Here is a 144,179-nt window from a genome sequence, read left to right on the forward strand (position 1 = left end):
AAATTTAAGATATTTTGAAAAAAAAAAGGATCTGGGGCACCATTTGGTTCCATTGTATTTTCTTTCCTATGAAGTCAATGGTGCCCCAGATCTACTTGTTTACAAACTTTCTTTAACATTTCTTCCCTTGTATTTAGAACAAAGAAAAGTATACAAGTTTGGATCACCCTGAGGGTGAGTGAACAATGTGAATTGTCATTTTTTGGTGAACTATCACGAATATCTTATTTTTGACTGTTCGTACAGTTATAAGAAATTATGTGTAAGGCATAAAAGTGTATGTAAAATAAGAGTCTCCAACCTTTTTTTGTGAGCAAGGGCTACCACAATGGATAAAACAACCTGGAGGGCTAATTTTTTTAAATATAGTCATTTTTGTTAGACTTGTTGATTTTTATTTGATTTAACTTGCTGATATGTTTTATCATTGTTTCACGAGTCCACATTAACATGTAATCGATAGGGAATGAGATAAAGCATATTTGGCGTGCTGTCTGAGGAGAGGGCTCTGAGCTCGGAATTTTAGCCCGGACCCAGAATCCTCCCTCTTTAACTTGGATAAATAAACCAGATGAGAGTGAGGTGATGGGGTGGAGGAGGGATGCTGCAAAAAATCTGTTACAGGACAGAATTGAGGGGCTGCTATTTATAGGCACCTCTTCGCACTGATTGGTTGGATCACCTGACCATGCTCCTCCCGATCTTAGTTAAATAAACTTTATTTAAAATGGTAACAAAATGCAAAAATATCCAATTTAAAATAAAAAAAATTAATAAATATTAAAATTGTGGCTATTAATAGAATGTTCTTTGGCAGGCAACTTACAGACTCCGCGGGCACCATTGTCGGAGACGACTGATGTAAAATATGGCCTAAGGTCACTAAACCCTGATTTGATAGGAAATTGAGCTGATTTTGTTATACAGACCTGGCAACCCCACCCAACAGTCAAGTTGTCTACATTTTACTCAACCCAGCATTTTTACGGTGTTATACTGCATCATCGTCATCATCTACTGTAATTGATTAAATCAATTCTATTTATACTCTAAATAAATAAAAAAATAAAAACAAGAGCTGTACCGTGAGATAGTACAGCGGGGAGAAAGATAAAGTTGTTTGCTGCAGCGACTTTTCAAATCCATTAACGCAGCAGAGACAGAACATAAAGGATGACAGGAGTGGGGATGCAGAGAGGAAAAGCCCCAGGGATGTGATCAGAGGCGCATCTTTCACTCTGACAAAAACTACACACAGGAAAATAGACAGCGTGTACTCGGAAATGTTTATGGACTGTTGCGACTCAGCTTTTTCTAAACCAACACTAGTTCACATACTTTATCAGGGAAGTCATCCCTTGGCACCAACGCCACCCCGATGGGATGCAAAAGTTGAAATATGTTTTAAATAAACCTGCTTGAAGGAGTGAATTTGGCATTGTAAGAGCAGGTTTTAAGCATGAGTTCAGGTACTCTGTTTATATTCCCCACAGTTCCTCTCGTTTGTCTTCAGAGCAAGCGCTGCGCTATTATGAGCAAATCCACGGCAGATCAATATGGCAAACTCTAAGCATGCTCAGTCTGACTAAAACAATCAGATCTTACATGGGTACTCTACTGAGACATCACGGATCTCTAAGGGGAAACACTAGCGTTCTAGCGGTTTCTTTTTTTTACGAGATAGGCCTACACAGTATTTTAAGATCAAGAAAAAATTCTCCTTCAATGTTCATGCTGGGAAAAGTGACTAAAAATAGTTTTAAGATGTTGGTGTGGGACAGTGACTCATTATTGTATTATATATACATTGGAGATATTGATGTTTTTTTCTTTTTTTTTTTAAATATTTCTTTATTTTTACACCCTACCAGGTGGTTGCATTGGAATTTATTGCTCTTAAAATTTGGTTGCAAGCAAACAAGGGTTTGTCCCCCCACTTGAGCGATAAACATATTTTACAAGCTTCTTTTGCATGACTGTAAGCAAAAATACTAGCTCATCAAAATGTAATTCCTCACTTTTATAAGTCGTTTAGATAAAAGAGACAAAACCATAAGTCACATTGCACTGGTATATTTGTAGCAACAGAAAACAATGTATGGGTCAAAATTATAAAAAAATGTTATGCTGAAAAACATTAGGATCAAGATATTTATTAAATTTACTAGTGTAAATATATAAAAAATGTATTTATCATAAGTAATGTGTGTTGCTAAGAACTGTTGCTAAATCGCTTTGTTACTTTCGCCCCGCGTTACTTTTGCCCCGGTTCTCCCTATACATTATCACATTTTCAATACATTTTATCTCGACCAAATATTGTCCTATCCTTAGAAACCATACATGGAAAGCTTAATTGTTTAGCTTTCAGAAATAAATCTGTTAAAAAAGCTGACCCTTAATGATGTTTTTGGTTTTGTGGTGCAGGGTCACATATGCAAATGTCTTTTAAATGTACTTTAAAGACCAAATGAAGTGCCTTATAGCGTGCAGCTTTGTTCAAAGTGCTGACGTAATTTTCACTGAAACAGGAAGTAAGGGTGTGACTTATTGAGTGGCTCCTCCTCCTTTTAAACAGCCAATACACTAACAGAAAAAAATGTCGAAAAATGGTCACAAGTTGTCAGTGAGGCAGTACCCATTAAAAAGGTCCTAATATGTATCATTTAGGTAGATATGTATGGGTCAGTGACAAAAATGGTTTGGCAAAATGAGAAATTAATTTTTTTAACTTGTTTTAAAAGCATGTATCAAGTTTTATTTCAATGCACAGTGTATTTATGTTAATTTTGTGCAGTAAAAAATTACATTTGCACCATTTTTATGAAAGTTAAGACTAAATGGACCTGAAAATGTCAAATGGTGTAACAGCCAATTGTGCCAAAGAATGAGAAATATTAAATATTTTATCCACCTTGATGGCATGTAAGCGTAATCATCAAAAAAATCATTTTAAAATTTATTTGTATTAGTCATTTCTAAATGTAAATTTTAATGCGTTTTAGTAATATTTGTCCTGACATATGCTGAAAACCGATCTGTTTTCTAAATAATCTTTGACAAATGATGTAAAAATATAGGTAAAAAAAATCATATTACACTTAACTAGATGATTATATTTTATTCCACATTTTTAGGAATATATTTATATTTTAATAAAAAAAAATACTAGTTACACCAATTGACACAGACCGGTTACACCACATTGACATTTTTGCAATTATACCCCAAATATTCTTTCGAAATGAAATAAAACCAGAAATTTTAGACTTGGTCCTCAAAAAGAGAATATATGCAAGGAATCTGCAAATTTATTTTGAAATTTTAACCCTTTTACATTTAACTTATCCATACACTGTAAAAAAATTCTGTAGAAATTGCTGCTGGGTTGCCGGTAATTTACTGTGGATTTTAATTTATTTTATTTAGTTTTTTACTGGCAACATTTCGTTCAAAGTTAAATGAACATTAAACATTTACAAGTCTTGGTCTTTACAGAGTAAAACAAAAAAAACAGCATCAAGCTAAACATTCTGGGAAACAAAATCTGAAGCAAAAAACAGAAAAAGGTTAATGATGATTTCTGGTTCCCAGAATGCTTTGCATGAGGCTGTTATTGTATAGTTTTATTTTTTAAAGATAAAGACTTGTTAATATTTAAAATTTATTTAAGTTTGAACAAACTCTTGCCAGTAAATAACATAAATGTAAATTTACGGTAAATTACCGGCAACCCAGCTGCAATAACATTGTAATTTCTACTGATTTTTTTTTACAGTGTATGGACACAAAATAATTAACGTCACGTCATTGACCTGCATACATTTGGTAGCAATATGTACCTTTGAGCGACTAATATGCACTTTTTAGAAGTGTAAATTTTGTCAATGCTTTGTAGTAGGGCTGTAACGATAAATCGCGAGTCCCATTAAAAATGCCTGTCTAAAATCGATTCTGCATCTCAAGGTTGTGATTCTGTGTTTCATGCGCAGCTTGTGCGTGTACTACGGCGTTTTGGTCAATAAGAAGTCCTTATCAATCTAAAATCATTATGAGTCGGAGTCATTTATAACATGCATTTAAAAAGCAACACTCGTAAAAAAATCATTCAAAATTTTCTTTATCATCATGAAAATACCTGAAACAATCTAAAGAACGTCGATAAAAATATCCTTCTAGACATTTCCTGTCAGTGATGCTACTTCTTCTGTGGCACAATTGGAGTTTCTGCACGAGAGCGCCCTCTGGCTTTTGGATGTGGCGGCATTTCACAGTTATTCATTCAAATCCATTCACTGAGAAAACGGCATTTGCACGATAAATCGTTACAGCCCTACTTTGTAGCACACTAGTTTTTAGATATCTATAAGGTTAAAGGGATAGTTCACCCAAAAATTATCTTATAATTTACTCATCCTCGTGTCATGTTGTTTTAAATCTGTACATTTTTTATAATGTTGAACACAAAAGAAGATATTTTGATAAATGACGGTAAGCACACAGTTGACAGTCCTACAATAGTAGGAAAAATAAATACTATGGAAGTCAATGGGTACCGTCAACTGTTTGCTTACAATAATTTATCAAAATATCTTCTTGTATGTTGAAGGTGAGTAAATGATGAAATTTTGCAAACTGGTCACGCCAGCAATAAACCTTACCATACCAGTGCACAAGCACTAAGCCTGCAACTGCGAGCGCCTACTTACAAGCATTTTAGCAAATCAGCTTATACTGATGTGTGAATGACGAGCAACACAGTTAATATTCATGAGCCAAACTGATACGCTTTCTAATCCATACACCCCTGGGTTTAAAGAAACGTTTTGAATAAAGACAAGGTCAAAGCAAAGACATGGATTTTTCAATAAAGTCTTGAAATCAGTTTATTTTGCACCTCAAAACAAGAAGGGAATGAGTATGTGGTACATTGGGAATGTAGACACAGCCGTAGTTTACATTTTTTTGGTGTAAGCTCAGAGAAAACAAAATTGTTAATACAGTCATAATAATTGCACTTCATAAATCTAGACTGTAGCCAGCTTATGCCTCCGACAGGAACCCCCCGTCGCCTCTCTCGAGTTTCCAAATTCAATTTACCGGTGAAATTTGACTGACAAAAGAAATGCTAATTTAACGCCGAGGACTGCTGTGCCCATCCAATTTTTCTTTATTTCCCTCCTCTCTGTCCCACAAGGCATTAGTCTTTTCAGTAATCTAAGTGCAGTACATTCACAGGAAAGTCACAGTCGGAATAAATATTTCAGTGTTGAGACAAAGCTTACGAGCGGCCCCAACCCTGCTCGAACCGCTAGCGTAGAGCCGAGACGAACGCTCGTCCTCCTTTCACCTCTGAGAGAGGCACCACAATGATTGTTTTCATCTTTTTTAAAGTAGGAATGGTCAAGCGACACCTTCGATAGGTTAACTCCACTCGAGTCTGTGTATGTGCGGGAAATCCGGCCTATCGGCTATCTAGCTATATCAGTTCTTCTTCAAAGCCATGAGGGAGGAGCTAATTGTTCCCTAACCAATCAAGGCCTTCCGCTCGGAAATTAAGATTTCCAAAAACAGACAGCTCATTTCCAGGACTCAAAGGCATTTCGGCATGTCGGAATATTATAAGATTAAGCCAAAAATACCTGAACGGCCTAACGGAGCTCTTCTGCGTTTTTGGAGAGTGTGGATTCCAGTGTAGGTAAATCAATGAGCGTTCTGTTGTTTGGCCCTTGGTGATGATAACACCACGAGAACAGCAGAAACTATACTGCAGCCAAAAGAGAATCAAATAATTGAAATAAAAGACTCTTATTATAGAACATAAAAAAAAAACTAAGCATCTTTACACTCTTATTCCTTTAGCAGCCAATGCATATTATATACTACAAATATATATAAAACAACAAAAATAGGTTCAAGTCTTCAAGTTCTTTAAATACATTATATTCAAACTTCTAATTTCCAACCTCCTAGTACTTTGACAAATATGTTTACACCTCAAGCAGTGCAATTTCTACGACCATAATAAACCGCTAAGCTTTCTCATTCAATGAAATATCAGTTAACTTCACATAAAAGCACTGATCTTGGTGCTTTTTTGGTCTTTGTGTACCTTTACCTCTTATGGTGTTTTCCCATAATGCTTTAAGACCATCATCATCATCATCATCATCATCAATCAGATACTCACAATGAGGCCATATTTACTTCATATAAACCACTTGGACTCTCACCCAAAACAATATTTTAGTCTGATAAAACAATTAAAAGGGGAAAATCACAAATAGAAACGATTGGAAAAAATCCCTCTTGGTAAAAATAAACCGAATCACAGAATCCACATTAAGGATCTTGCAACATATTTCACAGCCAGCTTTTTCCTCTCAGCTCTGAGCCGAGAGGCGCCGATCGGCTTCCAGCATTCGTTCACCGTGTTTTGATCCAGATCTTCCCTGTCTGCTTATAGCAGTACCACCAAATTCCACTGCAAATCTAGGCAATCCGCAATGACAACATCCACAGTTTTTGATTAAAGATTTTCCAGTAGGTCTTTATGTTGGTCAGCCTGACCCACCTCCCGTCTTATCTTATCTGTAAACAGGGAGGCGGATGTGTGCGTGCTGGTGGTCCAACAGTCTGGGCACAGACACGGTCTCATATCCTTTCCCCAACATCTGCTCCTTGATGCAGGGTGGATGGATGTCATTAATGAGATATTCCAGTGACTGGAGACTGCTGCTCAACACTGCCGTATTACATAGACTTTTACTGGGGAAACTGCAGCACAGACCACCCGTGCTGTCTATGGGAGGGTGATGATGATGGTGGTGATGATGATGATGAGGGAGTTGGTGATGATGGGGAAATCCCAGCTCCCTGTGCCCCGTCGGCGGTCCAGCTGTGGTCGTAGCTCCCGGCAACTCTTGAGGGTTGTAGCAGTCGCTGTCCGGCGTAACCAAGACGCTGTTCCACGGAGGTGCGAAGTACTGCCCGACAGAAAAGTTCCCGTGCATACCCACACAGTTCAAAGGGGAGGAGCTGACCTTGTCGAGCCCACCCCCACCGCTACTACTGGCCGTCATCGGATAACCTCTGGAGGAGGACACCTGCGCCCCACCCAGCATGATGGATCCTCCTGGAATGCAGGTTTCGGGGGACTTGCTGATGGCGCCTCCTCCGCCGCTTCCCCCGCTGTACATCCTCAACACCGCCTGCTGCTGTTGCTGTTGTTTCTGCCACAGCAGGTAGTCCATGCCTTCGGGATACACCCCGGCCTTCATCACCTCCCCGTTCTGCCCTGGTAGCACCGTCCCTGAATAGGCAATGTTTCCCTGTGGAGCCACGCTGGTGAGGTAAGTCCCCCCTGAGGTGTTGATGGTGCCCGGTTTGGACGGGCTTGGGTTCGGGTGTCCCCCAGACGTCCCGTTATGACACACCTGCTGCAGAGCCTGGGCTTGGCAGTGCTGGTTGATCTGGTAAATGATGCTCTGGATGGAGGGAAGGTTCGACTGAGGAGGGAGATTTAGCCCTCTGCCCCCTGCCACGGGAATCACGGAGCTGGCCACAGTGACGTTTGGGGGAACCGGCAACGTGGTGGCCTCAGGGGGTTTGGGATGACTTGTATGGTACACAATCTGTCCGTGGCAATGAGCTAAAGTGCTGCTGTTCGGAGGCGGATAAGGAGCCACTGCTATCTGCGCCGGAGACAACTTAGTCCTCCTGCCCTCTGAGTTTTTGAGAACGCCCTTTGCGGTGGATACAAAAGGTGATGATGAGGATGAAGACGACGATGCTGACACTTTGACGATCGCTAACAGACCCTGGTAGGCCCCCGGGTGGATGTGGGGGTAGGGGCTGTAGCGTTGTCCGGTGGTGTCAAATCCATTCACAGTCCGGTTAAGGTGCTTGTGTTGGGGGACCCTGATGTTGGTGGGGAAGATCTTGATGGATAGCGGGGTGTTGGAGGTCTTCTGCGCATAGGCATCCAGCTCTGCTGCGCTGGGGTAGCGGGGGGAAGGCATGGGGACAGTCAGCTCACCTGCAAAGCAAAGAGAAAAATAGCATGAGCTAGGATTCAACAGGCTTCACCTTTATGTATAAACTGTTGCCGGTTTGTCTAATGTACAAGGTTCACATTACAGACACAAATAACTTTTATTTCCACATCTCTGAAGCCTCTCTGACTTACGGACATCTACAAATCACCTTAAGCTTAATCTTGACAAGACTGATGTCCTTTTGTTCCTAGCCAAGACCTCTATTAGCACATCACTCTTTCAGTTGAAGGTCACAGAGTTGTCGCTTCCAAGTATGTAACAAAGATCCACCCTAAAATCTTAATGAACCATTTCATGACAACCGCCCACTTCTGCTTTTTATGTCTCAACATATTAAAGGCCCTTGCCTCACCACTGGTCGGCTCAGCTTCTCATCCAGGCCCTATCAGTGCTATAGACAGCACTGTTTAATCTGAGCTGCCCATTTGGCTATTACCATTAATCTGATTTGTGCACTTTATTGCAACTCATTTTGGAAATAAAGTCGGCATAAAATGTACAAACCACAGACACGGCTATTAAAAGTGTTATATAAAATATCGAATCTGCATCTCAATAGAGACTGTATTTTATTTTTATCACCCCACTTTTCTCTCTCTCTCTCACTCTCTCTCTCTCTCTCTGTCTGTCTGTCTATCTGTCTCTTCCAGAGGACATTTATCCCCAGATAAATAGCTCTTTTTAACTCAAAATCAGGCACCTAAGGCATTATTAAACCAGTGCTTTGTGAAATTAATTTGGCCTCTCTTTTGTTCAAAATTGGGTTACCCATGGAGATGGAAAAGAGAGCAGGCAGAAAGTATAGAAGAGTATAAAAGACTTTAATTGCACTGACACATTTGAGATTTATAAGTAGTACCAGCAGGTCTTTAGCCCTGACCAGGCCAATTTCTCAATTATTCAATCAGACAATCTCTAAATGAGGCGACAGACCTACATTACCCCTCCCACAAACCCCTAAAACTCCACCCACTGGGAATTCATAACCGGGTTTTTTTCAGCCGGATGAATGACGGATCGTACAGAGAAACTGCGAGACGATCAAGCTTTGCGGCAAATGCGTTCGAGATAAAGTCATGTTATAAAAACGACTCCTATTAAAACTGGCGGACTTTGCTCATATGTTGGTCAGAGCAGAAAACAGTAAAAAACTTAATAAGACTTAATGTCTAACCCTCTTAACACAACAAGACAAAGTGGCCAAGCGGCTGGACCCTGTTTGTCCTTGATAAAAGCACCCTGAATCTGGACTTTTCTGAGAAAACGAGGGCTTTTGGGATTCGGAGAAAAAGAGGTTGGGAAACAAGAGGAAAGAGCAACAGAGGCAGAGGATGAGCGGAGGTGAAGGGCCGTGGTGAGATTGGATTTAAACGACATTATTCAGGCAATTTCATGGCTACTTAGTTCAGTGCTACAAAAAAGGCAGAGGGGGAGCAAGCAAAGCACTCAATTTACAAGTGATAAATCAACTGCCACAAATGACTACCAACCCTTGCAAAAATGATATTTTAAAGGAAAGCATTTCTGCTTGTTTTTTATCGTTCGGACTAAAATTACACTGCCGCAAATGACAGCGTCAGCAAATGTCAGAGTGATTTTCCCCAACCTCGAGGGATCCAGCTGTAAGGAAGTTGTCAAATTTCAGATTGGCACACTTCGAACCTGTCTAAAAGTCTTCCATTAAGCCGACACAGTATAATCACGAATGCAACTAAATCTTCATCATCCATGTGCTCTAAGCACTTAAAAAGCTAATGGCACATTTTTTAGAAATAAAAGCCTACCACAGAAGTGATGATTTTGCATTAAGCAAACTGCTTAAAAACTAGGAATACACCGATATTAAATATTTGTGAGGATACTGATATTCATCACTTATGCTGCGTACACACCAAACGCTAAGTAACTTTGTGTCATTCAAATGCTTTGCTTGAGTTGAAAGCGTGTGTTTTCGCGGCAATCGTGCGACCCAATTTGCGCCATTCACCTCACATAAGTTTGCTACAAAGGGAAAGTATTGAATTCGCATTTGATGTGTATGCCTCATTCGAATGACATCTAACCATACCAATAGTTTTGCTTTTAACTCATTGAAATGCAGAGCGTACAACCTGCAATTCTTATTGTCACCCAATTCAAAATAATATCCCCCCCCTGAAATAATCCGTCATGATTATTGGCCGTTTTAAACAATCGACCATTAATGGGAAGTACAGTAGTGGGAAAATATGCTTTTATCTGCCAATACCAATTATAGGCCAATATGGCGATGCACCAGTGTATATTAAAGGGCCACTCCACTTTTTTTGAAAATATGCTCATTTTCCAGCTCACAAAGAGTTAAACATTTGATTTTTACCGTTTTGGAATCCATTCAGCTGATCTCCGGGTCTGGCGGTCCACTTTTAGCATAGCTTAGCATAATCCATTGAATCTGATAAGACCATTAGCATCACACCTTGGTAACTTTCAATAGCAGGGGACTATTTTCAGGCACTGCATAATATCATTGCGCCTCCTGCAGCCAAATTTACAGCAGCAAAGTCCTAGATTTTTACGCCGGAATGAGAGTATAGTTCCTAGCCATGTCTGCCTAGAAAATCGCAAGTTTTAATTTTCTGTCAGGTCTTAGTACACAATGCAACTACAGAAGAGTCAAGTTTTAAATAGGAAACATATCAAAACTCTTTGGTTATTTTTGAGCGCGATGCTAATGGTCTAATCAGATTCAATGGATTGTGCTAAGCTATGCTAAAATAGGTACCGCCAGACCCGGAGATCAGCTGAATGGATTCCAAAACGGTAAAAATCAAATGTTTAACTCTAGGGGAGCTGGAAAATGAGCATATTTTCATAAAAAGTGGAGTGTCCCCTTAATTGTACACAATGATTGTACGTAAAACACCACAAAGAAAAAAGTAAACCTTAAACCAACACCTGCAGCTGGTACACACATCTTTGTAGTGGTTGGGATGTGTCTAACTCATACCTCTACCCAAAACGGTTTCATGTATATTTATAGGATGTCTCGCTTGAGCAACCTGCTTCAGACCCGCATTTCAATGGAATTGGGACCATGCCTCTCAAAAATACACAACTGCATCTGTCTGTGCTGCTGTTTTTGTTAAAACACACCTCTCTTTTGGATCACGGTCATGCCCAACTCTATCACAGAGAGACAACCTGATATTGAAAAGTTCCTAAACCAAACTTGAATCTATTTTGCTCTTGTGGACTGCTAGACTTTCAGGCTCAGAGGTACCAAAGCAAAGCACTCTATTATGATTCGTTCTTCATACATCATTGTTGGAAATCTAAGGATTTCCACCTCTAAAATATGGATAGTTTCAGACCTGAATGCAGAATGAATTTGTTTTAAAATGTTAATGTGTACAAATACAGGTGCTACATAACGCCACTAAAAAATAAATTTTTGGCTGAACGGTTCCATAAAGAACCTTTAACATCGAAAGAACCTTTCTGCTTCAAAGAAGTTTTTTATTATTATGAATGAAAGAATGGTTCTTGGGTGCGTGTGTTCACGACTTGCATTGTGTGTGTTCACTACTCACTGGGATGGGTTAAATGCAGAGGTCACATTTCAAGTTGCATACTTGACAAGCTTGTCAGGTTCACTTTTCAGTTTCAAGTGTACACAGCAGCCTCACGGAAATACAGACAGCAATATATTAATTCTTCATAAAAATCCACGTGCATGAGTTCATGTCTGGTCATCTCGGATTTTGTTATTAAAATTAGGATCTGCCGCAGTAATATTGACGGAAGGTCAATATTGATTGGCAAGGTCGAAGTGCTGCAAACTAGGTGCTCTTCCGCCATGCAATATTTTTTATCCGCTTAAAAAAATCGCCACATTTAATTTTGTGCCACCATCGTGTAACTACTCATGTAACAGTCTTTAAATAGGGAAAACATGGAAGTGTTTGGTGGCTTCTAAATTCATCCCTGTTTGGATCCTAAGGAATGAATGGGGCTAGGCTAAATGCTAACACATTCACGACACGCCGTACAAAGATTAAATGCACGCATTGAATAAAGAAAGGTATGTATTAATTCGTCTAAGTTTAGGTAAGAACATAGTAAAATTTTGAAAAACGGTGGTGTTTTCCTTTAAGAGTGCATATCAAGCACAAATGCCAACTTTTGTCAAATTATCTTGATCCTGGGCAGATTTAGATGCCAAGGACTTTATCTAAGTGGAAAAAAACATTTTCTTAATCAAAACATTAAATCATAAGAAACAGCTATTTAAAAAATTTGAGGTGCCTAACAATTTCCCGTGGTCATGACTGCACTTACAATTTAGCATGGCCTATTGTATCATACCACTTGATTTTTAACATAATTTTAATGAATTTTTACGGCCACTATTTGGTGTTCTTCACCTTGTATAGTTACCAGCAAGGCAATTGTTTATTAAACATTAGATAAATAATTTACTTATATGCAATTATTTAAGTCTGAGATAAAGGTCAGGTCACACATTAAACAACAATCACACAAAAACCTAAATAATTCTAAAGATTCGCCATTATGTACCAGCTCTTTTATGTCTATTAACTCTTTTAAAAGCATTCCTGAGGCTACAGAGATCTGCGGCGTGTTTAAAGCCCGTACGTTAGTTGGCATTTTCTCGGGCAGCGGATGAAAGGATGCTCATCTCCTCGCTGTCACAGTCTAATTGGAGTTGTTCTAAATGGGTCAGATGAAATGGGGGCTGTCGAGCATCTGTCCAGCCCATGCAGGGCCAGAGCAGGGGCCGACACTTTCAACCCCCTCGGTGACAGCAGCGCCACGGTGCTTTGATGTTTTCCCGACAGCCAGCGCAGAAGGATGGGTGGGGTGGGTTCGTGAGCAGCACGCATGTGTGTGTGTGTGCGACAAGACTGACAGTTTTCTCACTTCATTGGCTCCAAAACGGAAAAAAAAAGCGTGGATTTCAAAGCGGCGTCGCTGGTCCGTATGCAAATACGGAGCCAACTTTCTGATCTCCTTTATAGGAGGGGGGTCGGATCGGGTGAAAATCTTTGATCATCACACGGTTTAATTAAGGAACAGGCTTTGCCGTGTCACTCTCCCTTAGCTTCCCATCTTTCTCCTCCCTTCAATCTCGCTGCGCGATGGGGGCGAAAACGCGATAATTATCATTAAAGTGCAGCTATTGCTAATGCCCTGTGTTTTTTAGGTGACAGGTCCATATTTAAGGTGTCTGTCGAATGCTTTCGTACAATAGATAAAGCTTCTGTCTTTCTATGTGGTCTCGCTCTTGATGTTTGTCAACAGGCTTCCGTACCCGACCTGCCATCAAAGGGTTTCATACATCACGGGCCACAGGGATTAGAGGACTTTCGGAGCCATAGAGAGCAGCTCCAACCCACAAAGACCTCTGGCTATTAGTGCTGATATGAACACGGAGTGAAAAGAAAGACAGAAAGACAGGAGAGTTTAAAGTAGATATTACTGATTTTTTTTAAACCTGATTTCCTGGTTAAAGTCATTTCCTAAACAGTCACACTGGTTGGTTTATAAGTAGGGTTCAAAAGAAAGACTTTTTAAAGGGATAGTTCATCCGACAATACAAATTTTGTCATCATTTATACATTTTTTTGTTCTGTTGAACACAAAGAAAGATATTTTGAGCAATGTTTGTAATCAAACAGTTTTGGAGCACCATTGACTTCCATAGTATTTTTATATCCTACAATGAAAGTCAATGGTGCCCTGTTTACTGCATGATTATAAATATTTTCTTTTGCATTTAGCAGAACAAAGAAATGTATAAAGGTTTGCAAATAATGACAGTTTTTTCATTTTCAGGTAAACTATCCCTTTAAGTGGCAAATTAAAGAATAACTGGCTTACTATTCAGCTGGCCAATAACTTTAACATGGCATGCAATGATGACCCATGCTGATGCAAGCGAGATGAAAGTGACTATTAAATCAAAGAAATAAAGAAAACATCTGTCGTAACCAACACGTCCTCTAGTTGTTTTTCTCTGTGACTTTTTATAACTTATAATAATAAAAATAATGACAGTAATAACAATACTAATAATAGAATAGCAATAATCATCAACATCATCCTAACAGGGCGGTTTCCCGGACAGGTTGTAAACTAGTCCTAGACTATAATAAATGTAAAAGCTGACTCCAAACTGAAAACAACTTGCACTGACACATTTTAAAATACATAAGTGCTCTTTGTTTTGCCTCAAAATGTTAAAACGCATTATATTTCCTATTAAAACGAAGGCCTAGTGCTGATTTAAGATAATCCCTGTCCAGGAAATCACCCCAGTATGTTTTAATAATATATTAAAATATATTTTTTGTTAAAGTAATGTTCGATTTCAAAAATCAGTTCATGTCCAGTACAGTTTTCACAGCCTTGCATTAGCCGCACAAAAAATCATGTGCCCATGGAACCCACCACGTATTAATAAAATGTATACATTGTAATGCACTGCCACATATACACATCTGCCTAAACTGTTTCTATATCAAAAGAAAAAAAATTAAATTAAGAAAGAACCAGATGGACAAACTTTAAAAACACAATCTGACTAGCTCCTTCACACTTCCCCCTCCCTAGAAAATTACGCTAACATTATCTGTCACACAAACCTTCCCCTGTGAGATCTTTTATCGGCTCAGGCCTGCGTGACTTATTGGTGCTCAATGTCTGTGATCACGCTCGCGAGCACAGTGCAGATGGCGTCCTGTGATAAACACAGAAACACACAACTAAAAACACACACCCCCACGCAACAACAAATCTAAAGCGCAAACATGAAACAGACGCAAGTAAAACATACACCGGTAAACAGGGGAGTACGAAACCACATACTAACACACTCGTACACACACAAACCGGCTCAGTGGAGTGAGGTGTGTTGTGGTTTCTCTTGTTTGCAATGCTGTACATGTGTGTCGTGTATGTTAATGTGGGGCAGGCGCTCTAACAGGTGTCTGCATGGGCGACAGTCTGCAATGCCTCCTGGGCAAAATGCTTCACACTTGCTTCATCTCGACATGCGACAGCCTTGTACGGATTAATTATTTCCCTTGAGGAAGGCACCAATCCATTCCCCACTCTCTTTCTAGGAGCTACTGAATGTTTGTGTGTGTGTGTGTGTGTGTGTGTGTGTGTATGTGTGGTGGCAAACACAGTGAGAACGAGTGAGCAAAGTGAATTACGCAGGTTCTGTCCTGTCCATTTACTACCCATTATTCCTCTTCTTTTAGCAGAAATGATCCATTGCGTCCGCTCGCTTTTTTGACGCTGTACATTTACCAGCCATCTAATATCATTGCTGAGTGTATTCACTCATGCGTCTCTTTTTTGGCGTACGTACAAATGATCCAGTCCTGCTAGGCACGAAGCAATCGGAGAGAGAAAGAGGGAGGGGGAAGATTGCAGGAAGCGGGATGGCAGGGGGATAATTAGCGGAATGACCTCTGTCCTTAATCACTCGCGGCTGGCACTGAGTGCCCGTGTGTCAGAGCAGCAGTTCTCTAAATGCCATCTCTCATTACCGACAACGCACACCATACAGTGCAAATAGAAATGCACGAAAAGACGCAATCTCCACATCCTTGAGCGAAAACGCATTGACGTCCCATCGCGGGAAACATGGGTCAGGGCGAGGGGGCAAGGTAAGTCCCAGGTCAGATTGGGATGGGGCTGGAATGGAGGCCAGACAGAGAGCGGTGAAGGCTGGGATGTCCTTCACACTCCCTGGACTGCCCTTGAGCGGGCATGCAGTGTGGAGGAGTCATAATCCTAAATACTCAATTAACACTACTTTAATTAGCAGAGAGCGGGTGTACACGTTGGAGGGGGATCGAAAATGATAAGATGGAATATGAATACGAGGGGGAAGAAAATTGCAAGTAGAGATCCTAAAAAATGAGTGAAAATGTATTTACAGGAGAGAGAGAGAGAGAAAGAGAGACCAGATGTGTGAATGCATCCTCAGGGAGGTATCTGCAGGAAATGATGCAGAGATGAAAGAGAAGTTGTGACACAAAATAACTGAATATTTTCAAAGCACCGCTAGTCGTGAACTATCAACATACAGATAAGATGAACAAAACAAAGTTGTCCATTTCAGCACTATACCATTGTATGGAAATGTCCGGCCCTTTCGATCATGACTGCATGAGGAGTACAGGGGTTTAACAGCAAGTGACTTAAAACAAAACAATGAACTCGGGTAAAACCACATCAACTCTGGCCTAACAAATATGGGTTGTGGCACAGATAAACAGGAACCGTTTCTGCGAAAAACACACGCATGCAATGCAGCATCCAGAGGATGCAGAACATTTTTCCCTTTTGAAGCCTCACATATCAGCATACTGTCAAAAAAAATAAATGAGATGGGACCACTGATCTATATAAATGACTGGATTGCCCATGACATCACAAAATGATGAAGCCTCCGCCCCGCCATGTTGGCATACCCAAACATTCTATTAAGTCAATGGAAGTTATCAGATTTTATTATCACTTTACTAGTGTCGGTTTTTATATCTGAAGTCTCCCTGTACATTATTACAACACAAACGTCCTAATCAAGTTGTACATTTTGCTTTTTAAACAGTAAGTTACTACACATTCATATTCATTACAGTATCAGCGGACAGACCGCAGCATATTTATTAATGACCAACATGCTCATTCTGAAATCTAAATAAATAATCATGCTTTGTACCGTATATGCATGCAATAATTTGCTGGTTTTGTAATTATGTTATTTTTACAAGTTACCTAAACTTATTCAGAGAAATAATGCTGACCGTGTAGCTTAATGTCAAAAAACTTTATGTATACCTGTGTCTTTAACAGAATGCAGCAGACACACTCACCTTAACGTTTTTATTTATAAATCCCTTATCCTGCCCGATTAAAACATAAACATTGCCAATAACACCAGAATTAACAATACATTTACATACACATATCCTAAAAATGTATCTTGTGTGACTGATACGCAGTAAACCCGGTGAATTTAGATCATGATTTTGAATGGAAGTCAATGACGTCCTCTGCCGGTTGGGCTTACTGTACCAAGATGGCCGCTCAAACTCTGCGCTTGCTTCACCTCACGCTGTTACGTAAAGGAATAGTCTACTCATTTTCAATATTAAACTATGTTATTACCGTATTTTACGCACTATAAGGCGCACTTAAAAGCCTTTAATTTTCTCAAAAAATGACAGTGCGCCTTATAATCCAGAGCGCCTTATATATGGATCAAGGCAAAATCAGGGTCAATGTCAAAATGTTTTGCGGGCGGCTCGAGCGAGGACGCTTCCGCGGGCGGCTCGCGCGAGTATCAGACTGTTTCATTTACAACGTGTTAACTGAATTAGGGAAAAGTTCCCTTCCACGTTTGGGAGAAGAGTGAGCAAGGCTGGGAGATATTGTTGATATGCACATCAACGTTTGAACAACGTCACCATGGTGAACTGAGTTTTCAGAGGGCTTAATTGCATAACGCAAACCCAGTCAAACGTTTGACTGCAGTATCTTTTATTCTATGCGCCTTATAACCCGGTGCGCCCTATATATTAAAAAAATTCTAAAATATGCCATTCATTGAAGGTGCGCCTTATAATCCGGTGCGCCTTATAGTGCGGAAAATACGGTACCTTAACTAAGAATTGTTGATACATCCCTCTATCATCTGTGTGCGTGCACATAAGTGCTGGAGCGCGCTGCGACACTTCGATAGCATTTAGCTTAGCCCCATTCATTCAATGATTCAGAGATAAAGTTAGAAGTGACCAAACACATCAACGTTTTTCCTATTTAAGACGAGTAGTTATACGAGCAAGTTTGGTGGTACAAAATAAAACGTAGCGCTTTTCTAAGCGGATTTAAAAGAGGAACTATATTTTATGGCGTAATAGCACTTTTGGGAGTACTTCGAATCACCTGAAAAGTCCACTCCCCTTCTCCCTCTCATAATGGGAGAGGGAGGGTGTTACTGCGCCGAGTCGTTAAATTCGCTTAGAAAAGTGCTACGTTTTATTTTGTACCACCAAACTTGCTTGTATAACTACTCGTCTTAAATAGGAAAACGTTGATGTGTTTGGTCACTTCTAACTTTATCTCTGATTGGTACCATTGAATGAATGGGGCTAAGCTAAATACTATCGAAGTGTCGCAGCGCGCTCCAGCACTTATGTGCACGCACACAGATGATAGAGGGATGTATCAACTCTTCTTAGTTAAGGTAATAACATAGTTTAATATTGAAAATGAGTAGACTATTCCTTTAAGCGTTCTATGCGCAATCTAGTCATTTATATAGATCAGTGGATGGGACCTAAGACCCATCAGCTTCAAAAGCTTAGGACTTTTTACGCACCCGACCCTGGCTATTGACATGAGTGCCAAGATGGTGCCAGGGGGCCCAATTTTATGACATTTTATAAAATGTAGTTGACGAATAAGGCTATTAACCAACAGCACAAACTGGGATAGTTTAATATGTTTGGTTTAAATTAAATTTGAAGTTTACGATTGTTTTATGCCATGAATTTTCTTTCGGGGATGCACCCTACACAAGGGGCGACGCCAAAAAGTTTGAGAACCACTGCTTGAAAATACGGTTGCATTAGTTACACCATAAATCCATAAACACCAAACAACCAGTGTTTACAGTCTTTCTCATTTTTCACCCTATCAGCAGTGATGTGGGATGGGAGGTGAAGAGAGAGAGGGAGAGAGACAGCAAGCACTAGGAGCTTCTGGTGTCGTTGTTTTCTAAACAATACCTGCCTGTTGCTAATGGACGTGTCATCTGCTCTTCTCTCAGACTGATTACTCAGCGATTACAAACCCGAGCCCATAGCCGCCGTAACAACCGTTGCTGGCACAATGGATCTCTGAATGTGGCAGCTGTTTGAAGCTCTACAATTAACCCAGCATGCCTCTGTGTGCCTCTGTGCCTCTAATTGAGTGGCGAGCTGAAAGAACGCGCCTGTCCTCCCCCAGACCTCCTGCGCCACAGGCTCGGGTTCACATCTCTGCCCCCTCAAATGCACACATACACACAGACTAATGACAATAATGGCACAGGACTGTGGACCTGTCTTCCTCTCTGCCCAATCCTGGAGAGAAAAAGATGTGAATATGCATAGGTTGATAAAAATAGACGCACTAAAGCACATTATTATTCTGATTATTCATGTGTAGCTACTGCATGGCAAAAATAATGCAAGTTAGGATGCACATTAAAGGGATACTCCAGCCAAATATCAAAATTACACCATGATTTACTCACCCTCGTGCAATCCGAGATACATATGTCCATCATCTTTCAGACAAACACATATGGAGTTATTATAGTTAATATCCTTCCTTTATGGTTTAAGATTTATAAAGGTAGAAAACAGAGATCAGGGACTTTAAACCCCAAAAAAGTGCATTCATCTTTCACAGAGGTAATCCACAAGGCTCCAATGGGTTAATGAAGGTGATTGTGTAAGAAAAATATCCAAATTTTAAACTTCATTCCAAAACTTCCTATAACTAGCTAGTTATTATAGTTTATAAAGTTTAAAACAATTACAATATTGCATTGTTCACCCGCAAAAGACCTTTATTAACCCCTTGGAGCCGTGTGGATTACTTCTGTGAAGGATGAATGCCCTTTTTTGGGCTTCAAAGTCAGAAGTTTCCCTTATCCTTGTTTTCTTTCATTATAACCTTGGAAAAGCAAGAACATTTACTAAAATAACTCCAAATGCGTTCGTATGAAAGATGATGGACAAATGTATTTCGGATTGCTTAAGGGTGAGTGCATCATGGAGTAATTTTGATTTTTGGCTGGAGTATCGATTTTATGTTGGTTGTTAATGATGGCAATCTACCCAAGTACACCCTATGATTGCTTATGTTGGAGATTACAAAACTATAAAGTGTACTGTTTGGGAAACACAAGCCCTCATATTGTCAGCTTTGAATGTCAGGCAAATTAGACAAATGCTGATATTGAAAACAGCAATATGATATAATTACTGATGTCCGAAGGGCTGTCAAGAAAAGGAAGTTCACACAAACGCAAACTGCTGCCATATAAATTATAAAGACTTGTGTTGAACAGACCAGGAGAGTTCAAATAAAAAAGCTGTCCAAAATCGAATCTAATAATATTGTGTTACGGCCACACTTAGCTCTGTTTTTAATAGATTCATTTCCTGCTCAGCTCAGTGTGAACCTTGCAAAACATATTCGGGTTACTTAGCTAATTCCCCACAGACATCTGCCAGTATCCAATCAAAGGTGATTCTCGGAGCTAATGAGCGCAGGGGCTCCGAGTCAAATTAAAATGCACATGAATAATGTGCTTGATACTTAAGACCTTCTCTAAGGAAATAACATTTATTCAGCGATATCTACCCAAGGACGACACAAGTTTAAATTTGTAATACTCGAGTGTGGCATCATTTTAAAGCTAATTCCAAAATTTTAATTCAATGAAACAACACATGTTGTAAAGAGAATGGTCTTACACAAACACGCTCACGCACATACAGTCACTTTAAATGTCTAAAGTCCTCTATACTGCTCTACCATCATTCTCGTCCTATGTCTCTCTCTCATCTATCTCTCTTGCTCTCTCTCCCTCTCTCTCTCTTTCTGAGTAAGCGAGTTTCATTGGAGGTGCTTGCCGTCTGGAATCACCTCAGGGCGAACACTTTATTATCTGCGGTCAAAGCGTCACTACAAATACCATTCTACACACACAAGTGTCACTTTGCATTTGTCTACTCTCAGCCTGTATCAGGCCAGCAGAGCCAGGCTGCCTACACAGACACACAAAGCGTGGGAAAACCGATAACACTGGAGCCAGCATTTTTCAGCTTATAAAACATTCTGCGTATTATAATAACTGTTATTTCAGAAATTATTACACTATTTTCTGCAATACTCCAATCTGGTCAATTGAGGCTTCTATGCGGTGTGATATTCCTCATTAACCACTGCACATCTGGGATTAAGCGACTGCTCATATGAGGTACTTTATGAGTGCTACTTTATCAGGTAACAAAATTATGAACTATTTTATGGCAAGTAACTATAAAATATGTAGGAATATATTCCGTCATCCCACCAATACTGCCAAATAAACCCCTTCAGAATGATAAACTGAATATAAAGAATTCAGATGCAAAACCCTATAAGTGCTTGTGCCATGTTTTCTTGTAAATGAGCATTTTTTATCTGACTCGTACGTTTCGGTTCAGTAATTTCACTTAAATGACAATGAAATGGTTAGTAGACAGTAAATGACAAACAAAATGTCAGGTTAGCCATTTAACAAGTCTTTCGCTGCAAAACCCTCTAAGTGCATGCAAACTTTTTGGCAAAAACGTCCACTACTTTGAACAAGACACAATAGACAGTTCCAAAATCACTAAAGATGCAATTATGAGAAAGAATTCGAAATGTAAAAATGAAGAAACTAAAGCACACATTAGGGGGCGTTGTGATGCACTTGGTGGGTTGAATTTATGTTAAAGTACTTCCATACTTTGCCTTTCAGAGCTTTGTTAAAAACGGATGTGGTGTTTACCTGATTCTGCCAACAAACTGGTATTTTCGAATGACCTGAGGTTAGGATTAATCGAATTCGAAATTAAAATATTTAAGGAATGCATAATACGTGCTGACAGCATTTTGGTAACATAATCATTTTATTTTTAACATAAGTGGCATTTACAGACTTTTGCATCTGAGCTCCTCATAAACATTATCCCTTACTCCATATTATAACGATGTAAAAGAACAAAAAAATAAAAATAATACAATACACAATAGAGTTTAACTTAAAACCAATATGTGACCTTCATATTGTGTTTTTGTCATTACCGACTTTTTTGTGCTTGTGAGCTTTTTAGTGCAAATGCATTTTTTTGTTATTCAGCATACAACAGCTTTTTGTGCCTGCTGTATTGCAGAGAAGAGCGTGAGGTATGCAAGATTATAAAGAAAGATGAATAAGAGATTCTCCTCGCTTGTAGCAGCGAGAGGAAGATAACAGTCACTTCTCCCAGAGGAAAACTCCACAGACCCCATCCACTCGCTCTACTCCAGAGCTCATCTTCATCATTCACAACTACAGCGGTGAGCACTGTCCTCCTCACGCCCGTGTGGAATGCTTACCGTCAGCAGACACGTCAGGGGCATTGTGGGACAAGTACTGGGTGACTTTGTTTTGTAGCATACCTCGCGTCACACGGCTGACTGGCAAATGAAAACAAACTGGATACAAAAAGCGAGAAAAATTCACTGTACATGGAAACACGCATACTGCTAATTTGATTTGTCCTAGTTGCTTATGAAATAAAAATATTATATTTTGGCCAACAACACTGTAATTTTTTATTTGAAGTTGCATTTCAGAAGAATTAAACTGGAGAACATTCCCAAATATTTTCATTATTGTGTTCCCTGGTATTTCATTTAACATGTTTTGTCTATATTGTTTCTTTATCTTATAGATGGCAAATGATGTTATAAATTCAAGTTCCTTTTATTCCATAATCCTCCCATACTTTGATCTTATCCGCTCACCAACACACACACACACACACCTCTGAATGAGAGGGTGATTCTCCATGCGGAGGTCTACTGATAACCACCCACGAAAACCAAAACATGAAAAGGCTCATTTCACTTTTATGCACCAGATTTTAAAAAATACCTCAGCCAACCCCTCCACACACACACAACGACAAAGAGTTTGCGGAGTCAACAGGAAGAACAGGCCTCTGTATCTGAACATATCTTCCTGGGAGACTGAGAATATAAAGAGACAACCACCACAATGATGGCAGGTTCTAACTGCAGGTTACACCGGATAAAGTAAAAGTTGGATCAACTCAAAAAATGACTTTAATTGGTAATGCCTAAAAGCCTTAAAGAAAGTAAAAATGTAAGTTGAAAATTTTAAAATATTTTAGTTGTTACCAATTGAAGTAATTTTTTATTATTAATATTAATATATTAAATATATAATACTTAAATATTAAGAAGGGAGTTGGTTTTAAAGTTTTAAACCTTATAAATAAATGCTCAGAGGTTGTTTGTAAATGGCAATGATCACCAAGCCTGTTCCTGGAGATCTATTTTCCTGCAAAGTTCACCTCCAACCCCAATCAAACACACCTGAACCTGCTAATCAAGCTTTTCAAGGACACCTAAAAGTTAGAGGCAGGTGTCCTTAAGAAGGGTTGGATCTAAAGTATGCAGGAGTGTAGATCTCCAGGAACAGGGTTGGTGACCACAGGTATATACGCTGAGATTCCATCAACCTCTAAGATCAAGTTTACATACACCTTAAAGAATGTGGAAAAATTTAGTTTTGTATACTCTGTTATTAGTCTGCGTTGTGGACTGTATATATAAACATCTGTCACGTGAAAAGATTTGTTCATGGTAATACTAAATTAAAGCAACCCTAAATTTCAACATTTTCCAGATTCCGCAAGGTGTATGTATTTACAACCATGCATGACTGTATTTAATTTATTTTATTTAATACTTTATAAACATTTTTTTTCATCTGAGAGCAAAAGATAATAAATAGATAACTTAAAATTTGTATTTATTTTACCTCTAAAAATGGCTGGGTTATCTTTGGCCCTTAATGGGTAAATATTAATAACAATAATAATAAATAATAAATATTGGACAGAACCCACGCTGGGTTACAAAAGACTCAATGTTGGGTAGGGCTGTGCAAAAATATTGATACGCTATAGCTAACTATCGTGATAGTTAGCTGTATCGATATTTCGATCTATACTATCGATATTTTAAAAACCATCAAATCCCTCTGTGTGCGTCAAACGACCTCCCCTACCGCTGCTGTAGTGTCACTGTCCAGTTGTCTGCCATATACGGACAATATTTTAGAAGTTAGAGGGAGTGAGAAAATGGCAGAAAATCTAAAAACACCTGCAGCTTTCAAAGAGCAGCTTTCATTTTTTTTTTACATTTTTGATAAAAAAAGCCAAAGTATTGCAACATGCAAAGCATTGTATTGTATCGTGATACGTATCGTATCACGACCCATGTATCGTATCGGGAGGCCCTTGCCAATACCCAGCCCTAATGTTGGGTTGCTGTTTTGCAACCTTGGGGTATAATAACCCAGCACTTGGGTTAAAACAACCCAGCATTTGGTTAAAACAACCCAGCATTGGGTACATTTTAACCCAGCGGTGTGTTCTGTCCAATGGTTTCCTAACTGGTTGAAAACTTTTCCCAACATTTACATTACATTTATGCATTTGGCAGATTATTTTTTCCATTTCTAAGTTGGGTGTGTAAGTGACCAAATCTAATCTTATATTATTTAAATCACAGTCTTGTTACCTAAAACATAACACCATTTTGAAACATGTCAGCAACTCCTAGTAACTGATAGCTGGTATTGAAAAAAGTTTTACACAGCGAGGTTTGTTGTCACACAGTGTTCCAGTACAATTAAGCCTCAGTTATACAATGATAATAAAATGAAAACTATGTAAATATTATTAATCAAAATGATAAATTTTAATACAATACCAGAGGAAATAAATGCCAATTATGATTTTTTGTCTTTTGTGCAGCCCTTTAAAAAAATCTATTTATATACATTGATGCGTAATACAAGGATGGTAAGATAAAGGATCATGGATGGATGAATGTGTGAATATCTATCTATTATATGCAGATATATAAACAATATCCAGCTTTAGTATATAGACAGAATTTTAATGAATTATTTGTGTTTAATCTAAATTTTCTTACTGGCTAAGTTGTAACGGTTGCACTCCTGTCACTTTCTATATAATTGTACCATAACAGTAAGTCACACAAATAAACTTTAAGTGTTCATTTGTAGCAAAGATGTGTCTCTTGATTGTGTAAAAAATAATAAATCTAACTAAAATATTTTTTGAATGATAAAGCCAAAGCCAAAGAGCGTTATTATGTGCCTCGCTCTCCCCTACACGTGTATTCAGTCAGATCAAACCCATGACCTTTGCTCTGCTAATGCACTCCTCTATCAACTGTGCTTCAGAAACACTCATCAAAAACAATCATTCAGAGAGTCTGGACACACACAATCCAAGATATATAAACACAAAAGCACAACGTGCAGCGGCTAGACAAATCGAGCATTAGATAGAGATTACAGAGATGAACAAGTTCTCAGAGGAACAGATAACAGAAAGAAACTGCGGGTGAGTGAATGTGTGTGTCCTGACAGACCGAGGGAGCTCACATGGCGAGTATGCAGGTAAATAGGAAAAGAGGGTTGCCTGCAGCTAGCCCGAAGCAAATCTCAACCCTTCTGCTCTCTCATTTAGGAAACAAGCCCTCCACTGATTCAAAATGAATATTAAACGCCACACACAGACACACACACGCGCGCGCCAATGCTGGCAAAACAGTATTAAGCAATGTACCAGTTATAAGCTTGTAAAAATCTCACTAGACAGCTAAATCACAGAAGGGATTACATTTGCACAATCTATTTTCATCTTCCAACACTTATTTATATCCAAACACGTCTTTGTTTGTTTTTGACAATGTGTCTGAGAATATTAGACCACAGAGACGTGCGAGGACAGGAAACAAGAAACCCAATCAAGCAAACCAGGTCTTTCATACTAATGTGTCCCATACTCATTTGCAGGAGAAACTGTTAGCAGACACACACACACACACACTTCTCCCAGAAGAGCGAATGTGTCAGGCAGGCTATACTAATTGATGTTAAAGGTCCCAAAGGAGCAACAGAGTTAGTTTTGCATGTTATGTACTACACCCTTTTTCCCGTCTCTCTCCCTCTTGTCCTTTTTTGTGCACACATACTTTCTCAATATGATCTGTCCGTTGAAAGTTCCCATCTTTCTTCACTAATCTCCTCTTTCTTTATAACAAACTACATGCCTTGCTTTGCATTTGCCAACACCACGGCAACAACAGCCTGCATCCCACACCCCCTTTCCCACCCTGCCTTGTCCATGGCACCAGGATTTATGTGGTTTTCCAGCAGTGTCTGGAAATAAACCAATTAACCGATCAGAGCCAGGTCAGTTTGACATTGACTCCAAAGACATGTCTTACATGGTGCAGATACAGGCCTGCCCAACCCATATGCACACATCTCCAACAAACCATAAGAACAGTGTATGGTTTGAATATGGAAATAATGCCAATCATGTCACTAAAGCTTTGGATGACTCAGGTCAGTAAGTACACAGGTTAATAGAGAGGGAGAAATTGAGGTGGGGTGGGGCAGAGGGCAGCTGTCAATCAAATGAGATTGCTTTCAATCCAAACACAGCCACATATTTCAAAAAGAAAGTCCCAACAGAACCACAAGCAACAGTACTCAATCCACGAGAAAAGGTCAAAGTATGCAGATTCTTACTAAATCCAATCTGACTGTGGGGCACAGAGAAAATTAGGGTGAATGCTGCTCCCGTAAGCACATTTAAATAATTCTTTGGCTTGGCTTTTCTGCAGGATCAGATCTTTTCTATCAGGTGTTAGGAGGTGATAATCTCCCTCAACTGGATTGGTCGTTGTGACCCTACAGATGACATCATTGTGCCATATGTGCATCTGAGGTGCTTTACGAAGACCTTTATTTTTGAAAAAAGAAAGTGAGCATAGTGAAAAAGCGATGGAGCAAATAAAAAAAAAGTCATAACTGAGAAAGGATTGAAAGACATTCAAAGTCAAATGCAGAGGTCAGTGGTAGAGCCTCTCTAATGCTCTCAGTCCCAGAGCCCATGTCCCCAGGGTCTGCTCTGATGATCTGCCCTCATGCTCAGACTTTCATGTCGCCATCTAAGCTACTGGCAGACAGACGCGGGGCGGGGTGGTGGGGGGACGCTACAAATGTCACCCGAACAGGGAGATTTAATTAGTAATGACAAGCCCTGACACAGGAGAGTGCCGCCACATACTCTGAGAATTTAGGCATGCTGAAAGCAAGCGGCTATGATTTATAATTTAACTAATGCCTAGCATTTCTTTTTCATTTCTTGGCTGGAAGGGGGAAACTCAAAAGGCCTCTTCACTGAAGCTAATCTAATACGATATTTTTAAAAGCGGGCGGTCAACGTTTTTTTAAGGGACTCTCGCCCTCTCTATCCGCCTTTACTCTCTATCTGGCCTTTGGTCTCGCTACCTCCGCTTTGCTACCCGCTCGCTTTTTTGCCGCCTCTCTCTGCACAGACGGGGAAAGAGGTGCGATAATGAAAACAACCCCCTTCCTATCACGTCCTCGCTCTCGTTTCGCCCACTAAGCTCCGAGCGCTCGGGGGAAATTGATTGTCTGGCGGGCCGATCTGAGCGATCGCAGCTGATGCTGGAGCCAGTTAAGTCCTTTTTTATTGAGGGTACGGGGCACTTTTAATGGGAGTCGCATCAATGAACTGTGCAGATGCAGATGTGGGGGGAGGGCGTTTTACTTTTCTGAAGTAACCATAAGGATCAGAAGGACACTCGGGAAAGCGGGTTACCGTCTTCCTCCAGACTCCTGCTCCTGCTGCTTCAGAGGAGCTGTTATAGGGACTGCCCGCAGAGGACAACTCACAGCATCTGTCTCTTTCTTTCAGGCCAACGTAAACACCGTCTTGAAGCCTTAAACCAAACAGTGCAGTCTCACATACATTTACGTTTATCTTTTTGGCAGGTGCTTTAGTCCAGAGCGACTTGCAGTCAATCTATACTTTATATCAGTATACAGGTTCCCTGGGATCGAACCCATGACCTTTGCCAACACGCAATCATCTACCAGCTAAGCTACAGGAACACATCCTGGAACCAGATTGAAGCACTTATAAACACACACAAAAAATTATCTAGTTATTGTTATATACTACAGTACATTTCTCAACCAAAAGCAAAATGGAAAAAGCCAGGAAGTAAACTATTTGATAAAGATTGAGGGAGAGAGTGACTGTTGTTTTCCTATTGATTTCAGCTCTAGACCCCTACTGACTGGTTCTCAATAAGTAGTTGAGAAAGGAAGTGGCTAAATCCTGCTGAAATTGGAGGAAGGGAATCAATTTAATCAGGCATGGCGGTCTCCATCGCTCTCTTTTGTGCATTCGTTCTTGTTTTCTTTTTTTCAAACATGCTTCGGTTTGTCAATTTTTCCTTTTGGTTTTGAGACTTCTATACCACCCATATATCTGTCCGTCTGTCCCTTTATCTACCCATCATCTATCCATCTATCTGTCCATTCATCCATCCATTATGCATTTGTCAGACGCTTTTATCCAAACTGATACTCAATCTATACATTTTCTTATCAGTACATCCATAGAATCAAACCCACAATGTTTGCATTGCTAATGCAATGCTCTGCCAACTGAGCTGCCATTCCTCAATGCGCCATTCAACTTTCACTTTCTGACCAAACATACAGGTCACACTTTTCTTTTATTATTTTTATAATATATTACTTCATTTTATTTTATTATAATATATTATTTCATTTTATTTTATTATAATATATTATTTCATTTTATTTTATTATAATATATTATTTCATTTTATTTTATTATATATTATTTTTCATTTTATTTTATTATATAATATTTTTCATTTATTTTATTTTAGTATATATTATTTTTCATTTATTTTATTTTAGAATATATTATTTTTCATTTATTTTATTTTATTATATATTATTTTTCATTTTATTTTATTATATAATATTTTCCATTTCATTTATTTTATTATACATTATTTTTTATTTATTTTATTTTATTATATATTATTTTTCATTTATTTAATTGTATTATATATTATTTTCAATTTAATTTTATTATATATTATTTTTCATTTATTTTATTTTAGTATATATTATTTTTCATTTATTTTATTTTAGTATATATTATTTTTCATTTATTAACATTTTAATAATTAATAAAAAATATTTACTTTTATTTTATTTTATTTCCTATTTTATTTTATATATTTCTTATTTTATTTTTAAAATTTAAAATTTTTATTTTATTTATATTTTATAATTTTAATGTAATTTTTTATTTTAAATGTAATTTTTTATTTAATTTAATTTATTTATTTATAAAAATAATATATTTTTTATTTTTTCTATTTTATTTTACATTTTATTACAAATTTTATTATACATTTCATTTTCAATTTCTAATTCAATTTCTAATTCAATTCAATTATCCACATTGGAAGGAGAAAGCAAAACAATGGCATGCTGATCTGAAAACAACAGGAAGAACACGCCATCCTATTACCTTTAAGCTGCTTTAAGCTTACAGCTGAGCCTAAGGTATAGTGGTTAGAAACTCCACGTTTGTCTGCCGGTCCTTCCTGTGATCAGCTTTTGCATGTGGAATACAGCCATGTCAACACAAGGAACCAAAGGCATACAGAAAGTTCCAGAAGCAGGACAACCCCCCTCTTTCCCTCTCTATTCTTTTCTTTCTTCTCCATCTCATTACAGGAAGGGCTCCCTCAGTTTAAGTCTAATCCGGGGCTTTGCATCGGAAAAACAGTAGGCTGTTCTTTGCTTTCTTTAATCCTGGAGCCTGTCAGAACGAGTTTAGTTGGTCTGCAAGAATTCTTGTGAACCCTAAACAAATAGGGACATCTAACTAATGACAACACGCTCCAAAAAATACAACGTGGCAACCTGAGGATCCGTGAAACCATCATATGGAAAATAAGCAGATTTGTTTGCGCATGTGTGTGTGTGGGGGTCTGCAAAGACAGCCATCGCTGCAAATATTTAGCTAACCTGAAGGCCAGGGTTGAGTTAAAGCCTTGACGCCATGTCTTTCTCAATGCCAATACTTGCTTTCTACGGCCTGTGAAGACCAATGAAGAATACCAATGATCCATATATTGTCACAAGAGCTGGCATTTAGTCACAGATCAGTGCACAGATAGAGCTGTTATACAAATAGCTTTTAACTGATCCGATGCCTTACTAAGTTTCCGGGAACTACCATTATTCCTGTTCCTTACAGACAGTTACAAAAAATAACCCAATATGATAAGCACGAGGGGGTTGGATCAGGTTCAATTACAGTAAAAGCAAATTAAGTAAATAATGAAGGGTGCAATAGGAGTACAGACAGAGCACAAAACTGAATAAAGAAGTTCAGCGAGGTGACTTCATACTTAGGAGTGTCTATGAACACTTTGAGATGTTTTGCTCCTTACATTTGCGGCTGATGTGCTGCGTTGGCTCAAGACTCTTGCTGCTGCTGCAGACGGTCGTGGCGTGCTGGGGCGCAAGGTTCTGCCTCCTCTGCAGGCAGGCCAGCATGACTGCGCAGACGCAGGTACGTTTCTACAGCCGCTGGTTTGCCGAGGCCGACCTGAAGAATAAAAATAATACAGATGAGAAACGAAAAATAATCTAAATCTGACCCACACACATTTATGTACATAGATAATATAGCTTTCATTCAGTTCTATTAACTTAAACACCTGTGAAGCACAGGAGGCGGACATAAACCCCCACCAGATGAGTGCGCGAGGAGGAAGTCTAATGTGGCTCCAGCTGCCTCTCGGCTCTGTGGGCTGAATGACAAACACACACCTGCTGCATCACATGTGAATCCAGCAGCCATCCTTCCTGGCCAACCCAAAACACTCATCCATCAGCAGCCTATCACTACCTTCCTTCACACAAGATATAAAGCTCCCATCACTGCCCTAAAACACACACAGGCAGAACAAACCCCGTGTTGACCCGGAGGAAACGCTTTCTAGGTGCTGATGTGTGTTTTTCTGAGATGATGGGTTTAAAAAAGAAAGAAAGAGTGCAAGAGAGAAAGAGAGAGAGAGAACGAGAAAACCGTCTGTCTGCAGTTCAGATGGCGACTGACAGCGCTTTGTCAAAACAAGGCTAGAGGCGATTTACAGAGTGCCTGTTTTGGAGTGCCAATGTCCAAATAGTGTGTGTGTATAACATGCTGATGAGTTGGGTGGGGAGGGCAAATGCCAAGCGCACATCAGGGCCAGTGACGGGCATAATCAATCTCCCCCCGGGCCATAAATCTCTGGCTGTATTCCTCTGCATCCTTCCATCTCCTCCCTCGCTCTGGAGGAGGTGGAGAAAACGGGGCCCGCTGCCAGACAGCCGACATAGGAAACGACAGATCTAGTGGTGAACGCGTGATTGGACCATCTGACTGCGGCTCATGCAGACCTCTGCCACCCACCATCAGTGCTCTAGCATTCACCCAGTTTTGAGATGCTCGTAAGAAACTTCATTACAGTAAAATGAGCAGTAATTCTTCAAACCTGCAACCATTCGGTAACCAGTCCTCATCTAACCCCTACTCCAATTTTTTACTCTCTAACGTAGATCAGGACTTTGATTTCATAATAAATGTGAATGCGTAATGTACTTTGATCTTTATTAAGAACATTAGATCATCTAATCAGATCATCAGTCATGATGCATTTATAGCCAGGTCAGGGACTTTAAATTATTTTGGTAAAAGTTTACAACAGTTTATGTTTTAAACCATGTTTTCTATAACGACATGTAATTTATGGACCAAACGGTTCATAGTCAGACATTTCCAGGGGTTCTTTCAACATATCAACCAATCAGATTACAGGGTTTTACTTACAGGCATAAACAACATTATCAACCCATCACTCATCTGATGTAGTAATGTTGATCCAGGAATACATCCTATTTGGCTAAATCCTGGGTGTAGTCAGTTTTTAACACATATGCACAGTCAAATGCATAGCCTTACAAAGCATAGTTCATTTGACTCATACACGTGTTGCCGTTCGATGCATAGTACTTACTCCTGTATATATAAGGATGTTTGTATAAAAAAAAATGGACTACACTTCGGCCCAAAGTCATACATGCCGAGGTCAACTGCGCACATTATAGCCACTAGAAGCATTCAGAAGCGTTCAGTTTTGTTAAAAATAGTGCCTGAAACAAAATAGTGCCTTTGATCATTTTATAAATTTGCCTTTCAAATGGAGAAATTCTTCAGACTTCAGTCGATCCAAAAGTGCGCTGAATCACTGGATTTAATTAACATCAGAAATCAGTGGTAAAGATCGCAACTCATTGGTAAACATCTCTCTCTCTCCTGTTTTTCAATGGTTTTCTGTCACAGCAAGAAAATGGATTAGCCCTTCCCGAGACACTGTTTCCAAAAATCTGCATGTGAATGTGGACAGATGATACACAAACAACTCTGCATTGTCCATACGTCTGTCAATATTTATTATTGTACGCACAGACATTCACTTCCAAATTGTGAATCTATGTCAGCTAACATGTGCTTATTAGGGGTGGCACGGTTCACAAAACCCTCGGTTCGTATCACGGTTCTATGGTCACGGTTCTCGGCTCAGTACGGTTCTTGTTGTTATTTTTTCTTAAAATTTTTAACACTCCAGAAATGTATTATCTTATTAATGTATTAATTATCCATAATTTAGGATACAGTATTAAAAAAAAGTTATATCATGTAATCATGCACAAACTGAATTTGACTAAGCACATTATTGGGACCATCTCTGAGGAAAGCCAGATGAGATTTTGATAGAGCAAGAGGGAAGACATTGATGATTTCAACATGCTTTTCATTTATTTGGCAAAAAAGAGAATGTGTATTGCCATCTACATGAACTTTATGTGCATTTTTAGCACACAAAGATAACTTGCATTTATTAAAATGCCAACTTCAGTGTAGCTCTTAGATTTATCACTGAGAGGCTGCTTAAATACTCCAGAAAGAATATGTGGACGAGAGAGAAACACAACGTTTACACCTGTAATATTTAAATCCGTCTCTTTTGTCCACTTTTGACCACTTCTGTCCTGATTACTTTGAGGGGCAATTTCTGAAATAAGATCGCGCAACTTTCACACGCTAGCAAAATGAAACTACGCGAAATCAGCCGCTTTAATTTTATCAATGAAAGGCTAAAAATAGCGCTAAAGACGTAAAACAGTGTTCAGTACCTCAGATTAGACAAATGGTCGGAGAGAAGGCGGTCTCCTGTGGCTGTTCGAGCACATTCAACCATAGACTGCAGTTCAATCTATTGTTTTATTTCCGCTGTCATCATAGGTAACATGAAATAAAAATATGTTTCCACACACCAAACTTATACGACGCTGGCGCATCCTCCAACTGCGGGCAGACTTCCTTTTTTCTCCCACTTGCCATTTCTACACGTAACATAACCTGCAGTATTTATACTCCAAACCAGTCACCTCTTCTTTCGCGCGAAAGGGAAACACGCTATCTGAGGTCACATACAGGGCATGAGACTACATTGCGCATGCCATGAACCGTTGAACCGTGCGGCACACACGCGCTCCGAACCGAGACAAGCGAACCGAACGGTTCGGATTTTTTTCATGGACCGTGCCACCCCTAGTGCTTATGTGAATAAATCAACCGCAACAGCAATAAAACCTGTGTCGCCCATTGTAGACTCAATGTTTTGGTCTATATTGTCAGTTATAGCGCAATGTGATGAATGGCAAACAGTTAATAGTTCTCCAGGGTGTCCCCTCTATATTATCCGAGAGTCGAAACCATGACCCATATAACAAATTTACTAGGTATGTAATCACGGTTATTGCCGCAAACTGCTGGGTTTGCCATCATTGTACTACTAAAAGTAAATAAGCTTCTAAAACATATGACTAACATCATGATAAGACTGAGAAACACAAATTATATAAAGCATATGATTATCAAATCAAGCTCTCAAGCTAGAAATCACTCCAGGATATCCTGGATTAGTTTGGTGAGTGTAAAGACTATACCTGTAAATTTGTGTTAAGAGATGGGTTTATTTCCTAAAGCCATATTGAATGTTACAATATCTTCCATTAATTTTTGAATGAGTGGTCGGTCTCCATCTATATTGTCTCTGATAGCCATAACCATTGGTCTGGTATCACTACGCTAATGGTGAAAGGACTCGGAAATCCCAGATGAGACATGAAATTCAAGTGAAAGAAGTCTGGAACACTGCTTGTAAGTCGGTTTTGACAACGAAAGTGCTTTTGAATCTGTAACCATATACAGTTCAGGTGGACATACCCACTTAGTTTGTCTGATGCATGCTGGGATCTCTAGCGGGCGAATTAACCTCACACTGGTCTGAGCCCTCTATATTCTCTGAAGTGCCCTTCTGCGGGAGAGCTTAAAGATCGATAGGCAGAAAAGTGAGGGGAAGGTGAGAACAAAAAGATGTATAAGTGAGAACAAAAGAAGAAAATAAGACAAAAGTTGGATTTTCCATCTATAAAATCATTGGTTGTCTTCCACTAGACCAACAAAGACCTGTAGGGCATCTATGCATATTGATGTAAAGGGGAGACGGAGAAAATGAGATATGAAGAAACAGAAGGGCTGTTTACACCTGGATTACACCTGGATCACAAATGGATGACGAAAATACAGGTGTAAACGCCAACGGGGTGTAAAATGTTTTGAGCTCATCCACTTTCATTTATACCTGGCATTAAACTGAATTTAGGTCAAACTAATTAAAAGTGGACAAGGGAGACACATTTACGTTTACACCTGGTATTTTAATCAGTCTCTTCTGTCCACTTTCGACCGCTTCTGTCATCATATCTGAAAGAGTGGTTTGTGGGTGAGTGTCCCTTTGCTTTTGTTTTAGCCCGAGTGGGAGAAATGATGGGTTTAAATTGATGCAAACTAATATTATGGCAGAGTCTGCTGCTTATGTTGTTAGTAAACATGCTGCAGAGACATGCATATGTATGAGCTTTCTGTGATATTTCAGAGCAATTGATGAAATAAGCTCACGCAACTTTCATACACAAAATGAAACAAAAACAAAAGAGGTGGTGAGCAGCCACTTTAGTTATATGAATGAAAGCCTAAAGATAGCGCTGTACACTGTGTGTTCACGCTAGAAGTCAGGTCTGATGTAAAAACATTGTACTCAGTACATCACGCATTAGATCAATAAGCGGTCTTTTGTAGCTGCTTGCACACAATTGGATTGAATACGTTTTTGACTACCGCTTAATGTGGTCGAAAGTGGACAGGCTCAAAATGTTTCACACCCCATTTTACAGACATATTTAGCATTGTATACTTGTGTTCCGATCGACCAAAACGCATCTTAACACCAGGTGTAAACAGGCTATCAGAGGTCGTCGAACATGCAGAGGGACTTGCCTATAGACCATCCTTTCAAAAGTAGGACAGTATTAGGGAGCACTCACATTATCCAAACCAAACCAAACCAAGCCCCAGCGCGATTGTCACCCCTCCCTACTCCCCCAGATGCACGCACTCACACTGTACTTCTTATCGATCCGAGTCCGGGCGCGCTTTCGTCATTAAGATGCGATTGTTTTGAAAAAAGCAGGAAGTAAAGCTCTCTCTTAACACTGGAACCCACCGTAATGATAAGTCTGTGTTTTTTATTCGGAGTCGTTTGGTGCGCGATTACAGACAGCCCTCTCACATGTCATCATATTGCTTAGTTCATCTGTCACGTGCGCAGCTCGGACATTCACGTAACCCCGCGGCGCGCATCAAAAGGTTTTTACGGAGGCAGATGAAGGTGAGTGGTCGCGCAACTGACGTCTTCACCTTTTGAATCGCGCTCAGGCGCGAATGCGCTCGCACCACAGCCTTCCGCGCCTGAGCCCAAGTGAACCGCGCTCCGGCCCACCTCTGCAACCCGGCCGTGGCGCGAATAACCAATCCGCGCTCGGGCGCGGAACAGAGCGATCACACTAGTCAAACAAACCAGGCTTTGGGGGTCAAACGCGCCCGGGCGCGGTTTGGTTTGGATAGTGTGAGTGTGCCCTTAGTCGTAAGTGAAAAAAAGAGATGGATTAAAACACCAGGTGTGAATGAGAATGTGTCTCTCTCATCCACTTGTGATTTGATCGCCCAAAACAAATCTTAATACCAGGTATAAACAGGGCCAGAGATTGAGAAGGGGGGGGGGTAGAGAGAGATTGCATTTGTCTGTAATAACTTAGCGTCCAGGGGCTGGATAGTGGGGGCTTTTCTTCCTAATTGAATGGTGACCTGCCAGCTCGGTGTGTGTGTGCATGAGAGAGAGAGAAAAAAAAAGAGAGAGATAGACAGTGAACCCCATGCAGTGCTTTTAAAGGGCTTGTGCGTCTCCCCTCTTAATAAGCCCAAACAAGTTAATCCAATCGACACACCCAGACCCCTTTCTTCAGCTTTAACAAGCAGCCACTACAGTCCCCCATAATCCCTTACACACCACATACACCACAACAATGAATGGAAAGCAATGAAAGAGCCCATTAGACAGGCAGACAGAGTCCCCGACCCCTTAACTTTAGTAAGGAGCATAGACAATATCTGCTTTTAGTTTATATAAAGTGCAAAGTAAGTTTTCGAAGTAGTTGCTAGTTTTTTTTTCAATTTTCCTTTTTACTTTTGTTTAACAGTTACATTTCATTTCATATTTTCTCATAATATACTATGTTGGGGATGCACCGATACCGATACTGGTATCGGGTATCGGCCTCGATACCACATTTTCTAAAGTACTCGTACTCGTTAAAAGTCCCCCGATACCTGGAATCGATACCACGGTCTGAGAAATGTCTATGTTTGAGCAGCGTGTAAGGGGTTAATGCCTCGTGTTGTCCAAAGAGGCAGAGTTTACAACAAACTGGAAAACTAGTCCCTTGTTTTTTTTGTTAAATGATATGACTAAAGCTGTTACCTGTAAATTTAAATCATGTTTTTTTATTAAGTACTCGGTATCGGTATCGGCAAGTACTGAAATGCAAGTGCAAGTACTCGTACTCGTACTCGTATTCCAAAAAAGTGGTATCGGTGCATCCCTATACTATGTAAAACATATAGCAATTGAAATGAGTTTAAAATTAAAACACAAGTAATATTAGTTACTAAATTGTTCGCACACACACAATTGTGTAGAGGCATAAACAACAAAATCACTATAACACATGAAGTCCCACTAGGACACATACACACACACAAATTGCAATTTGACAAGGACAAATAAGGATGCAAAATGCAAACAAACAAACAAACAATCCTGCGGAAGAGATATCTGCAGACATGTACACACGCAGGGTCATAAATCCAACGATTGTTAACAAGACTGCACGCGGACCCACACACACAAGCACGCAAAGGGGGAACCGACGCTTCCTAACAATACCGGCCTGCGGACACATGAATGCAGGAGAGGACGTAAAACCCACAGAGCGACACAAAGTGCAAACAGACCTGCTGACAACAAACAAACAACATACACGCAGGCTTTCGCTATACATACAGGCTTATTCAATAAATGACAATATACGCTTGCAACAGCCACATCTGCTGTGGCGTAGTTTCCATTCCGGGGTCAAACACAGGTCAGCTATTGTTGCAACTGTAAGCAGATGGGAGATAGTTTATTTTGCCTCTCGCATAACGAACGTGAACATATGCCGGCAGTAAATTTGTCCTTTTCTGCTTTCCGCTGAAAAGCTTGGGCCGTGAGCAAAAGCTGTCTGATAACGCGATGAAGTCTATCTTCGTCGTGACACGCGGGACTGTGCGCCTGTTATCTCAAATCACGTCACAGTGGGCAATGCTAACGCTGTCATGTTGGAAGCTGAAAGGCCAGTTAAATGACCGCTGAGACGAGATGCTGACTGCGAGTTTGCATGGAGAAATGTCTCATCTATAGTAATCAGACAAAGTGGTTAGTGCTGACACGTTCACAAAAATATTCAGGATCCATCATTTAAAACAAAATTTAAACACTGTTTGTCTAGCCTAGCTACTTAATTTCAGCTTGATGTTGAGGAAAAATGTCTAGACATTGAAATCTCAAAATATCTGTGGGATACGAAACGTCTTCATTAGTGTTGACACTGTGATCCAAAGTAAGAATTTAAGGATCTGCTTTTACTAAATGTGAAGTCAGTCAAAATTTTCTCTGAAAATTGACAGCATGAAGAAATATAAAGATTTATCAAGCTATTGGGCTCTATACGTACATACATACATATATACATGCTGAAGACATGCGTGAAAATATCACTTATCCAAAGACAGGAGACTGGAGCAGTTGTCTGTCACTTAAATGCAACCACACCAAAAAGCACAGCTAAACTAAAAAGCAAATGTACAACCAACCAACCAACGGTTTGTCACACGTCTAAACTCATTCACATAACACAGGGACGCTGTTTAGGATTAACACAAGATGAAAACAATGCCCCATTCTACCCACAAGCCCTGAAGGCATTAATTTGTTAGTGTGACAACTCAAGTGTCTTCTCTCGCTGTATTTAGTTCATTGTTTGTCGTGCTATTTGGTCATATCCTTAGGGGCCGATATATGAAAGATGAGCCTGCGTCATTTGAGAAAGCGAGAAAAACATGTACACGTACAAATTGCTAAAACACGATCAGATGTTCAGCTATAATGAATGAAAACTTAATGTACCATCGACAGCTCAGATCAATAGAAAATATTTGAAGCCTAAGAGTTTAATACACTGTCAGTGCACAACCCAGAATGCATTTGGAGGCCTGCTGACCTCAATTTCCCACGAGTCATTACCACTGAGTGAGGAACAATCAATTACTGGAAAAAATTTTGCAAGCGCAAAATAGCATACAGTTCAGTTCGACCGTAACCTAGGACGTTTTTATAATGACTGTAACCAGTCAAGACAAACCAAAAAAGAATATAATGTCAGATATATGGATCAAACACTGCCTGGATAAAAAACAAACACAAACAGACCGTACTGCTTCACGTCACTATCGTAGTTGTCTGGTTTATAATACGAAGCTATAACAATTCGGTCTTAAACTCTATAACAGTAACCTATAATTAAGCTGACAAAATTAAGTTGACTCATTTAAATATGTCTATGGATTACCTTATCAACAACACAGCCGTGTAATTTATTAGTAATTTAAAACGACTCACATTGGCATCCGCGTATGTATAATAAAGTTTGGACAGTTAACTGTAAAGCGTAAACTGTTAGCGTAAAATGACAGAGATATCTGGCAACACAGGGTGAACAGCACCTAAACAGTAATCAAATGGCACATCATACAGCGTGGGTAGGTTATTACTGACATATACTACATTTGGTAAGACGCACGCAATAATCATCATGATTTTGTATCTAAGAAACGCTTTCAACAATAAAAATTAGTAGAAAACAATACAGAAAGATGTAAAACAATTGGGATGAAATGAAATAAGTCAAATGTAAACATGTGGCAAAAAGTTTATAATAGTTAATAATAAGTATTATGTTATGCACTACAAACATATGAATGAAAAGTATATAGTTTTACTTGAATAGTACTTCAATGCATCTGTATACAATACCAGTAATATTTAAATAGTTTTCTAGTATTGAAATAAATGGTCTCAAAAATATACTTAGATGTTCTTAAGTTTATCTGAAAAAGTACTAAACTTGTGGTATATAAACTACAAAATTTGTGCACAAAATAGTACAATTCCTTTAAGTGGAATTTAACACTATAAATGCAACACAGTACGTCCCAGCTTCCAGGATAGAGTTAATCATAAATCACTTTTATGCATGTTTATGTATTTTACGCATGCATTTTTTTAGAAAAAAAGAAAATGTATAGTAAAGTTCATGTTGGGAATATGTTTAATTGTGACTTTATTCCCCTATTAAAGTACATAAAGCATGGAGTATAGTTTGTTTTTTACATGTACGTGAATGTATGTGCACGGTCGAATACACAGCCTTGCAAAGCATAGTTTATTTGACATGTACAACACAGAACTTGGATACATGCTCATTGCAACAAAATGCAATGCATCTCAAGGGCTACATACTACATTCTCCTGTATGCACATACACAACCTACGCATAAATACATGCGGTTAAAAGCAAACACTCGCTAAGTGTAAAAACTAAATTATACTTTCAGCACAAAAATTTATCTCGTATGACTAAAATAGCTGCCCAGAGTTGTTGCAAATGCACCGGAATATTTTTCCTTCACAGAAAAGCCTATCATAAACTCAGCAAATCAATTTAAGCTAATAATCGTCATTTCTTTTGCAGCACATACTATAATTTAATGTTGAAAGCCAATTTAACTCGCCTTAAACGTGCAGCGCTTTCAGATCCACTAATGTGATTGGCTCACAACAAATCCTTTTTCAGCTGCGCTTCACCAACCCAAACTCGCACTTGTCCTCAAAATCACACACAATTACGTGAGAGGATGCACACACGTATACACATCTACCTCTCATTTCCACTGAGTTTATCTGAGGTAAATCTCAGCTATGCCTGTGTGATAATCTGTGCTTATATGAGCTTCTCAGAAGGGTGTCCCAGTTTAATACAACTTAGATCATGTGGTCTCCTTGTGGTCTCCATTATCTCCTTGTGTCACTACGTGAGGTGTACCTGAACAAAAAAGACTCAACTTGCAAAACTGCTTTGCAAAAATCAACATACAAAGCAGAGCATTTCCAAACACGTGGCAACTCCATCTGACACGCTTGTACAATCACACAACACGCAGCCATTGATTTCCACATCTAGTCCTGAATGTGAGAATATATGGGGTGGGGGTCTATAGTAGTACAGCAGGGGGTCTACCAATTTCTGTTCTCAAAATACACCAATTTTTTGTGAAAATACATCACGATAACTTCTACCAAAGATGTACTTAAAAAAATCAGTTAAATGTTTGTCCCTGCCATATCAAAATGCATAGGATTAAAATAAAATGCATAGTATGAAACAAATACAGTGTCTATGCCTAAGCCATTAAATAATTACTATATGTACATATACCACAAAAATCAACACTTTATATGTAACAGGTAAACCATCCGTTTATTCACAAAGGAGTCTATGGCCTAAAAAATGTAGACTTTACTATTTAGTAAAATAGGTTTCTCTTTCGCAGACAGCTGAGCGCAACACCGTAATGACAGCTTGGCGATCATGAGGTCAGGAGAGGCTTGGGAAATTAATCTACCACAGAGTTTCGGATCTAATGAGGCAGAGGCCATTTATTCAAAAGCGCTGTTTATTCCAAGTAAGATGTCATAAAATCCTACCACAAAACAAACACCAGTCTTAAAATCTCTCGAAAACGGGCGCATTCATGCGAAAGCCTGCTTATGATGAGACATGCCCTTTGACCTTCTCTCTCCTTCCTCAGAGGGGCACACACACGTCCCTAGACAGAGTTCACATCTTAAATTACCGCCTGGCCTTTTCCTTCTGCGCCTTGACCTCCTCTCCTGACCCCTTCGCCTGTCTGACGGAGAACGGTTCATAATTAAATGTTAATCTAAAAAAACCTTTCCATCTCTCTCTGTCTCTGACTTTCTCTCTCCCACATTTTTAGAAGGAGATCTAGTTAAGAGATTGCATTAGCATGAAAAAGCGGGCTGGTAATTGTCCTCATCCAGCAGAGAGTGATCAGTAGCTCGGTGAGCGGAGAAATCTAAGGATTAGTTTAAAAAGCGCTCTCTCTCTTTCTCTACTCAGAGTGCAGATGCTGCCCACAGCCATACAGACTTTGATTAAATTACATTGCAAAGAGGATGTAGCCATTGACTTTAAAAATTAAATAAAACAGACCAGGAGACTGTATCTCACCCCATGCCCTAACACATCCACAAAAAAACCCTCATCTCTCTAGCCTATTAATATGTAGTTGTGGAGAAACTGAGGGAAAATATTTGGGTCGGCGGTTAAACTTGGTTTCGAGATATGCGTGGTGTAATGAAGGGGTTAGATATCCCCAAATCACGCCTGCAGGCCTACAAACCAAACCAATGTTGATACCCAGAACAGTGGACCAATCCAGAAAACCGGTGGGTCAAGCGTTGCAAGGTTTTGCAATTTCCGTTATTCCCTAATGTTTTATTACATTTTCAATACACACCAAGCCAATAATTGGCAATCAGGCAGGTTTCGACTGAGCGTTATCTGACTTACAGTAAACCACCATCCAGAACAGTGGACCAATCCGGAAACCTGGCCGGTCCAGCGTTGCAAAGTTTTGTTTGCAGCAGCAATTGGCATGTCAATTTCCGTTATTCCCTCATGTTTTATAAAATTTTTCAGGCACCAAGCCGATAATTGGTGAACAGGCAGGTTTGGAGCGTCATCTTACTTACAGTAAGCCACCATCCAGAACAGTGGACCAATCCGGAAACCCGGACGGTCAAGCGTGGCAAAGTTTTGTTTGCAGTAGCAAGTTGGCATGTCAATTTCCGTTATTCCCTCATGTTTTAAAAAATGTTTCATGCACCAAGCCAATAATTGGCATTCAGGCAGGTTTGGAGCGTCATCTGACTTAATTGTTTCTGTGAGTTACAATCCACAACGTCCAATACAGTAAGCCACCATTTTTGGCCAATTCACTATGCCGATTCGGAGATTGTGCTTGTATAGGAGTCAGATCATTCTGAATGGCTGTTCAGCATAGGCAACCAGGAAGTCATCTCATGCAGACCCAAAACATACCTGCTCCTTAGCCGCCGTCCGTTTGGTGTGCCAGGGCATCTTTAAACCCAAACGCAACTAAATGTGAACTGACCCCGACATTCTACTTTGCTGGCATCAGTGTGGGGTGTCCCTACCCAAGCAGCAGTAGACTTAAGTCTACGTTTAATCTCGATTTCATCTTATTCCCTTCCAGAAGACAAAACTGAGAGTGGTGTACAGAACATATTCTCCTCTCAGCCACTCAGCCAGATCCATCCATTCACAGTTTGGCTTTATTCCACCAACAAATACATCAGGCGGAGAAAAATACATCCCACCTCAGAGGCAAAACTTCAGCCGTGCAATAATCTAATATTTCATAAGCTCCTTTATTTCCCCTCACAGCCTTCCTAAAAATGAAGCGTTTATGCTGGGAGCAGTGCTGAACGGAGTCAGCGTGCCACTATGGGATTAATGGTACTGTCTGGGTGGAAGTTAAGGACCCGGCGACTGACCTTCTCCGGGCAGAACTCAACACGTAATTAGCCTGCAACCATCCGACCGTGGAAACACACTACAAAGCAGCTCAGTTTACAGTTTACATAGGAAATAAAAAGTTAGAAAGATGGTAGACTTGTGAAGGGGTCATTTTGGTTCACTCTCTAAATTCACAGAAACAGATATTTAAATTTATAGATAAAGCAGATGCTTTTATGGTAAAGAAAGGATCTGTTTGTGTAGAAAGCCCAAGTGTATGTCCTGACAGTAAGGTAAGCGGAGCTGACGAGAGATTGACAGATTGAGTGTACAGGATACGGGTGAGGAGACTTTGTGTGGGGATATACGACTCCCTCTCTGATCGGCAGTCCCTGACCTTCCGATGCACGCTCCTTAACTTCCTCATTAAGCCGTCACATGGCCTGCCAAAAACAAACCAGAGCTCAAAACATATCTTCCTTTCATTCAACCACACAACCTTCCTCCTAAAAACATTGAGACAATCGAACCAGGGGACAGCCGGATCGGCTTTCAGCGTCTCATCTTGCCCAGCCTCAGTAAATGTGCTCAATATTTGCGATAATTAAACCAGTCGTCTCATCCGGTTATAGACAGTCTGCTTCTGTCCACGGCAGTCATACCCTATTTGAATGATGATAAGATATCCCATCTCCTTTTCTTTTCCTATTTCCCCGCTATATGCCCCCTCCTGCTCTCCACATCTCTGTGCCAGGTCTCTGATAGACATTAATTCCAGTTTCATCTATAAAGCCAAGCTCATGCATATTTAACAGAATCTATTACTTTAGGATTAAATTATAAAAGACTGTCCCTCTTAAATTTTTAATAGTTTGCATAATTGGTTGCAGGCCCCGAACGGGACTTTAAAAAGATGCCCAGTTTATTAAAGAAATAAAACATGGCAAGGAATGTGAATGTCATATGAAGAACTACAGTCGTTCATGTAAGTGCATGCAAAGAATGTATTTGCACACTAGATCTCAGACACAAGCAAACAAAAGTTTGCAAAAATCAGAGCTGAAGAGAAAAGACCTGATATGAAGAGATTTATTGGTTGAATTGGTCCCCAGAGATTGAACTGAGGGTTCCTTACAAAGCAAAGACATCTCCATAGAGGATGCTCTAGAGTTTGGACAGTCTAGACCAGGGGTCTTCAACTAAAATTGGTGGAGGTCCAGTAAATGAACCCTCCGCACCAGCCGAGGTCCGGACGTAAAATCATAAATTGACCGCTTTCGCCAGACTAAAGAAATTAGTGTAAATATTTGTTTTATTGAACAAAATATAGTGTTATCAAGCATATTGAATAATGTTGCTTCATATGTATAAGCATAAATAATCCTTCACAAAATGGATTTCATTTTAATGCTGTTCTGTTACTGTATGTCCTTTCAGTTGCTTGGTACAAAATATCTAAATTTATCCAGTAACAATGTCTGAGAAAAATATGAAGGGAACAGTGCAAAATGCATTCATCTCTAAATCTGCAAAACACACATTTATTTCCACATAACAACTTAAAAGGAAAACTAACGTGCTCTTTTCTGCTACAATGAGAATTACAATCACAATCAATGAATACAAACCTCTCTGGCTTAATCAAATCATATCACATGTTACCTTCATTCTCATTTATTGTCTGTACTTAACTAAATGTGAATGTTAAACACCCTCTTCTGCTTCAAGTTGCACTGGTAAAAGATCATCATCAATGCATTCATAAACACATGTAAAAGTAAACTGCCAGTTTTGGAAAACTGAAAAAGTGCAGGAAACCATTTCTCTCTTAATTTGTACGGTTCCTTCAAGTCTATAAAAATGTAAATAAGTTCAAAAGACGAAAGAATAAAAAGTCCTAGTTAAAAACATCTATGCTCATTGATCATTCTTGACATGTTTTTACTTTTGATAATGTTAACTGTTGAGAATGCTGACTCGCAACTATACGTTGAGCCAAAAATTCAGCATCCACGCACTACTTTACTATTTCCCATCTGTAAAGGGCTTGTTATGCTTTCCTTAAATCCACTGTATTTTCAGTGAACACTCATAGATGGCTCGATGACGCATAGCTCGTTGTTAGGCAATGAGAGAGTGTGGGTCGCTCATACTGGGCTTTTAGTATTTTTCACACCCTTACCTCGGACTGCTGAGGGTAAGTTTCTTCAAAGTGTCTTTGTTTAGTTTCGTAATGGTGTTTAATGTCCCCACTTTTGACAACCGCAACAGACTCGCAAGCAAGATGAGGCTCTCTGCTTTCTTCCCTGCACACCTGTCTGTGACTGTTCGCGCTGGCTCCGCACTCGAAACCTGTGTTGATGTAGGACCCATATAGCGCTACTGGGCTGACCATATATGTGCCTGATATAAATAGGATTTTATAATAATGTTAAATAGCGTTTGCTATTTATGTATTTTATTGTGTTAAAAGTCTTTGCGGTCCGGATGGACGCATCTCGCGGTCCGGATTCGGACCGGGGTCCGCCAGTTGGGGACCCCTGGTCTAGACGGCTCTGGATTTCTTGATGCCTTCGTCCTGAACTGTAATTTAGATGACAAGTTAAAATACAAAGCCTAAAGGCCGAAGTATGGTCCATTTTTTGTGTGTACACGAGGGTCCGCATACAGTGTGTGCGATGCATTTTCGTCATTATAAAAGTGTGCGCTTACTATATGCACACTGCAGGATTTTTGAAATCCCACATACATTTTACGCGTAGGTTGCGTATGCGCCTACAAGAGAAAAATAGTACGGTATTTAGCCCAGGAGATGCATTGCATTTTGTCACAATGCGCATGCGTCGAACGTCTGTGTCCACGTACGAGTCAAATAAACTATACTTTGCAAGGCTGTGTGTTCGACCATGTGCGTACGTTCGCGTACACATAACAACAGACTATACTCCAGGCTTAAGAGGTTATACAGCGTCTACATTACCGAAAAATCTGAAAGGCTTAAAGCTGTTCCTCAACTGTTAAAGCATAGCACGTGCAACGCCAATGTCACGGGGTTCAATTTCTCAGGACCACAAACTTATAAAATGTATAGGAATGTGAATACACTGAAAGACGATTTTGAATAATTACATAAATATAAATAACATCAAGTTAGCAAAACAAATGACACACTGCATCAGATTTAGGCAGACTTCCACTTTCCGCTCCTAGGCTAAATAAACCGTGGCAAAAATTTCAAAATATACAGCTTGTTTCTTACACGCCATCCATTTCCAAATGAAGAGGGGGAAAAGTACAAGAGAGAAACCTCTGTCACAGTCTCCCAAATTAGCACAGCAGTAATATTCCCAGTGGTCGTCCCCATCCTGCTGACGGATCTGTGCGGGGGGAATATTTCACAGTGTATAAATTAAGCGTACATGTGAGGCTGTTGTGCTAAGCAGCGCGCAGCTAGGCCAGTTATTCACAGCTCTGCCGGGACGGCAGCGTCGAAGGCCCACGCTCGCTCCCATCAGATCGTTTGTCACCAGCGATAGACAATTTACTACGCGAGCCTTTTTCAATTTATTCATTGTGCTGTCACTGCAGTTTTCTCCCTCGCGCTGAAAGCCGCCTCTACTCGCAACGAAAGCCTTTCAGCCGTGTCTGTTTGGACACACAAAGACACACACACACACCTGCTGATGTTCCCTCTTTAGTGTGAACTAAGACAAACACTGTCTGTTTAAATCTTCTTAATTGAGAGTAAAGGAGAAGATGGCAGAGAACCCAGGAGACACAAAAGGCAGATGTCCTTTTCCTCGCCAAACCTCGCCCGCTAAAATGGTGCGATAAAAGCACGTTAGGTGGAAAGAGCACATAGAGACAGCAAACACCAATACTCCTTGTCTCAAATTAGCTCGGGGCTGGCTCGAGGAGATAGCCATTGAGTGCTTCCATTAAGAGCACACCAACCTCTGTGTGACCACCAAAGGTTTTCTCTCTATTCACTAATCTTGCTGAGACAGAAAAGTACCCACAGTTCTTTGCAGGAACGCCAAGAGGAGTTACGCCAGGCTGGACTGCTCATTTCGTTCCCTAAAACCAGTGTTTCTATAGGTAAAACCTCAGTGTCTGCAGGACTAAGATAAAGCGTTGGTATTCTTTTAATCCAGCCTAAAATTGTTTACTGGTCTTACTGAGTCTCTCAGTCAATCAAACTGATTAAAGGGGTTTTGGACATCAGCAGGCCAGCTAGCTAAACCAACAGCTGCTTGGCCAGACTGGGCGACCAGCAGGAGCAGCATAAACCTGCTAAGACCCATAAAATCATCAAAGACTAGTTTAAGCTGTTTTATGCAGGGTGTGTATAACACACACACACACACACACACACACACTAACACACACACAGTAGTTAAGGAGAAAAAAACCTTTGTTTTCATAATCTTTCATCAAAATTTAATAACGCCCTCTACCTCCGAAATTACTTTTCTGCTGATGTAAGACAGTGCATGCAGAAAAAATATATTAACCAATAATAATAGTCTGTTTTAAAGAATCCAATCAAATAGTGATGGATAAAAATGAGTCCCTCCCTATATTATTATTATAAACAGCCTGTTTCATTCAGAAAAGCCACTGCATTGTTGTCTTTAAAGTGCCCTTGCTTAAGGGGTTAGTTTACCCAAAAACAAAACCATGTTGTTATCTGCATGCTGTTTATGACTTTATTTTATCTGTTTACAGTGAAACTAATGCTGGCACTGCTCTTTATTGTTATACAATGATGGTGAATGATGACTGAAGTTGTCATTCACATAACATTCTTCCTCCTACTAACTTCTTCCTCATTGGAAATTACTTTTATGCTGATGTAAGGTTGTGTAGGATATATTAAACAATGAAATAAGTCTTTTATAGGAATCCAATCCACTCTTAAATGGATAAAAGTGAGCCCCTCCCTAAATTATTTGCTACTAAACAAATAGATTTCATTAGGAAAACCTTTGCATTTGATGAATGGGTCTTTAAAGTGACCTGCTTGAGGTCGTCACCAGGACATGAAGGTGAATAATTTTTATTTTGGGGTAAACTAACCTGTTCATGTCACATAGAGGTAGTGAACTCTCGTAGCAGGATGCCAGAGAAGAGTTAGTATCTATGGAATGCTTTTCTTCAAGGCTATATGGACAAAAGAGCTTCAAAGTACATAAAAGTTGACATCACGCAATTTGTTTGAAACATTTCTGGCATTCTGGAGTTTCGCACCACGTAACCTTGCTGTTGGATACGAGTCTCTTTGATCAGTGGCTTTAATGAGCCACACAATTAGATATGCGGTATTAAAGGGCTCATTCATGGGCAGCGCAGCCTCTGAAGACTAAACAAGAGTTAAATGGAAATTTGCATGACAAGATGCTGCAACAGTAGCTAACAGCCCATGGAGGACAGTCAGCCAAAATTCTAAGCTGTCGGGGATCGCAAGAAATGACAGAGCTAATAAGACAGCAGAAAAAAATATCCCTCTTGACAGGCTGTCCTTGGCAATATTTTTTCTTTGCATTATCATGATGGAAAGTTGATGAGCTTTGTTGGTGTTGAAAAACTGATAAATATACAAGTGGCCATGAGAGATGTGAAAAAGGTACAGGCTGACCTGAGAGTCCCTGCCACAGAGGTTAAGGCAACTGTTTCCGTCTTTCATGTCAAGCCAATGCTCTTAAATATCTGTACAGAGCAACCTCCCAAAGGACCACAATCCACTTCATAGTGCACAGATCAAGGTAAAGCAGCTGTCATGCACAAAGAAACACACACAATACAAACATACGCAAATACAAAAAATGTGGGAGTACTATATAATCAGTAATATTTTATCCCTATCCACTTGGCCTTGGTTACTTGATGAGAAAGTTGTTTTAGAGATTGAGGCATTTCATTTTGAATAAAGATTAGACGAACCAAAAAATGCCCTGTGAGAAATTTAAACAGCTGCATTTTTTCTTGCAAAAATTCAAACAAGGTCGGTTTTGATTTCTTAGCAGTGTAATATCTTGAATGAACAGCACCATTTCAATCAGTCTGAATACAAATGCAGACTTCAGTGTCCTAAAAGGAGATTTCAGCTGTCTGTTCAGACCTAGTGCTTCTCCAGTGTCTCGCAGGAAGAATGATGTCAACTGTGCAACTATCTCAGATGTCCCCTTTGAAAGCCCAGTTCCAGATTTCTCTCTCAATAGGGGCAATCTGAAAAGGGTGAGATGAGAGATAGATGCGCTCAGAGCCTGGGTGTCTGGCCCTCATATAAGAGACGGCCAAAATACCCAGAAAGGACACCGTTTGTGCGGGGGACAAGGTGACCCTGTCTCCCGGGAGCCTGTGAAATGACACAATGGATGCCTCTCATCTCCACACACACATGCTAGCCAGCTAATCACTGTGCCTGGGAGGAAGCCAGTACAAAAGCCTAGGCCGCCCCACCCCAGCGCCACAGCCCTCGAGCCCCATTCAGGCAGAATCCGGCGACAAGCCCCCTGTGCACACCCCACAGACGGTGCCGAATTCCACCCTCCGCCCTGAGCCCCAGCTACAGGCCCGACAGATGGGGCAGCTATTGATCGGACGGCCCGCTCCCTTCGCTCGCTGCATACATCCCCTGAGGAAACAAAGGGCTGGAGAAGTCAAGAGAGACGATTGAATACTGGGAGCAGAACCGGGGCGGCCTCAAGGGCGGGCGAGCAGGGGGTGCGGGGGCACGAAATGCTTCCACACAGCTGAGCTATGCAGCAAGTGTCTGGGGCTTGGGAGAGTGGAGGCATTTCAAAGCTTTGAATGCACTTTTATGATCCAGACATAGAGGAGACAGGTTGTGTGGAGAGCACACAAGATCAGCGGTGTCTGTGTTTGCTCGGCCGTAATGGACAGTAAACACTGCCGGCGGAGATGATACGGATGCTGACAGACAGAGGATCATCAAAACAAACAGCTCCTTTTATCACCAAGCCGAGAAACTTCACAAATATTTAGACAAATAAATCGTTTGCTTGGAAAACGGAAGATGATTATAATTTGATTAAATGTAAACCTGTAACACAATAGCAGGGTTCGCTGGTTTTGACCAATGAATTTCCATGACTTTCCATGCCCATCTAATTGTGGTTACAGATAAGCTTTATAAAAATAGGTTGCTCTCTGCAATTTGTAGCTGATGAGAAGTGTTAGCTAACAGAGCTTTAAACAAAGATTTACTTCACTAGGACTGGAAATAAAAATGTATCCTGCATGCTGGAAAGTAAATTTTTTTGTAAAACCCAGTTAAAGCCCCATAAACCAAATCAAGTCCCACCCAACATTAATTTCACAAGAAAATGTGTCACATTATAGACCCTAAATGACTTTTGCGATACCACGTCACATTGTCTATGAGTAACTTTTATAAGCCCTATGAAAGCTCATATCCACTCAGCAGTAGACATTCAGGAAAGTGTAAGTGATAGATTGTCAAGCTGTGCTCATTTAAGTTCCTTTGTTGCTTCTTTTGAAGAAAATACTGAGAAATTCATACACTGTTTCACTCAATCTTTGGTAACCAATGGAGACGCTGCAGGATAACTTTTCTGGAAGAGAAAGTCAATAGAGTTTCATCCCTAAGCACTCTGTGGGAGAAACCCCTATCGAGAAGCATGACGCTGTCTCGCTGCACCCAGCCGACCCTATCTGGACCTCTCTGCCCATGAATCAAATTTCCTCAGGTGGGCACCTCACCCTAATTGGGAGGAGGAGGACTGAGGGGAGGCGAGTACAATCGGGACAATGTAAAGTGATTCCAGGTAGAGCTGTAACCGGAAAGTTTCTGAGAAACGATTAGCATTTTGCCTTCCAATGAGACACTTGACCTGCCATCGCTCCGGGGGGACTGTTTCTGCAATTACTGTACCGTAAGCCGCACTCAATAAAAATTGTCTGCTAAATGCCAAATGGCCAATTAAAAAAAAACACATTTGCACTAATATTAATATCCTTGCTGCACAAATAATAAACCATAAAATCCTGTTTATCAGCACTGTGCCGTTTTACCTCAAATCACTAGTTTTATACTTTTTGAGCCTCCTACTAGGTATCACTTTATTAATAGGGAGAGCTTCCTCAGCCGAACTGCATGGTGGGTTTTTTTTTTTTTGGGAAAAAATAAGACTGTGGCCTTGCTTTAGGAGCTCACATGAATAGTTAGCATTGAAATCTCAACTGTTTGTGAAATATGGGAACAAAGAACATTCTTTCCACATAATTTATGCCAACAGCTAGGGCAGCATCACGTTTACTACTGCTCATATTAGACACATGCACGTTGTCAAGGTTATGCGCCTGGCCCGAAGTTAACTTCTGGTCTGTGTTTGTTTATCGGTCTGGCTAGTGGCTAAACGTACGTATGGAATAAATACCTTGTTGAAAATAAAAACGTTTCAGTTTCCCAAAGACGAGGGCAGACAGCAAACATGAATCACTGCATGAACAGAGGTTTTAGCTAAGACAGTGTACATTAATTTTGCACAGTAATGTTAGCTCAGTGTAGTAGCCGATACGTTATAATTTGAACTAAGGTAATTTACTTGTTATTTATTATCCTTGTTATCGAAATAATGTAGTCTAGAAGGTCTCTATGGTTATTGATTCTATGCAGAAGTCTACAGGAAGTTACGTTTGGGCCAAAAAGCCGTTTGTTTATGTTGTTACCGCTGAACCTGTATATATGGGACAAATCTAATCAATTTAACCTAAAATAAATTTAGTCAATCTTTAAAAACAAGCGAACTGCAAAGATCAAAGGTTGTTTAAAACAGATAATAGGTCAACATCTGTTTGATGTGCAATTAATTTGTGATCAAAGCAAAAAAGGAGTGAAGAAAATAAGAAATATTAAGAGAATGAGACCGACAAATTTGTGAGAACACCCTAGCAACCACCTAGCAATAACTCTCAGAAAAAAATATGCACAAACAAGTAAAAAACTAGTTGTAACAGCGCGGCTAGTTAAAGGTTATTAGTTCACATTCCTTACATGTAGGACAGATGAGATGTTATTGCCCGTGAGCAGTGTGTTGCTTCTAATGTGCCTGTTTTTCCACTGCTGTTTCGCCCTTGAGCGAGGCCAATGAACTCACATGATTTGCTTCAGGGGTGCCTAAACACGGCGGTTCAATTTCTCCCGGCTAAACCCGTGACCCCAGCTAGACGACCTTTCAAAAGAGCACAGGCAAGCTAATGACCTGCCACTAATAAAATAAAGGTTAAAAACCGAAGAAAAATACACCCGGTGACACAAAGCAAAAAAACAAGATCTAAATTTCACAATCAGCCTGCCATCTGTATGTCGCCCCCTCCTATAGATTACATTTCTAATATTGTGTTTGTTCAGAAAGCTTCAGTTTCGCCGCTTACAAAGAGATCGAGCCTATTCCCCCCCTCCGCTGTTTCGGAGTGGTCTCCGAAGAGCGTTCTCGGATTCCGGAACACAATGCTGATCAGGTCTGGCTCGGATTTAAAAGATTAATAGCCCTCTGTCGTGACAGAAATGCAATCGTCTAAGTTTTCTGTGACAGCAGAGGGGAGGGGGGCCTTGGAAAAAGAACAAGTGTGAAAACGGCAAAGAGAAAAAACTATTGTCCGTGGTCACAAACGCAGCTGATGAGGACTGATTGCTATCGCTACTCTTTCAAGTTAGCCTGTCAATCAAAGCCGGTGACATCAATGGGACGAATTTGAATGATAAAATGAAAAGTCACCAGCGGCAGCGTTTCGCTTGTCACCGGGGTTAGCGAACGTGTCGACGTGAAGAGCATGGGAGGGGAGACGTTTTCACAAAATTCGAGTTTTGCCGAGACGGCTGCATCTCTGTCCTTCAATCACTACACAAAGCGGTACCACCGAACGTCTGTTTAACAATTCACGTTTCAAAACCCGACGTGAGTCTGTCACTTGCACGCGAGAGAGAGCAGAATAGGCCTGGCGTTTCGATGCTCAATTGAAGAGTTTCGTGGCTTGTCTCTGCTCCATCAGCGTGGATCAATCAAGCGCTCACCAATAACCAGCAGCTGTCACAGCGCAGGAAACGTCCATCAAACGTCATTCATAAATAAAGATGATAATTAGACCATTAAAAACAAATATATGAAAGTTTGCTAGGTTCATGTGGGACCAATCAAAAGCATACTTTAAAAATGCAATCCCAACCATATGTCAAGATGATTTCGCTCTGTCGATCTTTGAAAACAAGAGGACTACAAAGTCCTGCAAAACAAATCACAAGTCCTATATCTAGAGAATATTATGTGAAATTTGTGTGAAAGAGAGAGAGAAAAAGAAAGAGAAAGAGAACAGCTGGTCTCGCAACACAGTCTCATCCCAGGAGAAATTTCCCTCCGGTCTCTCAGATTCTGGTCTTTCTCGCTCTCTCTTGCTCTTTGACAGACCTAAAAGCTTTTCTCCTCATATCAGAAAAATGACTGTTCAACACTGGTCCTTCAGCCCGATTCTTCATCTACAATACCACTACCATCATGACTACAGGGAGAGGAGAACAGAAGGTGACAAGGAGAGCGAGAGATAGAGAGGGGGAGAAGGAGAGTGAGATATCCCTGCAGGCTCTCGTCAGTTCCAGGCCATTAGTTCTCCCTCACTGGGACTTTGTTTACAGGCAGACATAAATAGCATTCTCCTCCTTTATCTGAAGCTATATCCTCCATCCTATGATGAAGGATGGACTTGCAGAAGCAGTCGAGAAAAGGTCTATGATTTAGTGCCGAAAAAGAGCGAAGAACTGGTCACACAGGATTGGTCTAACAGTAACGTTCACAAAACAGCTTAACGTGCAAAACAGATCAACAATTAAATCCACAGTAGGAAAAAAACATTACACTTATTGACTGTTAATGACATCTCAACAAATATTTACATTATTCATTTGGCAGAAGCTTATTCAAAGTGACACACATCACACGTGATTTTTATCAGTTTTTATCACTATGTTTGTTCCCTGAGAATCGAAGCCACAACTTTTGCGCTGCCAAAACTTTGAAAAATCTCTTTCTTTAGAATATTTTTGAACTGGTTATAGGTGCATTGTGTAATTTTTAAGAAGGATATCTTGACAGAAATTATAAATAAAATGAATAACTATATTATTAGTGGTTTATAAAGACCTTCCAAAATGAACTGAATGGTTTTAATTAAACGATTAGTCCATTTTCTTAAAAGAAAATCCTGTCTTTCTTCAGTCGAGAAGAAATTATGTTTTTGGTATGACATGAATTGGTATAATTCGACATACAACAACGTCAGAACGGTCCGCTTTCTCCACACTTGTAAACACTGGGGCGTAGTTTCGCATACGTCATCTGTGACCTCTTGGCGTATTACGTGAGGTCGCGCTGGTGGACCGGAGGAAGACGAGAAGTTGAAAAATCAACACAGTGGACCTTTAATTGAAACAGCCATTAATTTGTTTTAGTACTAGATATTCTATTTAATTTGTAACAAAATCATAAAAACATTAATTAATTAATATTTTTTAATTAACATAAAACACATTAATTAGTATAAATTAACAGTGATTTAACAAATTGTTTGAAAAACAGTTTCATCATTTTGCTGAACTCACTCTGCATTTATTTTTAACTAAATTAATTTTCAGTGAAATTAGAAAGCACGAAAAAAATTAAGATTCAATGTGTCATACTGGTTCATTTAAAGGCTTGCAGTCAGTTTTCACTTTAATTATTTGCTTTGGTAGAAAATACTTTTATAGGTTGTGTTAAACATAAGCTTACATTATGGCCTCAACATGTTACATTGAACAAAATAACTATTTGTTAAGATTCAGATGAACTGTCATGTTGTTTTTGCAACTAGCATAATTCTTAACACTGTTTTAGTCCCATTTAAAAAGTTATAAAAAAGATTTATATTGACAGCATTATTTAAAAAATGAAATTAAATATGAAAAATAGGAGAGAAAAATGAGGTGCCATCTGTTCTTCACATCTCTACACATTATTGGTAAACAGGCACTGAGGGAGTGTGCGCGCATGTTTGGTGTAAAAGCACAGAGCAATGCTCCAACACACTCTCATATTCCTCAGAGACACACACACTTCCATAGCTACTGCCCAAAGCACAGTCGGATTGGCTGAGATAGGCTGACAGCTGGACAGATGTTTCAGAGGAGCTACACATGGGAGGTTAGAACGTGTGTGTTGTCTTTTCAGCATGTCTGAGTTCTGACTCCATGAACAGGAGAGCTGTCACAGCCGGTCTCGCAGATGGATCACACGGAATCAACGCAGAGCTACTTAAGCGAGGGACAGGATGAGGAGACAGAACTCCGCAACACATCCAAACCTTCCGAAATCACATCAGTCACCTGCAGTTTTCCAAAACAGTCCTGCTGCTTTTGATGTGACAACAAAAAGCAGATCAAAAGAGATGATGACTTACTTAAAACTAGCCCTGCTTCTGTCACATCTTATTTGTTTGTTAATGGAACTAAAGTATTTGGAGATCAAAGTTGGAAGGTAAAGCTCATTTTTAGCTAATATTTATCAACCTGTCAAAATTACAAATAGCCTGTGCATGCAAACCTGAGTAAACACCAGACAGACAACAGATCAGCAAATGCGCCCAACAATACACAGAAAATCATTTCCAGTCCAAAGTTCTGCAAGAGTGTTTATAACTGCTAGTGCTTACTAAACTCAAAATCGGTCTTTATAAACAACAAAGTATTTACAGAAGTGTTGTGTGCGTTAAAGACATAAATTACCATTTCTAGCATAAAAAACAAAGGAATTCATTTTCGGCATCACTGAAGTGGTTCAAACTCCAATTAAGGCGTTAAGTCCACAAAAAAAGTCAAAACCCGAAATGTCAAATTAAAAGCAAGGCATCCTTGATTTTAAATCAGAATCTAATTTGGGCTTTAAAGCTCTCGGGAAGCTCGAAATTAATTTTTCATCCCAACCTGGAGAAGCGAGAGGAAACTCTTCAAAGCCGGAGAGATAATTGGCCGCACGCAAATTACGCCTGAAACTCAGCGCGAGCAAAAAGAACATCAATGGCTTTCGCCCAGGAAAAGGCAATGTGTAAATTGGGGTCGGACGTAGATGGTAACAAAAAAAAAATTATTCACGTGCAATCGTGCACACGTTAGAGGCTGCAAATGTTGGATTTCATAAACAATAAAAGCTTGTTTGAAAGGCTATGTTTCTCAACAAGCAATGTCTACAGATAAAAACACTCGGCTTCGGGCCAACCCTATCTGCCAAACCTTTCATTTCCCTTAAGCAGTGGCAATTCATTAGTCTGTGGAGGGTCAGCAATTCCACCACCTCAATCAAAACGTTAATAAAACTAAGAGTCTACAAAAAGCATCATTTCACAATGTCTCCATCACTGCAGAATTGTTGGCGTATTAAGGGACACAGGAAGATTGTTTAGCGTTTCAAGCAATTCAATAAATGATCACCATTAAAAAGCAAATAATGCATAGCAATGGAAAAGTCAGCAGTAAAAAATGCATTGTACTTAAATTTTTAAGTTAATTCAACTTGAATCTACAATTCATTTTGACTTTTTTGACTAGTGAGAAGTAGCAATACTGTAAATTATAAAGAATAAAGTTGAATTGGCTTAAGTTATTTTTTTAATTTGTAGCAACTCCTTACTAGTCAAGAAACTTGAAATGAATTGTAAATTCAAGTTGATTAAACTTAAAATGAAACACAGAATTTTTACAGCATACCAATTCTTACAATTTTATTTTCAAAATATTATATAAAAACTGAAGAAAGTGACCACAGATTCATTGAACCGCTCAGGACTGAATAACTTCAAAAACATATTTCGACTGGCCTCAGATTGAACGAAAGAAACGCCATTAGGCAGGTTTCAGAGAACAACATTGGACATAATTATACATGACATCTCTGAGAGATAAAAGTGATTACTCTGGTTGAAGGGTTGGGGGTTGGCTAAAAATTGCTTGGCAACCATTATCCCCCAGAGGAGCACGAGGTGACCGTCCATCCGTCTAACCCTACCTCCCCCACCCGACCGTATACAAACAGTGATAAAGACTGGCGCAATCGCTCTTGACACACAAATAGGTTAACACAATAAAGCCGCCTATGCCCGGCTTACTCGAGGGAGGAAAGTAATTCCAACAGCAGGCAGGAGGTAATAAAGCAAGAGGGTTGGGTGAAAAACTGTGCGAGTCCGGTTCTCGTCCTGTGCTCCAGCGGAGGAAAGCATGCAGAAAAGTAGATGCCCGAGGGCCTAATATCACTGTTGGTTTAGGACTTTTTGACAAGAACAATAACACTGGCTAAACACGGCAGAAACTTTAGTCTACTCTATAGTGTGCTGTACAGGCAAAAATGGGAGTGTGCGTTCTGCTATTCGATTTCTATACAATAACATTAGCATGGGTAAGAAGGCCTATTTAATTGTTACGAATGCTTTTCTTTTTAAAAACTTACCCAGGAAATCATGTCTGGGTGCGAGATATTGCATTCATACCCAATCGTGACAAAGACAGTATATTGCCTGGCAAAAATTGATACAAACCTCCAGAGTTTTTATTATACCCCGCCGCATTCCCAGGACGCAGCGTGAAGCCGGCGGCCGAGATGTGGGATTGCTAATCGCACGTGGGTAAGGCGGGAGGCATTGTTTCGTGCAGTCGGTGGAAATTTCATTACCGTTCAACAACACTACAAGAGTTGACTAACAGCCTCTACGGAAACAACAGATTTAGAGCAGTGTGTGTGAAAGCTATTCAAGTCACAAGCAAAGACACCGTTCATTGTCCCGGTCTTGATTTACGCAACCCACTTTGTCGCATTCGAACACAAAATAAGGGAAAATAAACTGCTGCTTTTAACTTTATTTTCGGCCGTGGTTAAGAGCGCAATTAAACGTGTTAAACTTTGAACCGCACCGCATGACAAAACCCATTTTCCCTGGCAGTAGAATAAACTGGATTTGTAAACAGGTCACAGTCTATGGCTCCCACTATGTTTTAATAGCCTTAATACGTTGGAACAGAAATGCAAGCACGCAATTTCACAGCCGCTTTAAAGGCTGCCCACGACAACGTTAATAAATAAGGCTCAGGAGGACCGCAGTGGGAGAACAATATTAGTCACTCCCTATGCCAGACAATCTTGCTAGTAAATAGAGTTGAAAATATGTCTATCCTGTTTGTTGTACAGCCACAAAAGAATATTTGTACACAGCAATAAGATCGGTTGCATTTTCAAAAGACATTTGCTGTGCATGTGTGCCTCTTTTGGCGCTTTTCCATTGCATAGTACCCCACGGTTTAGTTTAGTTTGGGTCGGGTCAGTTTACTTTTGGGAGCTTTTCCATTGGGTGCAGTACGTAGTACCCGATACTTTTTTTCGTACCACCTCGGTTGGGGTTCCAAGCGACCCGAGCTGATACCAAACGTGACGCGAAAACACTGTAGATCACTGATTGGTCTGAGAGAATCGTCACGTCATCGCTATAATGTAAATATTAGCTTTAGCTTACTGCTAGCTTGCGCTGTCTCAAGCAAACATGTTGTTATCTGTGTTCTGCTATAAGTTTCCAAACACCATTTTAGCGATGAAAAACATCCGCAGGTTGAGAATCCGGGACACCATAACAGTTTTTTCCAGACTTACAGTTTGTGGCGGCACATTCGCGACGTGCACGTCCGCATTATATATGCTTATATGCAACTTGAATGAGGCTCAGCGGAGCGCCGTCGACTGACGCCACGGGACGGGTGTTTGAACAGAAACTGTCATGTGAGACAGAGGTAGTGATAAACGCGATGTGCAAACATCTATTTGTGGTGGCCAATTTTAATTTTGTGGCAGACTGAGAAATAAATGAATGTATGGTAATGTACAACAACGCTCTCACGTGTATGATGTCACAGCAGTAGGCAGCGTAAATATAACGACACGCCTATAATCCCTCCCACTCCGAAGTGATACTAAACTCGATGGAAAAGCTAACCACGCCAAAGTGAGGTGAGCTGACCCGACCCAAACTAAACTAAACCGTGGGGTACTATGCAATGGAAAAGCGCCATTTCATAAGCACTATACATAAGAACGATATAAACCCAAGATGACGAACTGATGGGGGATAATTGAGATTTGACTTTAAGCAAAGCTCGTTTACCCTTCAGGGGATTAGGGGAACTTTCCACTCCAAAAGAACATAGCACCCTTGGGTTTTTGTGCTGCAGGAAACCATTATCTGCATGTCCTATCACTAAGGTTCATATGAAGAGTTCAGATGCAAAACCCTCTAAGTAGTCTGACATATTTTCTTGTAAATTAGCATTTTTATCAGACTATTAATGGATAATACCCCAAAAACTGTATTTCTAAATGGCCTAAGGCTGTGATTTAGAGAATTTAAAGGAAAGATATTTACAAAAAAAAAAAAAAAAATGTATTATACATGCCGAGAGCATTCGGTTAATATAATTCTCTCATTGTAGAAGGAGGTGGCGTTTAGCGGCTTTTGCATCTGAGCCCCTTATACGTACATGCAAAAACACTGTTCTTTACCACTAAATGGTTGACACAGTTTAGAGGTCGTCAGGAGCTCTCGATGGAGTTGATCCAGGATAAGATAAGGGTTTGGACTCATGACATATGTGTCACTCGTTTGTGAACAAAGGATGCAAATGGTAAAAGTCAGCATAGGAAACACAAGAAGTCTGTTTTTTCCCTTAACAGCCAATATGAAAATTGCTTAGTAATGTCATTCTAAACGTGTGTGACTTTTCCTCCTGTGGAACATGAAGTAAAATATTTGTACACTGTTTGAAAAAATATAATCAAAAATGGTTGTCACTGGGGTAGTGTCCATTAAAATCTCGTTAATCTCATTTAGGTACAGATATGTATACATTTGGTACCAATATTTACTTTTGTACTTCTAATGTAGTAATATGAACTCTCTGGGTAGGTACTTTAGAAAGGGTACCGTCCAGTGACAGCTAGGGACCATTTTTGACCTGTTTTTCTGACAGTATATTATGTATGGAAAAGAGTTTAATAAACATAAAAGCATATAGTGATCACTGGAAGACAAAGGTCGTACACGTAAGGTACAACATGAGAGTGAGTAATTACCAGAACCTTTCACATTTGGGTGAAAGTTTAGCGATGGTAAGAAATATAGTCTATACACCACAGCCTTTCTTTTGCAACGCTAGTTTCATTACAGCATGACACAATGATGAAATAAACCATGGGAGGGTACGCGAATGAGGATATTGCCCAAATTTGTTGCAAAAATGGGGGAAAGAACAAAGATATCTGCAACGGCACATAACAGAGCTGCCCTGAAAGCATTTCACTGAATTATGCTGGCAGAGAAACAATAGTGAAACGAGTACACACTCGGTAACTGAAAACAAGAGGCAGTAACTCATTGAAATTGAACTGTTCCCGTTATGAGAAAGAACAGGATGCCCTATGAATTCTCCTGAAAAAGTTCTTTAAAACACACTCCCCGTAATTCGCAATGATTGATGCCCTACTAAACTTTTAAGTCCTTCAGGAGTAACGTACAGGGCCACTTTCCCAGCATCCCCCACTGTCACCAGCAGGAAATCAATCTGCCTAGAAGGCCGATTACACAGCCGTTTGTTTTTTTAGGAAGAACAATTTGCCCTTCAAAGGGGCTTTATAAGCTCACGGTCTGCGTGGAGAAAGCAACATTGATAAGATTCCTGTTCGCTAGCGTGATTAGCTACGAAGCAGAACGGGCGTCTTATTGAAGGCTCTGAAGTCTTGAGCTGAATTCATACACCATTTAATCTCCATTCTTCCGTTCTCAGAACCATTAAACGACAAACATGTCCACAGGTATCTCCTTCGCCCTAAAAAGATGAAAAAGCAGCTCCCTTAGATGCTCAAAGAGAGTTTGACGGGACTTTGAACCTCAAAAGATACAACTTCGCATGAACTCTCCTCACTCAGCCAGCATGTAATAAAGACATTTTTTGCGTGACTTGGAAGGTCAAACGATTCCAATTTATCTGTAAAGAAAGCAAAGACGTTAAGTAAGTCGAGTAATCATCGTCTCCTTGAAACTGCTGAGGTGTCGGAGATGGGACTGCTAAAATCAACAAACCGCGGCACACCGTCTCATTTGGATAAGGATAAAGCTGGTAAAATTGAAAACGCAGCAAAGCAAAGGTCAAGTAAACAACAGCAATGCGCGTAGCCTAAAATTCCATTTAAAGCGCTGCATCTCGACACCCGTTCCATGCTCGGGTTTTCTTCCCGACACTTTTAATCAATATCACCTATGAAAGCTACACAGGCTGAGCCTTTTATGTAGCAACAGGGGAGACAGGAATGCCATAAAGAAGAAAATCAAACAGTCTCCACCGCAGGTGTTGCACGTTAACAGATGTTGGGAACATTAGCATTGTACGAACGGCTCGGGGAACGAAGAGGGGGAGAGAGGATTGAAATTGCGGATTACCAGGAGCACAGATATAATAGCTCTTCCAGAACAATTGCACCTTCTTAGTGCTCAATACTCGCAGGAGGAGCTCTGTAGGAGAGCAGAGAGACAGGAGCATTCACAATCCATTCACCGCACTTTCACAACTAACAAAGACATTTTCTTTTGACACTCTTTTCTATTCTATATTTCGTAGCAGCTGCAGTAAATTGGTCTATTCGTTTTTTAAAGTACCGGTGATTTCAAAAATGCACAAGATGAAGGAGACCAATTCTGGTTGTGAAGGCAAAAGGAACCGGCAGGTTTAGACACTTTTTTGTGCTGGTGTGCCGACATCAGGGCTGCCACGTTGAACAATACCATAAGCGACAGCTGAATCTGGGACAAGGTCGACATCAGGTCCTACTAGGGATGGCGAAAACGAAAAATTTTCTTGACCGGCCACCGAGCCTCATTGGCCGGTTGAAACCGGTTAACTGATAGGCCTATTAGTTTAAAATATGCTATGCTATTTAAAATAAACAGCCATTTCGAGCCGCGCCTGCAATTTCACAACTCGCATCTCTCTGCGCTCTGCCTCCGGCTCACACACACACAGACCTCACAATACTTTTTAAATCCCCTACAGCGCGAAACATGAGTCCCGCAAACGGCGCCGTGCTTAGTTTCGAAATAGTTTAGGTACTAGGTGATCGCGTTGAACTTGAAAATAAAGGCGTTTGTGAAGCTCATTTGAAAATTGCCGCGGCTCATTTAATAAAATGACAGCTCAGAGACTGCGCTTTAGTTTGGGGTAGTAATATTAAAGACATAGGATGATCATCATCACCTTTTCTGTTACCACTGAAATATAGATGTAATGTATTTCCAAATCTAAACCCATCTTATGCGTAATGTTGCCTAATAGACTGCAACACGATAAAACCAATGGATTAAACGGGCACCTTCAGAATGTGTAAAAGCACCGGCCAAAGCAGGTCTCGCACTGTTTTTGTTCTAGAACAAATGCAGCAAAGATATTTAATGCTTGTATGAGGCATATAGGCCTACGCTGAGTTTTATTTATTTATGATGAGGTGCGTTCTAATTAACAATGCAATGCAAGTGAACGCACAGTGCCGGCGCCTTCATGCACGGACCGGTAATTATATACTCTGCTATATTTGCTTTTTATTTAATAAATACATGCATTTGGTTGATTAAACATTTATTAAAATTAAGATACAATTTATACAAAACGAAATTCACTTCAAAGAAATGCTTTCTACAAAGCAAAACTTAATAAAGTGGTAAAAATCATGGCTGAGGATTTACAGAAACAAAACTTACTCTGCACTTTACTGTTAGCCTAAAAGACATAAATGTTAATAATTTGGAACACAACCAGGAGAGACTTTAATTTTAATTATTGTATTACTGTATTTTATTTACTATTCGAATAAAGGAATTTATCAAAAAATAGCCTGTAGCATTTACTTTTCGCAAACCTTGTGAACATGCGAAACCAAAAGCAGTGACCTCACGCCAAATGTTTTTTTATTGGTTTATAAAGTACAAACAGACCAGTTATGAAAAACTGAGTGTGAGGGATTTGTTCACTTCACACAAAAAGATCTTGGAAAGAAAGAGATGACTAACTGTAGTAGGGTTTAGTCCACTGTCTATAATAGCCTAATTTACAGATCCCTTTTTTTAACCGACAACCGACAACTTTGACCGGTTAACGTTGATACGGTCAACCATCGGTCAAACGGTCATCGGTTTACATCCCTAGGTCCTACCTCACCCCCAACCTGTTAAAATTCAACTGAACCTAAAAAAACAAAAACAAATATAGAAAGCCCAAGCATTTGAATGGCAATGACCTCAAACACATTAACAAACTACAGAATTTAACTGCAGCAAAATTATTGGCCATAAAGGTGTTTCCTCTTTAAACAAAAGTATTACACTTCAATCATAGTCATATTGGCCTCAGATGTCAATCCCATGAACTGTTGTCTGAAAGTCTGATGCATGAGGCACACAAAACTGGAGACAATTTCAAGGTTACACTTACATTGATGAATACGGTGGACGCTTTAATCCAAAGCAATTTATAGTGTATTACAAGGTATACATTTTATCATGTACTGCTAACATAATGCCATACCAGTTGAGCTAAAGGAGCACTCTTTTGTCACATGACTGCTTAGCAGAGTTTTGAAGTCAATCTCATTGACTACTGAATTTCCAGGAATACGTATTTGTCACATTCTTTAACGGTTTGCCTGGAAACCAAACAAACTGATTGGTTGCATTACATGTCAGACACCCTTGACCAGTCCTTGGCTAATAAAATCTGCCATGAAGTCCAGATCTTCTGCCATCAGACTAAATATCCGACTATGCGGGACTAGCAGTAATATGATGACAAAACTATATTAGAAAGAGACTTTTCCCCAAGCAGTGGGAGAGAGGGAGGGAGAGAGATGTTGATTTCTAATGAACCACTGTTTGGACACTCCAGAGAGATAAGCTCAAGGACCATATCCCGCCCTATCCATCCAACTAACTGCTCCACCAACCCCCCGGGAACGAAAAATGGGTGAAATGCAAGAGTGCTTGTTTTAGGCCATGTGTCAACTGCCGCTTTGAAAGCAGTGTTATTGTAAAAGCTTATTTATGGTTGAAGAATGGAAAAAAGCATGTGTGAGCCAGCTGGTGTTTTTTCCTCACTGTTATTGATTTTCACAGAGAAATATCTTGCTGTTTTCCAGTTATGCTTTAAGTTAGATTATACAACCAGCAAACTTTACTGGGAAAATACCAGTTAAGATATTATAGGGAAAATAGGTTAATATATAAAGCAGGAAATTAAAATTTCACTAATATAAAAAATCATAAAAGAAGCCCTCATTCTCTCCCCAGTTCTCATTTTAATAAGACGACGGTTGAGTGATATCACCCCATGGCCATCAATCAATCAATCTGCACATTTATCTCTATATTCAAATGAACAGTGTATGCTTCTTTAATAATATCCCAGCAAAATTAAACTATCAATCAACATCTGCAGTGAGGGCAGAAACGGTAAAACCGGTCTGAGCTAAACTTCATACCTCTGGAAATTCACTCCTGATTTAATCACACTAAGATCTTTCTCATTCAATACAGTCGGCAGAGGTTGAATCGCACCCAAATTGCGTTTCCCCATCAAGAGAACCCATTCTGCTGACGGCGATAAAATAAACTGCATTTCTGGGTGGCTTTCAAAGCCGAATCCTACTAAAACATCTTGACATCAGTTATAAACCTGTTCATAATTACCTCTGTTGCACCTATGCAACAAAATATGACTCCAAAGCTTAAGCTCCAACATTTCTCTATGCATTTGCTGATGTGACTAAGATAAATGTGTAAAAAGTCAACAAAAACAAGAAACTGAGAAAAAGAAAAAATGTAATAAGCTAAGAAAAATGAGAGACGACAGTAACGTCATTCAGTGACCTAAATATTAGACCACACCAGCTATCTACCCGTCTCCCCCACACACGCTCGGCTCAGCTGAGATTAGCATTATGCTGGAAGCTCTATTTGTTTAGGTGAGATCGAGCCACAGAGCTAATACCGGGCCAATTTGCTCAGCGGGTCACGGATGTGCAGCAGGAGTAGGAAATGAGGCAACTCTGGCCCCCGGAGGTGAACCTTTCCACTCGTACATCACTGAATGTTTTATTCAATAGAGTGGTGAGCATACTCCCTGACAGGTGCCGTCTCCACGGGTGGAGGGAGTCATAGCCCTCAGAGTGAGGGACTCTGCTGGGGTAATGAGGCTGCCAGGCCCTGAGGAAGGCCACATGCTGGATCCAAGCTAAGAGCCAGAGCACTAAGCCTCCAGAGTGATGACTTGCAAAGTGAAGCGTCCACTGTGGAGCAGGGGGCCAATCGCATTAGTCAGAGCAGCAGAGAAATGACAAGAGGGGCCTGAGAGACTACGTTGTGATGTATGAGGAGAAAATGAAGTTCTGGCAATCGATATGCATGTTCACCCAAATCAAAATTTGGTTTTGAGCTACTTATTTTGCAATGTTCAACTGCTTGCTTTTATTTACATTGCATGGAGATAACACCTCAATTCTTCTAAAGGCTATATATATATCATATATTGATTGTTTAAGAAACATGGACTCTATGGACACAGTAACATCTAAAGTATAAAGGTTTTTGCTAATGGGGGTTAAAGTATCTTAGGAAGAAAGGGAAAAAACACGATTTGTTTAGACCAACTGACCTGTGTTAACAGCCAAATCAAACCTGGGGCTGTACTTTAGCCAGTGTCCCTGAAAGAGTATTCACTGATTAGATTTCAAAGAGATAGCACATGCAAAACCTCAGTTCTTGGAAAATGCTTGCTAGTGCAAACGATCCATGGTAAAGGCTGACATTGAAGTGTTAGGATAATACACGAAAAGCATGTTGATGACCAATCACACCATACAAATGAGCCCACACAACATACAAAGCTTTTACTAAATAAACTTTTCCAATGCTCCTAAAACCCACCCTTTAAAACTATTACTTACCTTTTTAGTTTATGTTTCTACTTAAAATATTTTACAACACACCTGACAAAAGGACCCGAAGCAACAAAAAGGAAAACATAATAGCCATTGGATTCAAACCTTTACCTACCAGACCAAATCTAAACCACTAAACTACTACACCACTATTAAAATTTAGTAGCCAAAAAGCAAATCATTGACAGACACACACTCAGTGGTAAAACTTATATAAGGGTGTGCTGGTAAAGACTTTCACATCTTTTATTCAGATTCTCCAGGCTGCCATCACGCTGTAACCAGATTTTATGCTTTGAGAGCATTCATCCTGTCGCACTCTTAAAAACACCCGTAGCGCACATCAAAGCGCGTCCTGGGGCCATTTAGCCCCCGACACCTTTTTTCTTTACTGCACTTCCTTTATTTATTGCAGGTAAAACCTTGAAACAAAGGTTGTATGGTTCTGCTATAGACCCAGCACACCCCCGATATCACCTCATACGATTATATTTTCCACAGAAGTACAACGTTACGCAAATGAAGCTAATCATTTCTACAAATCACAAACTATTCAAAGGCGACCTTGCTACCCTATAGCTGAGACAAATTTGTACATAATTGTGACTTTACTATGCGACTAGTGCGTTTAAAATGTATTTTATTACTAATATGCACCATGGTAACCAGATTCGGCCGTACCGTAGCTACTGAAGTTATTGCTTATATAGTATCAAACTGAGGTAACTGGATATTTGCACTTATTGACATAAAAACAATGACACATCTGTTTCAAAGACATCCCATATTATTGTTTAACTGTAGAAACTATGGATTTAATGAAGAAAGTATGGTTGTAGAGCAAAATGTTTTTAGCGCGTACACAAGTGCACACTACTCACTAAAGTGTACTACGTAAATAATAAGACAAAATGCTGATTATTATGCATTATTCGTTGCAATAAATAAAAGTAGAGAAATGATAAAGAGAGATGTTTTACCATAAATCGCTCTGTGGTGCTGCTGACTAGAGGTCCATGCAGGTTCGTGCCGACGAGACTATGGGTACGATGTAGCGGTCGAACGAGCAGAATAAGCGAAAAAATAAAATCAATAAAATCTCGTTGTGTCCTCGGGTGAAGTAAAAAAAAATAATCCCTGGTAAATTTAGTCGATTTATTATAAAGTTTATTTCCTTTTTCTATGTTGTTCTCACGCGTAAAAAGTCATCCAGAAACAGCTTCTTCGGCTGGCTCGTTGGCAAATTTTCATTTGCTTGCTAATAGTATTAAAAAAGATTTTGTCTTTTAAATGAATCCAGTGTGTTTTTGTTATAGACGATAGCGGACCAAAGTGAGGAGCTGTTCCCAAAAAAGCGCCGTGTCAGCTGCGCTCCGTTAACTGCGTTTTGACCAACCGTAAATGATTCAGTCGTTTAGGACCTTTTTACCCGTTTACTTACTGGATAAATATCCAAGTAAGGCTTAATAAGAAACTGCAAACTCCAATAAAAACGACAGCTTACTCTGTCGACGCGAAGTCGATAAATAAATAAGTGCTTTGCGATTAAATAAACTGCGATTCACGAATGTCCTTAAATCCAAACAACGAACAGACTTTGGCGTATACAATCAAGAGTGATTTCATCCACGTAAAATAATTCAAAGCCCCTGTTGTGTTTAAGGCGATATTCCTTTAACGGGAGAGCAGGTGCAGGAATTTAATGTACGCCGTTTAATCCAGGAGAAGAGAAATCAGCGTTCACTTCCAGCGGTTCTCCTCATCCCCTTTTCTCGGAAACCTTCTGCAGCGATTTCAACTCCGATGTCCGTTTAATTGTTCCTCTGAAAGGCTCCAATGACTGCGGTTGTTGTTCACATTGACATCAGGAAAGATTTAATGAGCTTACTTTAATAAATTGCCTGTATTCCGCGGCTCTGTGAAACACTGATAGGCACTGAGCCTCTCCCCTGCGCCGGGCTGCCGAGACTGACAATAACCCGGAACGGTGCGGACTCTCACGGCTCCACAGACCGCCCACCAGCCAATCAGAGCAAAGGGGTAATTTAAATATTCCCACGGGTCGGCCAATCATGGATAATTGAGGGTTGTTACCACGGGGACGCGGTCAGCGTCCAGACGTCAAGTTAGAAAGCACGTTTGTTATTTGCGAAATTATAAATACTAAGAGAGAAAGGACGTTGATCTCGTGAGACTAGTAATAGCTTTAACAAGGGTTAGTCTACCTTAAGCAACCAATAACTACATTTATAATAAATTAAGGTGCAGCTCTGTATTGGCATACACAACAAAGTCAATACTTTACGTGTACTCAAACCTCTAACAAAGGCTGTATTATGTTACCCTTGTATTTGTAGTGCAACACACAGCAACTCAATAACTTCCTAAAACACGAAATCTAATTTTGTTTCATAACAATGTCACATAATAATAACAATCAATATGCATTCTCAAATGTGTGTTCTTCTAACCTGCTACAATAGCATTTTCTCCCAAGAGCTATGGTCATCTTAAATGGTTCTTTTTAGCCAATGGGAAATTATTCAGTGTAATATGACATTTGACACATTTGTTTTGTCTCGGGCATAAATAATTCAATAGTTTTATGCGCCCTCATGCAGCCAGACTGCTCGCATTCAATCTTTTTGGCAAATTGTATCCACTGTAATCAAACTTGAGCAAACACGTGCAGAATGTTAGTGGAGTCATCTGCTCGTGAAATCAACAGATAAAATCCCGCATGCATGTCAAAGCTAGAGCTCAACTGATTATCAATGAATTGTTTTCAAAGAGACAAGATTGCATGGTTACCAGGTAGTAGGAGAGAGTGTAAATGAAAGAAACACAGGGTACAGACTTGTTTGGGATTATTAATGCAGACTTAGTATAATGTATTCTGTCCCATTCTATTTTATCCAGATAGCACCATCTATTTCAGAGAAGTTTAATTATCTCTTAAGCTTCAGTGAGTTTGACATTTAAAAGATCAGTATTATATAGAAGGCTTGAACCTATAGGATGACCTGATGGCCTAAGGAAAGATTCTGACAGAAGACCCCAGCGCTGACTAATGCATTTACCACACATAATGACACACAGCCCTGAGCTCAATATGGTTTTTTATAAATGAATTGTATAATTCATAAGGTAGCTAAAGGCATTAAGAGTACATTTTATTCAAAGCAACTTACAGTGCAGTTAATCTATACATTTTATCAGTAGTGTTCCCTGGGATTAAACCCATGACATTTGCATTGCTAATGTAGTGCTCTACCAATTGAGCTATAGGAACACATTTTATTGAGAGTTTTTACATTTATTTTCATACTAAAAAGTATAACATTTGTATAAGATTTGCTATATATATATATATATATATATATATATATATATATATATATATATATATATATATATATATATATATATATATATATAATAGAGAGCGGGCCTAGTTTCGCTATATATAAGGAACTCTAACACTTTTAAAGACCAGTTACAGAAATGTAGAAATTCGTCAGTAGTTTGTACATTTTGTGAATTGTATGCTCCACACTAAAATTCCAATATTATCCTATTTATGTAAAAGCTCATGTAAATGTCTTACATTTGAGTAATGGTCAACTATAGTATGACTGTAAGGGAATTTTACACTAATATAATATATTAGATTTCTTTGTTGCGTGTTATGTATATTGTAGTTTTATACAATTAATAAATGATACATTTTGAAATTTCACTTTTGAGAAAAGCATGTTACAGACTGTTGAAAGGTACATCCGGTAAATTTGGGCAACACACTACTACACTAAATTGTCACAAAAGGTTAAAAAAAATGTGTTTAAAGGAACAGTATATAAGAAATGTATATCAATTAATCATAAAATGGCCCTGATATGTCACTAGACATTAAGAAATCATTTTAATTTCAAATACTTATATCACTGACAACAGTTGCAGCCCTTAACTGATGTTTATGTTGTCATTTTGTGTATTGGCCACCAGTTGTGTGATTGCAATACCAGTTTTGGCCACAATCCTACATACTGTTCCTTAAAGCGTAACTAAACCCCTGGTCAGAGGCTGACTCCACCCACTGGCAATATTTGAAAAATGCAAGAAAAGTGGGCAGATCCCTACGAAGATAGAGGGGACGAACTAAGCTTGTACCAAGTGTGTGGTAAGATCGTAACAAGGGCGTGGTGATCTTGAACCTGCTTACATCACGAGTCATTTTTTGGACCCAACATCCAATGGGAAAATTCAACTGCAGTAGCCACCGTTCAACCTGAAGAGGGCAGCACTCAGACGTTTTTACACCATATATTGCAGTATTGAAACACTTTATATCCAAATGTCAAAAAAATTACTAAAATCAATAAACAGCACTAATAAAACATAATCCTTACAGATCATTAACTAAAAAAAGTTGGTTTGGGGTTTAGTTACTCTTTAAGATTGATTGTGTGCATTGTATAAAATTGCTGTAGTTTGCCAGTAACTTATTGTAGATTTAAATTTTTATTATTCACTGGCAACAGTTTGTTTAAAGTTAAATAATCAGTCTTTGTCTTTACAGAATAAAACTATAAAATAACCAGAACCAGAAATCCTCATCCACCTTTTCTATATTTTCCATTCAGATTTTGGTTCCCACAGTGCAAAAAATGACTTTCTTACTTAGTATGTTTGTGTTGTTTTCAGTAGAAATATTTAAAAAGTCTTAAAACAAGATGTATTATCTTGATGAGCAAAATGACCTAAGAAAATAAGTCTAGTTTTTAGACAAAAAATATACAATTTAAGTAAATTTGTGCTTAAAACAAGCAAAATTATCTGCCAATATGGTGAGAAAATCTTGCTTAAATCAAGTTTTTAAGAAAAAAGAAAACTTATTTTTAGATTTTTTTTTCTTACCCCATTGGCAAACATTTTTGCTTGTTTTAAGCACAAATTCACTTAAATTGTATATTTTTTTGTCTATAAACTGGACTAATTTTCTAAGGTCATTTTGCTTATCAAGAAAAAACATCTTAATTTAAGAATTTTTGGTAACACTTTATTTTACGACCCGCAAAGTACCGCGTAATTAAACCGAATTTACAGCGTACCTATTTTTAACAACAGGGTAGGTAACCTGTAGGTATAAGGGAATAATATTTTAAGTTTGGGGTAATAAGGGGGTAAGAATATGAAGAATTATAAATTATTTATACTCTAAGTATTTTATAACAACAGGGTACCTATTGTAATATTACGTGGTATGTATGACTTAGTCAAGTCTATGGGGAAATTATGTTTTATTTATTTTTTATTGTGAATTTTTCATATTGACTACTGAATGTTGTATACAGTCAATGTCTACGAGCCACATCGGCAAATAAATATAACAGCATATCACTTTTATTTTAGTAGCCTATATTACTTGCTTTTAATAACAAAAGTCCAGCTGATTTAATGTGGTTATCTTTTTTTTAAGGTAAGTACAATACAAATAGCAACTTATTCCCTATTTACCAGGAAACTCCTACATTTGCGGACATATTTGAAGTGGTGCTTTGCAATTTATTTACTGTAAACACAAGTATTTTAGCCAAATATAATTTATGAAATGGCAAACCAGAATGAAACAACAGCAGATATCTGCTCCCGCTAAAGCAAAAGACGACTACATGCGTAGGTTAGTGCGCAGGTGTAGAGCGCGCGGCCGTCTGCAGGAGGTTTGCTGGAACGCGATCCTGAGGTGAAATTTCTTTAAGAGGTTTTAAAAACGTTCTACACTGTGGAGTACAGCTGCGAGTGATGTGAGCAGGTTCCGCATGCTGGATAAGGTGACTGGTTTTGTTAATACATGACTCACGCATTTCAAACAATGTTTTTCAAGAAAGTTGCTAGCTAACGGTAGCCGGTTAGCTAGCACATAAGTAAGCCTAAAATTTATAAACGTAACTGGCTTAGAAAACTCTGTTTCTGTCAAGGCACAGTGAAGAAACATTTACTGAAGGCTTTCATTTATGTTTTTTATATGTAATGCAGAACAGCATTTGTGAGACGACATCAACTCATCATCCGAGTGGACAAGAACACCAACAGAGGAAGCCAAGCCGCAAAAACAATGAAAAATTGTCATGACTTTTTATTTTAAATAAAAGTTATGTGATAATAAACATTAAGTGTTGGCTTAATTATAGTGTTTTAAAGATGTTTTGAAATAAGTTGTTTTAAAAAAAAAATAACAATATTCTGTATGTTTATGGTATTTACCCTATAACAAGAGGTGAACAAAGCACCACTTTAGTTTACAGCCCGCAAATATGAGAGTTACCTGGTACATACACAGAACAATCGGGGAATAAGCCCCACTTTAATTTACAGCCCGCAAATATGTGAGTTACCTGGTACATACACCGAACAATCGGGGAATAAGCCCCACTTCAATTTACAGCCCGCAAATATAAGAGTTACCTGGTAACTCCTGTATACATATACAGATCAAAGAGGTACAAGTTGCTATTATTTTTGTTGTGTGTTATATTTTATTTGCCGACGTGGCTTGTAGACATCAACTGTAGGCTATACAAAACACTTCATCAGGTAAGTAGCAAATATGAAAAAAAAAAACATATTTCACATAGACCATATTACCCATAGACGTAAGTCATACATACCACGTAATATTACAATATGTACCCTGTAGTTATGAAATACTTAGAGAATAATTTTCCATATATTCTTACCCCCTTATTACCCCAAACTTAAAATATTATTCCCTTATAACTACAAGTACGTACTGTAGAGGTACTCTGTTGTTACAAATAGGTACGCTGTAAATTCGGTTTAATTACGCGGTACTTTGCGGGTCGTAAAATAAAGTGTTACCGAATTTTTAAATATTTCTACTTAAAACAGGACAAAAATACTAAGTAAGAAAGTCATTTTTTGCAGTACAGAATGCTATGCTGCCAGTAACACCATAATTTCTACAGAAATTTTTAACAGTGTGCCTATACAGAAATTGAAACTTTAAAAAGATAAACCTTCCTAGACTGTACAAAATTCTTGACGAGAGACGAGTTGCTACAACTTATAAAATGAAGTTGACTTCTTTCAACTATATTTTATAAGTTATAACAACTCATCTCTAGTCAAGATAAATAATAGTAACTTAAAATTACTTGTAAATCTGAGTTGATTCAACAAAATATTTTAAGTCAGTTTTTTACAGTGCAAGAATTATTCACTGTACATAATACCAACTAGTCTTCACTAGTCTTCATCAGACTTACAGTATTGTGGTAACGGAGCATTCATTGGTTTAATGTGATTTCTGGTAAGATTTCTGTAATGATTTTGTGTTTAATTACAGTTTTGTGTTTAAATCATGAAGTAAGATTGATGCAGACTTACAAGTTTTTGCTGTGTGATTGATGAGATTTTACTAAACAGGAAGGTTGTTCAGTAAATAGCATTTATGTGACTCACCAGCTTCTAAGAAGCACAATGGCAAAATGTGTCATCGGCGCTTTGGGTGAATGATTCATTCCGACAAAACTGTCACTTGGAAAAGGAATGAAATCTGAACTGAAGCAACCCTCCTGTTATTCTTCCTTGATCTCTCTCTCTCTATCTCTCTCTTCTCCAAAATAATGTGTGTTCTGTCTTTTCCAGAGTCCTCTGCCTTGTATTTCAGTTTGTTCCTTGGGCCAAGTAAGGCAGTTTAATTGAGCGAGGTTCTTCTTCACAAACACCAAGGTAACAGAGAGAAATCGATGGAAACAGAGGCATGGGAAAAAGAGATAACATTGATTTATCTGCCATCAATAGGGCTGGATCACTGAATTCCGCTGCCAGGTGAAACGTGTGCTGTCTGCCAACACAGGAGGATCTGAAAAGGTGTCAGGTGGTCAGAGGACACAGAAAGAGAACGAGGGAGAAAAGAGAGAGAGACAGGGAGATTGAGAGCGAGAGGGCAATGTGATGATGGAGTGCACAGAGGAGGGCAAGGGCACATAGATATCAAGCTGAAAAAACCCTGCTGATGTGATCTGATGAGATTGAGAAATAGCGAGTCGGGTTTAGGGTCACAGGTATCAGACAGACACACACAAACAGGTGGCTTTTGCTGCTGTGTGACCAACAGTAAAGGTCAAAGAGAGACGTATGTTTTCCATGAAGATCAGCAACACAACTGCAGATAATTGTGGCATTTGTGAGCAACGTTTCATGCATTGAAAACATTTTATCTTTATAAGTTACATTGAATTAATTCACAATTAAAAATGATCTGTCGACTCCGAGACGGATCTGCAATGGATCGGCGGATCCAATGCAGATCCATTCCTAAGTCGTTTGCTGTCTAAAAAGCTATCGTTTTTCAATTTTCTTCATGTGAGTAAGCAAATTCTCATTGTATTTAATGTAAATAACAGCAGCAATGCAGTGTGGACAGACAAATTACTCCTCAACTCAAACCTGTCGCATTGCACCTGGTTAGGACACATAAGGCACCATTGTGCTCTTAATCTCTCAATATTTAAATAGTTACACTGTCACTTTATCATCTTTTTAACGTATGGCTTTATCTAAATAATACGCTTTTTGCAGAGCAGGAGGTCTAGGCTTTGGTTGAATAAGTGTGAACCTTTACAACAGGTAAAGTTTGCATTTTAGATGGAAAATGGAGATAGGATGTTTTATTGGCACAATGAAGTCACGTTTCCTGATAGTATAACCGAAGAGACCGTGGCGTGCTGTGGAGGATTTTGGCTTTGCGTGAGTGCTAAATCTTTGGGCGTGAAGGGCTGCTCCGGCTCCGACGGGTCTGCTTACCTGAGGATTCTGTTAAGGGTGATTTACTCCCCCGGCTTTACATCGCAGAACAAAAGGACCGGTGTGATTAAGTCGAGATAACAATAGGATATTGATGAGATAAGACCATCCTGTGTGGCAAAGTGAATTCAACCTGGATTATCTATCGCAGGGAAATTCAGCCACCTGGGAAAAATAAAGCAGTTGAGATGGTTCTTCACCTAAACCTTCTTTTAAAATGCAAAACGACTCAGAGTCGCTGGCACCGTGCGACCGGAGATCTGAACAAAAGCTCACGACATCAAGATCCATGTCCTCCCACGGAAAAAACTTGCAGACACCAAGTCTCTCTATTTTGACAGAAACCACCAGTGAACTGGCAGTTTTCTCTGTAATCAACAGCTGATTTGGACAGAGCTGCCAACAACAGGCCTTTAAGGCTGTGTGTCAGCATCATGCATGACTCTTTAAAAAGCACCCTGACCCCGGGGCATTAGTGTGCCTGACAACAACATGAAAACTCTGCACGTGACAGCACAGTCATAAGGCAGTCAGTGTTTAATGTTAACATTAGTTAGGATGATGGTGATAACGGTGAACTTTGTGCACTGTTTTATATGGTCACATGATGTCTTTTATGGCAGGTCAAACAATGACTCTATAAAATATTGGGACATTAAAGGGACACTTCACTTTTTTTGAAAATATGCTAATTTTCCAGCTCCCCTAGAGTTAAACATTTGATTTTTATTGTTTTGGAATCCATTGGATCTTTTGGGTCTAGCGGTACCACTTTTAGTATAGCTTAGCATAATCCATTGAATCTGATTAGACCATTAGCATCATGCTCAAAAATAACTAAAGAGTTTCAATATTTTTCCTATTTAAATCTTGACTCTTAGTTCTGTAATGTTTTAACGCAGTGCCTGAAAAAAGTAACTTTCAATAGCAGGGGACTGTTATCGGGCACCTCATTGTGCCTCCTGCAGCCATGTTACGCAGCAAAGTCCTTGATTATTACGCCAGAATGAGAGTATAGTTCCTAGCCATATCTGCCAAGAAAATCACAACTTTTAATTTTCCGTCGGCCTTAGTACACAATGTAACTACAGAAGAGTCATAACATATAGCTAATTTATGCTTAGCTATGCTAAAAATTGTAGCGCCAGACCCGGAGATCAGCTGAATGGATTCCAAAACGGTAAAAATCAAATGTTTAACTCTAGGGGAGCTGGAAAATGAGCACTTTTTTTTTTGAAAAAAGTGGAGTGTCCCTTTAAGCCGCACTGCATTAAAGAGATAGTTCACCCAAAAATGAAAATTCTCTTGTCATTTTCTCACTCTCACGTTGTTACAAACTGTTTTAATTTTTGTTCTGATGACCACAAAGAAGATATTTTGAGGAATGTTTCAAACCGATCATGAGCCCCATTCACTTCCATAGTATTCTTTTATCCTACTATGGAAGTCAATGGGGTCTCTGATCGTTTGGTTACAAACAATCTACAAAATATATTTCTTTGTGTTTATCAAAACAAAGAAATTTATTCATAAATATAAAATTTATTCATAATTTTCATTTTTAGGTAAGCTATCTCTTTAAATTAAAGCACCTGCTAAATTTGAAACGTGAAAGAAAAATGTGATATGCAGTAACTTTCCATGCAATAAGATAGTGATTTAAGTTTGTAAAATCAAATTCAGTTATAGTCTCGTCAGTCTCTCTTATATCTGCGTCAACACAAAACTTTGACTATAACTTTGTGAAGTATTAAAATTATTCAGTTATTGCAAACCATTGCAATATTATGCATATTGTGATATGCGCATTTGCAATGTAATTTCGAATATATGTTTTGCTGCCATGTTTTATATTTTTGTGTTCCTGTGTGCAATTGTCAGCAGGTGGATCCTCATGGAAATCATATACTGATAAAAATATGACTGAATGCAAAGTAAGTCGCATTGGATAAAGGCATATGTATACAGTATGTGTAAATACAATGTAAATGTGTCATGTAACATAACAACATCCAACATGATAATGCAAATTATATTGAAATCAGAGAAGCAGAGACAAGAACCACAGAGGTTGATATCTATATAAAGTGTTTCGGTCGGTTTCAAGGCTTCATTTCAGTTAGGATGCTTCTTCATATGGCAGAAGATAGCTCAGTAGCTTTTGTGTTATTAAAGATTTCTCTCCCTGACACGAGTGATGTGAATGGATCGGTTGTCTTAACTTTTCACCCTCTTTTGAATTAACGTAACACTAGCCAGGAGGGAAATGCGTTGCCCGGGCAACGAATTGCCACTATTTGCACTGGGATCAGAGTTGCAAACTGTGAAGGGTAAAACCTTTAGCACTGGGTAAAAGATGGGCCCAGACGGTCTTATGCCTGTCAGAGCCTCCAGAGAGACGGGAAATTGAGTGGTGGAATTGCTTTGGCAGTTGATTACATGGCACCAAAAAAAGACTACGAGATTAAAATGCTGCATAAAGTCACTCACCCAAAGGTAATCTCATTTTATCTGATGTGACTGCAGAGTTCTGGCTCTTTTCTCAGCAGGATGTCTCTAAGGATCGCTGATGGAAACAAAAAAGGCTTGAAATCCCAAGTCTTGCGTTCTTCCCGTCATCTGAGCGAGCGACAGCCAGGACTTCGAGAGAATCTACGCTAATCAGCCGGCCTGTTCTCGGTGGGGAACGGTTGCTGATGAGAGCCACTGCAGATTAAAATGATGTGTGATTGTAGATTGCGAGAATTTTAAAGTGGCTGACATTTTAGCTCAGCAGAGCGATGATTCCCCTCACCCAGAGGAAAATGTTATTTCTCAGTGGTTGCTCTTTTATAGCTCAGGAGATGGAGTTTCATTTCAATGTCAACTCAGATGCTTCTACAAATGCTTAAAATTAAATAAAAATTGAAACAAATAAGACAATTGTTAAAATGCACTCTAAAAAGGTAAAACTCAGACTCTTGGTTAAATCAAAACCCCTGAATTTTTAAGATTGGACCCAAGAATGGATTAGTGCAACTAAGCATTTTGGGTTGAAACAACCACAAGTTGAGATTGTACCTTTAAGACCCAACTGGGTTAAGAAAATTAACCCAGTATTTTTTAGAGTGTAGTCTAATGCTGAGTTCAGACTGCATGATTTTCAAAGTCGGGTCACCTGTGGTTTCACACTGCGTGATTATCTGGGGTAGCGTTCAGTTGCTGCTGTTTCAGACTGCATGATGTATTGGCTACAGGGATTTTCATACTGCATGACTTTACCGTAAGAAGAATCGCCGATAACTTTGTCCCGATCCGCAAACTACGTCTCACAACCAAACGCACGCGAGAAGTGACGCGAAGGAAACAACGCGAGGTCACGCGTGCAAGACCGGAGTTCTCACGTGAGACTGGGATTATTATTAAATATGGTTGGTCGCAAGAATCTTACCATACAAATTGCATGTGCGCTCATTTGCAGCAGAAAGAAGAAGAAATAAAGATTATGAAGGAGGAAATGTTTGGAGAGACTCCTCCCCGAACTTCCAGCTGCCCCGTATGTTGCTCTGTCATTGGCTGTAGGTCATCGCAGATGTTATTGTCAGTCAAAACACATTTCACACGGCATGATTTTGAATCGCAGACCAGTTAAGATATTTAGCATGCGATTCTCTCAGAACGTGTCTTTTATAACTCACACTGTTTGATTTTCACTTGCGTGCACGAGCATCGATTTGTCGGTGATTTCTCAAAACCTGTCGGCGAGTCAAAATTCAGGGCTAAAGTCGTGCAGTCTGAACTCAGGATAAGACTTTAAAAAGTGAAAGTTGGATTGGGGGTAGCGGTATTTCATGCATTCTGACTTATTAACAATTTAACAGTTTAACAATTTAACAATTAACTGTTTAAGAGTTGGATTCCTCATGCTAAACATAGGCAAAGTGTCAAAAAAGCATTTGACCGTGTGACAGAGTCTTTGCCGAATGCACTTCACCAGGGTTCGTATAAGTTTCAGAATTTTTTTTTGGACATGGGTACATCCAACGATATCTCACGAAAATTCGTACAATATTATGAGTTGGCTAATTCCTATTAATTAATACGACCACATTAGTAAGTTTTGGTACAATTTGCCTTGACTCCTGTAATGTTAGGCAGTGTTGGGGGTTAACGCATTACAAGTAACGCGCATTATGTAATAATATTACTTTTCTGAAGTTACGAGTAAAGTAACGCATTACTTTATAAAGTTACACATTAATATTTTAGTTACTTTTTCAAAAAAGTAATGCAAGTTACTTTTCAGTTTAATTAATGTGAATAAAAAAAAATTATGTACTGAATTTAACTGAACATAGTCACGTACAATTACACACTCTATGTGTGCGTGCCTGAGCAGGAACAGTTTGAGTCAAAAACGCAGATGGTAGGCCAGAGCTCGACATTTTGCGATGGAAATATGCAATTTCTGAATGCAGAACCTCTGTCGTAAAAAACACCTGCAAGGTCTGAAAGAGATCAAAACACAGCCAAGTAAGAAAATGTAACGTAAAAGTAACTTAAAAGTAATGTAAGTATTACTTTCCATGAAACATAACAAAGTAACGCAATTAGTTACTTTTTGGCAAGTTTTTTTTTCATGAGAATCGTACGATTTTGCACGATAAACTTTGTGTGAATTGATACGAATTAGCCAAGTTGTAAAATACGTACAATTTCTCGTGAGATCAGGCTGGTACATCTTACGTACCATGGGTAGATGTTACGTATAATAAGTGAATCATAAGTTATCCAGAGATAGTGGGTTTATGTGTTGTTGCTCGTGACTTGCCCCTCCCGCCGCATGCCCAAAGGGTGATCTGTCTTTTATAAATCTGGTGAAACTAAATACTCTTCAGAGATATGAAGGATGTAATACTACTCTATAGGTACTCAAGATTAACATGAGATTAGTAGAAACAGTGTGTGTTATGGGAGCTTTAACTTAAAAAAAAACATTTAATTGGGAACACCTAAAAATTAAATAAAATTTTTAGTTAAAAAAAGTAAAGTTAAAGTAAATTAAAGTAAAAAAATTAAAGTAATTTTAAGTATCTGAGGCAAATCTGAGCTCTATTTGTGACGTTGAGATCTCTGAACTTCTGCAATATATGAGATTTCTTAGCATGATCTCACAAGAAATTGTACAATTGTAAGAGTTGGCTTATTCGTGTCAATTCATTTGAAATTAATTGTGCAAAATCGTACAATTTTCATGAAAAAACATCACAAACTAATCCTTACCCCGCACCTATCCCCAACGTCACAGGGGTTAAGGCAAGTCAAAACTTACGAATATGGTCATATGAATAATTACGAATTAGCCAACTCGTAAAACATTTATGAATTCTCGTGAGATTGCATTGCATTTCTGGTTCTTTTTCTTATGAGAAATGTTTGACTTACAAAAAAAAAAGTTTTATTTGCTCTCCTTTCAATCTCATTAATGTCTATGAGAAATAATTGAGATCTCATTTTCGGTTTTTCTTTTTTATGGGTCACCCTACAATATGGGTTTGGATGCAGCCATACAGAAAAAGCAGTTTTTGTCTGCGCCTCCCGTCCAATCACGATCACACGATGACAGTGACATTCCTCACCTTTACCCAGAGGTGTGTGTATACATCTACTATGAGTGTGTGAGTTGGGCAAGAGCCCAATTAAAGCATGTTGGGGGAAGGATTTTGCGACCTTGCCCTGCATTAGTGAATGACAATAGCTGCATTGAGAGAGACGTGTCTCCCGACAAACTGATTTCCAGGTGCTAAACAGCCTGCAACACCTAAAAACCTCCTCAGGAAAGGAGGAGGGGAGAGATAGATGGGGTCTAATTCACGGTTTGAGTTATTAAGAGAGGCAGAAAAGGTGCATGGATGTGGGTGGACAGACGATTAGCAGCAACGGTGCTCTGCAAGGTAGCCTAAGGTAGCTGGCCTCTCCCCGCTCCAGCTGTAAAACAAATGTCGTTTAAATGCTGTAAAACGGCAAGACTGGAGCGAAAGATTCTGGAGATTTGCACACAAAGACTGACTGACAGATGGAGATAGAGGAAAAGCAGCCAACCTTTAAGAAAGCAGAGGGGAAGGAAAGACGAGTTTGATTAATAGATAGGCTGAGCCAGGTTCAGGCACGGAGGATCTTTCGGGAGGCATTAGATGAGGAGAATACTGAATACAGAAATACTTGAGAATAGAAGTTTTTTTATAATGTGGCGGGGGGCGCTGAAATAAATAAATAGCATGAGATAGAAAGTGAGAAAGAAAGGAAGAGAACTAGCGGGCAGGAACGGTACGTGGAGACACCAAGCCCCCCATCAGCCAAGTGACACAGTGAACTAGGGAGGTGGGTGCCGGCAGAAGAGCTAGCATGGAAATGAGCACCTGGAGCTTATTTATCTAAAAGCTTCTTTCTGCTCGCACTTTTTATGGCATAGCAGGAGCTGACTGGCAATAAAAACCACTTTGTGAATCAATTATGTCCCCGGAATGCTATATGGACTATTTAATTGTACAGCTCTCCATCCCGCAACTTTACTAATTACACAGTGCTTCCTTTAGCCTCCCCCATCCAAATACTGATTACATGTTACTTTTCTCGTTCTATTTTGTTTCTAGTGGTCTGAGACTATTCGTCTCTTCTAGATAAGCCCCATTCACAGAGGCGATATGGGGCAGGTAGTTAATAATGCACATATTTCAGAGCCTGAATTTTATGCAAAATGCCGAGAGACTGTAATGTTTCTTGTTTTATACAGGTGCAAACCTATTATTTTCTTTTCTTAAAGGAAAGCATTACGGTTGAGGGTCATAAGATCCCAGGTTCAACTATAACATCTTTTTTTAGCTCTCAGGAAAGACGTTTTATGAATGGGGCTAATAAAAGCCCCCATTTAACCCTAATCAGACACACGATTGATCATCCTGAAGCACAGAATGACCGTAGGAATGTCTCATTTAAGTTTCAAAGGCAAACTGTGAATTAGCTGAACTCGAAATGGCACAAAAGTCCTTTCAGAAAACCTGCCGTGACGACACAGGGGTCTGATTACGAGACTCGGAATAAAAATTCATCCTGAATGCAATCGGTTGCCCATTTCAAATGGAGCAGACGTCGATACTAAAAGGCAAAGCAGGGCAGAACATTCCTCATTTGGACTTTTCACCTTTGCTTTAATATCGGTACTGTCTGCACCTGTCATTTTTTAAGACCGAGAGGTGGAGTTGGAAAGAGATGATGATGATGATGCTCTGAAACAAAGACAGAGAAAGAGAGAGCACTTAAAATCCCAGATGGCAAAGAGGACCTGTCAGAATTAATGGTCCCGTATCAGGTGAGAAAGGAGGTGTGAAATTGGTCAGAGCAGAATGTTCTCCAAAATCGCACATGATCAGTCTTTCTTTATCTGACCTCAATAAGGACAATAATGATGAACTGCACTCCAAGAAATACATGATCATGAATTATAATGGTTATACTGAGATACAGCGACCCTAAAGAATACTAAGACACCTTATTGTATTTTCAGTATTACTGAGGCTTCAATATGAACTCAAAACATTTCTAATTTGTAAAAAACAACATACACTTGGCTTTAAATGGGAAATATCATGAAAATCTGACTTTTTCCATGTTTAACCCTTGTGTGGTGTTCGGGTCTGTGGGACCCATTTTTAATGTTTACTAAAAGAAAAAGTATGCAATTATTTGTTGTTTCAACCTCAGATTCATTGGCCTTGGCTCATTTTCTATAAAGAACATAAAAATAAACAACTTTATAATGACTGTACACTGTACACCCCCCTACACATTTATATTACATATGTGGTGTTCGGGTCCACTGGACCCGGAGGTAATAAGAGAGTGAAATTTTAATATGCTATGTAACTTTACTCTCTTTTTCACTTATCTGTGACTCCTGTGAGTGCATGAGTGTGTTTGTAAATATGTTTGTACATATGTGATGGATGCATGTCAGAGTTTTGTCCTTTTGCACTTGCTGTAACATCGCAAGGATACAACATGTTATATATCATGAATGAACACTTGTCTGCCCCCACTGTCCCAAACACTTTACCTTTTGTCTAACAGGAACCATTCTACATTTTACCATTATATCCCTTACAAAAAATAACCATGGTTGTATTATAGTAAAAGTGTGGTAATCATGGTAAACTGGTGTATTGATTACTATTTGTAAAACCACAAGTTACCACAAAACCTAGGGTGTGTGTGTTTGTGTGTGTATGAGTGTGTGAGAGAGAGTGAGAAATAGGGAAAGTAAAATTTCATATCCAACCATTTTCATCATTTTAGGTTGTAGCCAAAAGCAACACATTGTACTGCAGTGTGTGTGGACATAAGATGGACAGGAAGAGACACAGTATACGTCTATAAAATGCAAGAAATGCCTATGCAACACAGCTACACAGTAAAAATCTGCTTCTTATGTGTTGTGTACGCTGGCATGACCAGGTTATGTGTTCAGTGTGGATAATGTGTTATGATACCGCATCTTTTCAGATGAGGCTTGTGCTGTGTAAACTGACACAAATGTGTACAATTTCAAACTAAGTTCAAAGGATTAAACATCAAAGTGATGAAAAACTTATTTGAGATAAAAAAGTGATGAAAATACTTATTTTAGATAAACATCTGGGGGAGAATAGAATTTTCTTCTCTTATTTCATATTATCACAAAAACGAATAGCACTTTAATCTATAAATAGTCCTATATCAGTGGTAAATGACAAATATTAACCATAAATTCTGTCTATATTACTTGCAATAAGGCTAAAGTAATCATCTGTAAACAGTAATACATAAATTTGTATGACTGCATTGGTTTAAGATACTAATAATGCTCTGGGTCCACTAGACCCACAAACATTGTCTAAGTAACAGAAATATGAACACCACACAAGGGTTAAGTGCTATAATTGGGTGTTCAGTGCTTCTGTCAACCTAGAAAATGTGAAACGGAGCAACCCAGTAACTTAGTTTTGGTAAACCATTTTCTGCAAGCATGTGAAAAAATAGGTAATTGAAATTTGGCTCCCCTTGTGATGTCAGAAGGGGATAATTCCACCCCTTAATCTGCACTATCCTACCACTGCACTGCCATTTAGTGCAGAGATCAGCTCATTTGCATTTAAAAGGACACACCCAAAAACAGCACATTTTTGCTCACACCTACAAAGTGCCAATTTTAACATGCTATCATAAATTATCTATTTTGTTTTTTGAGCTAGAACTTCACATATGTACTCTGTGGACCACAAAGATTTATTTTGAAATGTGAAATGTCCCCTTTAAAGCAACTTACAATGCATTACAAGGTATACATTTTTATCAATATCTGTGTTTGAACCTGTGACCTTTAGCGCTGCTAACGCAATGCACTACCACTGAGAGCACAACATACTTCAATATTGTGTAGCCTTAATAAAAAAAGTTAATTTTAATTAGATAGTAGACAACATTAAATGTTTTTGTTTGTTTATTTATTCTTTAAGCCATTCCATCATCTATGGCTATATTCATTGGGAGAACTGGTTAATCCATACACAAGCAGATTCTGTACAGAAGTTAATCCATTAACACGTTGGGGGAGGGGAATTTGGCATCTCCAATTTACATAACCTGAATGTTTTTGGCCTGTGGAAGGAAACCAGAGTACTCGGAGTTAACCTATACTTACACAGGGAGAACATGCAAACTCCACACATAAAGATCACATGACCTGGCCGCAGTGTTGCCAGGTTTGCGGTTTTCCCGCACAATTGGGCTATTTTGAAAATACAGTTGCGGGAAAAATTTCGGAGCCGCGGGTTGCGTTTTTTTGGGCTAGTTTTATAATGTGCCTTTATCTGTAGACTTATAAAATGAACGTTCTTTATTTTCCTAATGTGCATTTATCCCATAAGAAATACCTGTCAACCCAAGGACAGCTGCAGCGTCAGGAAGTCAGTGGAAAAGTGAGTGGAGGGGCACGTTTTGCTCTTAATATCACGTTAGAAACAAGAAATTACCTTACTTAAGAAGTTACGTCTATACTGAGAGGATATTTACACACTATGTGAACCCATCTTTGTATGATATTTTCAAGTTAAATAGAAAAATTTAAATACATCGATAGTATGTTAAAAGGGCAGAGTTCATACTGTCTCAAAATGGCCCGGTTGGGTACATTTAACATTAAAGAGTAACTAAACCCTAAACCAACTTTTTTTAGTTAATGATCTGTAAGAATGAAGCTTTATTAGTGCTGTCCATTAATTTTAGTAACTTTTTTGACATTTGGATATAAAGTGTTTCAATACTGCAATATATGGTGTAAAAACATCTGAGTGCTGCCCTCTTCAGGTTGAACGGTGGCTACTGCAGTTGAATTTTCCTATTGGATGTTGGGTCCAAAAAATGACTCGTGACGTAAGCAGGTTCAAGTTCACCACGCCCTTGTTACGATCTCACCACACACTTGGTACGAGCTTAGTTCGTCCCCTCTATCTCCGTTGGGATCTTCCCACTTTTCTTGCATTTTTCAAATATTGCCAGTGGGCGGAGTCAGGCTCTGACCAGGGGTTTAGTTACTCTTTAAGATAATCTTAAGAATTACTAAAGTAGAATTTTTTTTGTTTAGAACCGAATAGTGTGTGAAAATAGAGCACTTTAAGTCCATTAAGAAAATGTTCATCTCCATGGAAAGTACATTGAAAGCAATAGTAAGAGATTATTTTAGAGCCTTTGTTGTAATCCCAAAGTTTTCAACTGTGATTGGACATATTGTAAAAATTGGGCTAGTTTTCATTCCTTTTGGGCGGGTTTTAAGTTGTCATTGGGCTGGAAATTTTTCTTGGACCTGGCAACCCTGCCTGGCCAGGCCGGGACTCGAACCGGGGACCTTCTTGATGTGAGGCAACAGAGATGCCTGTAAAGATTTAAAATATTCTTTAGGTCGGCAACTCTTATCCTAGTCCAGACTAAAATGCATGTTTGAGCTTCCTTAATTTAGAAACACATTGTACTGTCTTGAAATAAATCAGTGCCATTGTTTTGTCTCAAGATGTACACCAGTATTGTTTTGTAAGGTTTGTTTGTAAAAACTACTTAAATGTCCTAATACAACTAAGGCATAATGATCTCATGGAAAGTCGTGTTATAGTCACGCAAAATTTGATTAATTTATTCATGTCCATGGCACGAAATTCAGCTTTTTTCTTGACTTGAGCACGAAATGTCTTTTTTGTGACACTCACACAAATTTCTATAAAGAGTTGTCCGTGGCACGGTTTTCTTTTTCTTGGCATTTTATGTACTGTTTTCCATTTTTTCCCTATTTTTAAATCATTGTCGCTTGGGGATGTACTTTTATGTATTGGTTTCTACATGTTTTCCTTTTGCTTTTAAAACTATTCTCGCCTGGAGTTGGGGTTAGAGTTGGGGTTTGGGTTAGGATGTCTAAAAATGTAACAGAAAGTGATTCTAACCCCATTCAAACTGAGGGGGCACGTGCCCCCTTGATTTTTTGAGCCAAATGGAATCACACATGCTCACATATGAGGTTAAATTTGATGCAATAATGCGTTCCTCTAATAATTTTATTTACATTTTTTTTTTTATCATTATTGAACAATAAAATCAATCATGTGGCTATAGAGTTATGTCATTTTCGATGTTTATATACTTTATGGGTTTAAAATTACATTAATTTTATAGGATAATGCAGTTGTTGTGCAAAATGCATTAATGACACAATTAAACAAGTAATTTGTTAAAATTTAAATAAATAAAACATGGCGTTTCAGATGTACAGTCTTGTTCAAAATAATAGCAGTACAATGTGACTAACCAGAATAATCAAGGTTTTTAGTATATTTTTTATTGCTACGTGGCAAACAAGTTACCAGTAGGTTCAGTAGATTCTCAGAAAACAAATGAGACCCAGCATTCATGATATGCACGCTCTTAAGGCTGTGCAATTGGGCAATTAGTTGAAAGGGGTGTGTTCAAAAAAATAGCAGTGTCTACCTTTGACTGTACAAACTTAAAACTATTTTGTAGAAACATTTTTTTTTTCTGGGATTTAGCAATCCTGTGAATCACTAAACTAATATTTAGTTGTATGACCACAGTTTTTTAAAACTGCTTGACATCTGTGTGGCATGGAGTCAACCAACTTGTGGCACCTCTCAGCTGTTATTCCACTCCATGATTCTTTAACAACATTCCACAATTCATTCACATTTCTTGGTTTTGCTTCAGAAACAGCATTTTTGATATCACCCCACAAGTTCTAAATTTGATTAAGGTCTGGAGATTGGGCTGGCCACTCCATAACATTAATTTTGTTGGTTTGGAACCAAGACTTTGCCCGTTTACTAGTGTGTTTTGGGTCATTGTCTTGTTGAAACAACCATTTCAAGGGCATGTCCTCTTCAGCATAGGGCAACATGACCTCTTCAAGTATTTTAACATATGCAAACTGATCCATGATCCCTGGTATGCGATAAATAGGCCCAACACCATAGTAGGAGAAACATGCCCATATCATGCTCCATGCTTCACTGTCTTCACTGTGTACTGTGGCTTGAATTCAGAGTTTGGGGGTCGTCTCACAAACTGCCTGCGGCCCTTGGACCCCAAAAGAACAATTTTACTCTCATCAGTCCACAAAATGTTCCTCCATTTCTCTTTAGGCCAGTTGATGTGGTCTTTGGCAAATTGTAACCTCTTCTGCACATGCCTTTTTTTAACAGAGGGACTTTGCGGGGGATTCTTGAAAATAGATTAGCTTCACACAGACGTCTTCTAACTGTCACAGTACTTACAGGTAACTCCAGACTGTCTTTGATCATCCTGGAGGTGATCATTGGCTGAGCCTTTGCCATTCTGGTTATTCTTCTATCCATTTTGATGGTTGTCTTCCGTTTTCTTCCACGTCTCTCTGGTTTTGCTCTCCATTTTAAGGCATTGGAGATCATTTTAGCTGAACAGCCTATCATTTTTTGCACCTCTTTATAGGTTTTCCCCTCTCCAATCAACTTTTTAATCAAAGTACGCTGTTCTTCTGAACAATGTCTTGAACGACCCATTTTCCTCAGCTTTCAAATGCATGTTCAACAAGTGTTGGCTTCATCCTTAAATAGGGGCCACCTGATTCACACCTGTTTCTTCACAAAATTGATGACCTCAGTGATTGAATGCCACACTGCTATTTTTTTTTAACACACCCCTTTCAACTAATTCAACTAATTGCCCAATTGCACAGCCTTAAGAGCGTGCATATCATGAATGCTGGGTCTCATTTGTTTTCTGAGAATCTACTGAACCTACTGGTAACTTGTTTGCCACGTAGCAATAAAAAAAATATACTAAAAACCTTGATTATTCTGGTTAGTCACATTGTACTGCTATTATTTTGAACAAGACTGTAAATATGATACCAATATGTCATTATTCCAATTAATAGTTTTTATTTCGTATGAAAGTTGGTCAACACTTTTATTTTGGAGGTTTTTGCATGAAACAGGGGATTTTAAGAAATGTAAGTGCCATGGAAAAGACTGAAAGCTCTATAATATTTCGTTTGATGTCTGTGTATGCACAAATTTCTGTGAGCTGTGCACAATGTGCCCACTTAAAAAAATTGGCACATGACGCCCCTGACCCCAACCCAAGCGACAATGGTAAGAAAATAGAAAAAAAACAAGGAGAAAACAATACATAAAATGAAAAAAAAAAAAATCATTCCTTGGACACGAAAAACTATTTATAGAAATTTGTGCTAGTGTCAATAAAAAAAAAACATTTGGGCTCAAGGCACAAAAAAGCTGAATTTCATGCCATAAACACGCATAAATTAATCAAATTTTGCGTGACCAAAACACGATTTTCCGTGAGATCAGTCTGGTTTTGCCAGCACAGAGAAAGCAGGCCTATATACTCCATGCACCATAATCCCGAGCGTGAGAAGTTTTCCTGTGTGGATCATGACATAGGCTTGGTCTTTAAGGAAACAAAACATCAAAACAAAACATAGATGTTCTGCCCCTCAAAAGGAAAAGTGCAGTACTATACTAAAATAATTGGATTTAGAGTCTCTCTCTCTCTCTTCCTCTCAGGCATAGAGTGCCCATGTCCTTAATAGGTAGTACCCGAACAGATGGAACACAAATTGCTCTTTCCCTGCACCTCTGGGTTCAAGGCAATTTTATCCAGTGTGCCTGTGAAGTTCTCAGATTGCCTTGCTGGCCTTTGAGCTGTGCATGTGCTTCAAAGGGCTCTCTCTCCCTCAATCTCTCACATACACAAACACTGGCGCGATGTCATCCAGGCCTAAGTGTTTGTACGTTCACGGACAAGAAAGCTTGGGTTGGCCGGTCAACATCTATGGCCTGATTCTGACACCAATGTATTTTGTGCAAAGCAAAGTTTATGTGGATGTTAAAGGTTCATGATGGAACAGTCCGACAAAGAACCTTTACTTTATTTATTTTTTTAAGTACCACGGCTGTAGAATAAGAATAAACTTTTTGCACCGCAACTTTTCTCCTGTTATGTGAATTTGGCTTGGGGAAATTCTTTATCCTCTTTACTCATCATATCATCTCTTGACTGAATAAACAACAATTTTACAAAAATACAGTTTACTGTTGTGAACATTCCTGTTCTATCCATCAGATCTAACCATCAGTGAGATTTAGTGAGATTTTTTGCATTTAGGAAAATCCATGAAGCCGATTACCAAAAAAAAAAAAACGCTCCGATCCCATTGTTTACCGGCCCATTAACAAACAAACATCAAGCCCCATTTTTCTAAAAACTGCTGACAGCAAAGGCGACAATTAATCACCATGGCAACCAACCTCTTGATTACAAACTGCTTGATGGGGCTTTGGGATGCAAGGGGACCAGCGGAGAATGGGAGAAAAAAAGGAGGGGGGAGGAAGCGAATTTAAAGAGCATTGTGCTAAATTAGAGGCCTTTATGAGCAGCGGTGACTATCCGGCCGCCTGATCTGCATACCAAGTGAAGGGTTAACCACGTCCCTGAGGTAATTTCGAACAATCAGAGCTCCAGTTAGCAATTAGTGAATTAACTGTAATGAGTCTGCGGTTGCCATAACGACAACGTTTTTTAAATGACACTTGTCAAAGTGAAGAACACTTGAACGTTGTGGAGATGAGGCCTTTTTTATTAGAAAGGGTGGGTGGGAGTGGGAGGGGGCGTTCGCTTAGTCCATTTTAAGTCCATTTAATTATCCGAGAGCTGATGAGCATTATTTGTTTGTCTGAATAAACTTAAAAACCTACCAACAAAACAATGTAATTAACCTTTGAGATCAGATCAGGAAGCGCGATGAAAGTGTGCGTGCGTTTTAATGCAATTCTGCTTGTCTATACGCAGGAAGGTGAGGGAGTTTAATAAATGCAAGCAAACAGCATTCGATGATGTTTTTGTGTGGGATGAAACTATTACTTTAGATGGAAACGACAACAATTTCTGAGAAGTGCTTAAAATTAATCTCTCTCTCTCTCTCTCTCTCTCTCTCTCTCTCTCTCTCTTAATGAAATATTTCGATATAGTGTACGTATTAATAAAGTATGAAAAAAGAAGATATACTCGAGTATAGACATTATGTGTGTGTGTGATGGCATAGCCGTCATGCTTCCTCAGTCTGTGTCAAACTGAGATGCTCTGGGTTTCTGACAGACAGCACACACAGTGTGGAGGAAAAGCAACTTAAACTGCTTTTAAGCAACCCTCAGAGTTTAGTGCTTTGTCATGCACATTCAGCCCTTTTAATGAGAAAACTGTCTGAAATACGGGGCGCAGACAGTCTACTGAACGCTATAGCGACTGTCACACACAGACAGCCATGATGGAAAATCTTCCAGCAAACATCCACAGTTAAAGCTCACTGTTGAAAGTTACTAAACAATCATATTGGTCACAGTTAAACTGTTGCTAAGACTGATAGGAAATGTGCACCTGTGCATAATGACTTCAAATGTTAAAGTTTCAGTCTTCTATACTTCTCTTGGCAAAACAAAATTTTAATAAGTTGTATTCCAATAAAAACTTTTCATATTAAATGTACTATATTTTTCGTGCCTACAGCTTGTCAGTGGCGTAAAAAATAATATCTAAAAATAAAATGTAGCTTCTTATTTCTAATTTATACATTATTAACTGTATAGAGCTTAGATGCAAAAGCCGCTAAACGCCACCTCTTTTTTACTAAAGTTAAAGTTTACTTAAGTTAAACTTTACTAAGTTTTTACTAAGTTTTTGCACTCAGGTGTTTCAAATAAATGTTACACTTGTGAAATTAAGTAAAATTTACTAAGAAAACCTGATTTAAATGAACAAACAAAAAACAATAAGTAGAATTTACTTAAGTTTACTAAGTAAAGTTTAATTACACTGTAAAATTTGTGATGTTTACTTAAAAATATTATGTATAATATTGTTACCAAAACATTTTAAGTACTTTTAAAGGGTTACTTCTTTAATGCAATCTTCACGTAAATGCTCACGTAAAATTTCTTCTTTTCTTTACATATTTATTACTATATGTTGAGCAAGTAAGAAGAAGAGACTGTCTTAGTACTGACATTAGCACAGTTATTGCACATTGAGTGAATTAATACACATCATGATTTTCATTGTGTCACCTATTGTTTATACACAAGTACCACTCTTGAATGATGGTAACCACAAAACTCAAAACAGAAAATCTTCTAAGTCTCAAACATAAATGAACATTAAACACAAGTCTTTCTTTTTAGTTAAAAACATAAAATAGCATTTAATATTAAATTTTACTCTTCAAATGTCTCATGCAAATCATGCTGGGAAGTACAAGTAGTTTCAACACAAAATTATTAAGGTTAATAGAGTGGATTTTACATGATAAAATTAAGTTGAATATACTTATTAATGTGTTAATTTAGAATTACTTTATAAATTACTCACATTTTTGTGTTATTTTTACTCAAACTTTGGTTAAAAAGCAAGATTTTTTTTTTTTAAATAAAATGTATTCATTTTTTTAAGCTAAATTTACTAAGGCACAAATTAGCTTTTTTCCCCAGTTTACCGAATATATTAGGATATTGAACGAATTTTGGAGCTTTATATATTTATTCAGAAATAACAGTGAAGCGTGACTAAAGACTTTTTTCTAGAAATTGAGATTTTTGCATGCACTTTTCACAGTCAAATTTGAAAATACCAATGAAATAACCAATGTGACATTTGTGAAAATAAGGCATTTCAATTATTGACTAAAAACCAAATTACCGATGCTGAACATAAGAGCCTAATATACAATGCTTATTTACAAGAAAACATTAGATGCACTTAAGAGAGTTTTGCACAGATGAGCTCCTCATATTTTTAATGTAAAATGTGATGTAAGTCATGTAACAGCCTTTCCTATAGATGCAAATCTGTATGTTTGCTTTTTCTTCTTACATGCGATACATTCAGGCTGCCTATAAAGAACTGCTGTATTCATTTCACCAGTATTATTATTAAACCCAGCATGTATATGGTGGTGGGATTGTGTGCCACTCTGTGGGGTAAGCCTAAGATAAATCACCACTGTTGCCACATTTCTTCTTTGAAGCTCCATTTACACACTATGGGCCGAGCTTGTTACGCACTTTAACATGCACACAAATGCACAGGGGTTTTCAGATGTATGGCTATGTGTCATGCACACCCGCAGCAGTTATTTGTGTTTATGCCATTAGCGCCGAAACGTCACTGCTGCACCCAGCGGAGCGCATTACAAAAATGAAGCACATTACTAATGTTACCAGCATAGCAGGTGTAAAAATCCTTGTGTGAAAGCATCAAAACTGCCATTGTTTGGGATTGTTGGGTTCATTTTGCCCGTAGAAAAATACTGTGGTGGTATGGTACAGTTATAGTATCAGATAAAACTTTGATACCAATACCATGTACCATGTTAGTTAAAAAATACTCCAAAGTACTACAAAAGTGTCTCAGAGAAAACGATTGTATTACCATAAGATAATGGCCAAAGTACAATTTTGCATGCATTTAATCTATGCATAAAACTAAATATTAAACATTAAAGGCCATTCAACACCAAGGACCATAACTATAAATATGAAGTTATAGCGATAAAGATACAGAGGAACAATATTAATGTGCGCTGTCAAAAATGGTCTCTAGCTGTCACTGGGGCAGTAGGGGTGCGTGCGGCAAAATGCGGGGTAAGTTGTAACACTGACTGTTTACATTGTTGCACAAGGTTGAGAGTTTTGCTTTTTTGATATTTTTTTCACCCTGCCAAAAGACGATCTCCCACCAATGACTGGAAATGTATAATGTTTTTTCAGAGAGTTACTCATCGTCATATTTTTTTTCCATTTTTCTACGTTTGTTGTGTAAGATACCAAATCCAATGCTATGTCATATTAATCAGTGTCTTGTTGACTAAAACATAGCATCGTTTTGAAATTTGTCTGCAGCACCTAGCAACTTTTTTGGTTCGCTTGAAAATATTTTGACCCACCGGGGTTAATTGTAACGCTGTGTTACAACTAACCCCTGAGCACTTGAATATATACGATATGAAAACCGCTAACGTTGGCGTAATTCTTGCCGTTGTTTTTAATAGCCTACACAGTGATGATTGCTGGCTGCCAACAAAATAAATGTGCCTGTCTTATCAAAAATTGTGTGTCAAATTTATTTTTGTTCATATCTTTAATATTGATTGAATAAGGTCACGTCAAAGATTGAAATTATAATGAAATGAATGGCTAAAATCAGACTTTGATGCTCATTATATCAAAATGTGATTTTGAAACTGTAGTATGGTTATTACAGACTGGGTCACATAGAAAAAAATGTGTCATAATTGTGATGCTTTTTCTCACATATTTAGACATTTGTATTAATTTATAATTGAACTATTGTTAGAAAAGGGCTGGATGAATGAATACAGTGTGGATATCTGTCTTTTATATATAAACAATATCCACCTCATGTATATAGACAAAATAGTATTGAAATATTTGCTTGCAAACTTAATTTTTTCAAACTCCCTGCCTGTTACAATGAACCCCACCTATGGGGTAAGTTGTAACGTTTGCACTTCTGTCACGTTTGGTGTTATTGTCCAAGAATGGTAGGTACTAGAAACATACTTCAAATGTTTATCTGTAGCAGAGATGTGTGTGTTGCTTGTATAAAAATATAATTAATCAAACTCAAATATATTTTGAATGATTGAGCCAAAACCAAAAAGCATTAGGTTGTGCCCCGCTCTCCCCTACTATTTAGGTACAGATATGTATACATTTGGTTACTAAATGTATCTTTAATGTACTAATATATGCCTCTGGGTACTTTTTGAAAGGGAAGCGGCCCAGTGACAGCTAGGGACAATTTTTTCGAGCATTTCTTGTTTAAGTGTACACTATTAAAAAATCTGAACAATTGCAGATATTTTACAGACATAACTCATTGGAGTTCACTTGCTACTAAGTCACTTAGTCTCATGTCTCAAATCTTTCAAATATTAAATAAAATTTCCTTTCCATAAATTAACTTTGCATAAATGTCTTATCATTCCTGATAACCTTTAAAAACGACACAATCTAAATTTTTCTGGGTATTTTTTGACCCAATGCTGGGTAAATATTGGTACAGAACACATGCTGGGTTACAAATAAACCTAAACAAGATCATTCTTAACAAGAAAATCTGAGAATATATTTTTAAAGTTTAATATTTCTTACCCCATCGGCAAGTTAGTATTCATGTACTATAACAACATTATTCTCTGGAATATAAAAATACAAAATTTGGTAGTAAGGTTGAAAAAAGAAACTTAATTCAATAAATACATTAAGACAAATAATATCTTTTTTAAGGATGTAGTATTTTGGGATACTTCAGAATATTTTACTAGAATACAAGAAAAAACTGTATTTTATGAAGCAAAAAAAATCAAGTTTAGCAATGCTATTCTTTTTATTAATAATAATTAATTAAATTCAAAAGGATATGAAATGATATTTCAAAACGATTTATGTCACTGCTGCAGAGTCAAATCTGTCTAATGTAGCCCGTCCTCTGTGTGCGTGCGTGTGTGTGCGCGTGTGTGTTTTCACAGGTTGACCTCCAAACCACTGTGTCTGGACTTCTGAATGCAGTTGTAATTAAAGTAAATTAGATATGTGCACAGCCAATTTTCACAGAGACCGGCCAGCAATACTTTTATTATTTAGAAGGATCAGGCTGGCTTATACGGTGAGGGATTCAAGTCAATGGAGGAGAAAAGGGCGAATATTTATTCAGAAAGAGAAAAAAGAGCCCTCAGAAATCTCGAGGCTCTCAAATGCAGGTGGCGGCGTGGAGAAAATCACTCTCCCTCTCTCTTTTATTCCAGAGGGATGGAAATGACAGCAACAGGAGGAAGTGGAAGAGGCTCAGTGGAGGAAGAGAGTGGGCGCACACATCAAAGACTCCCGTCTGGAGCGCGTCCACACCTTTCTCCATCTCTCTCACATAGACGCATGCTTCTCGCAGGCTCTTATCCGCCAGACAAACTGCCGTTTTTAATTTGTGTGACAATACGTGTGGACGGCCCCTTATTTGCAAGGGGGAGCCTGGAGCAGCTCCCATTTGAATAAGCACACATGTGGGTTATCAGGGATCAGGAGACTGTGCACACAGACAAGCGGAGCGTGACGAGCAGAGCTTGGCCTTCGCCAGTGGGGCATGGAACCGCACAGCACCACGTAAGACAGCGCTTAACACAACACCCTGCATTACACAATGCTGCATGACACGAAGGGGCTTAGCACAGCAAAATAGATTAATAGTTAATGCACAGAGGTACAGCGCAACACAAAACATGTAGCACATGCAACACAGCCAGCATAACACAACCCAGCAAAACACAGTGCTGTATAACACAGCACAACACAGTGTGACACAACAAATGTAGCACACACGAGAAAGTCTAACCCAATGCACAGCATAACACAACACATGTAACATACACAGCACAGCATGACCCAACACATAGGACTTTAAGACAAAGCACAACACAGAATATAAACACAGCATAACCCAATACAGGGCACAGCATTACACAACACATGTAACACATACAATACAACATAACTCAACACATGTGTAACACACAAAACATTCTGACACAGCACAACGCATCACACACACAACACAGCCTGACACAATGCACAGCATAACACTGTACACCACATGTAACACACACAGCCGAGTATGACACAGCATAACAACAGGACACAGAATAATACAACAGATGTAACACACACAGCACAGTATGACACAGCACAACGCAGCACAACGCATCACACACACAACACAGCCTGACACAAAGCACAGCATAACACTGTACACCACATGTAACACACACAGCTGAGTATGACACAGCATAACAAACAGGACACAAAATATCACAACAGATGTAACACACAAATCACAGTATGACACAGCACAACGCATCACACACACAACACAGCCTGACACAATGCACAGCATAACACTGTACACCACATGTAACACACACAGCGGAGTATGGCAAAGCATAACAACAGGACACAGAATAACACAACAGATGTAACACACACATCACAGTATGACACAGCACAACACATCACACACACAACACAGCCTGACACAATGCACAGCATAACACTGTACACCACATGTAACACACACAACGGAGTATGGCAAAGCATAACAACAGGACACAGAATAACACAACAATGTAACACACACAGCACAGTATGACACAGCACAACGCATCACACACACAACACAGCCTGAAAAAATGCACAGCATAACACTGTACACCACATGTAACACACACAGCTGAGTATGACACAGCATAACAACAAGACACAGAATAACACAACAGATGTAACACACACAGCACAGTATGACACAGCACAACGCAGCACAATGCATCACACACACAACACAGCCTGACACAATGCACAGCATAACACTGTACACCACATGTAACACACACAGCTGAGTATGACACAGCATAACAACAGGACACAAAATATCACAACAGATGTAACACACAAATCACAGTATGACACAGCACAACGCATCACACACACAACACAGCCTGACACAATGCACAGCATAACACTGTACACCACATGTAACACAGACAGCGGAGTATGGCAAAGCATAACAACAGGACACAGAATAACACAACAGATGTAACACACACATCACAGTATGACACAGCACAACACATCACACACACAACACAGCCTGACACAATGCACAGCATAACATTGTACACCACACGTAACACACACAGCCGAGTATGACACAGCATAACAACAGGACACAGAATAATACAACAGATGTAACACACACAGCACAGTATGACACAGCACAACGCAGCACAACGCATCACACACACAACACAGCCTGACACAATGCACAGCATAACACTGTACACCACATGTAACACACACAGCTGAGTATGACACACCATAACAACAGGACACAAAATATCACAACAGATGTAATACACAAATCACAGTATGACACAGCACAACGCATCACACACACAACACAGCCTGACACAATGCACAGCATAACACTGTACACCACATGTAACACACACAGCTGAGTATGACACAGCATAACAACAGGACACAAAATATCACAACAGATGTAACACACAAATCACAGTATGACACAGCACAACGCATCACACACACAACACAGCCTGACACAATGCACAGCATAACACTGTACACCACATGTAACACACACAGCGGAGTATGGCAAAGCATAACAACAGGACACAGAATAACACAACAGATGTAACACACACATCACAGTATGACACAGCACAACACATCACACACACAACACAGCCTGACACAATGCACAGCATAACACTGTACACCACATGTAACACACACAACGGAGTATGGCAAAGCATAACAACAGGACACAGAATAACACAACAATGTAACACACACAGCACAGTATGACACAGCACAACGCATCACACACACAACACAGCCTGACAAAATGCACAGCATAACACTGTACACCACATGTAACACACACAGCTGAGTATGACACAGCATAACAACAAGACACAGAATAACACAACAGATGTAACACACACAGCACAGTATGACACAGCACAACGCATCACACACACAACACAGCCTGACACAATGCACAGCATAACACTGTACACCACATGTAACACACACAGCTGAGTATGACACAGCATAACAACAGGACACAAAATATCACAACAGATGTAATACACAAATCACAGTATGACACAGCACAACGCATCACACACACAACACAGCCTGACACAATGCACAGCATAACACTGTACACCACATGTAACACACACAGCTGAGTATGACACAGCATAACAACAGGACACAAAATATCACAACAGATGTAACACACAAATCACAGTATGACACAGCACAACACATCACACACACAACACAGCCTGACACAATGCACAGCATAACATTGTACACCACACGTAACACACACAGCCGAGTATGACACAGCATAACAACAGGACACAGAATATCACAACAGATGTAACACACACAGCACAGTATGACACAGCACAACGCAGCACAACGCATCACACACACAACACAGCCTGACACAATGCACAGCATAACACTGTACACCACATGTAACACACACAGCTGAGTATGACACAGCATAACAACAGGACACAAAATATCACAACAGATGTAACACACAAATCACAGTATGACACAGCACAACGCATCACACACACAACACAGCCTGACACAATGCACAGCATAACACTGTACACCACATGTAACACACACAGCGGAGTATGGCAAAGCATAACAACAGGACACAGAATAACACAACAGATGTAACACACACAGCACAGTATGACACAGCACAACGCATCACACACACAACACAGCCTGACAAAATGCACAGCATAACACTGTACACCACATGTAACACACACAGCTGAGTATGACACAGCATAACAACAGGACACAGAATAACACAACAGATGTAACACACACAGCACAGTATGACACAGCACAACGCATCACACACACAACACAGCCTGACACAATGCACAACATAACACTGTACACCACATGTAACACACACAGCTGAGTATGACACAGCATAACAACAGGACACAAAATATCACAACAGATGTAACACACACAGCACAGTATGACACAGAACAGCGCATCACACACACAACACAGCCTGACACAATGCACAGCATAACACTGTACACCACATGTAACACACACAGCGGAGTATGACAAAGCATAAGACAACAGATGTAACACACACAGCACAGCCTGACACAGCACAACGCATCACACACACAACACAGCCTGACACAATGCACAGCATAACACTGTACACCACATGTAACACACACAGCGGAGTATGACACAGCATAACACAACAGATGTAACACACACAGCACAGTATGACACAGAACAGCTCATCACACACACAACACAGCCTGACACAATGCACAGCATAACACTGTACACCACATGTAACACACACGGCTGAGTATGACACAGCATAACAACAGAACACAAAATAACACAACAGATGTAACACACACATCACAGTATGACACAGCACAACGCATCACACACACAACACAGCCTGACACAATGCACAGCATAACACTGTACACCACATGTAACACACACAGCGGAGTATGACACAGCATAACACAACAGATGTAACACACACAGCACAGTATGACACAGCACAACGCATCACAAACACAACACAGCCTGACACAATGCACAGCATAACACTGTACACCACATGTAACACACACAGCCGAGTATGACACAGCATAACAACAGGACACAGAATATCACAACAGATGTAACACACACAGCACAGTATGACACAGCACAACGCAGCACAACGCATCACACACACAACACAGCCTGACACAATGCACAGCATAACACTGTACACCACATGTAACACACACAGCTGAGTATGACACAGCATAACAACAGGACACAAAATATCACAACAGATGTAACACACAAATCACAGTATGACACAGCACAACGCATCACACACACAACACAGCCTGACACAATGCACAGCATAACACTGTACACCACATGTAACACACACAGCGGAGTATGGCAAAGCATAACAACAGGACACAGAATAACACAACAGATGTAACACACACAGCACAGTATGACACAGCACAACGCATCACACACACAACACAGCCTGACAAAATGCACAGCATAACACTGTACACCACATGTAACACACACAGCTGAGTATGACACAGCATAACAACAGGACACAGAATAACACAACAGATGTAACACACACAGCACAGTATGACACAGCACAACGCATCACACACACAACACAGCCTGACACAATGCACAACATAACACTGTACACCACATGTAACACACACAGCTGAGTATGACACAGCATAACAACAGGACACAAAATATCACAACAGATGTAACACACACAGCACAGTATGACACAGAACAGCGCATCACACACACAACACAGCCTGACACAATGCACAGCATAACACTGTACACCACATGTAACACACACAGCGGAGTATGACAAAGCATAAGACAACAGATGTAACACACACAGCACAGCCTGACACAGCACAACGCATCACACACACAACACAGCCTGACACAATGCACAGCATAACACTGTACACCACATGTAACACACACAGCGGAGTATGACACAGCATAACACAACAGATGTAACACACACAGCACAGTATGACACAGAACAGCTCATCACACACACAACACAGCCTGACACAATGCACAGCATAACACTGTACACCACATGTAACACACACGGCTGAGTATGACACAGCATAACAACAGAACACAAAATAACACAACAGATGTAACACACACATCACAGTATGACACAGCACAACGCATCACACACACAACACAGCCTGACACAATGCACAGCATAACACTGTACACCACATGTAACACACACAGCGGAGTATGACACAGCATAACACAACAGATGTAACACACACAGCACAGTATGACACAGCACAACGCATCACAAACACAACACAGCCTGACACAATGCACAGCATAACACTGTACACCACATGTAACACACACAGCGGAGTATAACACAGCATAACAACAGGACACAGAATAATAGAACAGATGTAACACACACAGCACAGTATGACACAGCACAACGCATCACACACACAGCACAGCCTGACACAATGCACAGCATAACACTGTACCCCACATGTAACACACACAGCTGAGTATGACACAGCATAACACAACAGATGTAACACACACACAACAAAGCTTAAAAAACACAAAGTACAGCGCTGTATTACACAAATAACACATACAACACAACACGGCACAACACACAGCACTGTATAAAACAGCAGGACACAACTCATGTGTAACACACAACATAACACAACACATGTAACATGACAGCAAAATATGACACAGCATAACACAACCCATGTCACAAGGCCTGACACAACATACAACATATCCCAGCACACACAGTACAACACAGAACAACACAAACACACAATTGTCAATAGCACATAAATATAACAGTGAATTACAGTTCAAAATACTATAAAGAAATCAAGTAAAATTTCCAAAAGTAAATCTAAAATAAAACTTTTACAGCTCAGAACCGCAACGCTGGAACTGTGCAAAATCCATATAAGTCAACCCTTAACAACAACATAACAAAAAACACATTATACACACAGTCACAGAAAACAAAAGTCTCCAGACTCCAGAAGTCAGTGGGGTTCCACTTTCCAGGCTTCGCAGAAACCTCAAATTAAAGACTACAGTACCACACTGAAGCACACCGGGCTTCTCCAGCGTGTCATGCTCATGTCTTATTTCCTCATGAGAGGAGAGAGGCAAAACCTGAGCGAGCAAAGTGAGCATTCTCCCAGAAAATATCACTTCCCCCCTCTGTCGGAACAGCCCAAGACACTTCTTGTTTGTGCTTTTTTCCCCATGTCAGCTGCAAGGCCCTCTTGGCGACAGCAGCCTGGGGAAAGTGAGAGAGAGAAAGAAAGAGAGAGAAAGAGAGAGAGAGAGAGAAAGTGAGAGAGAGCTCCCCCGTGGGGAGGAGTTGCCTCTGGGCCTCAGAAAGCCTATTTACGACAAGCTGTGCTTGTTACTTTCATCAAAATAGAGCATGGAGCTTTTCTTTTCCCCTTGTTTTCTTGTGCTTTTGGCAGGAGGGTGTTATTGTTAAGCACCAGGTTCCATTGTGCTTGACCGAGTAGTGAAAGTAAAGACAGGAGGAAGAGGAAGGAGGGGAGGATTGGAAACGATTCTCTCTTCCTCCTTGAGGCCCATCCGCTATGTCCGATATCTAAGGTGGCTATCATGCTGTCACAACGGTCAGTCAAAGAGACAGTGTTAGGGTCCACATGAAATCAAAATGTTCAAACAACAACCCCAACATCATATGATGATACCAAACTTTTTTTACTCAAAACCCTTTATATATTTACTAATGATTACGTTGAAAAAAAAGTGCATTAATTTACTGCTTCTATCTGATGCTATACTCTTCAAAAATGTGTTGAAACAACCCACTATACACTGTAGGGTTGTGCCGATAGACAAAAATATTGCGTATCGACAATCGTCAGACATATCGCCAATAGCAGGCTTTTGTGACGATAGTTGCCGATGGTTATTATTATTTTCATCATAGTTTCACATTAACATGTGCATTGCATGCTTTTCATCGCAAGAGAGTTTGTGGGCTTCACTTTGGCGAGAGAGCTTGTAATGTGCGGATTTCTTCTCACACGCACCTGGACTTGGACTCTTCCTCACACATGAGCTTGTAATACGCACAGCTCTGACACTTTCTTGCACTAGAGAGGTTGTTAGCGCGCAGAGGGTTAAAACCACAGACTGTAAAAAAAGATGGACGTAGGGTCCGTGACGTCACCCATAGGTTTCTGAAGATCGTTTTTGAAGTTTCAGGACGTCGCCATCTTGGCTGCACATCACTGCGCATCACTCGCGGATATCCGAAAATGTGTAAAAAGGCGGGATGTGGGTGAAGCTGAGGTGGCTGCTTATTGAAACCACGCCCGCCTAGCTTGACTCTAGTGACAGCAGTGGCTGTTTAACCATCACTCAAGTGACCACGCCCTTAATTATGCACAACTTTAAAACTTAATATAATTTAAACGGATGAGTTACAAAAAATTCACCCCCTTAAAGTTGTCATGAAGGGCAAACTTAGCTACACAGACTAAAAACAATTTTTGTACCAGGCTGTAAACATATTATTTTTTACTGTAAAGTTGGCCATTTTAACATTGAGGTCTATGGGAATTGACTCTCTTTTGGAGCCAGCCTTTAGCGGTCAGTCGATGAATTGCAGTTTAAATCACTTCCGTATTGGCTTCATCAGAGAGATCAGAAGGTTGCCCCTCGGTTAAAACCAGCGAGTGTGTTGTTCCCGCTCCCTGACACGGAGGGATTTAATGACACGCTCGGATGAATGGCATCAGTTTTAAGAAGGTTGCGGTCATGACAGTCTTGACCTTGCTTCTTTTTGTCCACCAATCAAGTGACTTGTCATAAATGAGTCAAAAATGAATAAAAAAATAAATGAGTAAACTACAGCCCCGCCCCCGAAACTAACGTGTATCGGCAATCTCACAGGCTGATGACGTCAGGACGATCTTAAAATGGGGCATATTGCCCAACACTAATTTGTTGTATGAAAAAGTTGGTTCAACTTAAAAAAGTAAGTTACCTGCATGTCTTAAAATTTTTTGTTCATTCAAACAAAAATATTCTTACTCTAACACAATTTTTTTGAGTCAACTAATATTTTTAAGTTGAATGAACTAAAAATGTTAAGGCAACTAGATAACTTAAATTTTTAAGTTGAACCAACTAAATGTTTCATACAGGGGTTAAATTACAACCACACAGGTTGGGTTTGTCCCCTTTTGATCCAAGACTGGGTTAAAATTAACCCAGCATTTTCAGAGTGTTGTTTACGGTGAACTGCACGCACAGGATTATGGGAAATTGTAGATAATGAATCATATATGCTCCATAAAAAAAAACTTGCTAGGATTTATATACTGCTCTCTATATATGGCCTGCGAAGGGAAGATTTTTGAGGTTTTGGACACAGCCCATGTCTGTCTCCAGCAGAGGAGAACCTGTAATGTCACAGAGTGTGCGCAACCTTTGATCCTCAGCTGTACTCCATCAAGTTCAATTAGAGCCGCCGCTGTCCCTGGCGGCCCCGTTTGTCATCATCTATTGGCCTGCACACATTCCACATATTGAAGGAGTGGACAGAAAATCAATAAATAGGATTGAGCTGCCAAGGCCTGCAGGGAGCCCTATCTCTTTGTCTCTAGTCTCTCTCCCTGTCTCTCTCTTTGTCTCTCTCCCTTACTCGCTGTTTTTTGTCTGTGCCTCCTTATGGAGTCTCTGCTAAAGCAATTTTGAGCTCTGCTCCATCACGGCCGCCGATTTTCACCCAACTCTACACTGTCCTCAATTTCATCAGCAAGTGAAAAGGCAGTTTTTGACTTTCTATCCCTCATCACTCTTTCTGTACAGCTCAATTTTTCTGTCGCTCTCAGAAACGCATACACTCACGATCACCCACCGCTTTTTCAGAACGCAATCACCCACCATGGCTTTCTCACTGAAATGTAACCTTTAACCCTTCACGACTGGCGCTCCCACATTAAGAGAACTGGTAGCGGACTGGTAGCGCATGTGTGTCACCTGAGGATACACCTCACAAAATTAAGGTTTCTGTCAGGGTTAATGTTTTAATTAAGTACCATTAACATTATATTACAATGACTTTTCATATCATATTTATATCAAGTTTTTTATTAGGTGCAAATAAGTTTATTTATACCACTTTGGGCTCTATCATACACCTGGCGCAATGCAGCGCAATTGCCAGTCTTTTGCCAGTTTTAACCCGGCGCAATTATCATTTTCACGTTTAGCGTCACATTGTTTAAATAGCAAATGCAATTGCGCCCATTTTTGCGCCCATGGGCGTTCTGATCTAAAAACGCGGTGTGTTCAGGCATTGTTGGGGCGTTGCTATTTTTAGGCAACTAAAATAGACTACGCCATTGACCAACTAAAACCTGGTCTAAAGTCAATGGCGCAATATGTTTTTTGTTATTTAATGAGTGTGTTAGAAATATGCGCCTATAAACGGGACGACAACGCGAGTTTGCTTATCACACACTTGGATGCGCAGCAGCAAAAAAAGCTTTTAAATATGAAAAATTAAAGCATTCAAATGTAAAAGATTATTATTGAGTCTCTTGGACATAAATGAGGACCGATTATGAGACTTCAGAAGGCGTAAAGAGCAATTTCACCTGTAACCTGGTAAGTAAATAAATGTTTTGCTTTAAACAAATGCATCTGTTTTTAAATGTTTTTTTTAAATGCACTCTGTACCTGTGGATATGATAAGATGAGAAATTTTTTTAAGTAATGCTTTAAAAAAAACTTGCCGCTGTCCGACCGCTAAAACGGCACTCCGCACGTTTGTAAATTCCTTTTCTCCTGTTTGTTACAAATAAAGTATTTTTAGAGTACAAACTCTCATTGGTTTATTGCAAGTTACACCTTAAACACTCCCATTACTCCATACCATTTTTGACCATGCGCTCGGCGCACAAACCATTTTTCCCGTCGTTAAATTAGCAAAAGTGAATTCGGACACGCCCATTTAGACCACACGATAAGGTTTAGATCCAAAACAAATTTGTCATTATTTTTTTCTAAATTAGCATTTTTATAAGGCTCTCATGTTTAGGTTTAGTAATTTAACTTTAATGGCAATGAAAAGGTTTTTAGTCAGTAATTGAAATGCCTTATATTCACAAATGTCACTTTAATAATTTCATTGGTATTTAACAAATTTAACTGTCTTTCACTGCAAAACCCTCTAAGTGCATGCAAGCTTTTTTGCCAGAAACCTCCACTTCTTAAAAAAAACTACTGTTTTGGACAAGACATATTAAACAGCAAAATCACAAAAAATGCAAAAGAATTCAAAATGTAACAATTTAAAAACTGTGATGCATTTACATTTGTTTATTTTTTCAGGTCAAAGTATTCACAAAGGACCCAAGTTTGAAAATGATTCACGGTGGTTTTACATGCATATTTTGTGCACTTTGCTTAAAAATCGATGTGGCGTTTAACGGATACAACAAACAAACTGACATTCTCAATGGCCTAAGGCCTGGATTACGCAGATTTGATGCGAAAGTATTTGATGGACGTATAATACGTGCTGAGAGCATTCGGTCAAAACCATTATCTCATGTTTGACTGAGGTGGCTTTAGCGGCAATATGTTGTTTTTGCAATATAAAATATAAAACATAAAAATCTGAAGAAAAAGTATCAAGCAGAAAAGAATCATGTATTCAGTGTGACCTCCTCTAACACATATAGCAATAGAAGGAACTTCTTCATTCTAAATAAAATTTAAACCTTATGTCTAATCTGATGACTTCAGGACTTTAGTCTCATCAAAAGACTTAAAGAGTTGTCACGCTTAATACTAACTAGTGCCTGAAGAAGCCATTTTTTGTGAAAGTTGTTTTTTTAATCATATTGTATACAAAAATCTCATACACTAAGAAAAAGGGTACAAAACGATACCGTTTGTCACTGGGAAAGTAATTTAAGTTTTTTTTTTTACTTTACACGTAAACTAAACAATACAATGTTGTACCTTTTGGGGTACATTACTGTATACCTTAAGGATCTGTTGTGCACCTTTAAGGGTACAGTTAAAGAGCACCTATTGTCCGATTCACATTTTTATGTTTAGTTTTCCTTTGGTGTGTAAGTGTGTATTAGTACATGTTTACAATATGCAAAAGGTACATACCCCTAAGGAAATGACGACGCAAGTTATCGTTTCCAACATAAATCTCTTTTCTTGGACTACAACAAACACACGGATTGTAGGCAACAGTTTACTTCCTGGGATTGGTGATGTAGAGAAGACCGACATTATCATAATTCATCCCACTTGGACTCACAGCTGGTAAGTTGACTCCTGTTAGCATTGCATTGTGACTGAATCTTTCAAACATGGTAAAGAGCGTCACGTTTCCAGCTGACGTCAGAGGTATTCAGGCCAATCACAATGTACAGATTAGCTGGCCAATCAGGGACATGGAGCTTTTCAAAGCCATGTGTTTCAGGAAGAGAATGAAATCTGGAGCTACAAAAATGTACGGTATGTGGGAAATAATGTGTTTTATACCATAACACACATTGTATTATACAAAATAAAGTTGTTTTTTAGCAATAAAACAGGTGCACTGGTACAAAATTGTTCCTTAAAGTACACTTAGGGTATAATATTGTACCGCAAAAGGTACAACATTTTAATGTGTTTTATAAGCATAAAGGTACAAAAATGAACCTTTGATGGTTGCACTCCAGTGACAGAAAAGTCGTTTTGTACCTTTTTATACCTTTTTTCTGATAGTGTAGCAGTTCTTAACCGGACACACATGTTGAAGAAAAGCTACATCACATTCTTGATCTTGAAAAGTTGTTAGTGTTTCATTTGTATGGAAGTTTTGAAACCTTTGAATAAAAAAACTGGAGGGTTTCCAGAGAGACACAAAATGCACAAAAACAACTCCCAATTCACCTGAAGGACATTTATCTGTTTTGAAAAGAAACACAGAAACAAAGAATTTTTTTCATACCTAAATATGCATTCTCTCTCTCTCCCACACAATAATTTTGTCAGTGCAGGTGCACAAACGGTCCCCTGAGATGCCCCTTTATCCCCGCTGACAGTACTCTCTCCTCTTTCACCCGCAGGAAAAGCAACAAAGCCACTCAAGGTCAGTGACTCCCTGACAACCGCTCCATCTGCAAGGTATTATCATTTCATTACCTGTCTGCGTCAAAAAGCCCCGCTGTTTTCCCTCAGATTCCATCGCCATAGTAACTATTGATTTATTGTTTGTTAGAGGCCAATGGTTCCTGGACGGTTAGCTCTTGATAGCACCATATGACAAACAGCTGCACTTTGGGCCAGATTGGTTGCTATTGAAGTGTGTGTGAGACTAGTTGTTTGTGTGTAGAAAAACCCAGTCTGTGTATTTTGATAGACGGCAAGTCGAGGTGACCCGCACTGACACGCTGAGATCTCATGGACCTCTGTGGTGCGCGCAGCTTGGCGGCGGTTCGTTGCTCTAGTTATCAAATCTTATTTTCATCAGCTTTCCCTTAAGCTTTTCTTTTTATGTGTCTGGAATGCCGAATAAATACGAATCCCCCCACCCTCCGAGGTAGCAGGATATATAAAGTCCTTCATCAAAATCAGCTCTCACCCTTTACGAGAGCATTAATCACCAGTCCCTGCTCTTCAAAGCACCTTCATGGTGCGATTGTGCCGTCTTCAGCCCTCCGCTGCTCTGCCCAGCTCAACTTCTGCAAATGTCAGATGTTAAGAGAGCAGTGTTTCTTATCCAGGGGGTTGGGGTGCACTAGACCTTAACATACTTCTGAGGAAAACTCATGATGACTCCAGGTTTACATTTTCAACTAAAAACGGGAAACTTTTTATGTGTTTTGGGTGTTCTTTTACACCAGGGGTTTTCAAACTTTTTTGTCAGCCAAACCGCCTTGAGGCATCCGTATTAAAGTTTTTATTACAATAGGTATTTTTGGACCTTAATCTGGGATTTTTCTGTCATATCTGTCATTTTGCATGAGTTCTGAGTTTTCTGATATATTGTACTCTTGTGTAATGATCATATGACATTCAGATTAAACATATAACATGTATCTTTTTGTTAGTATTTTGTAAGTGTTTTAGATTAAATTTAATTTATTTACATTTTATGATTTTATTGTAATTCATTATTTTTTTATACTAACGAACCCCCTGCAATTCCCTCACGAACCACCTCAATTCCAACAACGCAAAGAACGGACTTGGGTTCTCGTGGAGATCGATCTTGCCAGGCGAGCTTGGAAGAACAAACCCAGAAGGTCGCGAGAACACAGAACGCACTTGTGAGGATTGAGATGTGTACAATCTTCCTATTGGTCACCTGACCTCTGCCATTGTTTTGCTGCAATGACTTCTGGGGTGTAAAGTGATTTCAGCGCAAGTCTGCACTCGATGCATCCTTGATATCAAGAAGACATCCGGGTATTTTCCTGTGTCCTCTATACTTTCGCTCCTAATAAGTGGAACTGAACTTCGATGGTTAATGCTGACGTAGAGCAAGAACACAAGGACGCAAGATCGCTGAAGAACGCATATTGGGAAACAGCCCCAGTTTTACACAATAACAGTCTTTTGTGGTCCTGAAAAGGCAAAATTTTGAAAACTTGTACTTTCAAACAAGTGTTTGAAAATGACACCACTGACAATGTTGTTTCTGTGTAAAAACCAAAAAATTTGAAAATGTTGACATTATCCGCATAGGCCTACGTGTTCAGTCTACTGGCATGTGTGAATACTTGACAACCCTAACAACAATGGCGGCCTACAGGACTGTGCCACTAAAGATACGTTTATTACTGCTACTCTAATTAACAGAGTCATTTGTAGTAATAACCAAACAAAATTGCTTGACACTTCGTCATCTTAAATGTTTGTATTTATCACCAACTACTGGTGTGGCACACTTAGTACAGCGTTTCTTGTCATTTTCAATCATCTAAATGTGGTCAACATGATCTCACGGAAAATCGTGTTATAGTCACAAAATTTATTAATTTATTCCTGTCCATGGCACGAAATTCAGCTTTTTTCGTGCGTTGAGCACGCATGTTTTTTTTCGTGCCACTCAGCATGAATTTCTATAAATATTTTTTCGTATCCGTGGCACGATTTTCTTTTTCGTGTCATTTTATGTATTGTTTTCTCATTTTTTTTTCTTCCTATTTTTTAACTCTTTCCCCGCCATTGACGAGATATCTCGTCAATTAAGAGAAAACGCTTCCCCGCCAATGACGAGATTTTCCGTCTTTCCGCAATACCGCTATTATCCACCAGGTGGCGCCCTTCCGCAACTTTTTAAAACCGGAAGTATTGCCCTATGGCAAGCTGCTGCATGTCCGTGTCTGTTTTAAAGATCGCTCTGAATGGGATCTCTATGAAAAGTCCGTCACAAATATGGAATTATTTTTGCTTTTTGCTCAAAATATGGTGTTTTTGCAAAAACCTACCCATATTCAAAAGCTGATTGCAAAAGAACCACTAAAGGTAGGATGAAACGTTTTTTTTCTTTGAAAGCAGAGGGTCTGTTCTTTCATTTGGTATATTGTATGTTTATTTATTTAAAGAAGAACATTTTCTGGAAGGCATTAAACTTTGGTGAAAACATGAAAAACGCTGGCGCTGGCTGGCAACTTTTTTTAAAAACGCTGGCGGTGAAAGAGTTAATTATTGTCGCTTAGGATTGGGGTTAGATTTGGGGTTTGAGTTAGGATGTACTTTTATGTATTGGTTTCTACATGTTTTTCTTCTACTTTTAAAACTATTCTCGCCTGGAGTTGGGGTTTGGGTTAGGATGTCTAAAAATGTAACAGAAAGTGATTCTAACCCCAAGCGACAATGGTAAGAAACAATGAGAAAACAATACATAAAATGACACGAGAAAGAAAGTCGTTCAGCGGACACAAAAAAATACTTATAGAAATTTGAGCGAGTGACACGGAATTTGTTCTCAAGGCACGAAAAAAGCTGAATATTGTGCCATGGACACAAATAAATTAATCAAATTTTGTGACTATAACACGACTTTCCGTGAGATCAATTAGATGTGGTGGGTGCGTGAAAGTTTTCAAAAATTTAAAGGAAAAACCTTTCTGTTTACACAATCATTACCTAAAACAAAACTCAAAATATTACTCAGTGTTTGGCTATTTTTATAACAAATATAGACGTTTTATCGAATGCACGTGCTGCCGCGGTTGCGTGCCTGAACCGAAGTGGACTACCAGTCTGTATTTATACTGTATATCAATCTGGCTAATGGCTAGACTGATCCCAGAAACAAATACCTTGTCGAAAATAAAATGTTTTGGTTTGAGGGTAGACGATGAGCATGGATCACAACTGTGGAGAGAATTACGGCAGCCAGGCAAGAATACAACGACCTGTAGTGAACATTGTATACATAAATTTTACAAAATAACAGCTCAGTTTAATAGTTCATACGGATTAGATATGATATATGAACAAAGGTCATTTACTTGTCATTTATTTCCCTTGTTATCAGAAATAAACTACTGTATGACTCTGTTGTTATTGATTCTATGTGGAAGTCTACCAGACATTGCGTTTAGTTCACAGAAGCGTTTGTTTATGATGTTGCTGCTAAAACCATCTATGCATATTTCAACGTATGCCAAGCACTAGAATATGTTGTTGGGTAAAATTGTGCAGGGAAGGCCTTCAAATATTGATATTTATTCATTTAGCCGATGCATTTATCCAAAGCAACTTACAAATGAGTTGTAAACAAATGCAGTTGTGAATGCAAGTATTGACATGCAAATATAGTACATTTTCATTTCATGCTACCCTTCAAAAGCAAAACACCTCTAGAAATAGAAACAACTTTAGCAACCTAGACGTGCATTGTTATGAGTGTCAGGAAGCCAGGCGTTACTTTACTTTGTGCTTGCCCATGCTGTGAAGCAGAAACCACCCGAAGCCGGGCAGCTTTAAGAGTTTTCTAAAGCCCAACCGGAGTCCTATTAAACTGTGACCAATCATTGCCTCTGCTCACCCTTCCCCGTTAAAGAGCTCATTCACATAATCTACAGCACTCAGTCTTTGGTTTTAAAACAGAGAGAGAGAGAGAGAGAGAAACCGAGCTCTGTGGAAGACTCTGGCGAGTCCTGACGCTGCCGCTGACTCGCAGTAAATAAATTAGGCAGGCAAACGAGGTAGGTCGCGGGCTGGGAGCTCAACCTCACTCAGACTAATGACAGCCCTGGCTTCAGCCGCACCGCCCTGGAGCTAACAGGTGGAACTGCTGATATTAATGACTCCAGGTGGGCCTGCCAAGCAGGAGGGGAGACGAAAGAGAGAGAGAGAAAGAGACTGGAGATAGAGAGAGGATTAGAAAGCTGAGACCAATCCAAAAGCAATCTCTCATCTCCAGCCCTAAGCCCATTTTACAGATATGCTCAGAGGAGAAAAGGCAACAAAGCAGTTGTAAATACTCAGAACAGACTAGTGGCTTTACTGAGATAGAAAGAGGGGTGTGATTTAAGACACATCCACCCACCCGCAGGTTTATATAATCCTGCAGAGGAGGAGACAAGGGGTGTGTCTCAGAGTACATTTACATGACAACTATGTGCTAAAAATTTAAACGTTTTCCTTTGTGTTTTTTACCACCCAGTCTCATGTAGATTTGGCGTGCATATGATACGCCAGTCCTCCCCATTCACTTAAACGGTGCATCTTTTTTTGTAATTTTATTTATTGGTTTCTCAAATTTTTCCTGTTTTTCAAACCATTTTCAGGGTTAGATTTGAGATTTGCTTAAGGAGGTTATTTAATATACAGGTTTCTACATGTTTTTGTCTATTTTTAAGCCATGGTCGCTTGGGGTCGGGTTTAGAAATGGGGTTTGGGCTAGGATGTCATTTTTATGTAACAAAAAGTTGCTCTAACCCTAAACCCAAGTGACAATTGTAAAACAAATTGCAAATTTTTTTTTTTTGAGAAACCAATAAATAGAACGACAAAAAAAGAGATGCACCATGTAAGTAAATGGGGAGGATGTACTGCACGATTTTTCACACTTCGAAACTCTGTGAGACTGGGTTTGTTTTTTAGGTGCACTGGAGATCAGAACAAGCGATCCCCTTTTACACAGATCTGGAAAAAAATTAAAACGCTGTATGCATGCAAAACCACTAATTGGCGAAGTCACACGATGTGTACAATTTTGACATTTTGGCCCTGTCCCAAATGGCACCCTTAACACTCTGGGCTTCCTTCAAGTCTGCACTTTCTTGACGTAATGCAACTAATGTAAAGAAGTCCTAGGGCGGGCTCAGGAAAAGTGTGCATCACGGATGCATATTGCCTTTGACAAAACCTAAAATGACAAATGGGACACCGTACGGTCTTGTTGACTTAAAGGACAAGACAGCCATCTTGAGTCCACTAGACCGCAAGTCACATGATGTGCGCCATTTGGGACGCAGCCTTTATCATTTATGAAGCTGCCACTTTTAAAAACTAGCACTTTAAAACGCATTTTCAAAAGTTTAATTTCATATTTATGCATTTGGCACTTCCCATAAAGCAAAAATACATTTCTCTGGCCAAAAATATTTTTAAATATATGCTAAATACATTTTGTAATAAACTTAATTAAACATATTTTTGAATGATAAAATATATTTAATTTTAACCATCTTATAATAACAAATATTTCAAAATGTATTTCAGGGACAACAAATACATTTAAAATGTTTACAACGCATATGGCAAAAAATATATTTGTGTGTTTAAAATGTATAAAGTATAAGTATAAACTGCATAAGTATGTATAAAACTATATTTTTCCAGTTGAAAGTATAATTTTGTTGTTAACAGGTTTGTAATTCTTTGAATGTGACGTAAATATATATATTGTATATGTATATTTAAAAAATATATTTAAAATCATATTTTGAAAATATATAGTTTTGCTGTATGGATTTTATCCAAAGCGCCAAGGTATACATCTTCTTTAAATAAGTATGTGTGTTTCCTGGGTTTGAACCAATGACCAGATGAAACAGAAGCAAAAGTTTACATTTTAATGCCCCTAAAACTCCATTGACGTATAAATGAACAATTTTTATTATAAACATTGTTATTTATGTCTCTTTACATCCTTAATTGTAAAAAAAAAAATTCAGCACGAAGTTTAAAATAACTTGGTTTTGCAAGTCAATTCAACCTTCTATTTTAAGTTTTGGCTTAAAAAAATTGACATAGCTTATCAATTCAAGTTGAAATGGTTTAAATTCATTTTTAAGTTAAATTAACATAAAAATATGCGTTTTGTATTTTTGTGATTTGACAAAAATACTGTGAATTTTTTACAGTGTACTTCACATAAATCAAGATATCGTAAACACATTCACAAATCCAGCACTAGCAATGACCCAACAGCCGTAAGGAAAATGATGTCTCAGTTACCTGCGAAACAATTATGAAGTTGCTCGTAGCTGGAAACAAGAGATGTAGGAAAGTAAATAAACCCGCACTCTTCAGTCTCCAGTGGCATTCTGCTCGTATCTTTTAACTGCCTGTCTTCCTTCCTTTCTGTCTTTTTGCAGATGTGAATCGTAATCAGTGACAAGACAGCAGCTCACATCAAACGGCGGAGAGCGGCTGGGGTCTGCGCAGCCACCTAATAAAAAGCAAACAAGCCATAAATAAAAGGGAATTTTATAGAGGGCCGTCTGTGGTGGGCTGGTTGAGGGAAGCTGAGGAGAGATGCATTGAGACATCAGAGGATAAACATAACATTAACTAGAACAAATACTACAGTTCTGTATTTTGATGTAAAGCATATAGAAGGTTGAGAAGAGGAAGTGAGAGAAGGGTTGAATATGACAGCAGATCATAAGATCTTTTCATCTGACAGATGAGGAGGAACCAAACGGCAATTACGACCCTTGGGAAGGGAGAGAAGTCCACAGCTTTAGGTTACGGATCAAACACAGATACACAAACAGTGATATGATATTGTGTGACCCCACACATCCGTTCAGTGCTCAGCAGATGTTTAAGAAGGACCATTTAAAGTCAACATGAAGTGAAATAGTGTCTATTTACTTTCTTAAAACATGGGTTTCTGGTGAACATTGAAAAGTAAAGAAGTTTCTTTACCTTATCTTTGATGATAATATAAAAATATTCTTCTGTCATTCTTCTCATCTGAAACGCTATTTTTTGTTTACAATAAATGGCAACGTTTCTCACAGACTAATGATTAAATTAAGCTTTTTAGTCTATATAGCATTCAAAGGCAACATGCTGAGCAAATTGACAAACTGACAGTGTTTATTGTGAAACATTGTACTTTTGACACCTCTTTGAGATGGTCTTTGTTGCGACTGACTTTGAAGGCCTCCGCAGAACAATAATCAAGGCCTGTCTTAAAGAATGCATGGGGATCAGAGGAGCCGTGTTCTCAGATTGAAAACAAATTGGTTTCACCTTTTCAGACAACCTCATGCAGAAGAGAGAGTGGGAGTAGTTTTTGACATTTCATCTTTTCTTATTATTGTTTTAAATGGGATTTGGAACACAGCTGCGATTCGTCTTTACGAAGTTTGTTTTGAAAAAGAGCTTCTGTTTTTTTAAGATGCAAGAAATGCAAGATGCAGTTTCACTGTGGGTTCACACCAGACGTGAGTTCAACGATTTGCGCAAGTAGATTACATACAAAGTCAATGCAAAGACGCGATCAGACGCGTCCTCGCGTGAAGTGATGCGGATGACGCGATATGGGTGGCGCGTTTAAAAACATGCGCTATTCGCCTCGAATGCGTTTTCGCCCAAGTTGGAAATATTAAAGTCAAGCGAAAAATTCGCATGACACGAAGTTAAATCCCGCGAGAAAATCTAGAGCAAGCAACGCGATCCCCCCGTGTTTGGTGTGTACGTAGCGTTAGACCACGGCAGACGTTATGACACTTGATGACGTCACTTGACAACTATTCCGTATCTATTTCATTGTGAAATTAAGTATAAGGTTTAAATAAATGGTTGTTTCTAATCAAAACTGATCTTTGGCCCCTAAATGTTACTATAATAACATAACGGTATCAGTTTACAATAAGGTAGTATTTGTTGACATTAGCTAATACATTTCCTAACATGAACTAACAACGAACAATACTTCTATTGCATTTATTTATCGTAGTTCATGTTATTTTCTGCATTTACATTATTAAAATAAACATTTGTAACTGTTAATATTTAATCGATACATAAGATGGGAACTAAACTTTCATTCTCCAGTCCCGGTCAAAAAACGGGGCTAAATTTAGATACACCAGCAACATATCAAAATTACCCCACGATTTGCTCACCCTTAAGCATTCCGATTTACACATTTCCTTCATCTTTCACACGATTCACGTAAGTTACTGTAATGTATCTGTTAATGTATATCGGATTGCTTGAAGGTGAGTAAATCATGTGGTAATTTTGACATTTGGCTGGAGTTTTGCTTTAATGCTGCAATACTTAACTTGTTACTCTCTGTCGCCATCTCTGTTCGCATTGTAAAATTGCATGTCAATTTATGCATTTATTGATTTATTTATTTTTACTTCATGCATTTATATTTGTGTGTTGAAGTCAAGTGACGTCAAACTGACATTTCTGTAGAATCTTAACTGAAATCTCAAATTTAAAATGATTATTTAAAGCTTACACTGCAAAAAATTACTTTCTTACTTTTCATATATCTAAAAATTCTCAAATCAAGATGTATTTTCTTGATGAGCAACATGATCCTAGTCTAGTCTATTCTAATTTTCAGACAAAATTTGAAAAAGTGTATTTGGGCTTAAAGGACAAGTTCGGTATTTTACACTTAAAGCCCTGTTTTCAGATTGTTTATGATGAAATAGAACAGTTTTGACTGAAATTTCGACATATGATGCTTGCCCGAGAATTTTCGGCTGTTTCATCACCTCCCACCTCTATAATGGCTGTATAGGTGCACAGAAACAATCCTTCCTAAAATGCATTAAACTTTTGTTTACAAAGACGTGAAACTCACCGAGTGGTCAGGGGTGTTCACTGATATGCTCACACAAAAATCGCTGCAAAAGATGCTTTCCAACAGGTGTTTTACCATGCGTTGTAAACTTGTGGACCTATTTTTCCAAACGTCTCACACCCGTACATTCTTCCGCTGAGAGCTTGAATAATAAACACTCCAGCCCAGGTGGTGGCGATCATCCGCCTTTACCAATTGCAAGAATAGAAACAAAGTTCCCGGCGCAGAGTAATACCGTACCTCACAGCACATTTAATACAAGGCAATGGAGTTGGACAAAACTACGATAAAATCTGTTGGAATGCATCTTTTGCAGTGATTTTTGTGTGAGCATATCAGTGAACACCCCTGACCACTCGGTGAGTTTCACATCTTTGTAAATGAAAGTTTAATGCATTTTAGGAAGGATTGTTCCAGTGCACCTATACACCCATTATAGAGGTGGAAGGTGATACAAGAAACACCCGAAGATTCTCGGGCAAGCATCATTATGTCGAAATTTCAGTCAAAACCGTTCTATTTCATCATAAACAATCTGAAAACAGGGCTTTAAGTGTAAAATACCGAACTTGTCCTTTAAAACAAGATAAAAAATTCTGCCAATGACGTATAAAAATATCTTGAAATAAGTTAACTTTTTTCTTACACTTAATTCAAGAAAAAAAACAAGAAAAATTTACTTACCACATTGGCAGTTTTTTTAGTTTGTTTTTAGTTTGAATTTTTAGATATTTTTACTGAAATCAAAACAAAAATACTAAGTAAGAAAGTCATTTTTTGCAGTGTACCACTGTGAATCAAGGTAAGGTAAAGAGATGCAAATTTTTAAGTACTTGCTCAATAATGTTTATTTTTAACCAAAAAGTAACGAATTAGAGCTTTGATAATGTATTCTAGAGCAGTGGTTTTCAAACTGGGGGCTGGGGGCCGCAAGATGGTGCCAGGGGGGCCCCAGTTTTATGATATACATTAATTTATCATGAATTCAGTGTAATTAAACCTAAAAAAATAAGGCTACTAACCAAAAGCACTACTTTTTTGTAATGTTTTTTTTAATTAAAATGTTGAGTTTAAGAACAGTTTTTTGTCACAAATTTTCTTTGGGGGGGCTGCGAAGGAATGCACCGTACACGAGGGGGGCCGCACGCTGAAAAAGTTTGAGAACCACTGTTCTAGAGCGACTACAGTGTGTACTTCCTAATCTTGAGTCTTAAAAAAATCTGTCACCCTCACTTATAATTTATACATGTAAGGTTTGCGTCAGATGTATGTGCATTTCTGCATTTAGAATAATGAGAAACTGTAGGGATCTCTGCCCATAGAAACCCACCCTTATTAATGCGTAATGACATGCCGTGCCTCACTTCCTGCGTGCAGACCGTCACCTCACCCATAATTTCCTGTAAGTGTGTGTGCATGCTCGATGGCCATTAAGTCAGACGGGGGTAAGTTTTCACCAGGCGATACGTGTCATTTCCTCCCGTCATATGTCTGACTGAACAGGTTTCACCAACACATCCACCGTTGACTGTTTCCCTAAACAACAGCACAGAATGCTCGAGATGTCACACAGGATTTTCTCACAGTCGACAAATTATAGGAATAGAAAAACTTTGCATGGCTCATTTCCCTCTTGTATGGACTAATCATTAAAAAAAATTGATTGAATGTTTTTTTTTTCATAATGGATTCAGAGGAGAGAATTTCCTTTCAGAATGAAAATAGCTACAATCACATATTGGCTCTCCAGAAACCATTAAAGAGTATACAGATTGTACATACTGTTATATATTAATAACACTGAAAATGTAAGGTCACTTAATTTGGTTTTATTCCACATTGTAGAAGTTGATTTAAAATATGTCTGTCCGTCTGTCGGTCTGTCTGCCTGTCTATCTATCTACTCTGTCTGTATAATATATCTACTCTATATATTCTGTCTGTCTGTCTGTCTGTCTACTTTGTCTATCTGTCTGTATGTTTCAGATCATCAAACAAATGTAAATATAAGTCAAAGATAACACATAACTTAACTGTGGTTTATCACACCTGAGTTCAGTTTCTCTAGCCACACCCCTACCTGATTACTGTCAATCTACCTGTTCGCAATCAAGAAATCAATTAAATAAGACATGCCTGACAAAAGCTACACATCATGTTGAGATCCAGAAACAAATGAGAAAGAAAGTAATTGAGATCTATCAGTCTGGAAAACGCCATAAAGCCATTTCTAAAGCTTTGGGAACCACAGGAGCCATTATCCACAAATGGCGAAAACATGGAACAGTGGAGAGCGTTCCAAGGAGTGGCCGGCCAACCAAAATTACCCCAAGAGTCCAGCGATGACTCATCCAAGAGGTCACAAAAGATCCTACAACAACATCTAAAGAACTGCAGGCCTCACTTGTCTCAGTTAAGGTCAGTGTTAATGACTCCACCATACAAAAGAGACTGGACAAAAATGGCCTGAGTTTCAAGACGAAAACCGCTGCTGAGCAAAAAGAACATAAAGGCTCATCTCGGTTTTGCCAAAAAACGTCTTGATGATCCCCAAGACTTTTGGGAAAACACTCTGTGGACTGACAAGACAAACGTTTAACTTTTTGGAAGGTGTGTGTCCCATTATGTTTGGCGTAAAAGTAACACAGCATTTCAGAAAAAGAACATCATACCAACAGTAAAATATGTTGGTGGTAGAGTGATGGTTTGGGGTTGTTTTGCTGCTTCAGGACCTAGAAGACTTGCTGTGATAAATGGAACCATGAATCTGTCTGTGACTTCAAGCTAAAGCGAACTTGGGTTCTGCAGCAGGCAATGATCCAAAACACACCAGCAAGTCCACCTCTGAATGGCTGAAGAGTTTGGAATGGCCCAGTCAAAATCCTGACCTGAATCCTATTTAGATGCTATGGCATGACCTTAAAAAGGAGGTTCATTCTCGAAATTACAACAATTTTGGATGCTGTAAAAGACTCATTGCAATGCTTGATTGCGGTTGTTGTTGCTAAGGGTGGGACAACCAGTTAATATGTTTAGGTGGCAAACACTTTTTCAAACAGGGCCATGTAGTTTTGGATTTTGTGATCCCTTCAAAACATAAGAAATCTGGAGGGGGGCAACACTTTTTCACACCACTGTACATATATATTTTCTTTCATTAAGCATTTTTCTACAAGCATTTTTCCGTATGTTTCCAAGTCTCTAGTATACAGAACGAAGTCAACCATTGAAGTCAGATACATATGGTTGCCATTTCCCAAGCAATTTTCCTAATAGCATGTCTGTTACTATTAGTGACATTTCATACAAGTTTATTCTCCGTTTAGTATTTAGGAAATTTGTCTTATTTTAACATCATCCTCCTGATGGCTTGCCATCAAAAACCATTTCCCTGATTCACGAACCGTGCAACTTCAGCATGACTCTTGCTCTCCCTGTGGGCCATCTCAACTCTTGAGGAGATACGGCTGATACCAGTCAACCCTGAATCAGATTTAATATCACTAAACAGAAAGTACTTCCTGAGGCATTTAGTAATCAAAGCTAAAGACAAACCACCGGGGGGTTCATTGTACAAAGAGCTGCTCTGGGTCCCGTGGCTAATTGCTGAAATGCACAAATGGAGGGGAAATTCAATGTGACGTGAAGCGTGGTAAAGATAATACAACGGTTTTAAAGGAGCAGCGTGTGTGTGTGGCTCTCATACCGGGCCTGCCAAATATAGGTATCAAAGGTAAGACGTGAAAACACACACTTATAACCCCTCATGTTTGCTATAGGATAAACATAGAGATTTCTGCTTGTTTGAACTAAATGCAGTGTCTGGCAGTCATGATAGCAGAAGAATGGCATGAAGGGCAGAGCTAATTTACACCTGGCAAACCTACAGCGAATTTAAAGCAACACTAAAGAGGTTTTTTTTACCTTAAAATAACGTTTCCAAAAAAGTTTCAGTGGTTCATCCACTTAAAAACAGTGTGAATGGCACTTTCACATTCGCTTTGCAGCCCTCTATCGGCCAAAACCGCACTAAAGAAGTTTCCAACCGTCGGGTAGCGGTCCTGTAGTTCGAAAACTACAAAAACTTGCTTCACGGCAGACCTACAATCCAATCAGAGCCAGCTATGGTGCAGTATTTACGACAGTGGTAATGGACAATTCCGCTTCTAACCTGTAGGGGGAGCAAAGAGCAAAAACTCTTTAGTGTTGCTTTAAAGAAGCCTGTGGCAGAACTAAACGCAGATCACGGCCAGCAGTTATAATATGGTTTAACAGAGAAATTGCCTGCGCTGTAATGCCGAACAAGGTCAGACTGTGGAATTAAAATCAAAGTTTACTGATCCCCGGGAGGTTTGTTATTTTGTACTCTGAAGTTGCATCGGGTTCTGTGTTTTCTCAGGTTTGGGTTTGTTTTCTATTATGACAACAGGCCGCCTGATCTGAATCCATATTTCATGGCTGGGCATTCGGTACCGTGGCAACGGGCTGCGGGGGCCAATGAGGACGCAGCGGGGAGCTCCAGCTGCGCAGCTCAATTTACCCATATGCCTCTGATGCTGTAGTCCACCCGTTCACCGGGAACTTCACTTCCTGCTGGAGAGGAACAGCGGGAGACGGGAGCATGCTGAACATGCAAACCTCACTAATATCTACAATTATAGATCAACAAGCACACACACACTCGATGAACCCGCTCTCTCCCTTAACATCGGCCAGATCCTCCATTGATCAAATCAGTCATGTGTCCCACTTAAAAAATATGCACACCTATCAAGCTTAATGGCTTAAATTTAGGTTTATTTATTTTTCCTATTTACATTTTTACTTATATTTAGTGAGCTATGTCCATACAAACAGTGTAAATTAGCCAAAAAAGCACTGTCTGAAAAAATTATCAAAATCCTTTAAAAAGGTCCTAATATGTACCATTTACTAGGTACTAATATTGGGTATCAATATGTACCTCTAAAGGTACTAATAATAACATTTAAGGTACAAAGGTGTACTTTTTGAAAAGAACCCCCCCCCCCATGAAGACTAGGGGCCATTCTTGACAATTTTTCATGTCTCACATACTGAGTCGTTTTATTTCAAATGAATTTTGATTAGCTTTTAAATGTTCACCAGCGATTAAAAATGCTCTGAAAGAGATCCCAACAATAAAATTCCTTTCAGCCTCAAATAACTTCTGCATCCCTGAAACACATCACAATACACACACGGCTCCCAATTCATTACCAGTCTGCTCCATCCCATCCCTGACAGCATATATTTACAGACACTTATCTATACCAGTCACCATGCTGAACAATGCAGGTCTGGGTTGGGTCTCGGAAGAATTTATACTCTTTTTTTGTTCCTCTTTAAAAGCAAACCATTCGTCTCATTGACGGGCCTCTTTTCACGTCTGGTGGCCAATTTATGAGTAATGGGCACAGAATGAAGATGGAGATCACAGATGCCGACAGCTGGCCAGATGTATTTTTTACAATCTAAGTGTCACTCACTCCAGATCCAATTAAAGCCTGCAGCTGTGAACGGACAAACAAGTGAGTCTATTTCAGCTTAATTAAAAAATGAACGTTCCAAAAATCTTCTTCGTCAGGCTGGACAAAAGTCCTGTTACACCATCTAGCCTATTCGGACGGGATTCGTTTTACATTGGGAGGTGAGGTAAATACATTTTAATCAGAGCTTCTTAAGCCCTATTCGGACGGGATTAGTTTTAAGGGGGTAGATGGTGTAATGTAATTTCACCCCAGGACGTCTGTAATATTGATGGTCAGTTCGCACGGGATTAGAAATTTCAGTAAAACATTCAGAAGTGGGAGGGGTAACTCGATTACGCAGCGCGTCACCTCTCTCACATGCACATTACCTTGCTTTCTGATATATCAGATGTGCAAACAACATGACAGACAAGAAAAACTCGAAACACTGTGTTTAATTTCAGTTTGGGGAGAACGTCAGTTTCAGAAACAGTTCAGTGCCTCTAAGAAGTGAATTTGACTTTTTTTTTTAAGTTTGTGTCGTGGTATTCAGAAACTGACTTGCCACTGACTTGTTTTTCCACCTAAAACGCAAGTAAATGCTTCTTTAAGCGCTTCTATATTTTTAAAAAACGCACAAAATAACAGGAAATGACGAAATTTGCGTGTATATTTACAACTGGTCTATTCGCACTGGATTAGTATTACCTGAGGTAATTTCTCCGGACCTTTTTACAGAAGGTAAAAGTTGCCGTAATCTTTACTGACATTGTCCCTAATGATTGCTGACATGGAGCATTCGGACGGGACTAAAATCAATGAGAAGCTCTGATAAAAATTGCTATACCCCAACTCCCTATGAAAAACTAATCCCATCCGAATAGTACTTTAGTGACTTTAGTCCAGTCCGAATGCTTCATCTCAGTAATCATTACAGACAATGTTCATAAAGATAACGGCGATTTTTACCTTCCGAAAAAAGGTCCGTAGAAATTACCTCAGGTAATACTAATCACGTGCGAATAGACCAGCTGTAAATGTTGTAGTTCTCGAGACCGGTCTTTTTAAAAGTCTTGGTCTCGTCTTTGGAATCGACCACATTTTTACTCGGTCTCGTCTCGGTCTCAGACAAAGAGGACTCGGAATTTTATTTTAAGACCAGTCAAGACCACAACTGATGGCACACTGCAAAAAATGATTTTCAAGAGAACAAATTCTTAGTATTTTTGTCTTGTTTTCAGTAAAAATATCAAAAAAATTCTTAAAGGGAAATTCCGCTTTGAAATGATCCTAGGGTTAATAACAAACGTGTACCGAGTTCGACCGTTCACTGGAGTTTGTTTTCATGTTAGTCTAACGTGACCAGTGTTATTGCTAAACGCAAATTAGCATGTTATGGTAGCCTTCGGGGCATCAGTGCATTAAAAACGAAATCGCTATGTCTATACTACTAATAATGCTCAAAATAACCCCACACTTACACTGTAGCACAATGAGGGTCTCTATATGTAAACCGAAGCATTGAGAACTTTGCAAGTGTACAGGCAGTTTATTAAAAACAAACACTTACCGTTCACGTCTGGATCACATATCCATGCGGGCGCCATCTTGGGAAAACTGAACTCTCGCGTGAAAGCACAACACCTGTTCCACAACAACGGGCAACAACGTTTCACACGAGAGTTTAGTTTTCCCAAGATGGCGCCCGCATGGATATGTGATCCAGACGTGAACGGTAAGTGTTTATTTTTAATAAACTGCCTGTACACTTGCAAAGTTCTCAATGCTTCGGTTTACATATAGAGACCCTCATTGTGCTACAGTGTAAGTGTGGGGTTATTTTGAGCATTATTAGTAGTATAGACATAGCGATTTCGTTTTTAATGCACTGATGCCCCGAAGGCTACCATAACATGCTAATTTGCGTTTAGCAATAACACTGGTCACGTTAGACTAACATGAAAACAAACTCCAGTGAACGGTCGAACTCGGTACACGTTTGTTATTAACCCTAGGATCATTTCAAGGCGGAATTTCCCTTTAAATTAAGATGCTTTTTCTTGATGAACAAAACGACCGAAGAAAATAAGTCTAGTTTTTAAAGCAAAAATATCAAATTTAAGTGATTTTGTGCATAAAACAAGCAAAAAAAATCTTCCAATGGGGTAAGAAATTTTTTCTTGAATTTTTCTTGAATTTAGTGTTAAGATTTTTTTTCATCAAGATTTAAAATTCTTAATTCTTAATTTAAGAATGTTTAGATATTTTTACTGAAAACAAGACAAAAATACTAAGAACATTTTTTCTTGAAAATCATTTTTTGCAGTGCACATCACAAATTTATTTTTTATCATTAATTTTATGCAGTTTATTCAGGTTTGGCATATGATATTGGCATTGTTTAAGCATTGTTTAAGTTTCTCCAAATAACAGTTTTTCTAATTTTATTGCTAAAAACACCTGCATTGTGTTAAGTGGATGGCAAGCCATGGAAAGACAGTTCAGATTAAATGGTTAAGTTGATTTCAGCTCTTTAGTGTTTGTTCACTTTTATTTGCTTATAGACAAAGATAAATTCCCACATATCTGCAATGCCTTTGATTATTTTATCAACTTCTCTGATGGCATACACGCGTGTGCACACACGCACACATGCATGCGCACGCACGTACGCACACACACACACACACGAAGTGCCTAATCACTAATCATATGAATATTCCACATTTTATCATAAGTGTTTTAATGCAGTGACTTGCAATGTTCTTGGTCTTGACTTGGTCTCGGCCTGTCTTGGTCTTGACTCGGTCTCGACCGTTTAAAGTCTTCGTCTTGTCTCGGTCTCGGTCCAAATAGGGCTTAGGTTAATTATAGACCTGATTCAGTCCGGCTAGTGACCCACTTACAGTCAAAATAAACTTGATTACATGTCGTTTTGCTAAAATAACTTGAAATGTATGATATGCAATGTAATCAACAGTGATTAAAATATCTTTTAAAAGCAAAATTGCTTGCCAGGGTCAATGTACAAAACACAAAAAATTCCCATCTGTCTCCTACTACAATGGACACAGAACGGGTCATGACACGGCATTTGCCGCACATTAACTAGAACTTGATTGACTGAAGGCACCGTACAATGGGATGCGTTTATTGAAAAAAGTTGTTTCGTTTTACACTTTGTTTAAATTAACTGAGTACAAAGACCCTAGTCAATCATTCCAATGTTGATATTGCAAAAAGCAGTGTTAGGTATGCAACAAAGTAAGAGGTCAAGTGGATCAATAGAGTTAAATCAATCAAGTCAATAAGCAGCTGATGTCCAAAGGAAAACTCTGGAATTCAAAGGAAATTCCTTATCACTACGGATCGTTTTTTGATAATCTCCCCTGCAAGAATCTATTCGGATCTCTCCGGACACAAAGCTCAAGGCCAAGATAGTTTTGGGTAACACTTTATTTTACGACCCGCAAAGTACCGCGTAATTAAACCGAATTTACAGCGTACCTATTTGTAACAACAGAGTACCTCTCCAGTACGTACTTGTAGTTATTAGGGAATAATATTTTAAGTTTGGGGTAATAAGGGGGTAAGAATATATGGAAAATTATTCTCTAAGTATTTCATAACTACAGGGTACATATTGTAATATTACGTGGTATGTATGACTTACGTCTATGGGTAATATGGTCTATGTGTAATATGTTTTTTTTTTTCATATTTGCTACTTACCTGATGAAGTGTTTTGTATAGCCTACAGTTGATGTCTACAAGCCACGTCGGCAAATAAAATATAACACACAATAAAAATAATAGCAACTTGTACCTCTTTGATCTGTATATGTATACAGGAGTTACCAGGTAACTCTTATATTTGCGGGCTGTAAATTGAAGTGGGGCTTATTCCCCGATTGTTCGGTGTATGTACCAGGTAACTCACATATTTGCGGGCTGTAAACTAAAGTGGGGCTTATTCCCCGATTGTTCTGTGTATGTACCAGGTAACTCTCATATTTGCGGGCTGTAAACTAAAGTGGTGCTTTGTTCACCTCTTGTTATAGGGTAAATACCATAAACATACAGAATATTGTTATTTTTATTTTAAAACAACTTATTTCAAAACATCTTTAAAACACTATAATTAAGCCAACACTTAATGTTTATTATCACATAACTTTTATTTAAAATAAAAAGTCATGACAATTTTTCATTGTTTTTGCGGCTTGGCTTCCTCTGTTGGTGTTCTTGTCCACTCGGATGATGAGTTGATGTCGTCTCACAAATGCTGTTCTGCATTACATATAAAAAACATAAATGAAAGCCTTCAGTAAATGTTTCTTCACTGTGCCTTGACAGAAACAGAGTTTTCTAAGCCAGTTACGTTTATAAATTTTAGGCTTACTTATGTGCTAGCTAACCGGCTACCGTTAGCTAGCAACTTTCTTGAAAAACATTGTTTGAAATGCGTGAGTCATGTATTAACAAAACCAGTCACCTTATCCAGCATGCGGAACCGGCTAACATCACTCGCAGCTGTACTCCACAGTGTAGAACGTTTTTAAAACCTCTTAAAGAAATTTCACCTCAGGATCGCGTTCCAGCAAACCTCCTGCAGACGGCCGCGCGCTCTACACCTGCGCACTAACCTACGCATGTAGTCGTCTTTTGCTTTAGCGGGAGCTGATATCTGCTGTTGTTTCATTCTGGTTTGCCATTTCATAAATTATATTTGGCTAAAATACTTGTGTTTACAGTAAATAAATTGCAAAGCACCACTTCAAATATGTCCGCAAATGTAGGAGTTTCCTGGTAAATAGGGAATAAGTTGCTATTTGTATTGTACTTACCTTAAAAAAAAGATAACCACATTAAATCAGCTGGACTTTTGTTATTAAAAGCAAGTAATATAGGCTACTAAAATAAAAGTGATATGCTGTTATATTTATTTGCCGATGTGGCTCGTAGACATTGACTGTATACAACATTCAGTAGTCAATAAGAAAAATTCACAATAAAAAAAAATAAAACATAATTTCCCCATAGACTTGACTAAGTCATACATACCACGTAATATTACAATAGGTACCCTGTTGTTATAAAATACTTAGAGTATAAATAATTTATAATTCTTCATATTCTTACCCCCTTATTACCCCAAACTTAAAATATTATTCCCTTATACCTACAGGTTACCTACCCTGTTGTTACAAATAGGTACGCTGTAAATTCGGTTTAATTACGCGGTACTTTGCGGGTCGTAAAATAAAGTGTTACCTAGTTTTGCACATTCTCCGATGGCGCATCCAGAAAGGGTTATTGGTTTAACACAATTACACTGATTCTGCAAGTCTAATAACATTATTCTGATTAGACAAGTATAATCTCTCTGTCCATCTCTCACAGGGAAAGGGGATACTGTATCTCTCCCTCTGTTTTGCAGATGGAGGGCAGATGGCTGCTGCTTCGCTGATGGCAAATTTCCATTTCCTTAAGGTCAACAACCCACTGCCACAAAACAGGCAAGGAAGCTCAGATAAACACGGTTCATTTGAATTTTAAATAGGAATTGAAGAGGATCAGACTGAACTGCATTGTCTGCTGTTCTGCACAAGCTATACACCATGCAACACACAATGTAACTGTCACAAATGTTATAATCATTCATGCAGTAAAATGTACGGTAAATGATTTGTCAGATCTAGTTATCGTTGTGAGGGAGTTCATGTCATACGAAAGACTTGGCAACGTATGGTGTAAATATGGCGACCTATATATTGCTGGCTCATTTTGTTGGCGACGTTTCAAAACTAAAAATCATCCACCTTGAAAGATAAAAATGATTCATGAAAAGCGAAGATATTTTGGCAACGCCTCACATCTGAGTCCTAAAAACTGTTTGATCCATCAGATGCTATCTCCTCAAGTAGAAAGCACTCCCCTAATTCAAACCGGTGGACCCGTAGGGAAGAAAAATCACACATGATACCTCATTAATATTGCAAGGGTTCCTCCTCAACCTCAACATCTCGGGCTCTATCTTACACCCGGCGCAATGCAGCGCAATGCGCGACGCAAGTGTCTTTCGCTAGTTTCCACCCTAATTTTCACGTTTAGCGCCGCGTTGTTTAAATAGCAATTGCATTTGCGCCCCCTTTTGCGCCCATGGGCGTTCTGGTCTGAAAACGAGGTGTGTTCAGGCGCATTGTTGGCGCGTTGCTATTTTGAGGCAACTAAAATAGACTACGCCATTGACCAACAAAAACCTGGTCTAAAGTCTAAAGTCAATGGCGCAATGTGTTTTATGTTATTTAAAGAGCGCATTAGTAAAATGCGCCTAAACACGGGAGGACAACGCGGGTTTGCTTATCACAAGGTACATAATGCGCAGCAGCACAAAAATGATTTTAAATATGAAAGATTAAAGGATTGAATGTAAAAGATTATTATTGAATCTCTTGGACATAAATGAGGACAGATTATGAGACGTTAGAAGGCGCAAAGAGCTGCTTCACCTGCAGCCTGCTAAGTAAATAAATGCTTTGCTTTAAACAAATGCGTCTGTTTTTAAATGTTTTTTTTTTAATGCTACCTCACGGATTTATTGTCTATGATGACTCTGTACCTGTGGATATGGTGAGATGAGAAACATTTTTAAGTAATGCTTAAAAAAACTCTTTGCTAAAAAAAACGCTGTCCAAAGTGCTGAAACGTGAGGAGAGCCGTTTGTAAATTCTTTATCTCCTGTTTATTACAAATAAAGTATTTTTAGAGTACAAACCTTATCTTACATGCTTGTAAATAATTTTTTGATGATATTGGATAGCCATACATTAAAAGCAATTACAAGCCTGCTTTTTACTTCCATGACTAAAAGAAAACGGGTTTTAAAGGTTTTGATAAAAAAATAACAATTTCAATACAAGTGAAAAACAACACAATTATTTAACATTAATCTTAAACTGGGGATCTTCTTCCTCCGCTTATTTTTTCAGTTTACAAAGTCCGTCATCTAAATAGGGATTAGACATAACGCCAGCGCAACTAGCTTTTAAAGGGGATGAGAGCAGAGACTCTCATTGGTTTATTGCACGTTACGCCCAAAATACTCCCATTACAATAGGACCTACCCTTTTCGACCATGCGCTCGGCGCAAAATCCATTTTTCCCGTCGTTAAATTAGCAAAAGTGGATTCGGACACGCCCATTTAGATGTTGCGCTGTGCGCTTTAGACAATGCGCTTAGATCGTTAAAATAGGGCCCCTCATGTTTGTCTCCTTTGGAGATTTAAGAGACATCTCAACATTGTCACAAATGTCAAGACTTTTAAACCACCAAGAATGTTATTTCAAGTCTCTACTTTTAAAGTCACAATAAAGAGATTGTTTTTATTTTTCTAGTCGTGACATATATCCAAGTGAAGTGGCTTCTGAAATGAGAAAAAAGTTAGGGTGGGACTTTAGTTCATCCATGGAAAATTGATTGGATCATTGGAAGTAGGTTCATGTTGCTATTTGCTAATCGCTGTGATCTTTTCCTGGCCCTGCCCTTTCACCATTCCTTTTACAAAATAATGAAGCTCACAGATAAGTCATTTCTAAAAAAAAAAAGTTTCATTTCAGTTTCATTGAGAATTTAAGGCCTAGGTCTAATTCGCTTTTTTCATGTACGTGCAAATTGCGTCATCAGAAAGGTACTTTGTGCAGGTCGCACATGTGCATTTAATTTTCTTACAGTTATTGTTTTATCAACAAGGTGGCAGCCGTGACCTTAGGGGGTGAATTCATAAGGTGGTCGATAAAAAAAATCATAAACAAAACCAATGAGTGCAAGCTGCATCGGCAATGGAGGCCATCTACGAAGAAAGAACCCTTATTTCTACAATTGTACCATGAAAGAGTACAAAGATGTTTACATAAGTCCATCACTCCTTCAGGCCTACTTAACTTATCCTTTCGTATCCCTGTAGGCCAGGAGAGTATTGCATCCATCCAATGCCTATGCACACATTTGAGTCAAATTAAGTATACTTTGCGAGGCTGTGCATTCGTAAAAAAAAGAAAAATACTTCCAGTTATAGTTTATGTCCAAAATTGCCTTTATTTTGTGTCTGTTTTCATAACTAAAACATCTGAGGCTACATTAATACTTAAATATGGTATATATAAGATCTGAGAACTTCCTTTTCCTCAGCTTTCCATTACTCATGAATGTGTTTGAGGAAGAACACATGCCCAACCTTTAACGGCACTGAGAGTCATCACCAAGTTTTCCTTTCTTACAAAGGCCACAAAATAAATCAATAAAGCATATAACATTAAAATAAATGCAGTTTTATGCTTGTTTAAACAACAAACCATACAAAGATCCATCACCATTTAACCCCAGGTTAAGATGTAATAAGTTGCTTTGTTAAATGAAAAATTAGCTCTGTTTGTAATACACATTGACAATTGTATTTATTTATAATTCTGCAATTTTCAAACCAGAACTTTTTGTCTCATGACTGTACACTGTTCAAAAAAATGATTCATTGAATTTACTAAATTTTTTTAAGGTAAATGGTTGCAATCAATTTATTTAAGCTACATTTAAACAAAAAAGATTAGTAAAGTAAAATATAAAACTTTTGTTTAAATGTAGCTTAAAATAAATTGATTGCAACCACTTACCTTAAAAAATTGAGTAAATTCAATGAATCATTTTTTTCAATGTATAGGCCAACATGAATATGCAACATGAAGTTAAAACAACTTAGTTTTGCAAGTCAGTTCAACCTACTACTTTTAAGTTTTGGCTTTTGATAAGTTGACATAACTTATTAAAACTAGTTGAAATTGTGTAACTTAAATTGTCAAGTAATAAGTAACAAAAATATATGTTGATTTGAGAAAAATACTGCAAATTTTTGACAGTTTAAGAGACAATTCCTGATTTGACTTGAATGACTCTTGTACATTTACATGTACATTATGCATCTGATAGATGCTTTTAGCATTTCATTGCATTTATGGTATATATTTTTAAGAGTATTAAAAGCCTCACAAACTGTAAAATTCCTTGTTGCACTTAAATTTTTAAGTTTAATCAACTTGAATTTACAATTTATTTCAACTTTATTATCAAGTGAGGAGTTGTGATAAATGATATATATAAAAATTTGAATTAGCTTATTTCAACTTTATTTTTATAATCTATAGCAACTAGTCAAAAAAGTAAAGAAAGTTGTAAGAAAATTAATTGTAATTTTAAGTTGATTAAACTTAAATATTAAATAAGAGGTGGCAACCCCCCCCCCCACAATTTGTATAATGTGAGTTTAAAAAAAAAAATCTATGAATAATAAAATAAAGCAATGAAGTTGCATAACCCCTACACTGCAAAAAATGACTTTCTTACTTAAAATGTTTGTCTTGTTTTCAGTAGAAAGATCTAAAAATTCTTAAATCAAGATGAATTTTTTTGATGAGCAAAATGACTTAAGAAAATAAGTCAAGTTTTAGACAAAAAAATATACAATTTAAGTGAATTTGTGCTTAAAACATGCAAAAATATCTGCCAATGGGGTGAGAATTGTTTTCTTGAATTAAGCTTTTAAGAAAAACGTAAACTTATATTTAGATTTTTTTTCACCCCATTGACAGGTATTTTTGCTTGTTTTAAGCACAAATTCACTTAAATTCTGTATATTTTCTCTAAAAAATAAACTTATTTTCTTAGGTCATTTTGCTCATCAAGACAATGCATCTTAATTTAAGAATTTTTAGATATTTGTACTGAAAACAAGACAAAAATACTAAGTAAGAAAGCCATTTTTTGCAGTGTAAACCCCCAGGGTCACTGGGGAGAAAGCAGACTACAAAAAAGTACGAATGAGATTGTATATAATAATTTAAAAATAGTAATACCATGTAAAAAAGGTACTAAAGTTCATCATGTTTATACACTAGCAAAGCCACATCCATTCCAGGCCTCAGCGATGAACAAACCCCAATACAAAAATTCACAATCCAGAATGCGGAGATATCCATATCTGCTTTGAGAAAAATTCATACAGGCAGTTTATCTCGGTAAACTCTGTCAGATGTCAGACGTGCGCTATTGTTCTCCATATGCGCGTCTTGTTTAATAAACACAAAGTGAAGCTACTTTGTCTCCTGTAAGGACATTGTAACCGTGGCTGTCTCTGAGTCATTGATTGAGACTAACGGTGGAGACAGTAATCCTGTGCAGGTACTAGATTGCCACGGCCCTGATCAATAGGCCCCGCACGAAGGGAGGCAATGCCCACAGCGGCAGAAGCATTCATCAAAAGGATAACAGGAACACAGTCAACACTGCCCACAGTTTGTCTGTACAGCAAGTCGCTTTGAAGAACAAAGCATGTAAATACTTCATCTCCAAGCTGAAATTTAAGTCAAGTTTGTTCTGGGTGAACTACAGTGTGACTTAAAGTACCTCACATACGACTGCAAAATGCAAACAGAGGAGAAAGACAGGAATGGAGGATGTCAAATGAATCAGGTTGACATACAAGCACTTGGTACTGTATAGCGTCTTGTGTCTTTTATCCAAAGACAGAGTTGTCAAAACAGACTACGTTTCTCATTTTTCTCACAGATTCTTCTGCGGTTGTAAATGCTAGAACGGTGTCATATTTTTCATAGTCTTCCGAACGTTACGTTACAGCCGAAATGAATCAAAGGCACTTTTGTTTCAGAGTCCTAATGTTATTTCGAGGAGCGGAGGGTAATTTTTTTCTCCTCGCACCAAACTGCGAACATCTAGATAAGATACAGATCAGCAAGCTAGATTGGTTTTTCCACTATCTGTGTGGAGATCAGAAAGACGCATCAGCGAGATAATTTGCAAATGTTTCCTGTGACCTCCACACATTCAAATGAAGTTCAGTCTCGAGTGTCCGCAAGTTTACCCACAAAAGCCCGAGCCTAATGCAGATTGGGACGTATTAAAATTCACTGCAGCCGAGAAGTCAATACTACTCTATATTTTATGCAGTCTAGCCATCAATGAAAATCGTTCATTTAGATCTTGTGGCTGAAACAGTACAGCTTATAGATTGACTGACAGGTGCTTTATTGATTCGTGAGGAGAAATTTTGCTGTGATGTAGTTGGCGTTTCATATATCCCACCGGGAATCGTTTAAGTCTGCGGAGGGAGAAAGTATAACAATACAGATAAGAGATTGTATTAAATTATACTGAGATGCACAGACACACATATTCACATATTTCAGCTCCAAAAAATGTCACAGAGAAATTATTTATGTATCTTTTAATGTTGGATACAAGACATTTATTGTAGTAAGAGATGAAATCGTAAAAAAAACAGAAATATCTTAATAAAATTTTAAAAAATGCATTGCTAAAGCGACTGCTGTGAGTCATTCACACGTATTGATCTTTCTAAACATACTCATGAACGTTTGGGTTGTGTTGGCGTGAAAATGAATCGAAGTGGCCTTTGATTAATGGCGTGTAAATATGATTAAATGTGCAAATTCAATAATGCGTCCGCAGGCACCATTAAACCGAAGTTCTGGTGCTTAAAAATTACAGTGAGGCTGCTAACTTTATGAAATGAAATAAACCCACATCGAACTTCACAGTGAAGACTTGACATTTAAATTTGATTGATGCTTTGTGAGGAAAATCATCAAACCATCCCATCTAAATGCCACAACAGACAGTTTAACAGATGAGCCTGGGTGTATTTTGAAAAGTTTAAATTACATAACGCTAATCCGACAGACACTGTAAAATACAGCAGCAGTCTTTAAAACAACAATCGTATCTGGTCCGATGAATCCAGCATGCTGCTTTTATTTGACTCAAAATATACTCAGCTTTACGATGTCCTCTCTAAAGTGGCCATATTAGAGAACTTGGGTCTTGCTGTCTTAAGATATTTGTGACAAAGGCCTCATTTACTTCCATAGTAAGAAGAAAGAACTCAATGGAAGTCAATGGGGCCTCTGAGCGGTTTGGTTACAAACATTCCTCAAAATATCTTCCTTTGTGTTCATCAAAACAAAGAAATTTATACAGGTTGTAACAACATGAGAGTGAGTAAATTATGACAATATTTTTCATTTTGGGGCTCCCTTTAACAGGATAGTTCACCCAAAAATGAAAATAATGTCATTAATGAATCACCCTCATGTCGTTCCAAACTCGTAAGATCTCCGTTCATCTTCAGAACACAGTTTAAGATGTTTTAGATTTAGTCTGAGGGCTTGTTGACCCTTCATTGAAAATCTACGTACGGTTTACTGTCCATGTCCATAAAGGTAATTAAAAACATCATCAAAGTAGTCCATGTGACATCAGTGGGTCAGTTAGAATGTGTTGAAGCATCGAAACTAAAGTCACGTGACCGCAATGACGCGGATGAGGTACGACACGGATGACGTACGACGTGGCTGACGTGTTATCTGGTGAGCCCCAGCTGTTTTTTTATATGCGCCAGAGATTCGTTTACAGTCTGATGAAGAGGCACGCTGTAAGTACAAAAAAAAAACTTGTCTGAGGATAACATGTCATCTGCGTCACTGCAGTCACGTTACTTTAGTCTTGTGCATGCTGAATAAAGTCGTAATTTTTGTTATTTTTGGACCAAAATGTATTTTCAATGCTTCAACAAATTCTAACTGACCCACTGATGTCACATGGACTACTTTGATGATGTTTTTATTACCTTTTGGACATGGACAGTATACCGTACATACATTTTCAATGGACTAAATCTAAAACATCTTAAACTGTGTTCTGCAGATGAACGGAGGTCTTACGAGTTTGAAACGACATGAGGGTCATGAGTCATTAATGACATTATTTTCATTTTTGGGTGAACTATCCCTTTAAGATTTCTGAAAACGATAGATTAAAAAAACATTGTAATGCAAAATGTTCTTCTAGATTCAACATACAAAAACGGCACTGTTTCTGGAGAAACGGGAGACCGGGGCTAGTTGTCACACAATGTTTATGTGGGCACTCACCTTAAAGATTTAACTATAAAAAAAACTTTACAAACATTTCTATCATTATTGCCTTTCACTGTCAGAAGAAATTGTCAAAAATGGTCCCTAGGGATGTTACCCTTTTAAAAAGTATATATTTGCACCTAAAGAGTACACATTGGTACCTCAGAGGTGCATACTTGTAGAAAAGACTGAATAGGAGCACCTCAAATGCACATATTTGTGTCTAAATGGTACATATTAGGACATTTATAAAGGTTACCACCCCAGTGACAACTAGGGATTCATTTTTGACACTTTTTTTCTAATAGTGTACAACAAATGATGCAAATCGTATTGTCACATTCACTCCATGCCCAAATAGCAGCACATCGTCACAGTGTATGGGGTAAGTTGTCCCAATAATACTAGACGAACAGGTCTTTCATATTGCTTACCAAGCCCACATATGAGATTCAGATGCTACTTGGTAACTCATTTTCAGCGACACAGGCAGGACGCTAACCTAAAGCCATAAATGATAAACGAGAAAGCGGGAGAACGCCTCCTCAGAGGGAGCATTCGTGCTGATGTTCCTCTTTTTGGAAGTGCGAGCTGAAGTACAGGACAAGGGCATTGAGAAATAGAGTACAGGTGCCAGACGGGGCCATAAAGCACGTAATTCACATGAAAAAGAGGCTTTAAAAAGCATTGATTGACTGCTGCTCCTGGTTTGCGGCCACGGGGGAATTTATCAGATTGAACGTGGTGCGACAACAGCCGAAGTTTCCCTACTCAGCAAATCTATTTATTAAAGCCTATGTAGAATGCTTAATTTAGTTTTCATACTCATTTTCTAACCTCCCTCACCCCATCAAAGCATTGCTAAATCACTTTAAAACAGGGCACTGTACACACACGCATACACGCACGCATACACACACAACGCCAGGTGCTGCAGTGTGTGATTTAAAGCTTTGATTTTGTTGAAACGACAGCAGAGGTTAGCCTGTAGCGGACTCAGGCGATTCATCATTTCCTGCTTGATAAGAGAGGGATTAATACATTTAAAGCTTTAGTCGCCAGCAGTCATCTGTCTAAACGCGGCCTAATCCATTCAGGCTGCGCTTCCCTGGAGAACGCTGCTAAACACTGAAAATACCTAAAACGCAGATGCGAAAGTGGGCTGCTTACCTTTTAGAACAGGAAGGGGCGTGCTGCGAGGCAGCATTGCATTAAAGTCGCGCTAAGAAAGGAAAATCTCACGCTGGGCTGATCTCTACTCGACGGGGTATGTGACTTTAGAAAATGCCAGAATGCTAGCCTGTGGCTTTGGGCACCTTCACTGGAGCCAGATGGAATAAAGACCCGAGGTAAAGTGTGACCCAAAAATAGCTTACGCCACCCTTCTGCCCCTACTGTACAAAGCCGTCACCCCGTACAGCAACCCCCGTACCAAATCCAGCCCCGGGCACTGGGCTTTGAATGCGTTCCAGCATCAGAATTTACAATTATGCAGTCGTGTTTTTTAGGACACCTCTTATCTGTGCCCTAATAGCTCATAATGCATTCATTCCACACTTAATTTAACAGCTATGCCCATTTGTTCTCTCTCTCCCGCTCTCGCTCGCCCCCCCTCCACTCCCACTTTCCCTAGTGCGCAAATGCGACGGCTGTGCAATGAAACCGATCCATTATGCACATGTGTCTGAACAAGGCGACCTGTGTCACAGCTGGCTCTCACTCGGGCTCTCTAATTTCAGTTTTATTGTGCACCGGACCGAGCCCTGAATACGCACTAAATACACACTTCCTGCACTGATGCATCTACCGAGGGAAACCGTAGATCTAGGGAAAGAAGAAAGGCCGGATCCGACCCACAATTGTTACCCACCTCCTCCTGCAGAGAAAAGCCTCCATTGTCCGCAAGAGAATAAGACCTAATTACTTTACTGAAGGGAGTCCACAGTAAAGTGTAGCCTGACTTTTTCTCCCTACATTTCCGAGCCCTCGGGGCCAGACCGGCTCCAATTTGGAACGGGGCGTTCGAGTGAGCCGGTGCTCGTTCTCATCTGCTACCGCATGGCTGTTGGCAGAATTTGGCAGAAATGATGAAGAAGTAATTGCACCGTAATTATACTTACATTGTCGGCTGAATACGAGCTGTTTCTCTTTGCTAAGAGGCACGAGCATAGCTACAACAAAGACGGTAAATTAAAAAAGCAAAAAGTGAAAGGGGGAATATATAAACAATGGACATTTAAAAGAAACGGATCGGAAAATTTTGTTATTGTTTACTCCATCCAATGTTGTTGGAAATTGGGTGTCCAGATGCAAAATTAATATGAAAATATCACAAAAAAAAATCAAAATGGTACACCATTGTACCCAAAGAGTGCATATTAGTACTTCAAAGGTACATACTGGAAGTTCAAAGATAAATATTTGTACCTAAATGGTACATATTAGGACCCTTTTAAAGGCCCCAGTGACAGCTTTGTACCTTTTTTTGACAGTGTAGGTGTGTACTGTCATGAGATTGTGTTGGAATATAACATGCATTGTAGACCACTTTTATAATACTAATACAGTGTCACCAAATTGTCCATAAAAATGTGCTTGACAGAAGAATACACTTTTAATAAGTGAACAAGTAATAATTTATCAGAACGAAAAGACGCACACTCATTAACTTATCATAGATTCACTTTAACATATTGCAAGAATAGAGAGAGAAAGCGGATAAAACGTCCCTTGAGAACTGACTGTGACTGTAAGGGCATAATGGCCGAGATGACGGGATGAATAGTGACAAGATGAACGAGTGAACGACAGTGTGATGACAGCATGAATGAAGCAAGAGAACTGACTGATTTAAATCAGGCCTGGCAGGCATGATGGAAGCAAAGAGTGATGGGAAGAGACAGAAGAAAAGATGCACCCACCCCCATTCAGCTCACTTTACAACAAAAATGAGTTGCGGGTGGGCGGCCGAGTATTCGGCCCTCGGGGTCCGAACTGTAAAAATCTGAGGCGAATGACATTTTAGAGAACCAACCAAACGTTAACTTTTCTATATTTTGATTCCTTATGCATCGCATAGCCCATGCTCAAACATTTATATCGTCCCCCAGGGGACAAACTGCTCCTAAACAGCAGTAAATGGATGCAGCCACACGTTCAGTTTCTTCAGCTGCATCTGCTTGACCCATGGTACCCTCGCAGGGACCATACAGTTATTTACACAGCTAATGTTCTGTGTCCTGACCTCCGACGTAATCTACAAACTGACCAATCACCGACCAACCATTTTTTGAAGAAAGCAGAGGGACTCGCCAATAGTCCATCCCCTAGAAGTTATCAGGACAGAAGCGGTCGAAGAGGACAAAAGAGACAGATTTAAACAACAGGTGTGAATGTGTCTCTCATCCACTTGTGATCCGATCGACCAAAACGCATGATATAAACAGAGCCCACGATTTTCTCTGTAGAAGGAGTGGGGCACCAATGAAGTGGACCCTAACCCACAGACCAATATAGGAGCCAGACACTGTAGAGACGTCTCTCAGCGGGGGTCAGGAGGTCACATCAGTCTGTGAAAAGACTCAAGTGCTGTGGAACGCCCTCCACCGGTGTGAAAGACATACCAGGATACACATGATCACACAGCTGAATGCTAAAAAGACAAAAAAGATGCATTTACAACACAACCAAAGAAAGTCAAGACGAAGAGAGGAATGCTGACATGGAGACAAAGAGGACAGGGAACGTCAAAGTGTTTGATCTGCTTTTTGATGTTGCTGTGAAGGAATTCACAACTGAACGGGATTCAACTGCATGCTTTTCTTTCAGCTTTGCAATATCAATATCCTTCAACACAGATTGTTTATATGCTCATAAAAATATAACCACTTCAAAATGCATCCCTGTTTGGAGCCATAGGAATGAATGGGGCTAGGCTAAATGCTAATACATTCACGACGCGCTGTACGAAGTTTAAAAGTCCACACATTGAAAAAAGATAGGTATGAATTCATTTGTCTAAGTTGATGTAAGAACATAGTAAAATATTGAAAAACGGTGGCGTTTTCCTTTCCTTTAACTTTAAATTGCAAATAGTACAGTTGTTCTGATACTAGTTCATTGTCTTCCAAAGTTACCAACAGACCAGTATTGTGTCCCATGTCCATACACATATGTGAAAAAATATAAATAAAGAATGAGCAAGTGACACTTTTGAACAGTAGTGTATAATGCATAGACTTCATTTTTTGTTTCATATTTCTATCTATATTTAAATGATTGTAAAGTACGGACACCATGTACAGCACTTTAACTCCTTCCAAAATACTTTATTAATGACATGCATTAAATTAAAGCATATTTCAGTGACTCATTTCCAAATATAGAAAGACCTAAAATACGCTGCAGTGCTAGGTAGCTACAGTAAATGGTTTTGTTCTACAATAAGCCTGAGTTTTCTACAGCAGCCCATCAGTTTTAAGGAAATAATCCCACAAGACTGTTGGAACGCAGCATTACATTCAACTGCTGTATACATAAAATGTCATTGTAGTCTTAAAGAGAGACTATATAGAGTTTGTGTGTTTGTTTGGGAGAAGGGCTTGGAGATTTAATAGTTTTTGTTTAGCTTACAGTTTTTGTTTGCCCATGCATGGACCAGCCACAGATCCTTAACAAATTGTCTAATGCATATATTGCAAATACCCCATTCACATAGCACTTTGGTCCCAGAAAATGTCCGTAAAATTGGCAGAGAGGCTTCTGTGTGAACACAAACACGTCCCATAAATGTTCTGGGATCGCTCCCATAAAGAGAACCTATTACACTCAAAAAAAATTTGCACCTTGATAATTTAGGTTACTTACATGAAACAAGTTAATACAATTTTTTACATTTTTGTCTCAACTTAATTTTATCATGTTCAATCCACATCAGTTGTGGATGTAACGAACTTTGTTAATGCCTGTCTGGAGAGCAGTCTCTTCTCACATGCTCATCCAATGTATCATTTGTTATTATTATTATTAGCATGCTAACATGTGCATATGCTAAGTAGTATAATATAGAAACTGAAAGTTGGTTTAACAAGACATTTTTTGTTTGAATTAACCTGTTTTGCCTTGTTGAACAGACCAGAATTAATTGCGTGGGAAAGTTTTCCTCAATCGAACTAATAAAAAGATATTTTATGACCAAAAATGTTTACTTATTAAGTTGGTGCAACAAAAGATTATTTGTTTAAATGAACTTATTCAATTCTTGTTGTACAAGCCTAAAATAATTTCAGGGAAAAGTGTTCCTTAATTAAATTAAGTTGAACAAAAAAAATTTATAGTGTAGGATAACTAGTAAACTTCAGACGCTGTGGAAAAAAACTAACAAGTCCAGGACTTTAAATAAGAGGTCTTCATGGGTCCACTTAGATCTGAAAACCCGAGGTCTGCCCCCCTTAGAGTTTCACGGGTTGGGTATAATATTAGCGGCATTGGGTATCGGGTAATTTAAAATTAATGTGTTTTTGCCGAATGGACCCGAAAACCTGAACTTTTTTGCGTGTGTGCATCAATGTCCTTTCAAACCTCTCCTCTGTTTGCTAAGAGCACTTGTGACATTGTGTGGCTGGCGGTAGTTAATTTTCGTTGAGACAGACATGTCAGTCAATTTTAAATGTAACGTACATTTTAGCGGTTACCTGCATGTCGTCTTCAGATAACAAAGTAAAACAAATGGAGCAGCTCGCCAAATTGGTTGCAAGACCAGGGGGGTTTCTTTCTGTCTGACTGCTGTGTGCGGTGCTGCAGACTGCACACAGGTCGGTGCCATTTACATTCGGGTCCAGTCGGGTAAAAAAAAAATGCCACTGGTTCGGGTCGGGTCTTTCTTTAAAAAAAAAAATTATTTATGCACGTCGGGTTCGGGTATAAACTGATTATTTCTTTGGACCCGAGAAGACCTCTACTTTAAATACATAATTTTTACGGGATCATTAAAGTATGTGTGTGAATGCACGCACGGATTCGGGAAAATCATTGGCAGTGTGAATGAACCAAAAACCAAATAGCTTTGCAATGCAAGTGTTGCATTGTCCCCTATTCAAATTAATAGAAATGTTCATTCTTGTTATATGCAATATCTTTGATTTGTCATATGCATTCAGTAGTAATATACAAATGCAAAACTGAATCAGACTTTTGTGAGCTCCAAACTGTGTGACTCACATGAGCACCAGGATAGTGCGTGCTAACCACTGAGACACGGCTCAGACTCCTCAACCCTTTTCCATTTCTCCTCACATCACCCTTTCTTTTCTCAAATCTCTCTCCAAGCAATATGTAAATAACCCAAACTGCTTGACCCCTGAGCAGCCCTCGTCCGTCCCTGCTGCTTGACCCTTAACATATTCACACAGCAGTCCTGCACAAAGGTCTACTTTCCTCACCAAACCAACATCAACAGGCGATCTGTCTTTTCTGACATCTTACATCCAGCTGACAAGAAGAAGTTTCTCTCTTTTCTTCTCTCAACCTAACAACGCGTCAGCTGTTCGGGGATAATCCCGTGAAGCACTGCAAAAAAAAAAAAAACATTTCAGACGCCCTAATTCATTTCTAGATGTTAAGAATAGGCAGCAGCTGTTTTTATATATATGTGCTGTATGATGAGGCAGATCTTTTGTCTTCTTTGGTAAACAAACCTCAGGATGTGTTTTGACCGTTGCTTATATGGCAAGTAGGTCAGTAATCGTGTACGCTTAGATCCGCAGATGGTTTAGAGTGTATATTGATTTTCTGACTAAAGCAATGAATTCATTAATATCAGTATTAGTCGACCATCTGACAAAGCGGGCGGTGGGAAAGGGGAGGGGGAGATCCTATTAGTTGATAACGTAGCCACAGACAGAACTAAATAAATCCAACACGCCGATGTTCAAAGCAACGCCAAGGTAATTCTTCCGTCAAGACATGCAGATACGTAATCTCTGTTCCAAAATGCTGTGAGTTACCTACGGGGAGCATTTTACAACTTCACAGGCACTTAATTATCTTGCCTCCTAGGACACTTTGTTTTCACCAAATTCTCAGAATCATATGTGATTTTTACACTGGAGACAATCCCAGATGCATTGCGACCAGGTAAAAATAACTGTATTAGTTATTATAAAAAAAACTTTATTTAAAGTCCCCATTCAAAAGTTTTTGGCTTTTAGTATGAATATGGTAAAATGCATTCTGATGGTATACTGTTAAGTGCAGATACTTTTTAGCAACCTTGACCAAGAGAAATAATATTTTGCCTCATTGCTCCGTCCCCAAGCCAGCGGGTCATCACTTATATCAGTCGCCTCCCCTTGCAAATAGTGCGTTAACGGTGAGTCTTGCTTGCTGTTGCAAAAACTTGAAGACATCTCGCTGGGTGAGATTGTATTTTATATTTTTCATAGTTTGTGACATGCACACTACCTAGGTCACACTTCACCACTGCGACGGCGATACACCACCATGCTGGTGCGGTGGTTATGACAACCGTCCCATCCCTACTCTCACGACTCTGCATTGAAATCAACTAAGTGGATATTCTGCCTATGTATAGCACTCACACGTCCCTAATAAGATCCCATTATGATGATGCTATAGAAAACTGTTGCCTGTGTAGGAGTGTTGACTTTGTCGAGAATGCACAGACAGGCAGCTCCTGCACAACTCAAACACACAAACACACACCACTGCCCCCCTTCTCAGCATGATTTTAACCTAGTGTGAAATGAGAAAGAAAAATCAACATATCACTTTGCAACAAGGTCAAAAGCAATAGTAAAAGCAAAATTATTTTCCCTTTAATCCTCGGACATAATCTTAGCCAAAACAAAAACCCGAGCTTAAGAAACACACTGAGAGATGCCACAGTCTCTCAGTCCAATAAAAAAACCTTTTGGCAAGAACAATAAAAAATGATGAGAGAGGCAGGAAATAAAGGATAAGAGGGATTTGGAGAATGGAGATTCGTATTAAAAGTCCACATTGTTTTGAACTCATAAGGGTAAAAACAGCGTTTCGAGAACAGAACCAGACTGAATAGACAATGATCATATAAACACAATGTGAGTTTGGTTCCAAGGCGCAATAAATCCATTTAAACTAATTTGGGTAAAAATGTGTTTTCTATACCAAGAAAGTGACAAGATGAAAACCACTATTTTCTGTTACAAAATTTTACATAACATCTTTAGGTTATAATAACATAAAAAATTCAAATCCATAATTTGATTTTCAAAGATTTATTATAAAAAATTATTTAAAAAAATGCAATAAATCCATGAAAAGTTTTTTTCAAAATGCTATAAATGTATTAAATCAATATATGAATGTGCATTCATCTTTACCATGTTATATTCATTTAGTTGACTAGTGGTATACAATGATTAAAAAATAAACCTTAATGGCATTAATCAAATTGTTGAGCGGATTTATTGCATTCTGCAAAGAAGGAAGACTGCCGTTTATCACGTTTTGGGAAAAAGGGAGGACAGAATAACACATCGGATATCAGATTTTGTGTAAAATTAAGAATTTACTTTTAAATACTGACCTGATACAAAACTGATTTTGGTGGTAACTAATTTTTAAAAAATGCCGTCTATCGCATTTACATAAAGGAACAGTTTGCACAAAAGTTAAATTTGTCAAT

General features: G+C 38.9%; 1 protein-coding gene and 1 long non-coding RNA gene across 3 annotated transcripts; one reads left to right on the plus strand and one right to left on the minus strand.

Moving 5' to 3' along the window:
* Nucleotides 1-4,868: 4,868 nt before the first annotated feature.
* Nucleotides 4,869-68,139, minus strand: fam222aa (family with sequence similarity 222 member Aa). Of its 2 annotated transcripts, none has more exons than XM_065250755.2 (3): nucleotides 67,163-68,139; nucleotides 30,321-30,478; nucleotides 4,869-8,038 (listed from the first exon to the last, which is right to left on the minus strand). In XM_065250755.2, the coding sequence occupies exons 2-3, from the start codon at nucleotides 30,424-30,426 to the stop codon at nucleotides 6,588-6,590; spliced, it is 1,557 nt and encodes a 518-aa protein (XP_065106827.2). In that variant the 5' UTR covers nucleotides 30,427-30,478; nucleotides 67,163-68,139; the 3' UTR covers nucleotides 4,869-6,587. The 2 variants fall into 2 exon arrangements, with proteins under 2 accessions (XP_065106827.2, XP_065106828.2); XM_065250756.2 differs by lacking the exon at nucleotides 67,163-68,139 and adding an exon at nucleotides 30,591-30,697.
* A 3,741-nt stretch (nucleotides 68,140-71,880) lies between these two features.
* Nucleotides 71,881-72,351, plus strand: LOC135732137 (uncharacterized). Its single transcript, XR_010526711.2, has 2 exons — nucleotides 71,881-72,013; nucleotides 72,219-72,351. It is a non-coding gene; the product is annotated as an uncharacterized lncRNA (long non-coding RNA).
* Nucleotides 72,352-144,179: the final 71,828 nt, after the last annotated feature.

The sequence above is a fragment of the Paramisgurnus dabryanus genome, chromosome 5 (genome assembly GCF_030506205.2).
Source record: "Paramisgurnus dabryanus chromosome 5, PD_genome_1.1, whole genome shotgun sequence".
Classification (NCBI taxonomy): Eukaryota; Metazoa; Chordata; class Actinopteri; order Cypriniformes; family Cobitidae; genus Paramisgurnus; species Paramisgurnus dabryanus.

Excerpts from the sequence above, each read along its gene's own strand:
- fam222aa (XM_065250755.2), bottom strand. The coding sequence starts at position 30,426 with ATGCTGGCCTGCCTGCAGAGGAGGCAGAACCTTGCGCCCCAGCACGCC. Across the intron at positions 8,039-30,320 it reads GCAGCACATCAGCCGCAAAT|GTGAGCTGACTGTCCCCATG; the intron begins GTAAGGAGCAAA and ends TTTGCTTTGCAG.